Source organism: Ailuropoda melanoleuca, chromosome 4 (genome assembly GCF_002007445.2).
Source record: "Ailuropoda melanoleuca isolate Jingjing chromosome 4, ASM200744v2, whole genome shotgun sequence".
Classification (NCBI taxonomy): Eukaryota; Metazoa; Chordata; class Mammalia; order Carnivora; family Ursidae; genus Ailuropoda; species Ailuropoda melanoleuca.
In genome coordinates this window covers 20684983-20821145 of record NC_048221.1, presented here as the reverse complement: position 1 = coordinate 20821145, position 136163 = coordinate 20684983, and the positions used below count along the sequence as shown (strand labels likewise).

At 50.3% G+C, this 136163-nt stretch overlaps 9 protein-coding genes, 2 non-coding genes and 1 pseudogene across 20 annotated transcripts in view; 5 read left to right on the top strand and 7 right to left on the bottom strand.

Moving 5' to 3' along the window:
• STIMATE (STIM activating enhancer) overlaps positions 1-23677 on the top strand; it is a 54084-nt gene extending 30407 nt beyond the window's left edge. For 2 of the 3 annotated variants that reach the window (XM_034658460.1, XM_034658461.1), the window contains 8 exons: positions 4041-4089; positions 5848-5943; positions 9311-9432; positions 14127-14239; positions 15543-15620; positions 16336-16485; positions 18338-20456; positions 20599-23677. In XM_034658460.1, the coding sequence (XP_034514351.1) occupies positions 4041-4089; positions 5848-5943; positions 9311-9432; positions 14127-14239; positions 15543-15620; positions 16336-16485; positions 18338-18454 (725 nt within the window). In that variant the 3' untranslated portion in view covers positions 18455-20456; positions 20599-23677. Of the gene's footprint in view, positions 1-3576; positions 3906-4040; positions 4090-5847; positions 5944-9310; positions 9433-14126; positions 14240-15542; positions 15621-16335; positions 16486-18337; positions 20457-20598 lie in introns of those variants that run through there. The other variant, XM_034658462.1, reaches the window with a different exon arrangement.
• A 156-nt stretch (positions 23678-23833) lies between these two features.
• MUSTN1 (musculoskeletal, embryonic nuclear protein 1) lies at positions 23834-25652 on the top strand. The gene is made up of 3 exons (XM_011224619.3): positions 23834-23980; positions 25039-25171; positions 25344-25652. Exons 1-3 carry the CDS (start codon positions 23972-23974, stop codon positions 25448-25450), a joined length of 249 nt encoding a protein of 82 aa, XP_011222921.1. The 5' UTR covers positions 23834-23971; the 3' UTR covers positions 25451-25652.
• Positions 25653-27693: 2041 nt separating this feature from the next.
• Positions 27694-43775, top strand: ITIH4 (inter-alpha-trypsin inhibitor heavy chain 4). Of its 3 annotated transcripts, none has more exons than XM_011224622.3 (23): positions 27694-28101; positions 29429-29589; positions 31955-32059; positions 32205-32367; positions 32510-32620; positions 33086-33211; positions 33877-33993; positions 34249-34417; positions 34521-34646; positions 34810-34991; positions 35073-35258; positions 37357-37496; positions 37753-37913; positions 38199-38225; positions 38452-38505; positions 38879-39001; positions 39523-39654; positions 39747-39773; positions 39856-39984; positions 41001-41175; positions 42731-42885; positions 43005-43101; positions 43553-43775. In XM_011224622.3, exons 1-23 carry the CDS (start codon positions 28012-28014, stop codon positions 43620-43622), a joined length of 2826 nt encoding a protein of 941 aa, XP_011222924.1. In that variant the 5' UTR covers positions 27694-28011; the 3' UTR covers positions 43623-43775. The 3 variants fall into 3 exon arrangements, with proteins under 3 accessions (XP_011222924.1, XP_019654948.1, XP_011222923.1); XM_019799389.2 differs by having other exon boundaries at positions 27695-28101; positions 38960-39001; positions 39847-39984; XM_011224621.3 differs by having other exon boundaries at positions 27814-28101; positions 39847-39984.
• A 3638-nt stretch (positions 43776-47413) lies between these two features.
• Positions 47414-61406, bottom strand: ITIH3 (inter-alpha-trypsin inhibitor heavy chain 3). Its single transcript, XM_002918989.4, has 22 exons — positions 61290-61406; positions 60653-60673; positions 59230-59396; positions 59041-59145; positions 58607-58769; positions 58077-58190; positions 57232-57357; positions 56881-56997; positions 56468-56636; positions 55759-55884; positions 55318-55499; positions 53284-53469; positions 52980-53119; positions 52097-52251; positions 51397-51414; positions 50327-50350; positions 50031-50066; positions 49769-49882; positions 49148-49352; positions 48323-48495; positions 48004-48115; positions 47414-47661 (listed from the first exon to the last, which is right to left on the bottom strand). The coding sequence occupies exons 1-22, from the start codon at positions 61380-61382 to the stop codon at positions 47532-47534; spliced, it is 2676 nt and encodes an 891-aa protein (XP_002919035.1). The 5' UTR covers positions 61383-61406; the 3' UTR covers positions 47414-47531.
• A 3022-nt stretch (positions 61407-64428) lies between these two features.
• On the bottom strand, positions 64429-80697 carry ITIH1 (inter-alpha-trypsin inhibitor heavy chain 1). Its single transcript, XM_002918990.4, has 23 exons — positions 80582-80697; positions 77573-77742; positions 77296-77316; positions 76820-76986; positions 76249-76353; positions 75695-75857; positions 75042-75155; positions 73569-73694; positions 73367-73483; positions 72577-72745; positions 72363-72488; positions 71238-71419; positions 70779-70964; positions 69734-69873; positions 68995-69149; positions 68882-68896; positions 68528-68548; positions 68056-68136; positions 67838-67951; positions 66652-66853; positions 65556-65728; positions 64854-64965; positions 64429-64703 (listed from the first exon to the last, which is right to left on the bottom strand). The coding sequence occupies exons 2-23, from the start codon at positions 77684-77686 to the stop codon at positions 64574-64576; spliced, it is 2733 nt and encodes a 910-aa protein (XP_002919036.1). The 5' UTR covers positions 77687-77742; positions 80582-80697; the 3' UTR covers positions 64429-64573.
• A 2542-nt stretch (positions 80698-83239) lies between these two features.
• Positions 83240-116808, top strand: NEK4 (NIMA related kinase 4). 3 transcript variants are annotated; one of them, XM_034658457.1, is made up of 15 exons: positions 83240-83546; positions 85366-85632; positions 86543-86740; positions 87152-87259; positions 88688-88842; positions 90500-90641; positions 92678-93085; positions 95422-95592; positions 96108-96260; positions 96920-96986; positions 97725-97834; positions 98943-99031; positions 100256-100461; positions 100932-101053; positions 115840-116808. In XM_034658457.1, the coding sequence occupies exons 1-15, from the start codon at positions 83454-83456 to the stop codon at positions 115930-115932; spliced, it is 2382 nt and encodes a 793-aa protein (XP_034514348.1). In that variant the 5' UTR covers positions 83240-83453; the 3' UTR covers positions 115933-116808. The 3 variants fall into 3 exon arrangements, with proteins under 3 accessions (XP_034514348.1, XP_034514347.1, XP_034514349.1); XM_034658456.1 differs by lacking the exon at positions 115840-116808 and adding an exon at positions 113876-114291; XM_034658458.1 differs by lacking the exon at positions 115840-116808 and adding an exon at positions 113876-114293 and having other exon boundaries at positions 83415-83542.
• Positions 103730-104402, bottom strand: LOC109489575 (annotated as a pseudogene).
• Positions 116809-119974: 3166 nt separating the features above from the next.
• SPCS1 (signal peptidase complex subunit 1) lies at positions 119975-121807 on the bottom strand. Its single transcript, XM_002918993.4, has 4 exons — positions 121555-121807; positions 121173-121232; positions 120998-121084; positions 119975-120482 (listed from the first exon to the last, which is right to left on the bottom strand). Exons 1-4 carry the CDS (start codon positions 121768-121770, stop codon positions 120357-120359), a joined length of 489 nt encoding a protein of 162 aa, XP_002919039.1. The 5' UTR covers positions 121771-121807; the 3' UTR covers positions 119975-120356.
• Positions 121808-122060: 253 nt separating this feature from the next.
• GLT8D1 (glycosyltransferase 8 domain containing 1) lies at positions 122061-132396 on the top strand. 3 transcript variants are annotated; one of them, XM_034658454.1, is made up of 10 exons: positions 122061-122248; positions 126119-126172; positions 126256-126354; positions 128338-128551; positions 129879-129996; positions 130524-130608; positions 130785-130897; positions 131275-131441; positions 131559-131671; positions 131861-132396. In XM_034658454.1, exons 2-10 carry the CDS (start codon positions 126157-126159, stop codon positions 132049-132051), a joined length of 1116 nt encoding a protein of 371 aa, XP_034514345.1. In that variant the 5' UTR covers positions 122061-122248; positions 126119-126156; the 3' UTR covers positions 132052-132396. The 3 variants fall into 3 exon arrangements, with proteins under 3 accessions (XP_034514345.1, XP_034514346.1, XP_019654953.1); XM_034658455.1 differs by lacking the exon at positions 122061-122248 and adding an exon at positions 122297-122803; XM_019799394.2 differs by lacking the exon at positions 122061-122248 and adding an exon at positions 126566-126677 and having other exon boundaries at positions 126132-126172.
• A 101-nt stretch (positions 132397-132497) lies between these two features.
• Positions 132498-136163, bottom strand: part of GNL3 (G protein nucleolar 3) — a 7069-nt gene continuing 3403 nt past the window's right edge. For both annotated transcript variants that reach the window (XM_011224626.3, XM_034658453.1), the window contains 9 exons: positions 135475-135587; positions 135108-135231; positions 134620-134707; positions 133929-134103; positions 133655-133797; positions 133436-133572; positions 133169-133350; positions 132822-132888; positions 132498-132728 (listed from right to left, as the gene is read on the bottom strand). In XM_011224626.3, coding sequence (XP_011222928.1) covers positions 132646-132728; positions 132822-132888; positions 133169-133350; positions 133436-133572; positions 133655-133797; positions 133929-134103; positions 134620-134707; positions 135108-135231; positions 135475-135587 — 1112 coding nt within the window. In that variant the 3' untranslated portion in view covers positions 132498-132645. The remainder of the gene's footprint in view (positions 132729-132821; positions 132889-133168; positions 133351-133435; positions 133573-133654; positions 133798-133928; positions 134104-134619; positions 134708-135107; positions 135232-135474; positions 135588-136163) is intronic.
• LOC117802133 lies at positions 134162-134238 on the bottom strand. Its single transcript, XR_004625183.1, has one exon. It is a non-coding gene; the product is annotated as a small nucleolar RNA SNORD69 (small nucleolar RNA).
• Positions 135347-135428, bottom strand: LOC117802140. Its single transcript, XR_004625190.1, has one exon. It is a non-coding gene; the product is annotated as a small nucleolar RNA SNORD19B (small nucleolar RNA).

Below are 136163 nucleotides of genomic sequence, written 5' to 3'. Positions count from 1 at the left end.
GTGAAGATCAGCTGTCCTAGAGCTGCTCCTGAGCCCTCTCTACATGGCTTCCAGGGAGCCCCTGCCAGGCTCCGGCGGGAACAGACTTGTTTCCATGGGACTGGGTGCCTGGCTCACTGTCCGTGAGGGACTCAGGGCCAGCTCCTTATTTCTTGTGCGCAGATGTCTCGAGCCTTCCAGTTTACCGCACCCCTTCCTCCCATACACACCAAAATAAAACCAGAAATGAGTGGAACTGTGCCCGTCCTCACCTCTGGAGGCATCCCGGAGACCACATCCACCTTGTCAGCAAATCCTGTCAGCTCACTGCTGAAAGTACAGCCAGGCTCCCACCTCTTCTCACCCTCTCCTGCCACCACCAGGGCCGGGCACCCACTCACCCAGGCTTACTATGGTGGCCTGGTCTGCCTCCCTGACCCCACCATGGAGCCCTCAGGCCACTCTCCACGCAGCAGCTGTGGGCCACAGAACCCCCCCCCCCCCCCCGCCCCGTGGCTGCCCCCAGGTCTCCCTGGCCAAGAGGCCGCGGAGATCTGACCGCAGGTGCACATTCCTGCGGCTCAGGCCCAGCCCTCTGCCCGAGGGCTCTTCCCCAGAAGCCAGTGACTGTCCCCTCCTTTCCTTCAGGTCTTGGCTCACCTTCCAGACCTCCTGATCAGCAAACCTGCTTCCCAGACCTCTCTCCTTTCCCGCTTCAGTGTCACAGTTGACGTCTTCACGCTCTCCATGTACTCTCTCCCTACCCCGAGAATGCAAGGAAGGCAGGGATTTTGTCTGTTTTGTCCCCTGAACGCGGCCTGTCACACCACAGGCCCCTCAGTACAGCACGACTGCGTGCATGAACAGAGTTTCCTGAGTTTTCCTGCCATGTTAGATCTAGAGGAGTTCTTTTAGTGTTTCTTCTGCGTTTAATTAAACAATAAAAAGATTTTAGATGCTGAAATATTCTAGGGAGAGGGGATGGCAGGTGGAGAGGAAGAAGGCAGGAGTCACACTCCTCTGTTGAAGGAGAGCTTGAAGGCATTCGCAGTCCCGTCTGAGGTGCTCCTGTGTGAGACCACGCTCCGAGCACGGACCAGCACACGCACACATCCTTCTCCCTTCTTGTCCCAGAGCCCCCTGTGACCCACACCGCATCCCCCAAGTCCCACTTTGCTGTCCTAGCACAGGTCTCTGACACAGGTTGTCTTTTGTTTTTAATTCTTTAAAATAAAAGCAGTGTGAAAATAGAAGGATGTTTTAAACCATTCAGAATGATATAGAAGGCCTGCTCCCCTGGGCCCTACCTAATTCCTTTCATCAAAGGCAGCCATTGTTAATAATAGTCATGTATCCTGCTAGGGAAAAAACACACGCATAATACCAACATAAATATTTATCCTTTAACAATGGATATGAACCAAAAAAAATGGATATGAACAGAATCATGGGAGGCATATTATTCTGCAGTTTATTAATATAATAGTCCATGCCGATGACCTTGTTGTTTCCAGTGACAGCCTAACATTGCATCGTACCGTGATGGGGATCCCCGACCCCACACTGACAGACGTTGGTTTCTCTCTGGGTTTTCGTTAGGGCGGTATTACAGTGAAGAACGCTGTACAGCTTGGCCCCTGTTGTAATAATGCGTATAGAAGACACACGTGGCAGTGCCTTGCAGGTTAAAGGCACCTGGGCACTGAAAATTCTGATCGATATTGCCAGATGGACCTCCGAATGACTGTACTCACTCATGATTTACAGCATGTTTTCCTCCCAACTTTTTATTTCAAAAAAATGTTAAACCTACGGAAAAGTCTAACTAGTTATTTAATGAGTACTCAAATACCCTTCATCTAGGTTCTCCGATTACTGTACTGCCACATTGTTAGTGTGCTAGGGCTGCCATAAAGTACAGGCTGGGTGGCTCCAACACCAGAGCTTGCTTCTGTCACGGGTCTGGAGGAGGGAAGTCCAGGTCCAGGTGTGGGCGGGTTGGACTCTTCCAGGTCTTTCTCCCTCGGTTGGCAGACGGCACCTTCTCCCTGGGTCCTCACGTGGTCGCCCCTCCGTCTGTGTGGGTCCTAATATCTTCTAAGGACACCAGTTGTGTTGGATTAGGATCCACCCATATGACCTCATTTTACCTTAATTACCTCTTTTAAGACTTTGTCTCCAACTACAGCCACCTTCTGAGGTCCTGGGCGTCAGGACCTCAACATGGGAATTAGGGGAGTGGAGACACGATTTGGCCCATAACACATTTGCTTCTCTTTCTGTGTTATAGGTCACGTTAATATAAATGATAGGTGTATTATATAATAGCTGATACTATTTATTACTTCTAATATATTAGATCATTTATCATATAGTTACTTTATGTAATTGTAATACATTGTGGGTGATTTTTTCCCTAAACCAATTGCAGGCGAACTGCAGCCATTCTGGTACTTCAGCGTGTGTCTCTGCGGAGTGACAGCGTTCTCCTCAGGTTGTGTTTATTTTATGCGGATGGGGACGGATTCCCCTGAGGTTGAAGCACAAATGTGCATGACGCGGCTGGGTCCTGGGGGGTGGGGAGCTTTCCCTCCAGGTGGTGTTGTCCTGGCCCAGTTTCCTGTGCACCTCCTTCCCAAGTGCCCGGTGAGACTGCGTACCTGTGGGGAGGAGGCCCCCTGCCTTTGAGAACCATTCGGGTGAGCAGAACCTCTTGGCCCCACGTCCAGATCCTTTGACGTTGTTGATACTTTGGATCTGTGATGCATCAACAGAATGACAGGCGTCCTGACAATTCCTCCTGCTTTTGGTCTATCGAAGTATCTCTCTGAACACAAGACTTGTTTTGTTTCTGTGTGCAGACAGTCCTCGCTTTGCAAACTGCAGACGGCTTGTATTCATTTAGAGAAGTAGGGTCCATCGATCTGGGCACCGAGGTCTTCCTCCCTGTCTCCTCCTCCTCCTCCTGCACCCTCATTGGCAGCTCGGGGCTCTGCCGGAAGTCGGTTCTCGCCACCTGCCTGTAGGAACGAGGCACGTTCTGTGGGCTTGCATTGGTGCGTCTCTTCCTTGGTACTTTCGTGAGGAGCGGCAGCACTTTTCAGGGCTGGTTTTCGTGGGTAGATGTGGAGACAGTCTGGGCGGTCCTCACCATCTGAGGTTGGCCTGTAGCTGAAGGAGCACCCCTCCCCCACCGGGTGTTCTGTTGCGGGGTGCACCCCTGCCTGGTGCTGAGGCTCAGCCAGCATTTTCTCCAGCCCCAGAAACCCACCATCTACACGATTCAGAGCCATTTGTCTAAAACACAATTCCAACCATGTCTTTGACTCTGCCTGGCACTCTGTCCCAACTTTCCCTTCCCTGCAGGGTTCATTCCAGACTCCTTAGCCTGGCATTCAAGACGCTCCATCACATGGCTCCTGCTCAGTCTGTCAGTCCTGTTATGTCCCTGTGAGCTGGTGGTGTGTGCTCTGTCCCCTCCTCCCAGTGCAGCCTCTCCTGACCAGTGTCCTTCCAGGCAGCCAGGGCTGGTCCTCCTTCCCTTGTGCCCTCACCCCGCCTCAGACATACCTGTCCTCTGACACTTGCCTCACCAGATGGATACGTGCCTGCCCTCCTGCTGGACACCTGCCTTTGCCTTTGTCTCCTCGGTGCCGGGCTTGGAGCGGGCACCGAGTGATTCTTTGGCCAGAGCGGATGGGGGGCCAAATGGTTCTGTCATTGGGTGTGGAGCATATCCTGAAGCTGGAAATAGCCGCAGTCCGCCTGGTGGTCTCCAGGCCCTCTCTGAGAGGACCTCGGCACAGAGGAGAAGAAAAGCCAGTTTTCCACATGCTGTGAGGAGTCGTTCTTCCCAAGCATCCGGTTCTGAAGAGGCTGAACTGGTCACCAGCAGCGCAGGGCCTCTGTGACCTTCACAGCTTAGTGTATGTTGTCACATGTTAAATGAGCAAGGAACTTAACTTAGAGTGTCAACCCCGAGTGCGCTGATAACCCTCCTTGTGTGCATTTTGCCTTGTTGTCACTGTGGCAAGCTGCTGAATGTGTGTGTTTTCTTCCAGTCAAGCGCTTCAGAGAACCAAAGCACGAGAGACGGCCGTGGAGGATATGGTGCGTATGTATCTCTTGACACCTTCCTAGAACGCCGTGGACTCTTTGGGGTTTGTTGTGGGGGGTGGGGCAGTGTGAGCGGTTCTGCGTCACATAAGGTGTTGGAATCGCCTAGTTGAATTAATCGTCGGGAACTACCTCTATACGAAAGACTTCTGTTCCCCTAGAGAACGTTGAGCTCTGCCTTTACTGTCATCACACAGCCACCCTGTTTTGGGAAACGGCGCTGCAAGCTCCTTTAATTATGTGTCCTTGTTGTCAGGTTGTGAGAAATCCTTGGACTGCGGTCTGTATGTGTATGCAGAACATTGTCTAAATCTGGAGACGAGTCTGATGTACCATGTAAATGCTCCTCTCCCCAAAACTCGTCTGCCCTGGTCCTAGGGTGACCCCGTGGTGGCAGTTCCTCCTTCATAAAAGGGTGGTAGAACTGCGGACACCGCCTTCAAAGACTGAACTGCAGAAAAAAGGAGACAGCCAGCCCTTCAGGACAACATCACGTCCACAAGAGGCGGACGCTCCTGGCTGCCTGAGGCTTGCCGCTGTGCTAACGAAACAGCCATTTTCCCTCCAGAGGCGGCTTCCCGTTACAGGCCCGTTACGGCATTTTGAGCATATGTGTGATTGATCTTCAGTGCATTATTTGTGAATGTTGATCAGTCTTCTTTTTATTTTCCCCAATCGGTCTCTTGAATCTGGGTGGCTAGCTTGGGCCGGGGGACCCGGGGAGGGTCTGGAATTGTGGCACACTGTGGGGCACACATTGCTCTCTGGGGACTTCTACTTTGTCATAATTTTAGGAAATGATTTTCAGGTTTCAGTCCTAGGGTTGGTCTGGATAATCTCTAAGGTCCGTTTGGTCCTGAGACCCCGTGGCTGCCGTCCCGTGCACCCCTTCATCACCTCCTTCAGTGGCCCGGCCCAAGCCTGGATGCCCAGCCAAGAGAGATGACTTGGGAGGCCAAGAGAGTTGACTCCAATCCAGAGGTCCCTCAGCCACAGACCGCCAGTGGTCTCCAGGTGTTTGTGGCAGAGGAGAAACTAAAGGACCCCCTTCTGGACAGGGCAGCAGGGTATCCCCAGACTTAGTACCCTTGTTTTTTTCTTTTTTGAAACTGCCATCTGCAGCCCACAGGCCCAGTGTGGCCTCCTGTCCGTGTTCATAACCGAAGTGTTAGAGGAATGGTGGGCTCTGCGGCCGCTTTCACACGCAGTGGCAGGATGACCGGTTGCTGCAGGGCCAAAGATATTTATTCTCTGACCCTTTACACCCCGCTGTAGCCCAGTGCTTAAGCGGCAGCAGCCGGAAGTCTCTGGGGCTTCAGCTGCAGGGCTGGGTCTGTGTGTCTTGTTAGTCTCGCACAGACGGCCTTTAGCTTGGAGGGACGTTGAGCGGGAGCTCTTCAAACTAGAGGTGCCTTGGACTTCATCAAAAGCTGTGACCCAGCATTTCATTTTGAAGTGACAAAAAGTGAAAAAGTAAACACACCTAGTTTAAATACGTGCTTAATGTGTTTAAATATGTGTTCTAAATCAGCGGCCTCTTAGGGAGTTCAGATGCAGTGTTATTGAAGGTTTTCAAAGGTCACTGAGACGCCAAGCCTGAGTTAGTACCGATGCCCCCAGAAAGGCGACCAGTAAAGGGAAGGTTGAGAGCTCCCCAGTGGCTTTCTTCCTGTTTCAGGCTTCTCATTTTCCCCAAATTGGGTGTAACCCTCCTGTCAGGATGGTAACAAGTGCTGATCCTATTTTGTACAGGTTTTTAGACACTTCCAAACAAGCCATAGGAATGCTGTTCATCCACTTTGCAAATGTATACCTAGCAGATCTCACCGAAGAGGACCCTTGTTCACTGTAAGTGGCCCATATTTGAGGACAAACATCACCCATCCCTCCACTGGAAATGTAGACTGGCCTTGCTTTCTGCGACGAGCCATGTTCCCTCTAGCCTGGGGAGGGGGGAACCCCCGCTTTTGTGCTCTGTTCTCCCCTGAGAGACTGTCCTCTCTGTGCTGCCTGTGGGTTCAAATCCACAGCTGTCAGCTGGCTCTAAGGGCTTTCCCTGCTGAGAGTTGCCCTGTGCGTTGGCTCTCTGCTCATCCAAGCTGTAGCCCTTGGTGTTCTAGTGACTCTTATGTCTCCCGGCAGGGAGCGGCCCCTGGCGGGGGAGCATAGTGCCCTGAAGGAGTATCTCTGCTAGAACAGGACATACGGGGGGCTTCTCTGTGGTGCCAGCCACTCAGAGTCAAAGCCATTGTTGACCATCATTGACCTCTTTGACCTGAAGACCATGGGTGGTTCCAGCTCATCCCTGCAGTGTGCCTTCCACACAGCCCCCCACCCTGTGCATTCTGACCGAAACCCCAAATGGAGCCTCTCTTAGCAGATGGAGCGGAAAAAGAGGCTCACCTGCCCTATCCCGGCTCCATCTCCTACCTTCTTGGCTCAGACTTGTTGCTCCAGTCATGCTGTGCTGGGGGCCTTCAACTGCACCAGCTGTCTCCTGCTTCTGTGCCTTTGCTCACGCTGCCTCTGCCTGGAACACCCCCACCACTGTCCTGCCCTGCCTTTGAGAGAGCAGGGCGGGGGGCTGGTGAGTCCCTTGCCAAGCGGTTTCGCGTATATTTGAGATCATGTGGACTGGAAGATTCTTTTAAGCCTCCTTTTTTGGTGACTGTGCAGATTTAGTCCAGGCCCAGATTGCAGAAGGAAGTTATGAAGTCTCCCTGCCCAGAGTCTTTCTCTAAGACCTAGAAAGGTTATGATCTGTTTGGATACTTGCGTATAGTCCCAAAGTGGGGGACTGCAAAGGTGGTCCTCCCGTAGGGGAGATGGTTAGGAGATGGTTGTCCATCCAGCTCTTGAGCCCCCAGCAGGCTGCAGTCATCCTCCAGTGAATCATCTTGCTGTCGTTGGCCGGGATAGATTAAGAGGCAGTGACTGGTGCCGGAGGCAGTAACCTCACTCCCGGTGCAGCCTTGGCCGCATGGCTCTCCCCTGCAGCACCTCCCTTGCCCATCCGCAAAAAAGATGATACAGCTTTAAGAAGGACATTGACAAACAGAATCACAGCCAGGATGGAGAAGGGGCTGTTGACAGATCTCAAGTGCTCAGCCTAGAGGAGAAAGGGCCCAAGGTGGAACTTGGTATAATGTAGGCATCTGACTGAAAGGCCAGACTGAGCCCCACTTCGCTCCCCTGTCCTGTGTGTCCCACCAGATCCCCAGGATTCCTGTGACGGTTTCAGGAGTTGTTGAGTAGAAGCAGTGGGAACTATACGGTCACTTCTCGGTGAGGGAGTTAACAGTTCAGTTGGAGGGTGTTGTTGTTACAACTTAGGAAAGGTGTGAGAGCCCCAGCAGTGGGCAGGAGAGCAGGCGGTGCTTGGGGAGTGGAGGGCGCCCGGGCCCTGGGATCTGTTCCAGGTCCTGCCATCCTGGCTCTACCCTGTGACTTCTTACAGGTGGGGGACAGGCTGGGCTGGCCTTGAGGCATCTTATGGGAATCTGCAGACCAGAAGGGACGCCGGCTTCTGCTCCGGGAGAGGAGAAACTTACAGAGGGGGACGAGCTGCCCCCTGTGGCTGCAGGGGTCCCGTGGGCTGGGGGCTCTGCTCCTTGCTCCATCGGGACAGCTTTGGGAGGGAGTTGAGCTTTTGTGACATCCAGGGTTCTGTGATTCTGAGGGGCCGTGATTCAAACCACACATTTGTATGGTGCCTACCACGTGGCAGGCGTTGTTCGCACATATTGACTCATTTGATCCTGATAGCAGCCCTACAGTTCAGCCCTGCAGTTTGTTATCCTCGTTTTACAGCGTGGGGAACTGAGGCACAGAGAGAGGACAGAACTTAAATTCACACAGCTTAATAGTGATGGAGCTGGGATCTGAAGCCGGCCAGTCTGCCGGCCTCATCTGTGTTGGGTAGAGCTTAGAGAAATTTCCATCTTTAGTCCCAGGGCCAGGCGCACAGTAGCCGTAAATAATTGGTGAGGGAATGAATGAATTGACCTGTGTCTATCAGGTATTCTTGGGACTTTCAGGGCGAGCCTCAGATGTGAGAAGCCCTTGAAACCAATTAGATGGAAGCATCTGAGAGCAGCTTAGGCCAGGGCCAGCTGTGAGCCTGGAGAAATTGCCTTGGACGCGGCTGCTCTGCCTTGGTCTCTGGTCTGAGAGTGACCCCTTGTGATGTTAACAAGGAAGGGCAGGCGGGAGACACTGCTGTCCGCCTTTCTGGTTTTCTGGCCACTCCAGGGCACTGCGGGCCAGGAGCATAGCAGAGCAGGGCGTGCTCCCTGCAGTGTCAGCGTGTGCGTGGTGCCAGGGCCTTGGTCTTCAGGTGGGGGATGAGAATCTGCATGAAATGTCTCTGGCCTTGGCACCTGGAAAGCACCACCGTTGGTCTGTGACATCTGGAACTACTTTGAGGGCTTTCTAAGCCACTTGGCATCCCAGAGGGCTGGTACCTGACCCAGTGACTGCCTGTCTCCAGCTCTGTCTGTGGTCAGGGTGCCTGGCAAGATCCGGGTACAGGGCCCTCGAGGGAGGGCCTCTCCTTGGTGAGGGAGGAGGTGTGTGTCAGACACATGGAAACAGACCTTACAAGAACACAGGATCAAGGTGGGAGAGCTCTACGGACCCTTCTCCTTTCCTTCCATCATCCTGCCTTTTCCAAGGGAGTAAACCTCTCTCTAGAAATACACTTGCCTCCATGGCAGGCTCTGAAACACGGGTATGAGCGAGGGCCCCGTGGCCCTGCCCTCTTCGGTCTAAGAAACCCTAGAAGCCATATCTTGAACTGCCCTGGGGCAGCAGCACTGGACTGGTGCCGTGGGTGTGAACAGCATCATGGAGCAGATTTCTTTAAATGAATTAAGTTCTGTTTCCCTGTTGACGTCCGTGGCTGCTTCCAGGCTCTGTCTTGTGTCAAGTCTTCATTTGGTGGGAGCGTTTGAGGTCTTTCAGATTTCTTTGTCCCTTGTCCACTCCTCCCTCAAGTTCTTTGACCCCGATGAGTGTGTCAGCACACCGTCATGGGGAGGCTTCGCTGGGGCTCCTGGGAGCGAGCCCTGCAGCCTCTTGCACGGGCCCCCCGGAACAGGCAAGTGCTGGGACATCAGGCTTGAAGTTGGCCCTGGTAAGCACAGGGGCCGGGCTCAGGGGCCCTTGCCGCCCGGGCGGTGCTTGCTGACGGCGCTGCTGTGTCCTGTCCTGCCAGGTACCTCATCAACTTCCTCCTGGACGCCACCGTGGGCATGCTGCTCATCTACGTGGGGGTGCGTGCCGTCAGCGTCTTGGTGGAGTGGCAGCAGTGGGAGTCCCTGCGGTTTGGCGAATATGGTAATGCAGCGTGGACATTGGACGGGGTGTGGAGGGGGCTTCCTGGGGGGCTCTGCTCCTTGCCCCAGTCAGCTCTCCAGGCCAGTGGATTTGAAGGTTCAGGATGTGGTGGCTCTCTCCTCTGTGTGGTGGTAGGGCTGGTTCTGGGGCCTGAACACCATCCTCCTGCCCGTGTCAGAGTGCCACACATCTGAGGGGTGGAGGTGTGCACTTCACGGCCCCTCGATGGCAGGAGCCAGGAGACCCTCGGCACAGGGAGGGCACAGCATTTGCCTGCTCCACCAGAGGGCACCGGCGGCCTCACCTGCAGGCTGTAAGGCCACCTCACTCTGCCAGGCTTCTCACCGAGCTCACACACCTGCCCACCTCGTTAGAGAAATGGGGATGGCTCTCGGGTTGGAAGGTGGTCTGCAGGGAGGTGGCCCCCTTCTGCTGCATGTCTGTGCTTGTCCTGTCATCGGGCCACCTCACTATAGCGGCTGCAAGGTCAGGACTGGAGGGTCCATCCCCCACCCTGGGGTCAAGTTGCCTTACTGTCTCCTGACTAGAGGCTGGCGCCCCACCAGCACTGGGTGCATGCAGTCACCAGGGACACCAGGTCCATGCTCACTCGCAGAGACAACAGGTGACCTGTGGCTGCTGGCTCATCTTAACCCCCTCCCCTCTCCTCAGACCCCCAGGACAAGGGCCTGGTTAGGAAGCTACCCTCACACTCTCTAAGCACAAACACATTGCCCCCTTTACTTTGTACGCCCAGAGAAGCGGCTGGCTGTAGCCTCCACAGGGCTGCAGTGAGAGTGCCTTCCTCAGGCCTTGCCACACCCTGGGCATTCAGGACCCAGGGTTAAGGGACAATGGCAGGACTTTCCCACCTTCACGCCTGGCCCCTGCTGTCTGGGTGCAGGAGCTCCTGGTCTCAGTGGGAACAGCATCAGCAGGACCTTAGCCACCTAAGGACACACAGGACAAGAGGGAAGGAATTCTGGATCTCCGCCCTCCTTTCCTGGTCACACCTTCCACAGAATTCATGGCTCTGGACCTCAGGGCCACTCACTCCTAGATGATTGAAGACTCACAAGGCACTAATGTGTAGAAGGGGAGCCAGTCCGTGGAGCCGGCTATATGAGCGCCTTGGGTATTTCTAGAAATCTTAAGTAATTGTTTGTCTCTGTTGAGGGGAGATGAACTCAGGGGAGGGCTTTTCTTAGCCCCGTTACTTGATGCCTGATGAGTCACGGACTTAAGATAGCGTCTGACACACGGTGTATGCTCCTGTGGCTCGAGGGAAGGCTTCTGAGAAGCCCCGAGTCATGACCCCTCTGTTTGGAGGACACACGTGGACCACAGTGGCGTCATCCTCATTTATAGGCTAGGTACCCGGAGGGGTTAGGTGATGCCAGAGGCCAGCGCACAGCTGGGGGTGGGCATGGCCTCATCTGCCATCACCTCCGAGAGCAGTGCTTCTCACTGCCGGCTGCTGAGATCTGTGCTGGAAGGCAGTGCTTTTGACTCAGCTGTGGTGACCAGCACTACGGGAGATCCACCCACAGCCAGTCTTGTGCCACTTGGTGACCCCCCCGCCCCCCCCCCGCCCCAGTGGGAGAGCAGGTCCCGTCCTGGAGTACCACCCGTTCCCATGGTGCTGCATCCCCAAGAGTAGATTGGAAGGAAGAGGCAGTGGTGGTTTGAGCCTCTTGCTTCCATGTCACCCCATCTTCCCAGCGTCTTCAAACCAGGGTGTCCGCAGATGCCCATCCCAAGTCCTCCCTCCCTGGGCTGAGGGAGGACAGCTCACGTCCTCTGTTACCTGATTTCTGTTTCTATCTGTGTTCTTGTGTCCTGTCGCTGCTATAACAGTTTTCCACAAAATTGGTGGCTTCAGACAACAGGTTTCTCACCTTACAGCTGTGTAGTTCAGACATCCCACATGGGTCTCGCTGGCTACAGTCAAGGTGTTGGCGGGACTGGTTCCTTCTGGAGCCTCTAGGGGGGCATCCATGTCCTTGCCATTTCCTGCTCCTAGAAGCTGACTGTGCTCCCTGCTCGTGGCCCCTTCCACCCCTGAGGGGCCGGTCAGGCTCCTCTCACATGGTAACATGCTGACCTCCCAGCACCTCCTTCCAGTGCCCTTGTGGGTATGCTGGGCCCACCTGGATACTGCAGGATACCCTCTCTATCTTAGAGGCAACTGGCTAGCAGCCGTACTTCCCCTGGGCTACGTTACATAACATATTCATGGGTTCCGGGGACTGGGATGTGGATGTCTCTGTGGGGCCATTATTCCACCTGCCACACCTGTTACGCCTGTTAACTGGCCCGTCCTTTTGAGGCAATATTTCCATGTAGGCCCCATAGCTCTCTTCTCAGCTAAATGAAGAAGGGGGGCTTGTGTTCTAGGTGCTTCCTTTGTCCTTAGGGGAAAGGGTGAACTTGCCGTCAAGCACGTGGGACTTGGGGAATAAGCCACACAGCCCTGAGGGGCAAGACAAGACCCAGGTGATAGGTGTGCTTGCAGTTTGATGACCAGACGGCTTTTCCCCCAGCGGAAGCCCTGAAAGCAGGTCTGTGTCCCATGGGCACCAGTGGTCTGTTGGCTTTGCTGCCTGCCCCTTTTCTCATGTTCCCTTCCTGAAGCCTTGGTAGACAGACGTGTTCTGTCTGTTCATTCCCTATCCCTGCGATTTCTCCTGAGGAAGTTATTCAACAAAAACAAAACACCCATCTACCTGAGGTTGTCCAGTGTGGTAAGAAGCAGGACATATCGAGGATGCCTGGCGTGTCTAGCCTTGAACAGTGAGACAGTGGGGAACATCTGAGAGGCTCTCCAAGGAAACAAATCTGAAAAGCAGACCAGCACACATGCTCATTCCAGCTGGGGCAGCCAGTGGTCCGGGTGCCGAGGAGGAAGGGAGTATGGAAATGCATTTACAGGGGACTTTCTTCTTTTTTCACCATGTTTTTTAACTGTCTTATTAAAGCATGTAAGTGAAAGACGACACAGTCGTGGCCGAGCTGTGGTGCTGACACTCAGTAGTGTGGGGGCAACGTGGGGTTTGGGGGAGGGGGGAGGAAAGCCTGTCCCCCTCTGACGGTCACCTCAAGCTTACGGGCAGATGGAGCAAGCACATGAAGCGAGCAGGTTTCCTTGTGACCTGAAGTGTGGCCCTTGGTCTGCTGACTTGAAACACCCCTGCCCCCATTCAGAGATGTTTCCTACTAGTGCTTTCTGTGTGTCTCCGATCTTAATGATTTTTAACAAATATTTTGATCTGTTATTTCTGAGAACTTTCCTCAGTAAGGTCACATAGTTGACTGAAGGGATTCCGGCACTCCATTAAAAATCTAGCTAGGAGAGGTTGTGCTTCTGAAGTGGTTTTTTGGCTCAGACGTGTCTAATCCCAGAAGTGAAAGTAGGACGAGCTCCGAAGAAGCCCTGACGGCTCTCTGCATGCTTTCTGTAGCCTTCTCCCGAGGTTTTCCAGAAAAGGGAATGGCCTGGTGTTGTGTCCATTACAGCTTCACGAAGGCATTCGCTTGCTCCTCACTGCGTATGGCTGAAGGGCTGAGACTGGGCTGGGCCTGCTCTGGCACCCGTGCCTGGGCAGGGGTGGCTGCAGAGGCCGGAGCATCGCATGAGAAACCGGAGCCCTCTCTCTGGGCCAGGTTCTCTCTTCACAGCCTGGATGGGGGCCTTTGCCTCCCCTGAAATGCTGCCCTCTACCCCTTCTTCTGGCCAGCGATGGTCCGGCCACTCCAGCAGAGCCTCCAGAGCTGGCCCCACTGGCCTCCCCCCGTCCCCTGGCTCCTCCCTAGGTCTCCCACTTTGGAGAGGCATGTGTGGCTCCCTGAGGGCCCATTGCATGGGTTCTGCCTGTCCCCGAGGATACAGATCCATCCCTGGGGCTGGTCCTCCACCCTTCCTCTAGTCCTTTTTGAAACATTCTGGAGCCTCTCTAGGGCCTTCATGTGCCCTAGCGTGAACTGTTGTATTTCTCCATTTCTCAAGCACAGTGACTGATGGGGTCACAGATGGACCTTTGTCATGGCCCCAAGGCCCAGCCCCTCCCTCCTGCCTCTCTACCTGCTTTCCTTCGCTCTCCCCAGTGAAGCTGTTTGGGCTACCCCATAGAGACAGAATCATGATCCCTCCAGTCGGAATTCTGCTTTCAGGGCTGAGGGCAGCAGGAGCAGCCGGGGAGGCCGGCTTGGGGTAGCAGACCAGCAAAGAGGAAGTTTGCTCCCTTCGTAGTCACAAACATCAGGCAGCCCACGGATGGAGCAAAGGATGGATAGCGCCACAGTCACTGGAAAAATCAACAACGGATAATAATAGCAGTCTTGCTTCATACAGCTCTACCAGTGGACAAAAAGAGCTAGCTTTCTGAGCCCTAGCAGTGAACACTTACTAACTTTAGTCTCCTTAATTATATCCTAGAATCTCCTGAAAGAAGCACCACTCTGGTATCTCCAAATTAGGAATTCTGTGATTTTTGTCTAAAACACCCGCATGTGTGTCTGTTCGGGCTGAAGTGATTCTTGGTGCTTTGGGGGCTCATGAAGTGGATTTAGAGCCAGGGTTCTGGTGTGGGCCGGGGGGCCTGAGGGCTCCCGGGAGCTGTGGGCGTGGGGCGGGGCCATGGGCTCGGATCCTGGCGTCCGGGCCCCGCGTGACTGCGCACCCACTGTCCCTGCAGGAGACCCTCTGCAGTGCGGAGCCTGGGTTGGGCAGTGTGCTCTTTACATCGTGATCATGATTTTTGAAAAGTCTGTCGTCTTCATCGTCCTCCTCATACTTCAGTGGAAAAAGGTTTGCCTCTTGTCCCTTCTTTAGCAGCTCCTTGGGACGCCAAGCAAGACGGTACTTGTTCCCCTACCACCCACACGCCCCAACCTTATTGGGAAAGCAAATTTGTTCTTTCTTTTCCTCCTTTTTTTTCCAACTGCACAAATGCAGTCTGGATTGTGTGCTGTGGCAGCCTGTCTAGAGCAGGAACTTGTTTTTTCACTTAGCATCCATCTACTTGAACTGTGCAAATGTCTGCCCTCCATTAAGCTTTGGGAGAGCAAAGCCAGTGGAGATAAGAGTCCCTGCCCTCGGGCTGCTTACTGGCTGATACAGTCTTTAGGCCTCAGGACTGTAACTGTTGGGAGGGTGTTCTCTACATTTGCACATTCCCTCACACACCTCTCTTGGCAAGTGGTTTCGTCAAGCCTTTGGGTGCCACAGGAAGCAGCTGGTTACACACTGTTCCCAGGGTTCCCTTGGCCCTGTCCTTTGGCCCCTACGTACTGTGTAGATAAGCCTCTACTGCCCAATTCCCCCGCGTGGCCGTGTGAAACCAGCCAAAGAGCCTTTGAGTAGCTCAGAACTTGGCCTTCCTCTGGTTTGGTTTGGTTTTTTTTTTTAAAGATTGTATTGATTTATTTGAGACAGAGTATGCAAGCACAAGGAGGGGGGCAGAGGGAGAGAGACAAGCAGACTCCCTGCTGAGCAGGGAGCCAGGTTGGGCTCGATCCCAGGACCCTGAGATCATGACCTGAGCCGAAGGCAGATACTTAACCTGCTGAACCACCCAGGTGCCCCTCCTTTGGTTTTATTTGTATCTGAGTTTTATTTTTCAAGAAAATAAACCAAGGCTTTTCAGAGCTGTTGTCCTTCAGGAGGTGGTTGGGGTGCAGGATTTCTGTTAGAAGGTGGCCTGGCGCCTCGTTGCTAGTGTCTGTAGTGAGCCTCCACCGACCTCATTCCCTCCAATTCCCCGAAGCCCCGCCATCCCCATCCTCCGTGCTTCCCGGTGGGTGGGCCCTGCTCTGCTCAGTGTTGTAAGCCCACTGTACTTCCCAAGTCCACAGCACTGGAAAAGCTGCTAAAGCCCTAACTGCTCCAGGCACTCTCCCGGAGGTCTGTCCCTTGTTAGCGGTCACACCTGGGGACTGCCCGTGCAGCCCTGGGCGTGAGGCGCTGTTCCCCTCAGCGTTCTGGGGGAGTGTCGTCTAAGCTAAGCCGCCCTGCTTAGGGCCCCATGGGTGATGTGTGCTGCTGCCCCCCTACCCCCAGGCGCCTTCTCTGTGGTCTCTCCCTACCTCACGGAGTCTGCTTCTCTTTACAGGTGGCCCTATTGAATCCTATTGAAAACCCAGACCTGAAACTGGCCATCGTCATGCTGATCGTCCCCTTCTTTGTCAATGTCAGTGCCATGTTGCATTTTACCCCCATGTGCTCTCTGCCTTCCAGTGTCCTGTTCACAGTTCTGAGTCTGACAGACAAAGCCCCTTACAGCCCCCAGGCCCCTCCCCACTCCAGACCTGGAAGTGGCAGGATTGCTTCCTCAGCGGGCAGATCCCTACTCCAGGCTCCCCATGCAAGAGGGGAGGTCCTGGGAACTTTGTCTTGCCCACCCTGCCAGGGGACCTCCCACGGAGGAGGCCCTCCCATGCACAGCCAGCAATTTCTAGATCAGGATTTTAGGAATTCACCCCTGTCTTATCCCTGACCCCAGAGGTCCAAGAGAAACTCATGAGCACACTGGCTAGAAGTTAGGAAATAGAAGGAACATGAAAGTCTCCTGGGGCTAACGGTTGTGGCAGAGTGGGTGGGCCAGCCTCTCAGCCTGGGGCAGGAGCCCCAAAGCAGAGCCCAGAAACCTTGCCAGCGACTAAGGCCAAAGCCCAAAGAGGGCCAGGATTTTCTTGCTGGTTCTCTGATAAGAAGGTGGAGGCACGGGACATGGAGGGTGGAAATCTCTTTGTAAGCTTGTGAGAGAGCAGGGGGACTGGAGGAGGTTTTTCTTCCCCTCGTTCTGGATCTCACAATCTGGAGCGGGTGGGAAGGATGGCGATGGGGTCGGCTCTGCTTTGACAGCTGGCTTATCCCAGAGTAACATGCATGTTTCCTCCCCGCAGGCTTTGATGTTTTGGGTAGTGGACAATTTCCTCATGAGAAAGGGGAGGACGAAAGCTAAACTAGAAGAAAGGGGAGCCAACCAGGACTCAAGGAACGGGAGCAAGGTTCGCTACCGAAGGGCCGCGTCCCACGAGGAGTCAGAGTCTGAGGTAGGGCCGAGCCCTCGCACCGCGCCCCGTCCCGAGGAGGTCTCCGGCCTCTGTTTGCATCTGGTCTTCTCAGCACCGGCCAGGGGGAGGAAGAAGAGACTGGTAGCTTCCATTCAGGAGGGACGCATGTGGCAGCCCCTGGCCTGCCCACAGCAGGGAGGTGGAGCACTGGGTGGGTTGGTGCAGCTCGCCTCCGATAGCCCGGACCTCCGCCGGTGGAGGAAGACAGGGAAGGGAGGGGCTGCCTTGTTCTGGGGAAGCTGGCAAGGACTGTCATGGGCCTGATCGTTGACTGTAAGCGTTAAGGTGTTTCAGTCCCTGCCCACCACGACAGAGCAGCAGAAGTGTTGGCTAAGCCCACTAGACACTTCGAAAACATAAGGGTAGCCAGACCTTCTGGGGAACCGCCCCTCCCCTTACTGTCAGGTGTCCTGAGTTCAAAGGTTTGGACTTCGGGAAGACTGGTGGTCACAAATAGGAGCATGGAGGCCAAGTGGCACTCCTGAGGAGCCCGCACCTCTGCGTGCTGCGAAGCAAGGCCAGGGCTGCCTCCTGAGCGGCCTCGTCTGCTTTCTCGGTGTGCCCAGCTCCGCAGTGAGGGTGGGGCTGCAGAAATGGCGGAGGTAATGTCTTCCCCGGAGACCTTCAGGCTGGATGAGGTGAAGGTGAGCGTCTGGATAGCTCCTTCTAACACGGTGTGATCCTTCTGACACTGAGGCGTTCACAAAGCCCTGTGAGGACCCTGGAGCGTCTGTGTAACTCCTGGGGGCATCCCGGAGGGAGTTCTGAAAGCTGAGTAGAAGAGCAGGAAAGAGGGCAAGCTCATATCTTCTCTAGGTGTCCCTAGGATCTGGCACGGGGCCTGTCCTGTCCCGAGAGCCTGGCGGACGTTAGATAAATGACAACACTGTAGGCAGAAGCAACCACTCGGGAGCAGTCGTGGTCACGTGAGGTGGCCTCTGGGTCACGTGAAACCCCTCCTGGCCAGAGCAGCATGTGTCCTGTAGGGTAGGACGGAATGACATGGAACGAGGTACCGGCAAAGGTCTCAGCCAGGTGGGCAAGGTGCTTTGTGATGGGGGCACCTGGACGGGCGGTAGGGAGCCAGAGAGAAGGTCTAATCAGGGACCCCCTGAAGGGAGTGGTCCAGGGAGGGGTGAGGCAGCTGTCCTGCCCCTGGGAGAGAAAGAGCTCATGGTGCACTGTCCCTGTGCTTCCCCAGTGCCCAGAGGTCTGAGGAGCCAGTAAGCAGCGTGGCAGGTCGGCAGGAAGTGACTGCTGGCCTGGATGCCCTTGCTCCATGGCCGAGTCCTTCCAGACGCTCAGAAAAGTGCAGGGCTCCCATTTGTCTTCTCAAGTTGCAGAGTTGGTTCACAGCAGCTGCTCTGAACGCGGCCTGCCTCGTGTGTGCTCCACAGAGGTCCGCTTTTCCTTTTGAAAGGGACTTTTGAGTTTGCATTTGCTGTCTGTAGGGCACTTTCCAGGACCTGGGACGCCCTGTGTCCAGATTGGGCGTTTTTGCCAGGATGACCTTAGGGTGGGGGTCCTTACTGAGTCTGCTCTGGCTGGGGCTCCATCCCAGCTAGAGGTTGGCTGGAGAAGGGGGGGAGCGCTACAGAGGGGCAGGCATGTCCACACGGCGCTGGCTTCAAGAGCCCATGAATACACCAGGAGTAAGGGACGTCTGGGGTGATCTCGCTTCGTAAAGGGGCCTCCCCATCGCCCTCTCTTGAAGAAACACAAGACTCCGGGCCTTCTGGAGGGGTTAGCACGCTGCTGCGGGGGTGCAGGGAGGGCAGAGGTAGAAGGCCCCGCTGCTGGTGACTCAGGCCTTGCCTCTCCACCACCACAGATCCTGATCTCGGCCGACGACGAGATGGAGGAGTCTGACGTGGAGGAGGACCTGCGCCGACTGACCCCCCTGAAGCCTGCGAAGAAGCAGCAGCACCGCTTCGGGCTGCCCGTCTGACGCGCTCCTGTGCTGGGGGCCGGCGTGGGGCCTCAGGTCAGCAGATGGTCGCTGCACCGTGTCCCTCCTCCCCTCCTCTCTGCCCCCCCTCTTCTACCTCCACTCCTCTCGCTGTCTCTGCCCGCTCCCAGACTGCTGGGACTTGCCAGCGGGAGGCTGGGCCGGCGCCGAGGGGCTCCAGGCAGCCGGAGGTCCCCACTCAGTTGCACTACAAACACTGACCAAATATGCAAGCGAGGCGTTTCGTGTGTCTGTCATTGTCCCAAACGGTGTTGCGAGGGACCCAGAAGCCCCGTTCTATGTCTGGCTGGGTGGCATTGAGGAGGAAAACGGATGCACACACAGACTGGATAGAGCCTTTCCCCAAGGCTCCTGGAGCATGAGGACCTAACACGTTTTGGGCTGAAAGTCACTCATTGACCAAGTTGGAACCACAATGCTTTCTTACTCCAAATGGCTTTGTAACTACTGATTTCTAAAGCCGGTTTTATGAGCTGTCACAGTGTTAATGTTTTTTGAGTATGTGTTTATTTCCTATGGGACTAATGGGCAAAACATAGATTTTTAAGTCTTCCGTATGCTGTTGACTTTTATATTTTTAAGTTATATTTTCATACTATTGTATTTAAAAACTTTTTAAGCCCCAAAGAAATGGATTTGTCTGCCTTTCGTGGGATGTGAACTAGCGGGAAGAAGAAGTCGGGAGTTTTTTATTTGGGATATTTTTAGGTAGTCTGCGATGAATGAGGTAAATGGTCCTGGCAGGAAGGGAGAGGAGCCCTTGTCTGAAAGGAACAAACCCAGTGGCTCTGTAGAGGCCGGGCCTGAGCGGGAGGCAGCTGGTCCAAAGGCCAGTCCGGGGCCCGGGGCAAGTGGGTCCAGCTGCTTGGCTTTCTGCTGACAGGTTAGAAGTCTTAGTTAAACGTGACTGAGAGAAGAGCCTGGAGGTCTGTGTCCAGAGAAACTGAGACCATGAGGCCACCCCTTTGTGTTCCCTGCCTCTCTTTGGTCTCCACATCTGAAGTTTAAAATTCAATCTGGGCCTCCTCGCCTCCCGGTGCAAGGTGGAGCCTTCAGAACCAGCTGCTGGACCAGTCCGAGGAGCCTTCTCTCAGGCTGTCCTGTGTCTGTCGTTTTGGTGTTGTCCCCCTTTTTTGCACAAGAGTCTGAGGAATGCCTTCCTGACCCGGTGATCCTGTTTCTCACAGCGTCCAAAGCAGCAGGGCAGCTGGAGATGGGGCAGGTCAAGGTGCAAGAGCTCGCGTGTGCATCCACAGGCCGGGGAGAGGCTTCGAAGCCCCCAGTCCCCTCCCTGGGGAGTGGCCCTCACCCTGCTGTGGGAGCAGCACGGTGGGGCAGCAGGCATTTTGTCATGGCCCAGACGCAGCCACAGAAGTTAGGGAACAAAATACTGCACCGCTAAGGTATAAGCTAGAAGTGAGACAGGTGCAGGGAGGCCACCTGGCCCAGAACCTTCCTTTTAGACCTACATACAAACGTGCTGCCCTTAAGTAGATTGGGTCCAAATTGTGGCATGGGAGCCAAGCTGCTAAGCTCTGGGCCTGCCTTCCGTCTCACAGTTGTACTCGTCTTCCCCTGGGAGTCTGGAACCAGAGGGCTCAAAGGAGCCAGGCCCTGTCGCTACCCTGGGTGGCTACTCTGTGAGTGCGGGTGTCTGCAGCAGGAGGTGAGGCTGCATGCAAGACCAGAGGCTGTGACCTCTTCTGCCCTCATTTTGGCTCTTCACCCCCACCCGTCCCCCGGCTGTAGTGGGGTGTCTCCCCTGGAGAACCAGTGCTGGGGAAGACCAGAGCTGATGTTGTGCCTGCTAATGTCAGCCTCTCGTGACGTTGCTGGCTCTCCCTGCTTTTCCCTCCTGTCCATGTTGTATGAACAGCCTATGCCTGCCTGTTTCCTGCACCTTCCTGAGCTCAGAATCAGAGCTGTCCTTTCAGTCTTCAGCTCCAGGCACAGTGGGTGGAGGAGCCACAGTCCCTGGAAGGTGAAAAGTAGGACTTAANTCCATGTTGTATGAACAGCCTATGCCTGCCTGTTTCCTGCACCTTCCTGAGCTCAGAATCAGAGCTGTGCTTTCAGTCTTCAGCTCCAGGCACAGTGGGTGGAGGAGCCACAGTCCCTGGAAGGTGAAAAGTAGGACTTAAATAGGCCTCAGACAATCTGCTCATCTCAAGGCCTGTCCCGGTGCCTGCTGGGCACTGGGATTGGGGAGCAAAGCGGTGGCTAACGAGGGGTGGTTTTTCCTTGTATCCCGGATTTCAATAAGGGCTTTAGTCTCTGAGCCGCAGTCGTAGAGCTGGCTGACCTGGGGATGGGTGTCTAATCGTAGAGAGCTTGTGGTGTGTGGGACTGGACAGCGTGGCCTCGCCGGTGTGGCCTTCCCTGCCCTTCGTGTGTGTGTGTGTGTGTGTGTGTGTGTGTGTGCGCCCGCGCGGTTTGTATCCCCTGGAGTGTTCCTGCAGTCACTAGGGGGTTCTCTGTGGTGCGTTGTCCCAAGAGCCCAGATGCAGAGGGCCATGGTCAGAAGCTCCTGCTGAGCTGTCCTCCCTCCCTGGGGCGCGTCTCCTCACCCCCGCCCCGAGGTGCCTTACGAGGTGCAGCTCTTTACCTGGCCACATGGCAAGTGTCACAGTGCTTGAGAAACCATGGGACACCAACTGGCTATTGTGTGCTGTCCATCAGATCTGTGCAGATGTGGACCTTGGCCAAGCCACCCGTGATGGAAGCTTGTAAGTCAGGGTCACGAGCAAGTTTTTTGTACCTAATGGAAATAACCTGATGAGGTAAAACTGTCATGTCGGAATGGCAGGAATCATTGTTGGCCTTATTTCCTTCTGTCAGTGGGGTGTTGACAATGGCAAGGGGGAATGTTGGTGAGATCTGGGCGGCAGTGGCTTCTTGGTCTGCTCAGAAGACCTTTGAGGTAAAGGCGGGTATCCCATCAGTTAACCCTCAGGCACGCTGGTGGCCTCCTGCCTCAAGCTTTAATTCATGCCCCTCCTAGCAACAGAGAGTCCGAGGCGAATGTTGACCTGTCATGCCTTTAAAGAGAAAACCTATAAAGGCTCAAATCCTAGGCAATCTAGTCCTGTAGCCTGCAGCCCAGAGTCCCTATCAGAAGGATGCCCAGGAGCCCACTCTGCCCTCCAGACAACAACTCACTGGCCTTTTTGCAGCCAGGCCAGCATAGACGGCTCTGGGAACTTCTCACTGGCCAAAGCAGCCCCTTTGTAGGATGTAGGGCTGGCTTTTAGAAGTTGCACACACTTCCGACCAGGAGTGGAGAGCTCTCGGTTTTACCCTGTGAAAACACTGGCAGCTCTGAAGGGCTTTGCTCTCAGGGAGGGACTTCTGGTCCAATGGCCGTCAGCACTTTGAGCTCCTGGCTAGGTGGGTGGGTTGGTCCCATTTGATCTCTCTTTTCGTGATGTTTATTCGAACTCAGAACTCTCTGAGCAAACCATGGCCTATTTCCACTGCCCTTCCGGTGGCGGTGTTTCATCAGTGGTGTTAAGATTCACAGAAACACGTTTTTGAAATGAAAGGGAAGACGATATACTTACATTGTAAAATGGTTTACAATAAAGTTTCACATCTTAACAGTTTTGTTTTTTTTTTAAAAGAAACCGTCACTTGTGGTTGTTGGTTGTGTGTTCTTTGGAGTTGAGACAGTTTAGTAGGGTCAAGAAAATGTCCCCAGTGAGTTGGAGGATTCCCCCTGGGGCGCCTGGGTGGCTCGGTCAGTGAAGCATCTGCCTTTGGCTCAGGTCGTGGTCCCAGAGTCCTGGGATCGAGCTCCACGTTGGGCTCCCTTCTCTGCTGGGAGCCTGCTTCTCCCTCTCCCTCTGCCCCCCGCCCCCACTCGTGCTCTCTCCCTGTCTCAAATATATAGTCTTTAAAAAAAAAAACAAACAAGAGGAAGACAGACGACTCCCCCAGGAAACCAAGTGTGAATGAACCTGCGTCACCCCGGCACGGACGCAGGAGCCGGACTCTGCCAAGGGAGGGACCAAGCGCGCTCTCGTCTCTTCCACTTCCCTGCTGATGCCAGTAAAAGGTACTTTACCTCCCCTGAGGACCAAGTGGTGCCGGGGGATGGGAGGTGTGAGCAGTAAACAGTCCACATCCTTGTCCGTGAGGCCACGGGACTGGAAGGCAGGTGCCTCCCTGGGCAGAGCCAGCCGTGGGGGCAGTGCCAAAGCACCTCCCCCCCAGGCCAGGCTGTTCGCAGGCCTGGGTTCGTGCCCCTGGCTGTCAGAAGGCATTCCTCATGTCAGCACTTGTCTCAGATGGAGCCTGGCAGTCCTCACATTGGCCTGCTGGGGCTTGGGGTGGGATTGGAGATGTGACAGCAATGGAGTGGCATTCAGGATAACCAAATGTCAGTGCCTGGTGGGGTTCCGTCTGCTTGGAGCCTCCAAGGATAAAAGTCTCCATCACAAACCGACAAGGAGTTCGGGTGTGGCTGACACCCCCTCCCCATCCACTCCCCACACTCACCCCAGGTGAAGAGTCCTGCCATGTGCCTCGAGGGTCTCCCCTTCAAGGATAGGAGATTAGGAGCTGGCAGAGAGCCAAGTGACCTTCAGGGAGACCTTGGATCTGTTCCTCTCTCCACAGCTCATACCTGGAATGGGCTCAGATGTCACCCACCCTCTTTGAGCAACCTAAATGTCTTCAGGCCAGGCACCTTTGGGTGACCTCATCCAGTCAGAGGCTCTGTGCCCTTCCCTGCCTGCACTCACCAGTGCCCTTATCAGAAAAAGAGTTTCTTCCTGCTCCTTCCTGGGCACTTTACCCCCTGCCTCTTTGTTCCTTTGGTGAACTTGCCCTGGGAGCCAGACAGAGGACGGGCGCAACAGCAAACAGAGTGGCTCCCTGGGCTTCCCTCAGCGATGGTTGCTCCCCCGTGAACCATGGGGGGCTGTGCACACTGCGGGCACATGCTCCCGAGTGTCAGACGCGGGAAGCTTCTGTTCTGCTGCCGTGCAGGGATGGAAAATCTCTTTCCTCTGGAATCCAGGGAGAGAAGGAAAAACAAGCTCAGAACAGCCCAGCCTGGCGCAGGGCCCTTGCTCCCCTCAGGGACACCCACTGCGTGGGGATGGACTGTCCCAGCTGGACGGCTCAGGCTGCCACACACATTCTGGGATCTGCGTTCCTCAGCACACCCGTTGCTCGCTGCCAGGCCCGGCCCCTCCCACCCTAGAGCAGCTGTTTCCGAGGGCACAGGGTCTCCCCCACCACCTGCGCTCACCAGGGCCGCAGCCCCCCGGCAGCAGGGCTCAGCCAAACCCTCTCATCTCCAAGAATAAACTCTGAACTAGAGGCTGTGTGGACCTGAATCATCGGGAAGCCCGGCAAGGAAGGGAGTGGCTTTCCGGGATAGGCAAGGGGACTATATAATCGCCAGAGGGCTGGCGCGGCTCTGATCTCTTCCACCGGTTTCTGCCTCTGCCGGAGGAGTGCGTTGGCAGCAGCTCTCGTACAGGACCCACCATGTCCCAGGTAGAAGGGTCCAGCCCAGGCTGTGTGGGGCGCGGGCGGGAATGGGAACCTGGACACTGTCGTCTCTGACCGTTGTGTCCTGAGCTGAACTCCAGGCATAAACGGGTCTCTGCAGCCCCTGAAAGTCCAGGGCCCAGGGAGGGCAACCCCGGGCCCCAGCTTGCCAACAAACCCCTATTTATCTTGGGTTTGGTGGTATTCCCTGCTTTGTCTGGAGAGTAGAGACAGCATGACAACATGCAGGGTACTTCTGTGTGTGAAGAAGCTGACCACATGACCCGTTTGCAGCCGTGTGTATGTGTGTGTACACACACACGTGAGGCTGGGTCTGTCGGTGTGCAACTCTGCCCTGGCATCTCCCCAGCAGGACAGGGCTCTGTGCAGGGGGTGTAGCGTCTCGCCCCAGGAGCCCAGCCCAGACTCGGGGACCAGGGATTCCCCGCACCTGTCCCCAGGGCTTAGGAAGGAGTGAGGCCTCAGACTCGTGGGCGCCTGGGGTTGACAGGATAAACACTGAGTGTGAACATCCCTAGTCCTGAAGGGAGAGAGAGTAACTGGCAAAGTGAAGGATTCTCCTTGCTTCCTGCTCCACGGGTGGGTGCTCCCTGCAGACTGACTTCACGGGTATCTGCTTCTTTTACCTCATTCTCACCCCCAAAACACACAAATGCAGGCAGTTGCGGGGAGAGAAAGGCAATCCCTAAGGGACCCACCCAGTCAGCAGGTCTTAGAATTCATCCCTTGAAACTCCACCTCGAAACCAGTCCCTTTCCCCTTTCCCCTTTGTGCCCAGGCCTGAGCCTGGCCAGGCAGACAGACAGTGTGTGGCCACAGGAGCCATAGTCCCCGAGTTCCCAGTCTGTGGGAGAAGGACAGAGAGACTTGGGGGTGGGGGATGGAGTGCAGTTGGGGAGGCTTTCTAGAAGAGGAATGAAGCCTTCAATTGGCTTGAGCTCAGTGACCAGTGAAGAGGGATCTCAGGGCCAATGCACAGAGGTGGGAAGGGGCTTTCAGCCTCAAGGCCTGGGGTTGTAAGATGAGGCTCTGGACTTTCCAAGGCTGGTGCTCAGGAGGCCCCCATCAAGAAGAAGCGCCCCCCAGTGAAGGAGGAAGATCTGAAGGGGGCCCGTGGGAACCTAGCCAAGAACCAGGAGATCAAGTCCAAGACGTACCAGGTCATGCGGGAGTGTGGTGAGTATCCTCTCTGGCGGTGGCAGTGGAGGGCATGGATGGCTGTCGGGGGGGGGCGCAGGGTGAGGGGTCCCAGGGTGGGTTCCTGACAGGCCAGAGCTCCTGAGCTCAGGGGGGCACCCCCCACGAATGCCCCTCCCACACCTCCCCATCCTCCCCGTCCTCCCCACAGAACGAGCTGGCTGCACTGCCCCGTCAGTGTTCAGCGGCAACCGGACCGGCACCGAGACCGTCTTTGAGAAGCCCAAAGCCGGACCTGCCAAGAGTGTCTTTGGCTGAGACATGCGCACCATTCCCCTCACCGCTGCCAACTCCCAGACGCAGGAGCCTTTCCCAAAAACTTTCTTATGCCAGAATGTACCCTCTTACCTGCTGCCTGTGGGACTGCCACCCGCCCCTCACAGCCCTGGCCCCTCAGCCCAGGGACTCTGCACCAGCACCCGGGGAACACCAATAAAGACATGCCCAAGTGGCCCCAGGATTTGAAGGCTGTTAGTTGATCACCCGCCATGGCCGCTAAGTGTAGGGGAGGGGCAGGGGGGGTAGGGTGTGGGGCATGTTCTGTACCCTTCATGGGCTTTTAGGAGGTCCCAGACGATAAGGCAGGTGCTATTATGGCTACTGCCACATGCTAGAAAGAGCCTTGGATGTGGAGACCTGGTGCTGAGCTCTTGTGTGACTTCAAACCAGCCTCTCCCTTTCTGAGCCTCAGTTTCCCCTCCTTGTCTGACAAGGGACTAGAGCTGGAGCCTGTTGCATAAAACAGGCCTCAGTAACACTGCTCAGAGGGAAGCAGGTGGGGGCCCGAGGCTCACCCTTCCCCCTGCCTGCCACAGAAACCATCAAGATGTTTCCAAGGCTCTGTGGGAGCAGGGACCTCAAAGCCCCCTTCCCCCCACACCCATTTGCACTACCTCCTTGCCAGCTCATACCCTTCAAAGACAAAGCCAGTTCGAGGCCCCTCCCTGGCCACTGGTAGTCCACCTCTTGAGCTGCTCTGCTCCCAGACTTGAGGTGAGCCTCCCCCTGCCACTCCCACAGCTCTGCCTGCATCATGGGAACTCAGCTCCTTGGCTCACGGGGCCGTAGTGTCCCCTGTGTGCATGGGGCTGTCAGATCTGGGGGACTGCAGAGGCCCATCCGGGGGACGGGCAGAGTCCCGGACTGGACCGGCAGGGCCGGGACTCGCGGCACCCAACTCGGCTGCTGCCTGCAGGGAAGCCGGCCGGTCCCCCAGGCAGGTCGGGCTGGCTGTTCGGAGCCTTTCCCACATTCTCAGCCTGTCCGGCCTCCTTATTTAGCCGCTTCTAGGCAGGGCCTGTGCTCTGTGCCCAAGGAGCAGACCTTCCATGGGACAGGGCCTGGGTCTGCCTGCTGCGCTCCTTGGGGAGGCTCTTTTCAGATTGCCAAAGGGGTGTGAAGACCGGTAGGATCCCAGCCATATTCAGAGCCAAAGGGCAGGCAGTATAGACGTGCATAGAGATGCTCCCGGCTGCAGGCGTGCTGAGGAAGGGGAGCATTTACTGGCAGCCGGAGACAGCGCCGGAGTGTCTGCTGCCCTTTCCCCAGGGCTGGATGCTGCTGGCCTTGATGGAGGAGACCCCCGGGGGCCAGTCACTGCCTCAGCACCTTGTGTGGGCCCCCAAATGGCTGCTCTGCTCCACTCACCCACCCCACCCCACCCAGTGTCACCAAACCATCCTCCCTCCTCCACCCAGGATTTGGCACCTGGCCACACTGCTGAAGCAACTCGACCTTATCCATGGCCAGACTCAGGAACTGGGCTTTCCCAGAACTGCCAGGGACACAAGCACCAGCTGTGTCCAGATCCCTCAATATTTGTTCACTTCTCTGTGATTTGTTACAAAAGAATTTCAAGTTTATTAAAGGATAATTGAAAAAAGTTACCAGTAATCCTACCCCAGGCCCTCCGGTACACTCCCACGGGTCTGGGCTCAGGACAGTGACACTGCCTTGGTGTCCTGATGGCTCGGCATTCTCACGCAAGCCATGACTCATGGGCTCCCTCACCACAACTGACCCCCACGGGCTGCCCAAGTGCACACACCACCACACTGTTCCATGCTTTCCTCTCAATAAATCCCCCGGAGGGAGACCTCTGGGCCACAAGGTGCGGGCATCTTTATGGCTCTCAGTTTGTATTGCCAAATGCAGGTCTTGTTCTGGGGGCCTTGCTGGAGTTGAACTAGGAGCCCTAGCTAGATTAATGGGGCCCAACAGCAGCCTGGGACCCAAGCACAGAGAAGGGGACTCCTGGGTCCAGCCCCTCTCACCCCAGAAACAAGGGGTCTCCGTCCTGCCCTGGCCCCAGCAGATCTTGCCCCAGTCAGACACCCCAGGGGCTGCTCAGTACCTTCAAGGGCACCCCCCCGCCCAGTCACAGGGAGCTGGCCTCCAGGCCACCTTCCTCCTGAAGCCATTCCCTAGCCAACCCCATTCTGGGCCATCCCTGTTTCTCCCACGCTGGGCTTATGGAGAGCGGGCTGGTTCACTGTTGTGTCTCCCAGGCCTAGGGAGCCCGCTGGTGGAAGGGCTGGTGGGAGGAGTTGCCAGTGGCCTGGGATGATTCTAGACCTTTCAGAAGGGGAGCCATACCCAATTCCCACCTGAGCCTGCCTCTTTTCAGTACGTGTTCCTGTCCCCAGCCAAGGTCTACAGGACATTCACTGTTTGCTTAGCTGAGGCTACTCCAGTTTTTGGCTTGGAGATCCCAACTTCCCAGAAGCCGCCCCCAGAGGGGTGGGACAGTGAGCTTGTTATTAATTCATTCCCCATATCCTCTCAAGTTCAGAAGCAACCTGCCAGGCACTGGAGCCAAAATGAAGACTTCAGCCCCTGGCCGCACCTGTGGCATCTCACTGCTGCTGCTCTCGCTGCTGGCTGCCCTCCACACGACCACTGCCCGAAAGGTAACGGGTGTCCATGGGGGCCTGAGTGGGAGTGCGTGAGCTGATTAACAAGGAGAGCCTGTGTGTGCGCAAGCATGTGCGGACCAGTGAGCGTGGATCAGTGTGTGTGCAAAGACGTGCCAACCATCTGCCAGGCACTGGCCTGGGGGTGTATGGCTGCTCTCACATTTGATAGGAGGGAGACCCCATTCCCATTTTACAGGGAGGCATGCAGCCCCGCCAGCTGCTGCTGGGGGCCGGCAGAGGGTGGGGTGGGTGGGAATGGGCATCATGAGCCCAGCTCTCTGTCTCCCTGGCTGAGCGGCCTCGAAGGAGTTATTTATGCTGTGTCGGTTTGCTCATCCGTAAAATGGTAAAAAGAAAAGCTATTCCGAGCTTTGTTGTGAAGATCTAACCTGCAATATCCAGAAAGAACTCTGTACAGTGCCTGCCACCAAGCAGACACCCCACAAGTCACCTGGCCCATCACGTGCCTCAGTGCTAAGCTGCGTGTGCACCTGAACACACCATGTGCAGAGAGCAGGTGTGCAAGGCTGCAGGTGTGCATGCATCCTTCCTGGGGAACCGCAGGCCTGGAGGAGAGGAACATGTGCCTGGGGAGGGTCCAGGGCTGCAGGGCCAAGGGGGCAAAGAGGAAGGGTCCCAGTAGAGACTGGGCCCTGGTCTCCTCTAAGTTCCCCCAGCTCCTGTAAGCACCTGGTGGGAGGTAAGAGCTTCTTTTCAGTTTCTTTGGAGGCCAAGGTCACCTGAAATCATAGAACTTTTTTCGCTACCCTTTTACTGGGCAGAGCTAAGATCAAATGCGAAGCTGCCTGACCCCGCTGGGGCCTCCTGCCTGAGGAGTAAGTCAGAGTGGCCTCCGAGACACGCTGGGGCTCAGGTTCCAGCGCCGTGGCCTTAAGGGTGGGCGACGAAGCACGCAGTTCCCTCTGCTGTGAGACCAGCGTTCACACGTGAAATGCCTCACGGGGTTTGGCCGGAGGCTTGGTCAGTGGTTCAGTCGGGGTCGGGGACCAGGGCAGGGCCCCCTCTTAAAGAATGTCATCTCAAGGGGCGCCTGGGTGGCATAGCGGTTAAAGCGTCTGCCTTCGGCTCAGGGCGTGATCCCGGCGTTACGGGATCGAGCCCCACATCGGGCTCCTCTGCTATGAGCCTGCTTCTTCCTCTCCCACTCCCCCTGCTTGTGTTCCCTCTCTCGCTGGCTGTCTCTATCTCTGTCGAATAAAGAAATAAAATATAAAAAAAAAAAAAAAAAAAAAAAAAAGAATGTCATCTCAAGCTGGGGTGGCATTGAAACGGTCCCACCCCTCCCCCTTCCCTGGCCTAGAATGACATCGACATCTACAGCCTCACCGTGGACTCCAAGGTCTCGTCCAGATTTGCCCACACTGTCATCACCAGCAGGGTGGTCAACAAGGCCGATACGATGCAGGAGGCCACTTTCCAGGTGGAGCTGCCCAGGAGAGCCTTCATCACCAACTTCTCCATGTAGGTGCCTTCCTGCCCTCTTCCCCATCATGCTCCTCCCACCCAGCACCATGACACCCTCTTCCCTGGCAACACCCTGTCAGGAAGAGCGACCCTCTTCCTGATGTGAGATGAGCCGGGATAGATGCCTTAGGCATGTGTGCTCTGCCTGTAGGCAGTACAAGGAACCAGAGGCTTTACCCATGAACTTCACGCGTTCTCAGGGACGTTCCATCCCTCTACCCACCCACCCCTGCTGCCATCCGTCCCTCCCTCCATTCCTCCCTCCCTTCATCCTTACCTCCCTCCCTCCCTCCCTCCCTCCATCCATCCCACCATCCCACCATCCATCTTTCCGTTTATCCCTCCCGCCATCCACCACCCACCAACCTGCCCAGGTGACGGATGGAGAATCACAGCATCTTGGTGTCTTTGCCTCTGAAGGGCCCAGTTGGGGCATCCTGCGGGCAGGCCCAGGCAGGAGGGAGTCACAAAAGGCGGAGTCCAGCTCAGAATACAGATGACGTCCTAACTCCTGGGCTGCCTCACAATGGAGCAATACCTCGAGGAGGGGGATCTCTGTCACAGGAAGTTCTAAACCAGCTTGTCCCTTCCCTCCCACCTGGGACGTCACAGAGGGCATTTCTGCTCTGGGCCAGAAGCCGCATGGGGAGGCCCCTAGGATTTCTGTGGACTCTGTGGCTCAGGGCTGATCCTCACCTTGTCCTCTCCTGTCCTCCCCCACCTTTCCCGACTCCTTTGCAATGTTTGCTAAATGCATGAGAACCCTCTCCGTCTGTCCTGGCCCCGCAGGAGAGGCAGTGGTTGAGGGCAGGCCAGAGAGACGCTGATTCCAGCAATGCAGGGAGGGCGATGGATGGGGCTGAGAGCAAGCTTCTCTCAGCTGGGGTCCCCAAACTACCCTGAGACCTCTGAAAACCTGCAGTGGGGCCTGGGTCCCTGTGGTGGCTTCTTCCTCGCTCCCTGCCACACCATCAGCAGCCCCTGCTTCTCCTAACCCTGGAGCCAGGCCTGTGTCACCAGACTGGCTGCGTGAGTGCCACAGGGTACACCTGGCCTCCCACAGGGGGCCAAGGCCAGCAGCCTCTGGGTGCATGGCATGTGTTGAGAGCCCAGGGCCAGCACCCCTCTCTGGGTGCAGATGGTGTTGCCGCCGGAGGTGGGGAAGCAGGGGGCAGGGTGCCCTGCTCTCTGACCTGGCGGGGAACTCCAGCTGGGCATCTGGGAGGAGGAGCCCTATGGCCCACTCAGCAGCCACATCCCTGCCCAGAGCATGACCAGGAAGGTCAGGAAGGTGGGGAGGAGGGACACCATGTCCTAATGCCCTGGCTACACCCTCCCCGCCCACCCCTGCACAGTCTTACCCTCTCATGCCATCCCAGGTGGAGCAGACTAGGTTCACTGACACATCGCTGCTCACCTCACAAGGAGGGTCTGGAGAGTTCTCCTTCCAGAGGAAAAGCCCTGGCAGTTCTTTCTAGTCCCAAAGAATAGCCATTAGGATTGTGTCCACCCCCCCGGGAATCCTGTCCACCAGTTGTCCAAGACCCACTTCTCCAGAGGCCAACCTCTGTGCAGAGGGCCTTGCCACGTGCTGGCAGGAAGAGGGGACAGCTGCAGGGGAGAGGGATCAGAGCCTTTCAGACTTGTGCTTCCCACGGGCCTGGGAGCCCAGCATGCCCCTACCCCTCCGCCTGCCCCACACCGCTGCACGCAAGGCTGGGCACACATGCGCCCCGGAAAGCGCTTGCTGGTGACTGACCAGCTCCCCTGGGAGCAGGCTGTGAGGCTGTGAGAGAGCGGGCAAGCGGAATGTGGGGCCAGACTGCAAGAGTGGAGGCCGGCATTTCGCTCCGTCCCACCTCCTCTGCAGCCTTCCTCCCCCATTGGTTCAGTCAATGCATGTTTACCAACACTGCGCGTGCTGCAGGGTAGATAGAAGCCTGGCATGGCTTGCAGAGGCCTGCCACCCTCATCTGGGCCCTGCACAGAGGCTTGTATACCGTAAGTACATAATAAATGGGTGGGCTGGGCGCCTGGGTGGCTCAGTCAGTTAAGCGTCTGCCTTCGATTCAGGTCATGATCCCAGTATCCTGGGATCAAGTCCCAAGTGGGGTTCCCTGCTCAGCAGGGGGCCTGCTTCTTCCTCTCCTTCTGCTGTGTGCATGCGCTCGCTCGCTCTCAAATAAATAAATAAAATCTTTTAAATAAATAAATAATTAATAAACAAACGGGTGGGCTCAGGCGAAGATAGGAGTCAGTCTGTTAAGAGGCACATCGAGTCTGGAGAGGCTCCCTGGAGGAGGTGGGATTGGAGTGGCCAGCTCCTATCAGGCCCTCCACAACTCCAGCCATCCTGCCCCAGGATCATCGAAGGAGTGACCTACCCAGGGATCATCAAGAAGAAGGCTGCAGCCCAGGAGCAGTACAGCGCAGCTGTGGCCAGGGGAGAGAGTGCTGGCCTTGTCAAGTGAGCCAAAGATGGTGGTGGGAGGGACCCCAGTGGCGGTGGGGCAGGGGGTGCCCCTGCCTTCAGCCCTGCAGACCCTCTCCAGCTTCCAGTGGCCATACCCTGCCTGGCCTGGAGGGGCAGACCTGATGCTGTCCTCCCCCAGGGCTGCCGGAAGAAAGACGGAGCAGTTCCAGGTGTCGGTCAGTGTGGCTCCCACTGCCAAGGTCACCTTTGAGCTGGTGTATGAGGAGCTGCTCAAGCGGCATCTGGGAGCATATGAGCTGCTGCTCAAAGTCCAGCCCCAGCAGCTGGTCAAGCACCTGCAGGTACCGGCACTGCCTGCTCCCGGGAGGCCTCCAGGAAGACACCTGCTCTGCTGAGGGCAGCCCCTCCTTCCCCCTCTGCCTCCTGCGAGACCCACCCAGCCCCAGCTCCTGGCCGACCCAGTGACCCACTTCTTGCCTCCAGATGGACATTCACATCTTCGAGCCTCAGGGCATCAGCTTTCTGGAGACAGAGAGCACCTTCATGACCAATGAACTGGCAGACGCGCTCACCGTCTCGCAGAACAAGACCAAGGTGGGCCTGCCACGGTTGGCGGGCAAGGTTTCCAAGGGGCCTGTTGTCAGAGTCTGTCCAGAGAGTGAGATAATTGGGCAGACTCTCTGAGCTGGAGGGACTTCCGAGGTCCGTGTCCGTGTCCGTGTCCGTGTCCATGCTGCTGTGTGGCAGAAGTAGAGGACAAGGCCTAGAGAAGCCTGCTGGGTGCTGGTGTGAAGCCTGAGTTGGGGAGAGGATGGTGGGGAGGAGCTGACATGAGGGCCCCACAGCGGGGAGGGGCCGCCAACTGGATCCTGCGCATCCTCAGCCCAGCTTCTGCTCGCACAGCTCCCACTCCCCTGTATGGAGGCGGTCTCTCCAACAGCTTGGCCTCAGAGAATGCTCCCTGGACTATGGCCCAAGGCTGCATCCTGGGATTCTTGCTTCAGATGGGGGGTGGGGGTGACCATGGGCTTCTCCCAAATACCTCCTGTCCTTCCCCAGGCTCACATCCAATTCAAGCCCGTGCTCTCCCAGCAAAAGTCATCAGGGCAGCAGGACACAGTCCTGGATGGCAACTTCATCGTCCGCTATGATGTGAACCGGACCATCTCCGGGGGCTCCATTCAGGTGTGTGGGCTCTAAGACGAGAGTACGGCAACTAGAAAATCCATCCATGCTCAAAGGCCTGAGCTTGCATGTTCTAGAAGGAAAGGCAGAATAACTGCCCCTACTTATCAGGGTGAACCAGTGGCAGCACAGACTGAAAACAAGTAATTTTGTTATGTTGTTCCTGAAACAATTTTCTCTTGGAGGCACAAAAGTTTCACCTCTGCTAAAGAGATGCCCTGTAGTATTTCCCTTATTGCCTTGGCTGCCAGCAGGCTCACAGTTCAGTTTTATGCTTGATGGCAGTAGCTTTTTTCACACAAGTTTCTGGCATCATGTTCTTTCCCTTTACACCTTTGATGAACCTTGTTTTTAAAGTCTTCACTCTTCTGATGGATTTCAGGTTTGTTATGTCTAAACTTTTTAGAATAAGTTGCCTCAAATACTAAAAGAAATAAGAGATAAAGTGGGGTAGAGTTCTAGTGGGCCACACGTGATCAGGGAAGGCAAGAGACAGGCTGGACTGAGCCATCGAAGATGGTGAAGATTTGGGGAGGTCAGCAGTGGGACAGAGACGGAGGGGGCTGTGTGAAGAGAGGAACCTAAGGATTAGGGTGCGAAGGCTGGTCCGGGGCAGGGCAGGTCTGCAGCTCTCATTACCTCTGTTTGTTTCACTCTGATCACAGATCGAGAATGGCTACTTTGTGCACTACTTTGCCCCCGAGGGCCTACCCACAATACCCAAGAATGTGATCTTTGTCATTGACAAAAGCGGCTCCATGAGCGGCAGGAAGATGCAGCAGGTGGGTCCCGCTGGCTAAGGGAACAGCCCTGGAAACTCACACATGCCTCACTCCATTGGCTCTGGTCCAGGAGGCACTCTCCTTCCTCCATCTTCCTGGGTAGGGGGCACCTAGGGGTTGAGATTGGCCAGAGTGTGGGCAGGGCCTACTCCTAGAGCATTGACCGTGGGAGCCCGGGTATGCCATCCAAGTACACGTGAGCCCCAGGGAGGCCCCATTTGGACACCCTCCTGAGTCTCCCACCCTCCTGTCCAGACCCGGGAAGCCTTAATCAAGATCCTGGATGACCTCAGCCCCAAAGACCAGTTCAACCTTATCAGCTTCAGCGGGGATGCAGCCCAGTGGAAGCCCTTGCTGGTGCCGGCCTCAGCTGAGAACGTGAACCAGGCCAGGAGCTATGCTGCCGGCATCCAGGCCCACGGAGGTGAGTGCCTCTGGGGCCCTGCAGTGTGGGGGCTTCCGGCGTAGCGAGCCCAGCCTGGGGAGCTGGGCTGGAAGTCGCCACCCTGAGAGTACGTGTCCCCCAGGGACTGACATCAACGAGGCGGTGCTGATGGCCGTGCAGCTGCTGAACAGTGCCAAACAGAAGGAGCTGATGCCGGAGGGGACCGTCTCCCTCATCATCCTGCTCACCGACGGCGACCCCACCATGGGTGAGGGCACCGCCAGCAATTCCGGGGCTGTCCCCCGGCTTGCCGTGGGACCCAAGGTGGGGGTGGGGGGCGTATCCGAGGCCCCTCTGGCTCTGAGATTCCAGAAATATCATTGAACCACTCACTGTTTCCTCACTCCCCCTTCCCACACTGCCGGGTCCAGGGGAGACCAACCCTGCAAGGATCCAGAGGAACGTGAAGGAAGCTATAGATGGCCAGTACAGCCTCTTCTGCCTGGGCTTTGGCTTCGACGTCAGCTATGCCTTCCTGGAGAAGCTGGCGCTGGACAACGGCGGCCTGGCTCGGCGCATCTATGAGGACTCGGACTCCGCCCTGCAGCTCCAGGTGGAAGAGGGCCCCCAGTGGGCTGCATGACGGAGGCGGGCAGACCCCAGCCCGGCACTCGTGACGCCCCCCACCTTGCAGGACTTCTACGAGGAAGTGGCCAACCCATTGCTGACAGCAGTGACCTTTGAGTACCCCAGCAACGTGGTGGAGGAGGTCTCGCAGGACAACTTCCGGCTGCTCTTCAAAGGCTCCGAGATCGTCGTGGCCGGGAAGCTCCGGGACCAGAGCCCTGATGTGCTCTCAGCCAAAGTCAGGGGGCAGCTGGTGAGTGGGGCCAGCTGCTCTGCAGGGGAGGGGCCGCTGGGCAGGCAGGCAGAAGGGCTGGGTTCAAACCCCAGCCCGGCAGGGCTCCAGCAGCTGACCTTGCGCAAGTCACGCGGTGCTCTCTGCCGCTTGGAGGTGACACTCAGCAGTCAGTCTGTGCTGCTGCTGGTTCTGAGAGCACTAGGTGCTTGGCATGCCCTCCTGTCCTCACACCGGGCCTTGGAGGTTGCCGTCGGGCAGCGGAGGCTGCTCCCATTTCACAGATGACCAGGCTGAGATCCAGGCAGTGCAGACAACTTGCCTCGGGCCCCACTGCAGTCAGGTCAAGAGCCCGGCTCCCCATGTGGTGCCCCGTCGCTGCCTAGCCTTCCCTGCCTCTGTGCCACAGGAGGCCCTCTCATTCCACGAAGAGAAACTGCATCTGCTCTGTGCTAGGTCCTTCTCTAGGCCCTGAGGATACTATCTTCCCAGGAGAGACAATGCGGGTAAATCATCACACAAACAGGGAGCGGCAGCCTGGGATGTCCCTGACAGGATAAACCCGGGGCCTCCGAGAAGCAGCACTGGGAACCCAGACCTGGTCTGAGAATCAGGGAGGGCTCCCTTAAGGAGGCCCAGCTGAGACTGAAGGAGGAGTAGGAGGTGGTAGAGATGGTGGCGTGATAGAGGAATGTTCTGGGCTTGCATGGCAAGCAGGCAGCATGTGTGGGAAGAACAGCAGGTGGGTGAGTCGGGGGCGCTGGGGTGGGGGCAGGGCCTCGCCTCAGAGGAAGTAGCCGAGTATCGTGATGGGCAACACGTGCCCTGTGGCCAGCCTGCCTGGGTGCAAACCCAGCTCTGCCACATCCTAATCTCCCCGTGCCTCAGTTTCCTCCCCGTGCCTCAGTTTCCTCCTGTGTAGAAATCAGAATGGGTCACCTACCCACCTTGTAAGGCTGCTGTGGGGATTAATGTCTGGCTCCAGTGTAAACACTCCATTCACATTAGCTGCTAATATTAACCTGAAGGCCAGGGGTTCCCAAAGTGCAGAACTCAGGGTGACTCAGGGTAGTTCACAAACGTGTCTTTGTTTCAGTAGTTGTGTATTTATTTTAACATGTCTCCTGAAAAATATAACTTGAACGCCAGACCTAAGATTTTTGCGGGTAGGATTGCTTGGAATGAGGCCAAAGCAATAGTATTTGTCTGTTTAAAGTTCATTTAACGAAAACCATCAAACAAATTGCTGTGTGTGGACAGGGCAAAATTCGTGCAGGTGGCCTGCATGTGGCAGTTCTGGGAAACCAGGCTGCGGGTGAGCGACAGAGGAGGTGGTCCCAGCAGGGGTGGTGGGATCTGAGCCATGGTAAGGTCTTCGGCTGCCGTGCGGAGTGGTGATGAGAGACAGCAGGGTTACTCTGTCCCCGGACCCGCTTCCCAGACTGCGGGCAGGGCAGCCCAAGACTAAAAGACCCTTCCCTGGGGGAGGGAGCAGCAGTCCACCCAGAGCTTGGCGCCTGCCTTACTGCCACCGTCCCACCAGGCCCAGCCCCACAGAGGGCACCAGCTTGGGCAGGGGATAGCTGGTTGGGGCAGGTGGGGCCCCAAGCCCTATCAGGGCCAGGACACCTGAGTTCTCACCTCAACTCTGCCACTGACTCCTGGAGAAGGCTCTTCCCTCTTGGTCCCCAGTCTCCATCTTTGGGATGAGTGTGGAATGCCTCTGGGGCCCCTTTCTGCCCCCCACACTGCATTTGCCCTTCCTTCCCACTGCTGTTTCTACTCTGGCCAGGGGTTCGGATCCCATTCTCATTTCCCTTTCCCTGGAACAGTCAGTCTGACCTGAGCTCTGGGCTCTGTGCCTGCCATGTTGCCCTTGGAGAATTTGCAACCTTTTACCCCACCTCCTTCTCATCCTGGGAGGCTCTGTGACTGAGTCTGGTGCCCCAGACTCCCTCCCCACCCTCCACCCTACTCAAAGGAAATACGGTGCTGGCAGCCAATTCCTGAGGACTGCCCCAATCCAACCAGGTTTCCCGCGGGAGTGCTGGGAAGCTCCAGGCCGGGCGTGGCCAGCAGGCCCTCACTGCTCCTGCCCGGGCTGGGCCCCTTTCTCCAGCACATGCAGAACATCACCTTCCAAACGGAGTCCAGAGTGACGGAGCAGGAGAAGGAGTTCCAGAGCCCCAAGTACATCTTCCACAGCTTCATGGAGAGACTCTGGGCGTACCTGACCATCCAGCAACTGCTGGAGCAAATGTGGGTGGCCCGCACCCCCGATGGCCCACTGGGGAAGCCACACATGGCCCGAGCATCTTCCCAAGCGTTCCCCTGTGGGGGGGGGGCAACAGGTTCAGCTGGCACGGGGTATCTCCCAGGCATAGAGAGAGGGGGTGGTGGCATCTGGGTAAGCTCCAGACTCTCCCAGTGGGAACCTCCCAGAAAGGTCTGGAAGGGAGGGAGAGTCCAAGCATCTGGGGAGGACCCGCTGAGCCTCCCCGTCTGCCACCTGCAGGGTTTCAGCATCCGCTACTGAGAAGCAGGCCCTCGAGACCCGAGCTCTGAACCTGTCGCTCCACTACTGCTTTGTCACTCCCCTCACGTCAATGGTGGTCACCAAACCCGATGGCAGAGAACGTTCTGAAGTTGCTGAGAAGCCCGTGGAAACCAATAGGGGTGAGAGTAGGACCCCAGCCTCCTCGGCAGCACGCTTTTGACCCAGTGTTCTCTGGGGTCTTTCCCCACAAAGTCCCAACCCGGCCACCCCTAATCTCCCAGGAGCCCCCGGACACTCATCCCATTTCATTGACGAGGAAGCTGAGGCCAGGTCTCCCGACCCTAGAGTTTACTGCACCCACTCGGTGCTGGGTTTGGGAAGCAAGGTTAAACAGAAGCACTTCGAACTTGTCGAAACCACTCCAATGGTGTATTTCCTTTTCTCTCTCTTTTTGTTTTATCCAGAAAACAGACACAAGAACTTCTATTTAGGTAAGAGCCTAATTCCCTCAAAGGCTGGCCGGGGGGACGGTTGGCTGACACAGGGCCTAAGGCACCAGCCCTACAATGTTGCTGGCCAGGGTCTCTCTGAAGCCAGGAGGGGGCATCGTCTGCCACTCAGACCCTGTCCTGAGCACTTAGGGACACAATCTCTGGTCAGCTGCGGACCCCAGAAAGTTGTATCCAAGAAGCAAACCCAGGTCCCTCTGATTTCCAGGTCGTCCGTACTCCAGACCTCATACCACAGGAGACAGAGGGTTCAGATTAACAGGTAGCACAGGAGGGAAGGGGAAGGGGTAGGAGGGGTTGACAGGACATTGACCCTGGCCACAAACTGGGCTCTGCCCTGGTTGTTGGGGGAGTGACTTGCCCGGCTCACCGGGCTGGTTGGCAGGCCTGGGACTCAGGTCCAGTTTTATCTGAGTAGGAGACATCTATGCAGACTCTGCACAGTTCGAGTGGGGGGCTGGGGGGTGGGGGCTCCAGAAGGGTCCATCGTTCCCACTCTGAATTTCTCCTGGCCATGGGGGGACAGGCTCCCAGAGTGATGAGTGGAGGCAGGGAGCCATCTGTCCTCTCCCCATCCCTCTCCTGGGGGGATGACACTGCTTGAGAGAAGGATGCATATGTCAACTTTTCCAAAGCGGGAACTTCCGGGAAGATACCTAACGTCCCAGGGAGAGCGGGACCACGAGGACCTCTTAATTCTCCTCATCCTTATCCAGACTACCTCACAGCTGGAGAGTCACTGCTACCGGGCATGTTAGGTAAGCCACTTTCTGACCCTCTGAGGGTCTCCTTTCCTCAAGATGGTCATGAAACATGGCCGTAGAGTTGGAGAGGTAAAGCAGAAAGCACAGTGCTGGGCACAAACCAGGGAGAGTTGCTGTGGGGCATGACATGGCGTAACGTGTCCTTTATTGTCACTGAATTGGAGGCTGGCACAGTATGGAACCTTCTAGCGAGGGAAGTCTTCCTCCATTTCCAAAGCCAGCAGTGGACCCCTGAGCTGTTTCTGATCTCCAGATCTGGACTCAGATACAGTGCAGAGCCAGGCCAGACCATGTGTCCTCTCCATTTTCCCTAAAAGCATGCTCTCCTGTTTGAAAATCTCATTACAAAGCCTCTTCTAAGTTGGGTGTACGTGTGGCAGGGGTTGTGGGGCTGGGTGGGCGGCAGGCGTCAGTGATGATGGCTGGAGGGCGTGCTGATTGCTCTCAGTCCTGACTGCCCTCTTCCTTTCTGTTTCTGGCTGTCCCTGCACTAATGCCTGCTTCGGCGCCATCAGCTCCCTCCGTTCCTGAAAGGATGATTCATGGCATGGATTTAAGAGCCAAAGATGTCCCTGCAGTAGCTTCTGACTCTATAACAGGGAGACTCGGGGAGAGGAAAGCCTCGGGGAGCTCTACAGACTTGCCACGTGGGTTTCCCAGTGTTGAAGTCGAGAAGGAGCCCTGGCCACACACATCCCTGGGAAGGGGCTCCCTAAACCCACACTTTTTCTTCTTTCAGAACCAGCCAAGACAGCCTCACCCCCAGGTAAGTTGCCAGCCTCCCTCAGGCCTGGCCCACTTCCTTGTCCTTGTCTCCCAGCCTGCTCTACCTACCCTAGGAACCACAGCTGCTGTCCCAGCCCCCATCCAGGCGCCTCCCGTCATCCTGATGCTGCCTGGACAGAGCGTGGACCGCCTCTGTGTGGACATCAAGCACTCTCAGGGGCCGATGAATCTGCTGGCAGACCCTGACCAAGGTAAGAAGTACACACCCAGTCATGCACCCAGAGAGACCCAAACACCACTCACTCCCAACTTACTGCCCCAGAGACAACGATGGGACACCTGCCCATGGAGACACATGCTGTCCCATGCAGGCCAGTCCCAGATCATGGCATGACCACACCCCTGAGCACCACATACGCAGATCTGGGTGGCCTGAGCACTCCAGGGTGACCCGATATGGACTTCCCCCCAGGCGCAGCCGTACTTCGGGGGTGGGGAGACAGACTTGGGCACAGATAAGCTCTGTGGCCTATAGTCAGTGCCCAGAGTGACATGGAAGCAAACCCGGAGGAAGAGACAAGAGCTGTCCCGGGGACAAGGGTGGCTGCCCAGTGACTGGGCCTTGGCAGACAAGTAGGTGTCCACTGGGCGGAGCAAGGGGAAGGCAGAAGCAGAGCCCTGGAAGGTGCTGATGGGACCCTGGAGGGTGTGGAGGCGGCGAATGGTGGGAGGAGGTAGGTGTATGGCCAGACCTGCACCCCCAACCCCCAGAGCGGTCTCACTGGTTGAACCGAGTGTCAGGTCAGGTGCGAGGAGGCACCGCACTCAGGGACACTCACGCTTGCCTGCAGAGCCAGCCGGACTCAATGAGCACGTACAGCTCCCTCGTTCCTCCCAGGTCCACGCAGTCTGCCCCTCAGCCCGCCAGTTCTGTAGTCTGTTTGCTTACAGAGGAGAGGGGGGCACCACCCCTCCTCCATCTTGCCCTTGGCCATAGCACCTCATCGGGCCAGGCACGCCACAGGGGCTTTATGAGAGTCCCTTCTCAGAGGGCTTGTCTGAAGATGGCCATTACTGAGGATTCGGGGGCCCTTCCACAGCCCTCTGAAACCAGGGGATGAGGGGGAGAGACCGTGGGAACCAGCCCCCAGTGGGGAAAGGGAGCTGGGGAGGTCAGCTGGTGAGAAGGGGTCGGGGAGGTCCTCCCGCTCGGGGCGGTGCCCAGCTGGGACCATGGTCTTGACCTCTCTGCCCCCGGCCCTCTCAGGGATTGAGGTGACCGCCCAGTACGAGACAGAGAGGGCCCAGTTCTCATGGATCAAGGTGACCTTCAAGAACCCCCAGCTGCAGGTCCGCGCCTCCCCTGAGCACGTGGTAGTGACCCGGAACCGAAAAAACTCTGCCTACAAGTGGAAGGAGACACTGTTCTCGGTGACACCCAGGTACGCCCCGGCCCGGGTCTCCCTGGGTCTCCCCCAGGCTGGGTATCTCTCTGGCCACATCAGTTAGCTGGGGACAGTGCCGACAGGTGACCTGAGCCCACGGGCCTGCGGACGAGGTGGCTGGGCATGAGTCTTCGGCAGGGGTCTGGGCCCGCAGGAGGAACAGAGACGTGGAGAGCCCTGCACCAGACCCGCCTGCCCTGGAGCGCACTGAGCGGTTAGGCTGGGGCCTGGCAGCCCTCAGACCTAACTCCGATCACTGTCCCATGTGAGGCACGGTGTGGTTTGGAGCTAGCTCTGCTGCTAATTCTGTGTGACCCTGGGCAGGCTGCTCACCCTCTCTGAGCTTGTTTCCTCACCCATCACCAGAGATGATCTCCCAGCCCTGAGTCAGAGGGCTGAGCAGAAGATCCAGTGAGAGGACGTGGTCCGGGAGCACTTTGCCCTTTAGGCAGTGTGGTGCCCATGGGGTACTGCAGAGGGCAGCACTGTCAGTGTGGCGAGGTAATGACAATAACGAGGAACTGGAGAGCACTGCCCCCCAGGGGAGGTTAGGAATGTCATCCTTAGCAGACTCCCCGGGCCCTGATGAGGGGCAACAAGTCTACCTGGCATCAAACACTGGGCAGCTGGTGGGTGATGCAAGTGGATGGCCACCTCTTCTGGGAGGGGCTGCCCCACCATAGAGCCTTCCAGAGGCAGCTCTCCAGCTCTGGAGGTCACAAGGGGCCTGGGAGTGGGGCTGAGGACCCTGGCCCTCTTAGAGCCATGCCCTGCAGTCCCCCAGCCTGTACCGGGTACAGAGAACCTTGTCCTCTGCCCTCTCCGTGCCCCGCAGCAGAGACTGGTTTCCACTTGACGAATGAGCGCATGCCCAGAAAATCCAAGGGCTTCACCTGAAAACTGCCCAATTTCATAAGAGGTCTTGAAGTTTCCGATTATCTGATAAATACAGAGAATGACAGCGTGTCTATGCCTTGGACATGCACACTAGAAGGTAGAATAAATAATTCCTATCACCTGCAGTGAGAAAAAGTTCAAATGCTTTCATGAGCTACGGAAGATACACATAAGGGAAAACAGACCACGTCTTGTACGTTGACGTGAAGACAGTGTCAGTTTGGGGCAATTCCATTTAAAATAACCTCAGAGTAACAGCAGGGTCCTGTTCAACGTGCTTAAAAGAGCCTAACATTCCTAAGAAAACAAAAAAGGTAAGAATTTCAGATTGTCTTAAGTAAAAAAAGGAGGAAAGAACAAAAAGGGACTTGCTCTTCTAGACCTAAGTGACACTGATCATCAGAAGGAAGTGGCACTGGCCATAAAAACGAAGGGACAGAGTAAGTGCACCGAGACCTGCCGAAATCATATCAAACTAATTTATGAGAAACCGAATCTAAGAGAACCAGGAGGGAAAGGAGCCGTCGTTCTGTCTGATAAAGAGTACAGCAGACATCAGTACGTTAACATCAGTCCGCAGTGGGAATTCCAGGACAAGAGGGCAGCCCCTGCCCGCTCGCAGCCCGACTGCTCAGGCCCCTGGCTTTCCCCGCAGCCTCAAGATGACCATGGATGAAGCGGGACTCCTGCTGCTTAGCAGCCCGGACAGAGTGACCATAGGCCTGCTACCCTGGGACGGCCCTGGCGAGGGGCTCCGGCTCCTCCTGCGGGACACCGACCGGTTCTCCAGCCGCGTCGGCGGGACCCTCGGTATGCTGCCCGTGGCTCCGGGCGTTCTCAGAAGCCACCTGTGCCCATGAACAGGCAGTGCCCTTCACCTCTGTGTGTCTCCCAGCTTATTCCTTGCTGACCCGCCCTTTGTATCCCAGGCCAGTTTTACCAGGACGTGCTCTGGGGGCCCCCAGCAGCGGCAGATGACAGCAAGCGAACCCTGAGGGTTCAAGGCCTTGACTACTCTGCCACCAGGTGACGGCGCAAGCAGGCCACTGAGCCCGGCCAGGGGTGGGGGACGGGAGGCTGGGAGCTGAGCCCCTACTCCTCTGTCCTTGCCTGGCAAACAGAGACGGTCAGGGCAAAGGCTGATGCTTTATATACGTTCCACCCAGCTCTCAGTGACCCCACAAAGGACAGTCCGCTCAGACCCACAGAAAACACCCCAGCCCAGAGATCACTAGGGTGGGGGTGGGGGGCAGTAGGAAACTCCTCCTGAAGGTCTCAGAGCCCCGGACCCTGAGGACCACACACAGCTGGGTCCACTTGGGGGACGGGGCCTTGTCAGCCTGTGCTGGAGGAAATTCTAAGGGCCCCGAGACTCTCTACCCTCCCCATTCCTAACCCTAGCCATTTCTGTCTCTTTCCACCACACCTGAGATTTGCTGACCATCTATTTTTCTGTCTGTCCATCTTTCCATCCCAGATTGCTCAAGCTGGATTACCAAGAGGGGTCCCCAGGAACAGAGATTTCCTGCTGGTCCATAGAACTGTAGTTATGTGGGAGGGGTTAAGCCCACCCCCTCCCCCCATGCTGCCCGAAAGTGTGCAGAGGACTGCCACCCTGTGACCCGAGGGCCGCCTGTGGGGCCTGGGCTTCAATGGGGAGGATATTTTGACTCATTACAAATAAAGGTGGTGTAAGCCCAGGCAATGGGCATCTCTGCTTGCATCTGGCTAAGTCTCACATTAGAATTAGAATCTTAGAATCTTCTACCGTGAGCCCCTCAAAGGCCTGTGACCAGTAAGCCCCATGGCAAACTTTCAGCCCAGTCTCATCATTTTACAAGCAGAGAAACTAAGCTTTAGAGAGATTAAACCGCCTATTTAAAATGCTGCTCCACACTGGGTGTTACACACAAAATGAATCGTGGAACACTACATCAAAAATTAATGATATACTATATGTTGGCTAATTGACTTCAATAAATATAAATCAAATAAAATGTTGCTTCAGTCCCCAGCTGGGGGTCTAGGGCAGGAGAACATACTCTGGAAGCAAAGGGTTAGTCTGCTTTATGGCCACTCAGGCCGTGGAAACCAGTTTTGACTAAAAAAAAGAGAAGCGTGAACTGGGTTCTTGTTAGAAACCAATGTCCCGGGGTGGGCACAAACTGGGCAGAAGTTCTTTAGAGGCCAACTTCCCGAGGTTCTCAGCAAGCTCTGGGGCCCCTTGGTGCTGGGATTTGCATGACACAGTTTGATTTCCACCCGTGTCCTCAGGCTCAGGCCTGTTTGCTCACTGCCTTGTCAAGAGGCTAGTCCTGGAAGAAAGGGTCCAGAGGTGAGGCCCTGGTCCCAGGAAGGAAGCCAGGGTCTGTCCCCAGGAGCCTCCAGTCTCATGGGGGTGCTCCCAGATCCTGGACTGCCAGGGGTCTGCTCTGCCATCCATGCCCTGGGGCTGGGCACCCCAAAGATTGTACCCAATCCCTGCACAGGCAAAGCATACTTAAAAAACCATTTACAATTACTCAAAATGACATATCTTTGGCTTACAAATAAAAAGCATCGAGAGAACAAAACAGAAACCAGGAGAATGAGATCAAAGAGAAGAGGCAAGCAGGGGAAAGTCCTGGATCAGAGGGACGAGGGCCAGGCGGGGAGCCACAGCACAGCGTGTGCTTCCACTTGCTGGGAGGAAGCAAACTAGATCACCAGGGCAAACATTGTTTTCTCAGCTCTAGGGCTTTACAGAATGTTTGCAGAGTGACTCTTTCTAGAAGGGTCAGAGGAGAGGCCAGTGGGAGGGGTCTCCAAGAGCAGGTTTGCCAAACACACGGGGACACTCCCGCCCTGCTGGCTCTCCATCCAGCCTGGTTTGCAGGTGGGGGACACGGGCTGAGTCGCCTTGTCTAGGCCGCTCAGAGGGGCTCAGACCAGAGCTCTGAGAGACAAGGGAGCAGCCTCAGGGGCTCTGCCGGACTCGCTGGGGGGCTAGTGCTATCATCCCGCTATGAGATGCGTGCTCACCCGTCTCCCCACTCCGGGACCCCACCACCTGGGCTGGCCTGTGGAACTGGTGCAGCAGTGGAGGGTCATGGATGACTTTCTGGCCCAGCAGCATTGCTGTTCACCACTCTCTGTGAACCGCTGAAAGGGCTCTGTGCCCTTCACTGCTTTTTTCCCTGAGCGCTTCCCTGAGCGCTTCCCTGAGCGCTTCTGTGCCCTTCACTGCTTTTTTCCCTCACTCAGGCCAGGCCCTGGGCCAGGTGCTGCAGGGACATTGGGTACCATGGGAAACAGTGCCTACTGGGACAGCCAGAGAAGAGCCCACGGGGAGACATTTGGCCCAACCTGGGGAACATCAGGGAAGGCTTCCTGGAAGTGGCATGGTTGGGGTTGCATTTTGAAGAATAAAGAGAAATTAGCCCAGTGGAAACGGAGGGCAAGGACACCAAGCCTAGAGCCAGAATGCTGTGCATTGAATTCAGGGAAGGTGAAGGAAAGCGGTGCCATGGGGTGAGGCGGAAGCGGTTGCTGGAGAGGTGGAGAAGCCGGACCAGGCCAGCCCTGGCTGTATGCACATTGCCGTGGAGCACAACTTCTCTCCTGAAAGCTGGAGGAGGCATCAGAGGCTGTAAGCAGGGACAGGCATAGCCAGGATGACGTGGGACTAGGGAGAGGACAGAGTCCACCAGGTTTTTGCCTGCATGGAGGGCCTTCCTGACTATGTATTGGGGAGAAGGGGTAGATTTTGCCTGGGCACCTCCTCCTGCCTTTCTACTAGCTCACTGGGCTTGGGGGCTACCTGGGGGGGACAGGACAAAGACAGGGGCCTCAGCAGGATCAGAAACCATAATGATGTTGATGTCTTCACACCCTCTGGCAAAATCTTTCTCCCCATTTTACAGATGTGAACACTGACTGGTTTAAAGTTACATGGTTCCTCAGTCAACCCGGGACCGAGTGGGTGGCAGGGCCTGGACACGTGTTTTCTGCTGGACCAGCCTCTCCAGGACCATCCTCCAGGCCCCCAGGCCCTGAGAAACCCTGTTCTGGCTCAGACAGATGGGCCCCTAGTCTGGGAGGTAGGGGAACTTTCTGGTGACCCATTGCCAGATTCCACCCCCGCCCCCACTGGCATTTGTGGCCATTCCCAATCTAACCCCAAGCTCTTCCGGGGGGTTCTGGCCCCACTCTGCCATCCTGCAGAGCTCCCACTGCTACCTTCAGCACGCCCAGAGCCCCTCAGGCAGAGAGAACAGCACAGCCAAAGGATCTGGGGCATGAGGGGTTCGATGTGCAGAACTGGAGGCAGCCCGTGTGTCTGGAACTCCGAAACTGAGGGGAAACCCCTGGTGTGTGGGGTTGGTGAAGCTACTGGGGCCATAGGTGGGACTTTGTCCTTTGTCCCATGGTCAGTGGGTGGGAGGTGTAATTCAGAGGGCTTTAGGCAGGGACTGACCGTCAGTTCTGCTCGACAAAATTTCTCTGTGGAAGCAGGGAGACCCAGGAAGGGCTCTTGCAGCTGTCCGGGTGGGAGAGGGTTTTCCAGGCTGAGAGCCCTCACAGCCCCTCCTCTGGGAATCTGTCTGATCCCAACCCCACCCAGGACTTATTTTGGGGGTGGAGAGGGTGGTCACCGTGAGTTGTGATTGAAGGATCAAAGGGATTCCCAGCCTAGCTGCCAGCAAACTTGGGGCACCCATGCAAAGAGGAACCGGGTTCCTAAGCTGTGTGCCCCCAGATTCTGGCCCAGAATCAGAATGTTGGGTTTATCTGCTGGCTGGCTGGCTGGCTAGATGAAGGGATGGCTAGTGGACAGGGTTGGCTAGTGATTGGTGGGGGCTGGCTGGCTAATGGATGGTGGGGGTGGCTTGCTAGTGGATGGGTGAAGGGGGAGGGTAGCTAGTGGCTGGGTGAGGGGGGTGTCTGGCTAGCTAATGGGAAGATGGAGGAATGAAGGACATCCGTAATGGGCTATGTCTGCTCCAGGGCACTCTCCCGCTTTTGCATCATAGAAAGATCTTCAGGCCCATGAGACCTGATAGAAGCCACTGAGCCGTGACCCCTGACTTTTCTTATTACCATCTTGGACTCTGGAATGCACTCAACCCTTCTCGACTTCCCAGAGCCACTTTGCACCAGAGTCAGTTCTTGGTTTTTTCCTTCCTACACCATCATACATTTGGCTCCCCAAAGTGTCACCCCAACCAACCCCGTCTTTCACAGGCTTGGTGCAGAGGCCCAGAGAGTGACTTTCCTAGCAGCCAGCCCCTCCTTGGAGCTACCTCAGGGCCCAACTGCCTGTTCCCTGGAGCAGGGGCTCACAGAGGCACAAAGACGCTATTGGCAGTGTCCCCTTGGGCTTTATTGTCACAGCCCTCCCTCAGGCCCTGCTCTGGGCCCATTCCAGGTGCCAGGCGAGCTGGGCCAGCCGTCTCAGCAGGAGCCGGCATGTCTGCTCAGAACAGCTTGGGGATGATGTAGTCACTGTGGACACCATCAATCAGTCCTTCCCCATTGTTGTGGACAAACCAGCAGGCGACCTTGGTGCCGATGCTGACATCCTTCCTGTAGTCCTTCTGGGAGCCCCTGGGAAAAAGGAAAGAGACACTGTAATACACCGGGTGGACCAGATGGCTGCTAGGCTCATGGACGTAAGGCAGGAAAAGGGTGTGAAGTTGCTAATTCTGAGTTGCTAATTCTGAGTCCAGAACGCTTTGGACAAGGAAGATATCAAATGATATCTTCTAGGGGGCCAACTTTGGCCTTTTCCTGAGTAGGAGGGGCCTAGAGGGGGCCAGGACCCTGGAGGGAAAGGTAGGTGCCCCACAGGAGACAAGAGCCTGCTGGGCCAATGTGTGTGGGCAGAGAGGGCTCTCTTCTGCCGTCTTGTTACTGGGCATGGTGAGCATGTCAGAGGAGTCCCCTCACCTGGTGACCGTCAGCCGATGGTTCTTCACCACCATGGTGGCGTCTGGCTTTGTGGGGTCAGAGCCTGGATGGATGTCAGACACTTCAAATTCAAAGGGATGGAAGAATTGTCCTGGGAGCAAAAAACATTCATACTGTCACCTGCAGGGTAAAAGCCCCGGCCATCAGCAGCGGTTACACGGCCACTGGCTTGCCGGCATTGATGCAAAGGCTGACTGGGTGTTGTGTGCTGGGCCTGGCGTGACTGGGACAATCTGTCATGTGGCTTTTCCCCTCTGCCATGTGTCCCCGACCAATCTGAAGCTCGAACATTCCATACCCAGCAGCCCATGTGTCTGTGCCGACATCCGGTGACTGTCCACCACATAGAAGCCCAGATAGTCCTGGTGGACAGGGTGCTTCTTCCACACCTGGTGCAGGACGACCACAAACGTAACCCCATCTCCAAAGGAGACCACCATATTCTTCTTCCTGTTGATGGTCACAGACAGCCTAGGAGAGAAGAGGAGGTCAGCAGGTGGGACCCGGTGGCGGCCATGATACCAGGCATCCGAATCCAGGGCATCTCAGGAGGCCCTTCTCCATGCATAGCACCTAAGAGCACACAGACCCTGGAAACTATCTCAGAAGTGTTAGAAGATGCCTCATGCGTGTTGACTCTGCACTCTACTGGGTGGATCCTTGTTGCCCCGTAAGCAGAAACTGGGTCGTCCTGGGAGTCTGGAGACCTGGGATCGAGCCTCAGCTCAGCCCCGGGCTTCCTGTGTGACCTGGGGTAGGTTCTGTCCCTCTCACAGCTTCCTTGGGAGTAACAGCCCTGCCCTACCCACTAGGCTGCGGGCAACTTGGGGACACAGGAGAGGCTGAGCAGTTTGAGAAGGTTCTAGTTAACAAGTTCGGCCAGAGAAGGTGAAAATGGGGACGTGTCTGTGCAGCCCTTCCCTGCAGATCAGTCCTGTGAACCGGCCAGCCGGCAACTCTGGTTGGGGCTGCGTGGTCACCCTTGCCTGGGCGGGGGCTGAACTCAGGCCACCGGTCTCCCCCGTGACCCTGGGGGTCTTCTGTCCTGATGTGTCCCCATCCCTCAAAGGCCGCTCAGGCCTGGGCCCGAAGTGCTCCTCAGAGACCCGGTAGCGGGGCTTACCCATCCTGTGTGACTGTGACCGTGTCCAGCCAGCCCAAGGTGCTCTGTGCGGCTCCGTTCCACAGAATGATCTTGTCTGGTGTCACCTCCATCCGGAAGTCCATGTGAGCGTTGGCAATGCCCAGTTTGCCAAAGTAAGTCTTTCTGGTCTTGGAGTCAGAGATGCCTCCCTTCTCGCCAATGATCTGCCCGTTAACTGTGAGGCCTGCCCGAGGGATGGGGCAGTGAGGGGCCGGTGAGACCTTCTGAGTCCAGGTTGGTCTTTAGGATGCGCCTTCTCCTCCAGCCAGGCTTGCTGCGGGGGAGCAGTGTGGGGTCCCCGAAGCAAGGCCAGGACTGCAGAGCCAACCCTCTCTGGTCCTAGACACTCCTGGGTCACGCTGGCGGCCGAGGGCCCACGCTGCAGACCTGCCCCCTTTCTGGACCAGGGAAAAACTATCTCCCAGACACAGCTGTACCCGAGCCACCCTCCCCCCTCACCATCTCTCCAGCACCACCGGGTCCTGGGGCCTAGGTGAGCCTATGGCTCTGGACAGCCTCCTCAGGGTGTAAGCTACACACAAAGACGTTGCCTTATGGGCAGAGTGAGGAGGTGGCCCAGCCCCAGCCCACAGCCCCCACCTGTGACGGGGTCCAGAATGAGGCGCAGCACTGTGCCTGGATCCTCATCGATGTTAAAGCAGATGGCATCGTCTTTCTGCGGGACTTGGATGATGAAGTGGGGGTCCCCATCCACTGAAGGCACATCAGAGAAAGGGCTGGATCACGGTTCCAAAGGGAGCTTCCCCTCCGCTCTTGGACCCAGTGGGTAGACTCCTAACAGGTATGAGGCACTGGGCCCTGGGGCCTGGGTCTCATCCCAGGAGGAGCGGGGGGCACTCACCGTAGTAGTAGGGCGTCTGAGGAGGCTGGTAGCTGGCTGTGGACACAGAGGGAGAGAGGCTGAGCTAAACAAGCAGGCCAGGGGAGGTGCCAGGACCCCCAGCCAGAGTTTGGTTCATGCCCCTCCCCTTCCTGCTTCCCCAGGGTCTCAAACCACCCCCCATCACCTCAGGACCCCAACCATCTGCCTGTTCCAGAGCTGACTCGGGAAGACTCCAGAAGGAAATGCGGTACAGGGCCAGTCTCTGGGCAGTGCCCTCTGGGCAGGGGGGGCTGTGGCCCCTGGCCTATACTCACTCAGGTAAGCCATGGAGCGTGCCGCTGAGAAAAGAAGCCAAAGGGCAGTCGTGAGCGGGGTCTGCGGGTTCCCTCTCCCCCAGCCCCATGCCTTCTGCCTGTCCAGGGGCCACCAGTCTCCAGTGGAGCCCCAACCCTGACAGATGGAGGATTGGGATGTGACTCCTCATTTAGACTTTAGAAATGGGAGCATGCCCAGGGAACGCCTTTCGAGGATGGGTGGTAATATGGCTGTAATTTCTATGCCACGGGCAGGGCATTGTGATGGGGCTACAGTGGAAGTCACGAGATCGTCTGCTTCTCTGTCGTGAATGATGTTCACAGCAGACACCATCCCACATCCTTGAACTCCTTCTCCCAGAAGCTCACAGCTGTCTGTTATCCTTGGTGGTGGAACACCCCCACATACACTCATGCGCACACATGTGTACACCAGTGACTGCATCGGACGGCCCCGTGCTGAGGGGAGAGCAGGGAGCCAGGCCAGATGTGCTGCTCAGATTGCACCGTCTGTCGATGGTGGCGGAGCAGGCAGCTGGGGGCTGGGAGGCCATGCCCGGTGGGTGAGGGGGCTTACTGGGGGCGAGGATGCGATTTGATAACAAGAGAGGCATAGAGTGCTATGAATGCCAATGAGGGGCCTGGGCTGAAGTCCCAGCTTGGCCACCTGCTGCCTAAGTCCTCCAGCAGATAGACTTAGCGTCTCTATGCCTCAGTTTCCTCACTATAAAATGGGAACCACGAGAGGACTCCTTTAGGGGGTCTCTGTGGAATTCATGGAGTGTCAGTGCCTGATGTGAGAATTTGTTAAACTTTGCAGGTCACAGAAGGCTCTCATGCTGATTGTCCCTCCTTAGTCAGGGAAGCCACCTCCAAACAATCGGCAAGGACCTGATGGGCTCAGAGAGGGCAGAGCCCAGACCGAGGTGGCTCATGAGTTGGCAGCAGCACTGGGACCTGAGTGCAGGTGTGCTAAGGACCCCTCCCTGGGCTGGGCACTTGGAAAGGCGTCCTTGCTTCTCTCTTGTCCCCTTCCTGGGACACCCGCCCAACTGCTGGCTGGAGCTCACCTTCTGTGTCCACAGGCCCTGCAAGGGAGGAGGAGGAGAAATGTGTTAGGGTCCCCGGACTCCCGGTGTCGACGCCACTACTGCCAACTTGCTACCTGTGCGCCCGGCCCCAGGCTGTGGGCCTCCCCGCAAAAAACGCCTCCCCACCCGCCCCCGCGACGGCATATGCCCTGGGGCCAGGAGCTCCTAGAGGCCAGGGCCTGGACTAGCTCTTTGCCTCCTGTGCCTCCCTCTGCCAACCCCCCACTCCCCACGCCCAGGTGCAGGGACACTTAGGAGTCCCCTCTTGGAGTCTGGTTGAGCAGGCCTGGTCCAGCCTCCAGCGCTCCAAGCCTTTTCCTCTCACAGTCCCCAGGCTCATGCTCTGGGCCTAACTTTCAAGCTGGAAGTGCTTCTTCCTGCCTAACTGAGCACTTGCGAGCTGCAGCCAAAGTCCCTTTCCTTGAAATGACCCCGGGCAAGGTGTCCCTTGACTCATATCCCTTTAGAGACCCAGAGGCTCCTATTCGCCCCCACCCCACTGTCCATGCTGATGGTTCACTCCCTCCACAACCCTCGGCCAGATTTCCTTCTATGCTCCCTGGACCTCCCCCTCTTTAGCAAGTCTGGGTCTCGCCAGCCTTGCTCAGTCCTCTTCTGGGCACCCAAGGCCTGAGGTCTGGAAGGCCTTCGAGTTCTGGCCTCCACTCTCCATGCCCACCTTCTCCAGGCTTATCAGCGATGGCTGTCTGGTCCTCATTGTCCTCAGGCTTGGTCACCACCATGGAGGTCAGTGGAGTCACAAAGTGGTACTTGAGGGACAGGTCCAGGGCCTGGGCTGTGAGGTTCTCCTTCTCCTCCCCATGGGCATTCTTGCTGTAGGACGGGCAGGGGTGTCAGCCGGAGAACAGTTCCCTGCCTGGCCTCCTCTGTTCTGACCCCCGGAAGGAGGCCAAGAGCCCCGGAGGTGGCCCAGGCCTGCCCTTCCCCAGGGTAGAACCCACTAAGGCTCAGAAGAGACTGGTTCACCCGCTCCCTGGGACAGACGGACAGACTGCCTGAGGCTGGGCCTCAGTTTCCCCACTGTAAGATATAAGGGGCTTGAAATGGCGTCACAACAATGACTCATGACAGTGTCCGTGTGCTGAGCATGGAGCATGTGCCAGCCCCTGCTCCAGGGACTTTATAGGCTTATCCCACCGGAAGGAGGGCTGGCACAGCACTCTCAAATGGGCCTGAGCTCTGCCTTCCGGAGGCTGAGGGCAAGGGTCCCCAGCCTTCAGTTGTGTTCAGCCCATGCCGGGTGTGGGCTACAGGGTGCTGAGGGCCGCCCCTGCTCTCAAGGTGCTCCCAGGCTGCTACTTGAGTCCCAGATGTCAGGCTGGGCTCTGCTCCTGGAACACCCTTCCATGGGGGCTGGGCTGAAAAGAGGGGAGGGCGGCTGGGAGCGCACGTGGAGGGGCACATCCTGGGCGTGGCTGAGTCTTCTTCCTCTTGGGCTCCCCCAGAGCATAGCCAGCACAGGGGCAAGCCCCGGTAGGTGGTGGGGCAGTGCCAGAGTCCCGGGTGTGGGGCCTGGCTATGGGAGGGGTCGCCAGGATCACCGTTTCTCCAGCAGCTGCTCTATGGTGAGGTAGGCCCAGAGCCGCTCGATGTAGTTCCCGAAAATGTAGTCCTGCTCCTTCAGAGCCTTTTCCATTTCCTTCATGTCCACCTCTTCTGTGAAGGTCAGATCACTGGTGGCCTGAGGTGGGGGTGAGAGGAGGCCAGAGGCTTGAGGGCTGGAGGCCTGGACTAGGTGGGCCCGGTTCGAGGGCCACCACTGTGGGACCGTCAGCCAGGAGGCCAGAGTCCCGTTGGTGCCGATCCCCTGTCCACAGCGCACATTCCAGCCCTGGCCCAGCTCACCCCGTGGCCCTTTACATCCGCCTTAAAGTTGTTCATGTCCTCGTCCAGCAGGCGGCCAGCCACCACGATCTCAGAGCCATCGTAGAAGTGCTGGTAAGCGTTCTGGGTGAGGTCCTGGATAGCGTTCTCGGGGTACTCCACCTCCACGCCTGTCAGCAGTGGGTTAGCCACCTCCTCATAGAAGCCCTGGAGTCCAGAAGGGGGACCTGGTCATCTCAGGTCACGGGGCAGACGTGGAGGGGACGGGGAGGGCATGTGCCCCCTGCTGCCTTCCCAGGCGTCGAGTCCCCCAGGCGGGGCGGGTCCTGGCTCCTGATCTCCACTTCCTTGTGGCCCTGTGTGTGCCCTTCAGTTTGTGGGAGCTTCCCTGACACCCCCACCCCCACCCACCAGGTAGAGCCTGGGAAGAACAGAAAGGTAAGCACAGAGTTCTTGGCACATAAAAAGTGCTTGAGAAATGTTTGTTGGAATGAAAATAAGAAAGAGAAAAGGAAAAGAGGGGAGGCTGACCAGAGGAGGTGACATGGGGCGTGAGCACAGGATCAAGAGAGATGAGGCAAAGGTGTAGGGGGTCCACTGCAGAGGTGCGGGCACCGTCACCTGCCCCGGGGAGGGCTGGGGTTGGCAGGCTTAGCAAATGAAAACACAGGACGTGCTGTTGAATTCGAACGTCAGGCAAACAACAAATTCAGCCTTAGTATACGTATGTCTGTTAGGGGATGAACTGCATACCCCCAAAGTCCATATGTTAAGATCCTTCCCCCAGGATCTCAAGATGTGATTTTGTGGGGGATTAGGGTGGTTACAGATGTAATCAAGTTAACATGAGGCCTTAAGTTGAAACTTGAATTCTATGTCTTTGATGTAGTATAAAGATGGGGCACCCGGACCCCAGTGTTCATAGCAACAACGTCCACAACAGCCAAACTGTGCAAGGAGCCGAGATGCCCTTGAACAGACGAATGGATTAAGAAGATGTGGTTCACATATACAATGGAATATTGCTCAGCCATCAGAAAGGATGAATACCGACCACTTGCATTGACCTGGAGGGAACTGGAGGGGATTCTGCTAAGTGAAATACGTCAAGCAGAGAAAGACAACTGTCAGATGGCTTCACTCGAAGGTGGAACATAAGGAATAGCATGGAGGACATTAGGAGAAGGAAGGGAAAAACGAAGGGGAGGAAATCAGAGAGGGAGATGAACCATGAGAGACTATGGACCCCGGGAAACAAACTGAGAGTTACGGAAGGGAGGTGAGTGGGGGGATGGGTAGCCGGGTGATGGGCATTAAGGAGGGTACAGGTGGTGATGAACACTGCGTGTTACACGCAACTAATGAAGCATTGATCACTACATCAAAAACTAAAGATGGACTCTATGTTGGCCAACTGAACAGAATAGTAAAAAATATATACTTGACAGAGTGTAGGAAAAAAAAATGAGGCCTTTGGGGTGGGTCCCAATCAATACATCTGGTGTCCTTCTGAAAAGGGAACAATTTGGACCCAGAGACAGACATGCACACAGGGCAGATGACGTGGAGAGACAGGGAGAAGGTGGCCATCTAGAAGCCAGGGAGAGATGCCTGGAATAGACACTGCCTTCACAGCCCTCAGAAGGAAGCAGCCCTGCCCACATCTGGGTCTCGGACTTGTAGCTTCCAGAACGGCGAGGTGGTCAGTTTCTGTGATGGGAGCCCCCCAGCATGTGGCCTTGTTACAGCAGCTGAGCAAATGGACACAGCGTGCCAGGCCACACTGAGGGCACGCTTACGCTAAAGAATTGTTCACTGCTTATCAGAAATTCACATTCGACCCTGTGTTTGGTCCGGCTATCCCGCAGAGGAAGCAGGTCTGTTCTGCGTAGCCCGAGGACAAATCAACCACCATGGATGGCTAAGAGGTTGCTAGAGGTCCATGCGAGCCCAAGAGGGGGCTCTTTCTAACAAGTGAATGTGTCACTTGGTGGAACAGCTGCCTGAGGAGGTAATGAGCTCCCCGTTCCCGGAGGTGTGCAAGATGAGGCATACCTGCAACTGCAGGTTGGCATCAGAATCCTCATAAATGCGCCGGGCCAGCCCGTGGTTCTCCAGAGCCATGCTCTCCAGGAAGTTATAATTCAGATTGTTGCCAAAGCCCAGGTTATACAAGGGGAACTTGCCCCCAATGGCGTTGCGTACATTCTCTTGGATTTTTTCGGGTCTGCTTTCCCCTGCAGGAGAAAGGGGTGTTCACACTCCGGCCACAGCATGGCAATGAGCTGGGTATCTCTGGAGATAACGGATGCCTGCACACGCAGACAGGGTGGGGTCAGGGCCCCGAGCCCGTGTGGGCGCAGGGGGTAGTCCTCAGCAGGGGGAGCCAGGGCCCTGCCCTTGAAGGGCTCACAGGTCATTGGGAGAGCCACCCGCGATCTCGCAGCACGCCGGCTCCAGAGAGGCGGCCAGGGGAGCCACAGCCGCCTGCCTCACCAACGTTGGCATCCCCGTCGGTCAGCATGATGACGATGGAGGTGCTCCTCTCTGGGACTCTGTGTTCCTCCCGGGCCTTGTTCAGCATGTTGATGGCCCTCATCAGCCCATCGTTGATGTTGGTCACTGGCACCAGACAGAGAGACAGCACCGTGAGAGGGTATCTTCAGGGTACCGGGCTGGAGGAGGTCGGGACAGCAGGCCCTGCTCTTGGGCCTAAGAACCCCATTGGCCAACGCACGGTGGTACTCAGTAGACACTGAGTGAGTAGTGGATGAATGACTTACTCTTTCAATGGGGACAAAAGGACCAGCCTCATGGTGCTGCCAGAAGGTGGTTATAAAAGCAGTTTGGAAAACTGCCAGATGGACCGCCAGGCCCGCTCCCTGGGAGGAGAGGGGAGCCGTATTGATGTCACTTGTCATTCTTTCTAAGAAACAGCCCAGGATGAGGGCTTTCTATGGCATTAGCTTGCTGGGATTAGCGGGGCGCCAGCATCACGGGTTAGAGAAAGGAGGAGTGGGTTCCCCAAGCCCACAAAGAAGACACCCCAATATCAAGCCTGAGACCTCTCCCAACCCCACCGCTGCCCCCAGCTAGGGTCTGCCAGGCTTGGACCAGCAGAGTCTCTGCCCTAAGGCACGAGGACGGCGGACTGCTCAGGCCAAGGGCAGTGGTGGCATGCGTCTGCTCTGCCCTCTGTTCTTACTTCCTTGATCATGAATATTCTTCACAAATGTCCTGGCCTCCTGGATGTTCTCGGGAGTGGCTTGAACTAAACTGTCTCTCCAGATGGTCACATCCCCACTAAACAGAATGATATTCAGGTAGTCCTCCTCTTTCATATCATCCAGGATCTTGAGGAGGGCATCCTTCGTCTGGGAAGGAGACAGATCAGCAGACGAGAGGCTGGGAGGGGGCAGCAGACCACCCGCTGTCTGTCCTCCCAGGGGCTGCTGGGGCCTCTGCTTTCCACAACAAAAGGGGGCGGCTGCTCTGTGCCCTTTTTTTTTTTTAATCCTGTCCCCCTTCTTCCTCTTTCACGGGAAGTCAGTTTTGTCCGCTTACAAAGAAATCTGTCTCCCTCCCACCCCTCCCCTCCACCTGCAGTGAGGAGATTACCTGCTCCATTTTCCGACCGTGCATGGAGCCGCTGACGTCAATCACGAAGACCACGCTCTTGGGCACCACTGGGAGGCCTTGAGGTGCAAAGAAATGCACAAAGTAGCCGTTGACTATCTGAGAAGGGGAAAGAGAGACTGGAGGCAAGTGCCTTTGGCGACTCCTGCAAATAGAAGCCAGACATTTCCCAGCTCCAGAAAACGGCTGTTCTTTCCCACCCACCATGGGGTGCCACACGAAGGCTCTGGATGGCCTGTCATCCCCAAACAGCCGCGGCCCCTCCTACACCAGCCCCCACCGCATCGGGGCAACGGAGGATCCAGCAGCCCAGCAGAGCCACCGGGCACGTACCTGCACGTTGGCCGGAGACTCCCTGTTCACGTCGTAGGTGATGATGAAATCCCCGTGGAGGAGGGAGTCTGTACAAGTTGGGCACGAGCGCTGTTGGTCCATGCTGGGCTTGAAGGACACGCGGCCCTGGAGGAGGCGACGGATGGCCTCGCTCAGCTGGGTCGGGGCCTGTCGACTGTGCCGGGCCCTCGGGAGGGAGACAAAGCCCCACCAGAGGAGCCCGCAGGTGGCGCCTTGGCAGGGCAGCTGCTGTCCGGCATGCCCTGGCCTTCCTGAGCACTCAGGGAGAGGACGGGGGGCCCAGGGCAAGCACACTGCCCTGCAGAAGCCGCCGGCCTTCTGAGCGGGTGCTCCTTGGGCTCTGACCGGGAATTCCCAAACAACTAAGGTTTGCTCTTCATGGAACATTTATTCATTCACTGCGCGTGACGAGCAAGGCCCCTGGGACGGCTGGCAGCCTTGGGACCCGGGGCTAACCATTAGCACCAAGAGATTCCCTTTCATCTGTCACCCCTCAGCATGGAGTCGGCAGATCTCAATGACTCCCTCTGGCCTCAGTGTCCTTATCTGTAAAATGGACAATAACCTGCCCTGCCCACGTCCCAAGGTAGAATGAGACCAGGCCTTAGAAATGGTTGCCCTGTCCGCCCCAGGGCAGCTGGGACCCCAGATCCTCAGACGCACTAGCCTCGCCTCCAGCACCCTCCCTCCTGAGCTGGGTGACCAGGGAGAAAGGATGGCTGTGGGTACTTCCACCCCCTTCTCAGTCAAGCCCCGGGGCTCACACTTGTCCCTTTAGTGTCTGGGTTTCTGCCCTTGCTCTGCCCCAGGCCTGAGAACACCACCTTTTTCCCTGAGAAGGACTTGGTGAGGGCGCTGCCCAGGAAGTCGTTGGTGATGAACGAGGCCTCAGCATCCAGCGTGCTGATGCCCTGGGGCTCGTAGATGTCTGCCTCGATCTGGAATGGGCAAGAGCAGGGAGGGGTCGCTGGGCGACAGTGCAGAGGCCAGCTTCCAGGACAACGCCAAGGGGATGGAGAGGGTAAGCGAGGGTGCAGGGACAGCCTCCAGATGACTCCCGCTGGCTAAGCCTGGTGTCTCCCACCAAGAAAATGACCTCAAAGGCTCGGAGACAGGTCGGTGACCCCAAGGCGCTCCCACCACCTGCCATCTAATGCCCCGCATCCCACCACTAAGCGTTTCCTACGACGTCCAGCTCGGACGCTCCTCAGCCACGGTGGGGCTGGACCTCTGCGTTCTCAGCCCTGCTCTGGGCTCTGCCCCGGGACCCTTCCCGGCAACACCCTGCCCCCGGCCCCCGCCCTCACCCCTGCACTTTCACCCCTGCACAGGAGCTGCAGGGGTGGTTGATTACCTCAAAGTGCTTGACCAGTTGCTTGGGCTGGACTTTAAGGTACATCTCGTATTTGCCCTTGTGCCTCTTCAGCAGCTCCTCGTAGGTGAGCTCGAAGGTGACCTTGCTGCCCGCAGCCACATTGACGGAGACTGTGAATTTCTCCAGCTTCCTCCCGGAGGCCCTGAATGGGGCGCGAGACCACCCTGCAGACCTGCGCCAGCCCGCCCTTCCTGGGCTGTGGGCTCAGGTCCAGCCCCGTGGGAGACCCCCTCCCCTCTCCGAGCCTTGCTTGCCTCCACTTCAAAGTGGGATAACGCCGGAAGGATCATGGGCACATTTTGCTATAATCATGGAATAAGAGCAGTACTAACAACATTGGCTGTTGTCGTCTGCATCTCTGAGAGCCCCTGCAGCCCACACATTCTTCCCAAAGCCGGGGGGACCCCACTTACTTGACCAAGCCGGCTGTCTTGCCCTGGGACACAGCCTTTTCATACTGTTTCTTGGCGACTTCCTTCTCCTTGACATTCCCGGGGTAGGTAACACCGTCGATGGTCCTGCAAGGAAGGAGAGTTGGGGGCTCATGCTGAGCCAGGTCCCCCCACCCCTGGCCTGGAGCCAGCAGCCATGGTGACACCCACAAGGTGAAGTTGGTGATGAAGGCCGTCTTGGGCAGCTCCACATCAAAGGACACCTCCTTGGCGGTGTCTGCGCGGTTGACGGCTCTGGTGGTGACAACATTGTGAGCAAAGCGGGAGGTCACCTTGCAGCTGATCTTGGTACTGTAGACCTCGATCCCATTGACGACCTGCGGGAGGGGACAGTGATCGGCCCCTGGGAAACCAGGCCTTCAACTTGCCTGCTCCTTCCAGGCTCCCGCTGCAGAGCCCAGAGCCCCTGCCTGGCAAGTGGCCCCTCCAGTTTCCCAGTCACCGTGTCTGAAGCCTGGGCGGCATCCTCTGTCTTCACATTCAGTTGGCTACCCTGATTCTGGAATGCTCTGGCCTTTCTGAACACCTCTCTCCCCCTCGGAGACCAGGGGTTCCTTGGCGGGCAGGGGCCTGAATCAGGCCTCTGATTCAGCCTTTGTCTCTCCTTGTTCCCTGGCCCCACACGCTCCTTAGCTCAGCCTGCCTTGGAGCTCAGCACCGAGAAGCCACTCAGGGAGGGGTTTTGCCCCGTGAGAAGGAACTTCATGCTGGGTGGTACTGCATGTGTTGGTGCCAAGTGGAGGGGGAGGCAGAGGGAAAGGGGGACGGGAAAGAGGGAGGAGGGGGACAGGGAGTGGGAGGGCCACCTGCTCTACCTCCTTGCCTGGATCTGTGTACGTGCAGCTACTGTAGCTGGGGGAGGGCTTATAAAAATCCAAGTCTGACCCTGTCTGTCTCCCTCTTAAACCCTCTTGTGCTCCCCATCACCCTCAGGACAGTCATCCCCATGGCTCCAAGGTCCTCCAGGCAGGTCCTACTGCTCTGATCATCTGTGCTCCAGCCACACCACGTCTCTGGCCCTGGAGCACCTGTCCTAGCTCTTCCTGCTTACCTCCACGTGGAAAGAAATCACGTTCACACGCACCCTGGCCCTCTTCCTCTCCTTTGGTAACTGCTTGATTTTGTCCCCAGACAGGCACTTATTTCCTGTGCCAAGGGGATGGTGAGGAGAGGGCCTTCATGTCCCCAACACCTTCTCTCCAGTGGGGGTGGTGGACTGAGGAAAGGTCTAGGGAGATATCTGGGTCGAGCAAGATATGAAGAGCCTTCATGAGGATGTGTGTTTCCAGCCCTGCGCACAGGGGCTGGTACCAGCAAGGGCTGGGTGCGTGTTTACGGGAGGCAGGGCTGGTGGAAGAGCGGTCCTGTGCTGCTTCCTGAGAGGTCCGAGAGCATTCTTCTGTGGCACTTTTTCCCAGGGCTCTTGAGTCCATGGGGTCTGCCAGGGCAGGGAGCTGGGAGCTGTTTGCCAACTGGGAGGGATCTTTCATTATGGCCCACCCCTTCTGCTATTGGGCAACCAGCTCCATTCCGCCCTGCCATACCCCACCCCATGCCTGGTGAAAGTTCTCACCCCTTCCGGGAGGCTCCGTTTCTGCAAAAGCAAAGACAAACACGGGAATCAGGCCAAGGCCGCGATGGCCTGGGAGCAAGCTCTGGACTGAGGCCAGGGTTCAGCAGTGATTCCCCCCCACACATACCCCTTGAGGGGCCTCTGGACATAGGACCCTCCCAGAGCCACTTCAGGGTAGGAAGGGCTCCGAGTAGATGGGGAAACTGGGGCCTGGATAGGGCAGGTCTCCAGGTTTCCCAGGGGAGCAGGGCTGGGAGAACCAAACCAGCTCTCTCCCTGCCCCACATACCCTGACTCACCTTGCCTTTCCCTGAACCCCAAGCCCCTGAGGTCTCCCCCCAGACCACCCCCACCACCGCTGCACCCCACAAGGCTCAGCTTAGCCCTTCCTGGAGTCCTCTGCACTCCAGTCTCGGGTGTGGATCTGCACAGCCCCTCAGTGAGGTGAGCACTTTATGGTGCTCGCGCATTTGACAGGTGGGGAAACAGAGGCCAAGGGAGATTTAAGAGCCCAACACCCAGCCCTGCAGCTCATTGCCTAGCCTCCTGCCTCCTCCTCTCTACGCATAGAGGACGGTCCATCCTGTTGCTTCTGTCCATGTGACAGGCTCGGATGGCAAAGACGGGGCAGACTTACCCCCAGTGGCCGGGAGGGGCTTCTCAGGAAGCCAGAGGCCGCCAAGCCAGAGAGCAGGGCCAAGATGAGGCAGGGCCACCACGCAGATGCCATCGCTGAGCACACAGGCCTGGCCTGCGCTCCTTATATGGTGAGCCTGGTGTTTTCCAAGTGGGGTCATTGACCTGCAGTGTAGGACGGGAAGAGCGGGAGGTGGGGGGCTCCCCGGGAAGCTGGGGCGTGGGTGAAGTAACAGGTCCTGGATCTGCCTGTACCCAAGGGGCCCATGGGGATTGTCAACGGTCAGCAGTCAACAGTGTTGGGACATGAAGGCCCCCAGGGAAAGCAGGCGCTGTGTGTTGGCCCATGGGCCCGGGGCTCCCTGGGTGCGGGCTCACAGGGTGCGAGGTCACACCGAAAGCCAATGGCATCTTGGTACTGCTGCCTGTTACCTGCACCACTGCCAAGGCCTCGGGGATGGCCTCCTGGACAGAAGCCCCCCAGCCCTCTCCAGGCAGCCGGGGCATAAACCCAGGCCCGTCACCCTGAGGCTCCGACCTCCATGGCCGCACCCCTTGCTCATGTCCCTTCTTGGGTTGTCACGGCCCCAGGGAAAGGACAAAGGCCTGGTCCTACGCTCCAGCCCGCTCTGTGATCTGGCTCCAGCTTGCTTTTCCGAACTTACTCTTTTCCCACTGGCATGCCCTCCCCTTCTCGGCACCTCACACCTCTCTTCCTGCCAGCCCTATGTCCTGCCTCCAGAAGCCTTCCTGTTTTGTCCCCTAGCTGACCCCTAGCTGTCCTCTAGCTGACAGCCCTGCACCAGGCTCCCAGTCCCTGAGGGCCTGCGCCGTCATTACTTTCTGCAGAGGTTTGCTTGTTTGGGTCTGATCGTCCGTCTGGACTCAGCTCCCGGACGGCCAGGCCAGGTCACATGTTCATCCCTGTGTTCCAAGGGCCGGCCAGGGGCTCAGCTGCCCCCACCTCCTGGAGAAGCATTCCCCTAAGAGTCTCCAGCCAGGCTGGAGCTCTGGCTACCGGGACAATGGGAGCTTCGGAGGCAGAGCTCAGGCCTCTCTTGGGCCACCCCAGGGCCTGGCAGTCCCTAGACCTTCCAGAGTGGCAGCCATCTGCCTGCCATACACATGTGCTTATGAGTAAAGTAACCCAGTGACCCTCCCACGGGGCCACCACTGAATACTGTCGAGGAGGCTGCCCGAGCACAGGGCAGCTGATTCATGGTGTCCTGTGGCCTTGGTTAAAAGCTCCGCACCCAACTATGAATGGTACAGAGAGAGTTGACTGCTGGGAGCAAAAAGAGAGCGAGAAGGCAGAAAGAAGTCTCCATGAGGCAGCAGAAGCCACGAGGAAGAAGTGGGCTAGTGGTTGGAAGTGGCAGGAGCCTCAGAAGCAATGATGGAGCGTGGCTGCGTCGACAAGACGATATTGGACCAAATGAAGCAACCACGGAGGGGGCCACTACCCATGCAGCAGGCTTGCTGGGGTGCCTGTGCCCCCCAGGCCTCTGGAATCCTTATGCACCCCCACTGCCGCCTGGCGCCAATCTCAGGGCCTGACTGGGACCCGCCCCCGCTGCCGATCCCTGGGAGCAGACAGGGGACCCCTCTCAGAGCTGCCACCCAGCCTTGCAGCCTGGCCGCCGGGTGCCTGGCTCCCAGGATATCTCATTCATGTGGTGCTTTTCCGTGCCCGTGGTCGCTGACCACGGGCTGACAGGGGCCGTGGCAGAACGGTCGTCTAACCAGCATTGCCCAGTGGCTCCTCGGGGCCCTGCGGCCGCCTTTGGCGCTTCCTCAGCCCTTTCCTCTAGGTGCCTCCTCACCCCCAACGACTTGGAGTTTAGTGGGAGGGACAACTTGACATAGGACTTCCGAGGCTGCTCAGCAGACACTGGAGGGACAGCTGGGGACTTGGAGGGACCCAGAGTCACATGCCGAGTTGAGAATTAGGTGGACTCTAAGAGCTCTTCGGGCTCACGGCTTTCCCACTCTTCAGGAAGGCCTTGCTCAGGGCGGGCAACTAGCCATCTGGCAGCTTCTCCCTTGAGGAGCCCAGGAGGCTCCAGACGGTGCTGGTCTCTGCAACGCTGTTGGCCACCCCCCGCCCGCCACTGAGGGCCCTGTGTTCCCTGGGCCTGGGGCAGCCCTGGAGCTCAGCATTTGTGTGATCGACCTGGGTCCTCATGGGTCCCTGTTGTGGTAGGAACTGGATGGAAAGCCAGCAGAGAAGAAGGAGAAAGCTTTGGAAAGGAGAGGCCCATCAACCTTCACCCGAGGTCCAGCGGCTCCCCACGGTGCAGACAGGTTCACCTCGCTGCACCCTGGGACACTGCACTTGAAATGGGCCCTGAGGGGAAACCCGGGGAAGGAGCCCTGAAGGGATCATTCCAGGCCTCAGCATGAGGAGGCAATGGGCTCCCCGAAAGTACCGCTTCTGGGGAGTGGCCGTCTCTGCCTTTGGGAACTATTCCGGCTCCCACAGCTGGAATTGCAAACCCGCAGCTGGAAAGGCGAGCTGAGGGGGAGGGCCCTGGAACTGCCTCCGGAGGCCCTGTGCCCAGCGGCTGTAGCATCCAGCTCCCGGCAGGACTTCTTTGGGACCCCAGATCCCTTTTGATTTCATATGCTCCTTTCACAGGTGCATTTTAAGTGATGCTTTGGAATAGCTAGAACCAAATCCCAGCAGGCTGTGATCCACTGCCCAGCCTGATGGGAGGATCCACATGGGGGGTTAGGCACACAGATGCTGACACCAGACAGCATGGGTTCAAATCCCAGCTCTGGCACTCATGAGTGATCTCGGACAAGTCACCAAACCTCCGTTTCCTTGGCTGTAAATGGGCGTGACACAGGTATCCCTTAGGGCTGTGGGGAGCATACATTTAGTTAATTCCATGAAGACACAGAACAGTGCCTGTAGAAGCTGCCAGTGTCCATGAGGGGAGCTGTGTGCAGGGGGCACTCCAGGCGCTCAGTGGGCATAGGATCGAGCAGCTGCCGTGAACAGGGTGAGGTGGGGGCAGAGTTGGCATAGGCCCCTTTGTGGCCTCCAGGTCTGCCGTGACCCCAGAGCCCTCTGAGCGGCAGTATCTTGGGTTGCCTCCTGGCCACCATCCCTCCCAAAAAGCAGCCAGCCTGGGTGGACATAGCCTCTCTTTATTGAAAGTCATGGGGGATTTGACACAGTCGATCAGCTTGACCAGGGAGGTGTGACACGGGAAGCAGGTCAGATGCTATCCTCCTCTGCCATGGTCTCAAGAAAGGACAGGTGTGCTGGCTAGGGGCTCAGAAGATGTCAGGGACGATATAGTCAGTATAAACACCGTCAATCAGCCCCGCACCATTATTGTGGACAAACCAGCAGGTCACCTCAGCCCCGTGCTGGGGGTCCTTGCTGTAGTCTTTTTGCAAGCCCCTGGGGAGGTGCAAAAAGCTGGGGTTACCTTTTGGACCCAGCAGGGCTGCACCCCCACCCCCAGAAGCCCAGTCCCCCATGTAGCACCTGGATCCCTGACCAATGATGGGAACGCCAAGGGCAGACATACTGAGAGAGCAGACCACCTACCTGGTGACCGTCAGCTGGTGGCCCTTCACCACCATTGTGGCATCTGTCTTCGTGGGGTCGGAGCCTGGGTGGGGGTCAGACACTTTATAATCAAAGGGGTGGAAGAATTGTCCTGGAAAGGTAACAAAAGCAGTTACCACTGGGGGGCCCTCGTACTCAGCAGGTGCTCACTGGAGGTTAGAGAGCTGCTGGCATGCTTTTTCCTGAGGGGTGACTATGTCTGATACGTTTTGGCATTGAAAACCACCTTTCACTCACCTGCTATAGAGAAGCAGATATATTGGCAGGTGGTGGTATGTCCTACCTTTATGGACCAATTCCCAAAGAATCTGGTGGGGAAGAGGGGTCGGAGGGGTAGGTGCCCACAGACAGTAGTGTCTGCAGGAAGGCCATGAGGAGAAGTGGTGTGGCCAATGACTCACCCCTCCCAGGAGGTCTCAGGGACCTGGTCTGTTTGCAGCTTTCTGCTACTCAGACCTCCCCTTGCTCACCCCCACTTAAGCTTTAGTTTCCCCTTGTGTTTGATCACAGGTTTTCTGAGGAACAAGACCCTCGCCAGGACAAGCCCTCTTTGGAGCTCTGAGCCTCGATGGCCAAGTTGGGGGAGGGCCCACCCCGGTGCCCAGCTGCAAGTCTGACCCATGGTGAGCCCACTGGCTGCCGCCGCACACCGCCCAGCTCTGCCTGCCAGGCCGGTCATACCCAGCAGCCCATGTGTCCACGCCGACATCCGGTGACTGTCCAGCACATAGAAGCCCAGGAAGTCCTGGGTGACGGCACTCCCCTTCCACACCCGGTGCAGGACAACCTCAAAAGTGCCCCCATCCTCCACAGACACCACCAGGTTTCTCTTCCTGTTGATGGTCACTACCACCCTGCAGGGCCGGGCGGCCGTGAGGGCAGGTGCAGCTGCATGGCACCCCTCTCCATTCAGCTGCCCTCGTCCTCCTGGTTCCAGCTCTCATGAGCTCCCACACCCCCTCACTCCCAGATGGCGGTATGTTACCTGCTACAAGCTCCGTCTCACATGCTGCTATTGTGGGGAGGGGGGCGCTTACAGTGTGCCAAGCCCTGTGCCAAGCCCTCCATAAAAGCTGCATCATTCATTTCTCACTCGGATCGTGCAAGGCTCAGAGAGGGTAAGGAATTTGCCCAGTGTCACACAGCTGGTAAGCAGTAAAGCAAGGACTTGGACTCCATCCTGTCTAATATCAAAGTCTGTGTTCTTTGACTGCTACTCTCTCATCTGTGTCCTCCACGGCAGACTCTGCCCACTTCTTCCTATAACTCTGCCGCCGAGCATCAGCTCTGGTACTTGGCAGAGTTTGGTGAGTGAATGAGTGGAAGAAGGAACAAGCACAACACAAGGCATGCTAAGACAGAAGCTGAAAGAGAAGCCTGGAGAACTCGAGTTTAGCAGAGAAGAGACGAGGTGGGTTTCAGGGAACAGGTGGCCTTTGAGCTGGGCCAAGGAGGTGAGTCAGCTTTGTTTGGTGGCAATGGGAATGGACTGCAGGGCAAGGGCACCGCGGAAGCCCAGGTGTGCAGGCAGCCAGGCCTGGAGCATGGGTCCGGGAAGCCCAGATGTGCAGGCAGCCAGGCCGGGAGCACGGGTCCGGGAACAGAGAGCAATGGGCGGGAGGTCACATGGATGTCATTCACTGACGTGGCTCAGGGGACTGGGGCCCAGCAAGCTCAGGCAGCTGAGCTGGCTCTAGGGCTTCGTGCCTTATCCCTCCCCACCCCTGCACTGCCTTCCCCCCCTCCCCGCCCCGGGCCCCGGCGCCAGCCTGGTTACTCGTGCTGCCGCAGTGAAGCCTGGTCCCTCCAGGAGAACACGGGTCCACCCGAGCCAGGGTTCAGCGTTATGTTCTGAGGAGTCACTTCCAGCCGAAAGCCCGTTGCAGGGTTCGAGATCCCCAGCCGCCCGAAATACGTGCCCTCTTGCTGCCCAGGGCTCCTGGCCTTGTTGCCAATGAGCTGCCCATTCACGGAGAAGCCTGCAGTAGGGTGAGGAGCCATCCGAGTCAGGGAAGGGCCAGCTCTGGCTAGATGCCTGCCAGCCTGCCTTGGCTCACACCGTGCGTCCCTCCTGGGAGACACCCACACTCCACCCGTGCCACACTGGCTTGGAGGGTCTCACCTCCCAAGGGGGGCTTTCAGGAGGAGCAGAGGCCACACAACACCTCTCCTTGCCCCTCTCCTCCCACCACACTAACTACCTGCTACTTAGCCCTTGCTTCTGGGACATTCTGGGTCTTATCACCCCAAGGATAGGACTTGGTCTGCTCCTTCTCTGTGGTCCTAATCCCTGACACAGGAGCAGGTCACAGAGGCCTCCTGTGACCTGAGTGGTCCCAAAGCCCCCTCCTTGTCCTCACTACGCCAACACAGCATGTCATCTGAGAATTTGTTTGCCTGTTTCCCTTCGCTAAACTCCACAAGAACAGGGACTTCGGCTCAGTCCCTCCTGCACCCGTAAGCTGGAGGAGGTGCTCAGCAAACCCTTGCAGATGGCCTGACTGGACTGGGAGGAGGGAGAGAGAGTGGCCCACAGACGGACAGGGAGTCATTTTACCACCTGAGCACCGCTGGGGGTGGACTGAGAGGCTCCATCGGGGGGCTGAGGCAGGATCACTATGTAACTTGCAGAACTGGGTACAAAATGCAAGTGAGGGGCCCCTTGTTCAAAAAAATGTTAAGAATTTCAAGACGACCAGAGCAGAGTATTAAACTGAGCATGGGCCCTTCTAAACATAGGGTCCCGTGTGCCTGCACAGGTCACACGTCCATGAAGCAGGTGCCACCTGGGGCCTAGGCAGGTAGATGAAAGAGAAGGAGGCAGGCTGAGCCCAGCCGGGTGACTGGGGCACAGAGGCTGTGGGAAGTGGAGGCCACGGCACTGTCCTGTCCACGGCTGCACATGGAAGATGGGGGAGTCCAGGGCCCACCCCGTGTGGTGGAGGGCGTGATGTCACCCGTACCTGTGTCCAGGTCCCGTACCAGGCTGAGGACCACACCGGGCTCCTCATTGATATTGAAGCACAGAGTATCCTTCGTCTGGGGCACGTGGATGAGGAAGTGGGGATCGGTGTCCACTGGGGGCATAGCATGGAGTCCATTAGATTGGGCATCGGGCAGGTGGGCTGGGGCCAGCCAGAAGCAAGGCAGGGGTGTCCCTCAGACCCTCCCCAGGACTCACCTCCAGTCACTTGGTTTGGCAACTGCTGGATGTTGGAACTGGATCGAGTCGGGGAAGGCTGCAGAGCCGACAGCATGAACGCTGGCGGGGAGTGAACGGCATTTAGGAGGATGGCACCCTGCTCCCCTGGGGCTGCTGGCTCCTCTTCCCAGGCCCCTCCACCCAGGCACAGGCCTGAAGCCACAGAGCAGGAGTGGCCCCCGAGCCTCTGATGCCTCTGGGTGTGCTGACCCCCCCCCCCGTCTGTCTCCTTCCATGGGGACCTGGTGGAGCTGGGGGCAGAAGGGATGCCAGGCCCGGTCAGGGGGCCGTTCTGAGGGTCCCAGTGAGAGGCAGTGAGGAAACCTCCGCTGTCTGTCATTTCCTCCTCAGGAAAGTAGGGGCTTTGCTTGGGATGGAACACACAGCCTGAGGGACAGCGCGTGGGGAGGAGAGAGGTAGAGATGTATGTCGGCGGGATGCGGCCACTTACTCTTTCTGTTTCCCAGCATCTCTGTAGAGGACAACGACAGAGGACAGCATCACCCTCACCACCCCACCTGAGAGGCACGCGCCTCATTCCCCAAGAGCACCCTGGGCCCAGAGGCCAATCAGGCCTTGGCCGACCCTCCTCCTGGGATCCCAGCCTTCCTGGGCTCTTTGCCCCCTACCCCCCACCTGGGCCACCTGGCCCAGAGGCCTGGATGTAGGCCACACAGGGGCTCCCCAGGCGCACAGGGGGCAACAGCCAGTTTGTGGTGAAGGGGTGGGGGATGTGGAGGAGGGAGTCCGGTGCCTGGAGGCTGGACCACGAGCTGCTGAAAAGCAGCATGATTTAAAAACTCACCCAAGGGCAGAGAATCTGGAAGGGAGAGAAGGGGAAGAGAATTAAAGCCCAGGATGTTTTTGGCCTCAGAAGCCTCCCTAGACCCCCAGCCTGGCCCTTTCCAGAACACATACCCTCGGGGGGCTTGTCAATGACGGGCTCCAGGCCGTCCTGGTCCACCATGCCCCTGATGGTCATGGACGTCAGCGGGGTCACGAACTGGTAGGCCAGCGACATCTGCAGGGCCTTGGCCGTCAAGTCGGCCTTCTCCTTCCCCTCCAGCTTCATCCTGAGAGACACACACGGGCTCCAAGTCCTGCAGCCTGGACAACAGCAGACTCGCACTCCCTGGCCCTTTTCTGCCCATTTGTTCACTCACTCCCTCATTCAGCAAATAGGTGTGGGGCACCTGTAGTGCCCCTGTTCCGTGGCTGCCTTCAAGGACCTCGTGACTTAAAGCCCTCACACGGGGAAACCTGGCGATGTGGCAGGGCTGGGACCGTGCCCTAGAGAGACGCAGAGAACTGCACGGCTGTGAGATTCTGGGCGAGTGGTCTAACATCTCTGCACCTCGGCGTGCTCACCGTGAAATGGAGATAACCAGGAAACTGCCCTGCAGGGTGTGGGGATGAGCCGAGCGTGTCTGGACACGGCAGCCCCACGGAAAGGGTAGCCTCCCCCTGCCTGGCCGCTTGGCATGGACAAACCGTGGCCCGGCCACACTGTGGACTAACGGGTTGATGTTAACCCCGTGCGAAGCTGAAGGCCAGTGCATCTGACCTGCTCCCCACCTCGAAGGCCCAGAAGCACCCCTTCTCCGTTCCCCTCATTGGTCCAGAGGCCCCGGTGTCCAAGCCCCCGCCCAGGTCCTACCGCTTGGCCAGCAGCTCCTGGATGGTGAGGTAGGCCCAGAGGCGTTCAACGTGGTTCTCCAGCATGTGGCCCCGCTCCTGGAGCAGTTTCTTCATCTCCTCCTCGTCCACCAGGCAGGTCGTCTTGAATTCTTGGCCCTCCTGAGGGTCGCGAGGGGGAGAGGGGCCACGCGCTGTGAGGAGCACCACCACTGGCCGGCGCTCCAGGCTCCCAGGGGCCCCCTGTGCCCGGTCTCTGAGGTTCGTCCACTGCGCCGCCCTGCCCCCCCGAAGTTACTCTCTCTGGGGGCTGCCATCAAGCCGCCAGCTATTTCCACCCTGTTCCACTCCTCTAAAGGCCCACCACGTCCCCCACACAAACACTACTCTCTCCCAAGCCTCAGGAGCTGGGACTCGCCCGCTGGGGGCGCCCCGCACACGGGCACTGCGCGACACGGTGCCGAGATCCAGTGCGCTGGTACCCTGTGCTACAGAGAGGGACATTGAGGCCCGGAGAGCCGGACCTGTTCGCTGCAGGTCACCCAGCTGGTGAGGGCGGAGCCAGGGCCCAGCTCAGCTTTCCTTACTCAAAGCCCCGGTTCTGAACCCTTGACCGCACCGCAAGGCGTGAGTCGTCACCCCGCGGTCAGGTCCGGGTCTGAAACGCCTGCGACCCCCTCGGCGTGCACACGCACACACGCGCTGCACTGTGGCACAAAGCTGGGTGCAAAGAAGTGTTCGGGAAAAGCTGTCAGGTGAGAAAGAAGAGGCTGGCCTCTCGCTCTCGTCCCTTGGCGGGGAACCAGGTAAGGAGTAACAGGTGATTCATTTTTGGTCAAGGGCCTACAACAAATCAGGCCATTTTGGTCCCATTGCAGCCCACCCCGGGGATGTCTGCATGCGGGAATGTTCAGGCCTGGGATGGGGAGGGGGTGGCATGGTGCAAGGGTGGGGACAGCCCTCTGAGGAAAGAGACGGGGGTGGGGGGAAGCAGGGAGGAGCATAGGCGTGGATTTGGAGCCTCTGCATGCTGCCAGACCTCCCCCCCTCCATAGCCCACCGTTTACCCCACGGGCCAGCACGTCAGCCTTGAAACTGCTCAGTTTGTGGTCAGCGATGCGTCCTGCCACCATGATCTCTGAGCCTTCGTAGTACTGCTTATGACGGTGCTGGGTCAGGGCTGAGACGGTGTCTGGCGGGTAGAGCAGCTCCACGTCCACCAGGAGCGGGTTGGCTACCTGGTCATAGAAACCCTGCAGGCAGAGGGGGGGCACAACCTCAGAGCTGATGAGTCACCCCGAGCACCCAATGGGGAAATGCGCTCACAAAGTGGGGTGTTGGGACCCCCACTCTGCAGATGGAATTGCAAGCTCATAGCAGTTAAGTAACTGGTTTAAGGTCACGCAGCTGATTCAAACCACCTTCTAGAGCTTTATCTGCTCCTCTGGGTGGATGGGCTGCCAAGGCCGGGCTGCCCACGGCCTGCCGTTGGTGGCGGGTTGTGGGGGAAGGGGGTGGGGGGAGACCTGCAGCTGCTGGGTAGCGTCATGGTCCTCGTAAATTCTCTGGGCCCGTCCGTTGTTCTCCATGGACATGACCTCCAGGAAGTTAAGGTCCACGTCGTGGCCAAAGCCCAAGTTGTAGAGCGGGAACCTGCCCCGGATGGCGTTGCGGACGTTCTTGAGGATTTGGGAACGGTCTGTCACCCCTGCAGCCACACACCCAGGCAGTGCCGGGATACCGACTCACAGGCATGTAGGGCACAAGGGGGCTTTAGGGCACACTCCCTGGGGGCCAGGCCTCCTATGTCAGACCCCCACCTATCTCCTGTCCCCACCAGCGTCGTGAGGCAACGTCTCCCGCTGGCTCAGTGGGCGACCACAATAACTCCTAACAGCCCCTCGCGAACTTGCCCATCTATATGGATCCATCATGAGCAGACAGGACTCTGCTCTAAACCCTCCCGTAGGTCATTGTCATGGCCTGCAGGGCCCTGCCGACCTTCCCACCCTTGTTCCACCTAGTCGGCACATGCCTGCTGTTCTCAGGCAGGCCCTGCCATTGTACACACCTTTTTTCTTTGCCCAAGCTGCTCCCTCTGTCAGATATCCCTTCCTGCTTCCCTTCTCCTCCTTCCAGCCTGAGCTCACGGGTCACCGCCTCCAGGAGGCCTCCTGGGACCTTGCCTGGGCCAGACGCCCCTGATCCAGTGGCCCTGTTCTTTCAGGGCCCTCAACAGAGCAACTGCTCCTGGGTCTGCCACCCCAGTGGATCCTGTGCTCCTCAAGGACAGAAAAGAATCATGTCCTCTCGGTATCTCTTCTTGGTCCCTAGTCCTATGCTTGGCACGCAGGTGGTGTTGAATACATAGTTCATTAAACTCAACCTGGGAATCCCACCTATCATCCTGGGATCTGCGTAACCCTGTGTCATACAGATACTCCCCCAACTGCCCAGCTCAGCATAGAAGTATGCCTTGTAACTCCCGCAGACGTTATGGTCTGAACTCTGTCTAGATCAGGGCTGGACTTTGCCCGGAGCCTTTCTGCACCCCCTGTGGCATCTCCAGCGGTTGGCTTTCAAAGCACAGCTTGAACACCTTCCATAACAAAGAGATCACCACCTCCCAGCACAGGCCTTGAGGTGCTCACCCTCTGTGGGCTCGCCATCTGTCAACATGATGAGAATGGAGGCGTGGTTGCTGAGTTCGGGGAGGCTCCCCTGAGCTTGGTTCAAGATCTCAATTCCCCGGAGCAAACCTCCATTCAGGTTTGTGGCTGCAAAGGAAGGAAAGGAGGCTGGTGTACGCCCTCCTTCCAAGGGGATGGAGGCGACGCCAGAGTGACTCGAGACCCCTGCCCTTACCCCCAGCCAGGAAGAAGCGCCGCACGAAGTCTTGAGCTGCGCGCAGGTTGGCGGGGGACGCCTGCACCAGCGAGCCCCTCCAGGATTGCACTTCAGACCCAAAGAGGACCAGGTCGAAATAATCCCCTGGCCGTATGTCCCCCAGGATTTTAAGGAGCGCCTCCTTGGTCTGTAATGACAGGACAGTCAGTGGAGGGACATGGCCCTGGGAGAGTGCCTCCTGTCTGCTCCAGATACCCATTTGAGAGATCCACAGGACAGAGGCACACAGAGGACAGATGGGAGGGGATGGACAGGACAGCCAGGTGGTGCCAGGAGAGGAGTGCTCTATGGAGCCCCAGGGGTGGATGAGGGATAGAGAAGGCAAGAGGACCCCGCATGGGGAGAAGAAATGACCAGAGCAGAATCAAGAAAGAGTTTCTAAAACTTTGCTGGCAGAACTGTGGCTCTCAGAGCATTGTGGGCAGTGGGCTGTCCCTGCTGCCAGACACCTGTCCGGGGACAGCCATGATTGCCCCTGGCACGTTCAGTGTACCCCCCATCGCTAGACCCACGACCCCACGGGCAACCCACTGTGCTACTGAGGAGAAGGGAATCCACTTGACACGGTGGTACAGTGAGGACGTGGCTGATGCCAGAGCCCCCAACTGCTGGGATTCCCTGTCAAACCACCCTGCCTCCGACCAGGAGCAGAAACCCCAAACCCAGACTCTGGGACAGCACCAGCGTGGGGTGGGGGCTGGGGCTGGAGAAGCTATTGCTGGGAGAACTGCTTAAAGCCACAGTTGACCTGTTTCACTTTCTGCCCTTCCATGGAGGTGCTAATGTCAATCACAAAAACCACGTTCTTGTTCAGGTTCGTCAGGTTTTGGGGTGCAAAGAAGTGGGCAAAGTGGTTATTGGCAACCTGAAACACAAGGGAACAAGTGAGGCCCTTGTCACAAGCACCCCTGCCTGGCCTCTGAGTCTCAGGCCAGAAGCTTCGGGCTTACCAGGAGGTCACAGAGTTGGTCTCGATTGACATCGTAGGTCACCTTGAAGTCCCCATTCAGCAAGGATGTGGAGCACGTGGGGCAGGATTGCTGCTGACCCACAGTGGGGCGGAAGAGCACGTGACCCTGGAAAGGAGGAGGGTGTGAGGCATTACTGGCTTAGTGCGGCTGTGGTCCGGGTGTTTGCAAAGACAACATAAGTTTGTGTGTGTGTGTGTGTGTGTGTGTGTGTTATGCAAGGGCATAGAAATGAGTCTGAAGGGCCCTTCTCCCTGCTTCTGAGAGCACACACCTATAAGGTGGTAGGAGAGAAGACCTGTTTCTTTGTGTATATGCTTCGGAATCACTGGGCTTTTCTACAACAAGCGTCACCACTTTGGGTACAAAATAATAGCAGTATGAGAACAAGAGACATCGGTCAACTCAAACCGTGGAGTAAAAAAGCAAGGCCACAACACTGTGCTGGAAACAGACCCACCCCCCACCTCCCGCTGGTAGACCGAGAGCGGAGGCTGGGAGGAAGGACCCGGGTGGAAGCTAAGGTCTGGGTCGACGTGGCATTGGTGCTTGGGGAAATTAGGGACGGTTTTTACTCGATACTTTTCTAGTCTTGTAACTTTCCACTCTTTCCTTAAATACTTTAAAATTTTTACTTTTCATTTATGTGTTTGTTATAAAAGTAAGAGACACTCATCAAAACCTCCCTCCAAAACTTGGAAAGGATGGTTAGGAAGACACAGACCCACCCCTCGGTCCCCTAGTAAAAGTAAGCACGTTTGCTAACACTCTGGGTATCCTACTTTTTTAAAAAAAGAACCCCTGCAAAACTATAAGAAACATTTCCTTCATATGAATTATGATGGTGTCACTACCAAAGGTAGGAGGGAGCTAAAGGGTTTGTTCCTGGTTCTAGTTGAGGGCAAGTTAGGAAGCTGGGCCCTGGCTGAGTATCACCCACCCATAATGCCACACTCCACCAGGACCTGGGGAAGGGGCAAGCAGGAGACTTCAGGAGTTCCCGCAAATGGGAGGTGCGTGACAAGTGGTAAGTGGTGAGGTAGACCAAAGGCCTTCCCAAACTGAGCTCTGTTCCCTAGAGCCCTGGAGCTTGCGATCCTAACTGCAACACCATCTGAGATTTCTTCGTGTGCCCTGCATTTCCCTGAACGCTTTCCTGTGGGTGTGACACAGCAACGAGGAAACTGAAGCTCAAACAAGTGAGCAGCTCACCCCAGACCATGCCAAGCAGCGCGGGCGCTTCCCCAGCCTTGGCACGCAGGCTTTTGCTAAGTTGCTCTGAGAACCAGGGGTACCAAGTTCCCTGGAATACCAGCCACAAAATGCCTCTGTCCCTCACTAGGGCACCCCTCAGCCTCTGCCTGGTGCCCAGGCCAAGCCCGGACACTTCGTGAGGGGTTGAGCCAGGCTGAGAAGTCCCGAAGTCCCGCCACTACTCCTAGCCATCCCACGCACCTTTTTCCCTGAGAAGGACTTCTTGATGAGTTGGCTTGCCAGTTCCTTGGAGAGGAAGGAGGCCTGGGCATCCAGCTTGCTGATCCCCTGAGGCTCAAAGATGTCCACGTCGATCTGCATCATTGAAGCCCCCAGGCTCCCATTGAGGCCACCATCAAGACTCAGCCAAGAGCCAACTTGTGTCCTGGCCACCCACTGTGTGCTGTACCCACCTAGCCCTCCTCACAGGGCCTGGCATGTGGTGGGCACCCCAAAAATATAGGCCAAATGAAGGTGTGCATGCCTGGGCCCCTCCAGCTGGCCGCCACTGAGGTGCCAGCGACAATCACAGCCCCTTCGGCTGCCCGAGATTTTCTGGTCTACCAATGACCTGGGTGTTCAATATCCCTCGTGATCCTTGTGGCAGCTCTGGGACATGCAAGAAGCCCCATTTAACAGATGAGTGAGCCAAGGCTCAGAGAGGAGGAAGAGGCTGGTAGCTCCCTGTCCAGGAAGAGCCCGCTAGAACCCTCCCAAGGAGTCAGTCCCCTTGCTGTGTGCTCAGGCCTGGGCTGGCACACGGGTGCCCTGAGCTGGGCTCGGAGCCCCAGTGAGAGAGAGGCAGGAGCCCTGCTCCCGAGCGGCGCCCTTGCAAACGGTCACCTGCGATCTACCTCGAAATGCTGCACAAGCTGCTTGGGCTTGACTTTGATGACAATGTCGTACTGCTTGAGTCTGCGCTTCAGCACCTCCTCGTAGGTCAGCCGGAACGTGGCCTTGCTCCGGGGCCCGATGTTGAGGTGGATGGTGAATTGCTCCATTGTCCTCCCCGAGGCCCTGGACATACCGCCATCGCCCACGAGAGACAGACAAATGGTGAGTGTGCGTGGGTCCTTGTCACCTGAAGCATGGCTCTCAGAATTAGTTTCTCTTACATTCATGCTACTCCCGGGTTTCCTGGCCCTTCACCCTTGTCTTAGCTGGCTGGTCAGGGTCAGGGTCAGGGCCCAAGGATAGGACCCCCTTCTCTCAGAGGCTGGTCTGGGAGGTAAGCAGGTCGGCCTCAGCCCTGTCCAGTGCACTTGTACTGGCATTTGGGTTCAGGAAGTTTGCTCCCTTCCCATTAGCCTGGAGCTGTTCCCCAGCCAAGGCCAGCTTGCAGCCCTCAGGTCTGTCCTGGCTGGGGAGGGCGGCACCAGAGACTGAGGCAGCATGGCCCAGAACTCACCTGACAAGGCCGGCATTCTCTCCGGAGACAGCGGCTTTCCGGTACTGTTTCCATGCGGACACTTTGTCCTTTATGTCCCCGATGAATGCGTTTCCATCTGCTGTGCTACAGGGAGGAAGCAGCCCTCAGGGGAAGTGCCCCTGCCCCCAACCACTCACGTCCTTCATGCCACAGGCGCTCCCAGCCCAGACCCTGAGAAGGCCCTGTCCTGGCGCGTGCTCATTGAAGGCATCTCCAGCCACCTCCCACTGCCCACAGAGTTGTTCAGGGGCCCCACATCAGTGAGGGGGGCAGCCACAGCCACAGAATCCAACAAGAGATCCCAGGTGCCAGCCTTCGCTCCTTGGGCCCTATGCTGAAAACATACTGTCCAAGGCCCCACTTCGCTCTCCAAGATGGGAGCCCAGAACAGACCTAAGTGGTTTGCTCATCCCTTCTGAGCCAGAGCTGGCCTACGGCCCTTCCGGAAAGAAGGAGATGGTCTGCACTGTCTGGCCACGTGGAGCCATGGCTTGGGGCTGGGTCTGATGAAGGGACAGCTCTGGGTGTGGGAGTCAGGCAGGGCACGCACATGGCAAAATCACTGATGAAGGCCGTCTTGGGGATTTCCACATCGAAGGCTACTTCCTTGGCTTTGTCGGCATTGTTGACCACTTGGCTGGTGATGACATAGTGGGCAAAGCGAGAGGTGACTTTGCAGTTGACTTTCAAACTCCGGATGGTCACGCCGTCGACGGCCTAGAGCAAGATGTGAGGGAGCTGTGGCTGGGGGGGGGGGTCTCTGAGCCAGTAAGAGACTCCCGTGTTGTGTAGGGGCTCGGCACCCAGCTCAGAGGCCAGGGGCCCAAAGAACAGACCAGATCACCTGGGAAGACCCATTCTATCCTCTCTGTCGGAGACCGTGCAGTGGGGTGTGCAAGCCCCCGTTTCTGGGAAATTGAGTCCCTCTGCCCAGGGCGCTGTTAGAAGGGCTACCCCTGAAGCACGGGGGAAAACAGGCTGTAATATGGCCCCACCACAGACCCCTCTGCAGAGACTCTCACTCACTGTGTCCACAGTCTGTCGCTTCTGTAAAACAAAACCGGGATGAGTGTGAGCAGGAATGTGCAGGGGACCATAGCTTATCTGCTCAGGGGTGGGAGTGGGACACAGTCTGTGTCCTCTACCCCTCAATCTCACCTCCCCCTTGCTGCTTGGACACCACCTCTCCAGTCAGCAGTGGTCAGGGTGGGTGGGGGTGGCCCCGGGCCCTGGGGTCTTGTGTCCCTCCTGGGCGCATTCTGGCCCAGCTGCTTGTTTCTGGCCTAAGAGTTTACCCACATACCTTGCTGACTCTGGGCCTGCCTGTGGGTGAACCCTGAGTGGGCACGGCCTGCAGGACGAGGAGGGAGGCCAGGTACACGCACAGTAGCGCCCGCAGCCCCATGGTGCCGTCCATAGTCTCAAGGCTCCTGTTCCCTCGTCACTTCGCTTAGACTGTTAATCAATAAAGTGCTGGATAAACATGGATTAAACATTAGACAAGGTGAAGGCAAATATTACAATTGGGGGGAATCAAAATTTAGGAGTGAAGTCTTTCTCCTCGGGGGGGATTCCCAGCTGTGTCAACTCCTGACAAGACTCAGACTGAGCCCCTTTGTATGGAGCCGCACTTAGCTGACGTGAAGGGCGAAGACCCCGATGGCCCATCTAATCCTGGGTCTGGCGCAGGCCACACCAGTAATATGGTGACATGTGTCAAGAAGCCACAGTTAAAAGTGAACTTCTGAAGTTCGTTAGGTGTTACTTTCGAAATTCTTTAAGTATCAGCGAACTTCTCGCAGTCCCAGTCTGGCCGGGGCGGCAGATAGGGCAGCTCACCAAGTGTCTGCCCACGCCCGCGTCTCCAGCCGCGCCAACCCTAGTGGCGGTTCTGCCACAGGCCGTCTGGCCAGTCCTGGGGCTGCATAACGGGTGGCCCGTGTGCTTTAAGGACAGTCGCTTCATCCCTCTGAACCTTTGCATCCAGATTTGGAAAGAATAGAAGTAACCTCATCGTCCCTCCACCTGGGCAGGGATGCCTAGCAGGTAAAGGGGAGGCAAAGATGAATACCGTGTTTTCATAATGGAGGGCTGAGTACGCACCCCCTGCATTGATCTAAGCCCTTTGCTGCCTCATTTTATCCTCATGATGTCCCTGGGACATTGGTCCCATGGCAGGAGACAGAACAGGTCTCCAAACCCAGATCTTTCAGACTCCAAAGCCCAAGCTTATCATGGAATGACAGAAATACCCTCTGCATTATTAGGAAGAAAGGAGAAGCAGAGTTGAAAACCCTAGGGACCCCTTTAGGACCTTCAGTTCCTTCATTTTTCTGCCCAAACTCTCCCTGTCTCCCATAAGCCACAGTACACAGGGCAGACATGGCCCCAATCAATCCACTCCGTGGGCCTGGGTGGGATGTGCTGGTTGCCATGACCCTGATGGGGTGAGGGGGCCCAGAGGCCACTTTGATCTCTGTTTGCTTGTCGTGGACTTTGTCTCTCAGAACAGCTTCTGGGAAAAAGTTTATCATCCCCAGGCCAGAATGACCTCTGGTCTGTTTTCTGGCCTTTGTGGAAGATGAGTTGGATCAACATGAAATTGCATTTGAGGTTCTGTTGATTTCCTGCACGAGCATCAACTCAGCCCTTGGTGGGTTGGGCATGGTGCCAGGTACCAGGACACAGTGATGAACTCGAGTGCCTCGCTGTGTTCAGTGAGCTGATGCATTGGGAAAAGGAGCCAGAGAACTCAAAAGAAGCCCAGTGAGTGTCAGGAGTGTCAGAAGCTAAAGAGGGGCACGAGGAGGCTGTAGTAATCTGGGAGAGGCTGAACTCACTCCCGTCGGGCTTAGCGGAAGGCGCTTGGAGGAGGTGCCTGGGAAATAGAGCAGCCCTTGGGCGGGGGAGGAGGAAGGACAGGGAGAGAAGGTGGCTGGGTAGGTGTGAAGCATGCTTAGGGAAGGTGCAGTTGTCTGCGTCATGGAAGCAGGACCTGATGACGAGGGTGGCGAAAGAGGCTCGGAAGTGGTTTGACCAGCCTGGCACAGAGGTCTGAAAGGAGCCCATCTTCTGGGTGGAAAACACTAAAGATCATTTGAGCAGGGGCGTGGAAAGATCAAGACTGGAGTGTTGGAAGATGGCCAACACCAAGCTTCGTCCATAGAAGGTTCGAGAAATACATTTGTGTGGCTTGTGGGTATGGTCAGAGCTAAAAGTGACTAGTGCCTGGCCAGCTCTCAATGTCTTTTGTGTCCTACCTCAAGTACTGCTCACAACTCCCCCCAAGAGCTGCATACCGTTACTGCTCCCATGTCACAGATGAAGAGGAGAGGCTGACTCACCCTGTGGTTGTGGAAGGTGGTGGATGGGTGGACAGAAAGAAGGTGAGGTTGCAGAGTATTGCGTCTGATGGCCTGAGGGCGGGGGCTGTGCTGCTGGTGCAAACAGATGGCACCTAGGACATGGGACAGCTCAGACCTGCTCTGAGTTCCACCCATACAGCAAGCTGCCTGCTTGATTTGCTCAGAGTCCCTCAATCTGATATGTCCAAACTGAACTCATGACTTTCTCTCCCCCTCCTGCACTCCACCACCAAGCCTGGTCTTCCCTTCTTGTTGCTCACCCCAAGTGAAGGTGTCCACCACCATCCATCCAGGCATCCACACCAGAAAGCTGGGTGGCATTCTGCATGGCTTCTGCCCCTAGACTCCCCACCCCTCACCACCCACCTCTGACTCTCTAAATATTTTTATAATCCATTCACTTCTCTGCAAATTCCCTGTTGCCACCGAGTCCAAGCCACCCTCATCTCTCACCTACATGGCTGCTCCCCCTACTTCCACCCTACTCCTACAGAGTACTCTCCGGCGGGAGCTGGAGTCAGCATTTAAAAACGTTGATCTGGGGGCACCCGGGTGGCTCAGTTGGTTAAGTGTCTGCCTTCGGCTCAGGTCGTGATCCCAGAATCCTGGGACCGAGCCCCATGTCAGGCTGCCCACTCAGCGGGAAGCCTGTTTCTCCTTCTGCCTGCCACTCCCCTTGCTTGTGCTCTCTTTCTCTGACAAAGAAATATATAAAATCGTAAGAAAAATACATACATACATACATTGATCTGCTTGAGACCTTTCCCTGTCTTACACATTTCCGGGTCCTGAGTGGTCTGGTCCCTGCTAACCCCTCCATCTCACCCAGCCATGCCCCCCCTGCCCTGGGTCTCTCAGCTTCAACCACACAGACTTTTTTCTAATCTATGTAGGCAGGTACTTTTTCACTCATTCATTCATCAGCCCCACTTCATCTCCATTCATACCTGCTGTGTGCCAGGCCCATGTCAACTGCTGGGCTTGGGGTCCTGAGGTAGGCAGAGCCGGCCCAGTGCTGAGTTCACACTGAACTGCGGAGGTGAAGTCACAAAATAAGTCCATTGAGCCTTAGCATATGGTGCTCCCTTCACCTGAAGAAAGTTTTCCTTAAAACTTCGGTTCAAGGAATGATTGCTTGGGACAACCTCCCTTGGATGCCCGGGCTGGGCCTGGTGACCTTTCAGCATGGCACTGACCTTGGTTGGCAAGGATAACATATTAGCATGCTTCGTGGATTAATGATCACCTCTGTCTTCAGCTGTAAGCCCTACAGGGGCAGGACTTTGTCTGTCTTGTTCACTTTGCGCTTCCAGGGGAGGGCACTAGCCTTGCACCATGCAGGCCCACACTGAATGTCTGCAGAGTGAATGATAGGTTTGAAGAAGAGCAAGTTGGAAGAGGTAAAAAGCAGAGAGCAGAGTACAGAACCTTGGAGAACCTCAAACCTGCGGGAATCATGAGAATTCAAAAGAACAGGAGTGGACAGGAGGAGTAGGAGAACCAGAAAAGTTCTAGAAACCAAGAAAGGAGAGGACTCACCAGAGGGGCAAAGGCTACTGAGGGGAAGTGGGATGGATGAAGACTAAGAAAGGCCTCTAGGGAATCTGAGTCACTTTCTAGGAAGCTTTCTTGAAGGCATGTGGGGCCAAGTAACTATAGGGGTTTTAGGAGTGAGTGTGCCATAAGCCTTCCAGAATGTTGTTTTGAGTATTGACCAAGGATAGACAAAATTGCAAGCTGCAAAATAAAATATGTGCATTTATTTGGGGTCTTAGGGATTGCAAGCCAGGAGACACAGATTCCACCAAAATAAAAAACAAGTTCTGGAGAGACAAAGGAGTTCAGAGTTTTTAAAGAAGAAAGAGGGCATTTACATATGTGGTTTTGAACAAAATGTGATTGTTGCTGGGATAGCTTTAGCTACACTAATCTATATGTGATTGATTGCCAGGGCTAGTGTTAGGCAGAAAGTCCATTTATGTCCATTTTACCATGTAGCAGATGCTTTGGCTTTTAGCTGAGTTCAGCAAAAATTCTGAGAATTTGAGACAGAAGACACGCATCAGCTCCATTTCCTCAACGTCCTCAATGTCCTCCTGGCTCCATTTTAAAGAACTCTGTTAGCAATGCTGACTCCAGTTTATTCTCTCCATTAACATGAGTTTCTTAACTTCCCAGAGACTCAATTTCCTTAACTGTAAAATGAGGATGATAATAGTACCAGCTTCACAGAGTTGATGTAAGGATTAAGGATGCTAATGTACTTGTCTCTAAGAGGGGAATGGGGATTAACTGGGAAAAAGCATGAATTAACTTTCTGGGGGCAATAGTATTATTAAAAAAGAAACAACAAGCCCCAGATGGAGTCATATGCCCCCTCACCTACCCCCAACAGCAAACCAAGACTTAATTACAGTTTCAACCAAACCCAAGAATGTGACCTTCTAATTTGAAATTTCCTGATCAGCACTAGTGAGATGATCTGTACAATTAAAAACCCTGCCATTCTCTTCCCCACAAAAAAGAAGATGCCCTGGCCTGAAACTTTCAGTAATAAACTGAAAGTTATTTCTTTTCTTTCTTTTTTTTTTCGGTAATAATTTCCTTGCTCTGCCTTCCTTCCAGTAAAAACTTTTCATTTTGAACAACTCCTTAGAGTATCTCTACTTGCTAGACACGGTGATGCCTAAATCATGAATCACTTAATAAAATCAATCAGATCTTCAAATTTACTTGGTTGAATTTCTGTTCTTTAACATTACCCATTCTCAGCGGGGCGATATTGCCCCCAACTGGGCAAAAATTGGTTCTTGGATGTAGGCAAATCTTAACATTTCAAAGGGATGGATTTCAGGTCCTTGAGAAAGACAATCAGAGTTACACACCGTATCTATCTAATAGGGACATAGGGAGGATTTGCAATTGTGAGGTCTTTTAGGTAAATGCTCTAGGAAAGGGAAGGGAAATATCAGTTGGATCAAATAAACTTTTAGCACCTTTGGGCTTTCACACACGGGTCTTTTAAGAAGGGTCCTCCTACGGACACTACCTTAAGCTGTTAAAAACCGTGCCAGAATTTGGTCAAGTCACCACAGTGCAGGGGTTTGGAGGATATGAGAGTTCTTTCCATTTCTTAATGCACCAGCTGAAGCTTTTAGGGGTGAAGTGTACTGATATCTTCAGTTGCTTTTGAAATGCATAAAAAATAAGATGGATTGCTAGATGCATACATTAACCATTGTGCGATAATAACAAATGTTACTTGTAGAATCTAGTCTGTCAACCCTCGGTTAGAATGGGAGCCTCAGGAGGAGAGGGACTTTGTCGGTCTGGCCCATGGTAGGCGGTTAATAAAATTACTTGTAAAATGAATGACGAATGTTTTAGAGCGCTTGTATCAAGTACGTGCTCAATACGTGGAAGCTTCCATTATTTTATTGTTCCCGGCAACCCGGAAGTTCTCGGCGGTGGAGCTGAGGCAGAAGGTGCGCGCGCCAGGACCAGCGGAGTCGCTCTGGCCGTCCGAGCCTGGGCTCTATGGCCGGTCCTCCTGGATGGCGGAACCGCTCTGGCCGCCTGCCGCTTCGGCTCTGTGGTGGATGCTTCCGGGCCGCGGGAGCATGCGCGGGGCTGCGCTGGCCGGGATCGCTATGGCAGCGGCGTCGCTGTGGGCCCAGCCTCCGAGCTCGCGTTGGGGCCCGACAGTCTCAGCAGCCGCCAGCACCGCGGCCTCTTGGGCATGAGCGGGGTCTCCCGCCGCGGCTCGCGACCCTGGCCGCCTCTGCCGCCGCATCCCAGCTTTGGGCCGGCGCCGGGAATATGCCCCTGGCCGCCTACTGCTACCTGCGGGTCGTGGGCAGGGGCAGCTACGGGGAGGTGACTCTCGTGAGGCACCGGCGGGACGGCAGGCAGGTCGGCGGGGTTGGGGCCCGGCAGGGGGTGGAGGGCAGGCAGCCGTTTGGGAAGGCCGCCGTCCAAAGATTAGGCTCCGGTGGTCTGAAGGGAGCTCACCTCGGATGTCACTTCTTCAGGGAAACCGTTCCGTACTAAGAGTAGGCCAGGCCTTACTGTAATATGCGCCCCAAACTCCTGTAGTTCTTCTTGATAGTATTAATTGTCGTGCTTGATCTACACACCTTCTCCACTCTTGACAATTTCTTGAGATCATTCTTTCCCACAATCTAACACAGCGCCTGGCAGGTATTCCTCTTTGGATGAAAGGCCCCATACATCTCACCTGGAGACTACTGGACTCACTTAAAACTCATCACCTTCCCGCCAAAGCTTTTATGGTCCCCATTTCAGTGAGTAGCACCACCAACCATCCAGTTGCCCAAGCTGGACATACCCAAGTGTCGTCATTCTTGACACACACCACTGCCCCCATTCATCTGTTCACTAAGCCAGGAGGCCTCTTCTCTATCTCCACTGGTACCACCCCAATACAGGACATCATTATCTTTAGCTGAGCTGTGGCCATGGCCTCCAGGATCCTCGCTCTTCATCACTTTCATTGCCATCTCAGCAATCCTTCTAAAACTTACAGCGAATGTTGTCGCTCCTTTCTTTAAAGCACTTTATCCCACGACCCTCAGGATGATGAGTCAGTTCTTTAAAATGGTTTATAAGTAGGGTGACCATATCATGTATCATACAAACTGGGACAATTTCAAAACTGGAAGGAGGCACTATTAATAATTACAGCAGGACCGTGGCAGTGCCCCAGGCAAGCTGGAAAGAGTTGTCCCTCCCAAGTATAAGGCCCTGTTGCCTATTCTGCCTGGTGTCAGGTGCTGGTAGCTCTGCCTGGAACACAAGCTCAGGTTTAAGACATTTATTCAGTAGCAATAGGGGGATGGGATGGTGTCATTGGATTGTCTGAGTAGAGGATGGGGTATTGATGGTAGTAATAGCCCCTCACATTTGAGCAGTAGTTTATAATTTACAAAGTACGTTTATATATATTCTTGTTGTTGAATGAATTGTATGGACTATTAATTGGTTGTGGGACTATTAATTGGTTATTAGGTGTCAGGGGATATTGATTTTTTTTAAGTGGGAGTAATTTTTTTTAAGATTTTATTTATTTATTTATTTATTTATTTATTTATTTATTTATTTGCTAGAGAGAGTGAGAGAGAGCATGCATGAGCAGAGGGGAGAGGGAGAAGCAGGTCCTGGGATCATGACCCTAGCCAAAGGCAGATGCTTAACCAGCTGAGCCACCCAGGTACCCCATAAGTGGGAATAACTTTTAATGTTGAGAATCAGTGATTTTTAAGCTTATTAGGCCATGGGTCCCTTTGAGTATCCAGTGCAATCTATGGTCCTATTCTGTCTGCAGATGTATTGTCAAGCCTTATATTACATACCTTTGTAGGGGGATCTTAGAGGTTAAGGAATCTTTATCACAGACTTTATGATTGATACAGTTGTATGTTAACATGGACTCATTTTTTAGCCATTAATGAAATTGTAAAATGCAGGTGGAAAGTATAATAATTTTTTTGTGATCCTCCAGCCTGTTTTAAGTCTAACCTGTTGAAAATATCAGTAAATTACAGCAAATCTTTTCCCCAGTTTTGTGCTTTGTGAATAGCAGAACGAATAGGTTATCTGACAGGCTCCAGGAGGTTGGTTTTGAGGACAGTCAGGAGAACCCTTAAATATTCTCAACTTATAAAACTGTATGCTTATTTGCACATTGTAAAATCATATGTTTTCTCTGTAGTATGTCATCAAAAAGCTGAACCTCCGAAATGCCTCCAGCCGAGAGCGGCGAGCTGCTGAACAGGAAGCTCAGCTCTTGTCTCAGTTGAAGCACCCTAATATTGTCACCTACAAGGAGTCGTGGGAGGGAGGCGACGGTCTGCTATACATCGTCATGGGCTTCTGTGAAGGAGGTGATCTGTACCGAAAGCTCAAAGAACAGAAGGGGCAGCTTCTGCCTGAGAGTCAGGTGGTGGAATGGTTTGTTCAGATCGCTATGGCTCTGCAGGTACTGTCCAGACACAGCATTCCATTTGTTCCAGGTGATGGGGATGGCAGGTGGATTTTTGGAAATGCTTCCCCAAATGTTTACGTGAAGAAAAATCCATTTATGAAGTGGACCCAATCCCTCTCGCTATAGCATGAGAGTATTTCTGAATGAGTGATGTCTGTGTTGAACTAGACATGGATTTCAGTTTGTAGGGGATGCCAGTTCTCTGTTCGTTTAATATTTATAGCAAAATCAATTTTAAGGGCCCTGAGTCGACAAAGCAAAAAATGACCATGTCTGTCATCAGCTGGTCAGCTGTGTCATACTGAAAGGTGATTGGCCTAATTAATATGCTTAAACTGTGGGGATGTGGGCTTTAACCCTGCTGTGGCAGAGTGAGTGGAAATACAAAACATGTCTGTGTTTGAATATACACATATTCAAATGTGAGACTGTTTATGAAATACCACTCTGTAACTGGGCAGATTGTCCAGAATGGATTGACTGTGTGTAAATTTTAAGCTACTCTGTCTAAATAAAAGTGATCTTGTTATATTTGAAAATATTATTAAGCTGAAGATTTCATGAGTCTGAGGGGAATGTGCATCTGTACAAGTTGTCTTTCTCCCTTCAGTGGGAGTTTATAAGTGTGTTTTTAACTGGATCCATTTAATGCTAAATGGTGAAATTGTCAAGGTATCAGGGAACAGTTGGGAAGGATACTGGGCAAATAAACGCATGGAACTTAATTTCTTGCTTTGGAAAGTTGTAAATGAGACTTCTCATTTACAGATGATGAAACAGTGTTTTGTCATTTAGGTGACTGAGACTCTTTCACTCATGCAATTGTTGATGGTATGTAAGAAGTCAGGAATAAATAAGTAAGTGAGTGTTCTTATATTTAATGAAGTTTTATTTCTCTCCTCAGTATTTACATGAAAAACACATCCTTCACCGAGATCTGAAAACTCAAAATGTCTTCCTAACAAGAACAAACATCATCAAAGTGGGTGACCTAGGAATTGCTCGAGTGTTAGAGAACCACTGTGACATGGCTAGCACCCTCATCGGCACACCCTACTACATGAGCCCTGAATTGTTCTCGAACAAACCTTACAACTATAAGGTAGGATTGAGCTGCATATGCCAGCTCACCCTGTCTCTAGGACAGTACTCATAACTTCAGAACCCATCAGATAGAAAGTCAGAGGAATTCTCTGTGAATTGGCTTAAGGAAAATGTTTTTTGGTTTTTCTTTAGATTATTTCTTTATTTATTTGAGAGAGACTGAGAGCGTGAGAGCGAGCACCAGCAGAGGGGAGAGGGAGAAGCCGGCTCCTGCTGAGCGGAGAGCCCAGTGCGGGGCTCGATCCCAGGACTCTGGGATCATGACCTGAGCCAAAAGCAGATGCTCAACTTCCTGAGCCACCCAGGCACCCCCAAAATGTTTTTTGTTTTGTGTTGTTTTGTTTTTTTCAGAGGAAAAATGTCAGTAAGGCATTCTGACATTTGACTCTTTACTGTTTTTCTTTTCCAGTCTGATGTTTGGGCTCTGGGATGCTGTGTTTATGAAATGGCCACCCTGAAGCATGCTTTCAATGCAAAAGACATGAATTCTTTAGTTTATCGGATTATTGAAGGAAAGGTAAAGAATATTCTGAAACTAGTTGTTTTTAATATTTGGAGCAAGGTTAATTTAATGACGCTTTGTAAGTAGCTATTAGCAAAAATGAGTCATCATTGATGTCGGGTGGATAGGTAAGGATAGTAGGCCCCTTCTATGGGGAAGGTTAAACTAGAAAGAGAAGAGATCGATCGTTTTTTAATATTAATTTGTGAAGGTGGCTTAAGGGTTCTGAAGAATTGGCTTTTTGAAAACCACTGCCTTCTAACCCCAGGATGTTCAGGTGCTCTGAGAGGATATTGGTAGCTTCTCCTGAGCAGCTGTGGTTAAATGAGCCCCATCTAAAATGAGTCCACTCTGGGCAAAGTACCCATTCCATCCCCAGCTTGCTCAGTGCCTGGTGATTGGAAGACACTTTGCAACAATGTAAAATAGTAATAGTAATAATAATAATAATAATGTAAAATAGTAATAGTAATAATAATAATAATAATGAGGAGGAGGAGGAGAAATACATAAAAACGAGTCTACTCTTTGATGGTGGTGCTCCTTCTCACAATTACAAGTAGCCAGTTAAGAACTGCAGAAAGCATTGTGTACAGCATAGACACCAGGACACCAGCGGGACCACGTTTATATGTTGAGGCTAGTTGTCTTCTGCAGTGTTTGTCATCTACACACCATTAAGTTTTAAAGCTGTAAACTACCTGCTGATTTTAATATTATGCCATAACTCACTTTCTTAATTTCAAAATATTGAAAAACACAAAAAAATTAAAATGTACCCGTAATTCCACTACTTAAGACTCAAACAAGAAAGGAGTGAAATTCCCCTGTCCTTTTATCTTTCTCTCCTCTGGAGATCACCATTGCTAGGAATTTTGTGCGTAGCCTTCCTAGCGTTTTCCTGTCTGTATGTACATCTCAGTCTGGGTGTGTATGTGCACATATACACACAGGCACTTTTAAAGAGTAACTGAGATGGAATCAGGCGGTACATATTGGCATACAACTTACTTTTTTGACTTAATATATAAGGGACATCTTTCCAGTTCGGTACCTGTCATATTTTTTAAGAAGCTGCCTATCATTATATTAGAAGGATGTACCATAAGCTATGCTATGGATAGACATTTAAGTTGTTTCCAATTGTTTACTACTGTAAGAACAATGCTCCAGTGACTGTCCTGGTACATAAGTCTTTAGGAACTCATGCTCTGATTTCTGAAGGAGGGAGTCCTCAAGTGGAACTGCTGGTTTGAAGGATATACTTTTACAGTCTCCCAACTTGCTGCTGTGACACAGGACTCTAGTAAGCTTCCTGTGTGCTGGCTCTTTTCTGCTCCTGTAGATAATGACTTTAAAGAAATATTGGGAGACATCTACTTTTTCCTTATACTTTGTTTCACAAGACCAGAGTCATCATTGTGATATTATTTCTCTTTGTAGCTGCCACCAATGCCAAAAGATTATAGCCCAGAGCTGGCGGAACTGATAAGAACAATGCTGAGCAAGAGGCCCGAGGAAAGACCCTCCGTGAGAAGCATCCTGAGGCAGCCTTACATAAAGCGCCAAATCTCTGTGTTTTTGGAGGCCACGAAGGCGTAAGATACTTCCCTTGCAAATAGGTGGCTAAATAGGTGAATAAAAGAAGGTAGCTTCTAGAATTCTCATATGTAGAATTTATGGGGAAGTTTTATTTATTTATTTATCTTGAGAGCGAGAGAAGGGAGGAGGGGCAGAGGAAGAGGGAGAGAGAATTTTACACAGGCTCCACACCCAGTGCAGAGCCCGACGTGAGGCTCGATCTCAGGACCCTGAGATCATGACCTGAGCTGAAATCAAGAGTCAGATGCTCCATGGACTGAGCCACCCAGGTGCCTCTGTGGTGGGTTTTTTTAAACATGAAGGAAAATTGCATGATTAGGGCATATGTTGAGATTTACATAATTGCTAAAGTCAGAAATCTAGAAGACCATTTAGAGAATCACTTTTACATTCCTCAGAGGGTTCCAAGACATATCAAGTATGATTCTTTCAAAAGGATATGTTTTAGAAACCATATGAAAATGAGATTATCTAAGAAGCCTGTTATATTATGTACTATGTGAGATTAAAAAGTAAGCGCTCAAATTTCTGAGAGCTTCCAAAAGTTTCCCTCTTGATTCATATTCTCTAGAGAAAAGTTTCTTTCTTTGACTTGCAGGGGTTACCTTCACTAAACTGCTGTTTCAGGATCTAAGAGCTACATGGTCTCTGCCTTGTGACGTGTTAGATTTAAGAGTAATACTAGAGGGGCGCCTGGGTGGCTCAGTCTTTAAGCATCTGCTTTCGGCTCAGGACGTGATCCCAAAGTCCTGGGATCGAGCCCCACATCAGGCTTCTCCTCTGGGACCCTGCTTCTTCCTCTCCCTCTCCCCCTGCTTGTGTTCCCTCTCTCTCTGGCTGTCTCTCTCTGTCAAATAAATAAATAATATCTTTAAAACAAAAAAATAAGAGTAATACTAGAGAGGCCCCAGGGGATAAAGAAAAACCATCTTTTTATTTACACTGTCTATAATTTGCACCAAACAGACCTTTGGCCTTCCACAGCACTTATCTCATGCCCCTGTTGAATTCCCTGTTAGTTAGCTCAGTTGTAGAAACGTCACACTAAAGGAGTTGGGGATAGTAATCCTGTACACTTTTATTCTTCAAGTCCAGGCTGAGCACACCAGTCATTTTTACGCTCAAACTGGGCAAAGCATTTGTGGTATAATTACAAATAGGTGAAACTTGAAAATTGTGCTGGTTCTTCTGTACATGAGGTAATTTCTCATTGATTTTTTTTATGGTGGAATAATCTTGTATTTACGGACAAGTTGCAGAGATCCTATAGAGAGTTTCTGTACACCCCTCCCCCAGCTTCTATCATAAACATCTTACATTACCATGATACATTTGTCAGAACTAAGAAAACAACATCAGTACCTGATTGTTGACTAAACTCCAGACTTTTTACCCAATCCAGGATACCATACTGCATTTAGTCCTTCTGTCTCCTTAGTCAACCAAGTTTCTCACTTTCTTGGTTTTTCATGACCTTGATTGATTTTGAGGAGTACTAGTCCAGTGTTTTGCGGAATGCCCCCTGGTTTTCAGAAAACGAATTTCTCTAAATGGAACAGTTTTTATAATACATATACACATTTCCTCAGATATGTATAAACCTTTCATCTTCACTATACTGATAATATTTTTTTTCTTTTTTTCCTCATAAAGAAAAACCTCCAAAAGTAGTATTAAAAATGGCGACTCTAAATCGAAGCCTGTTGCTGCAGTGGTCTCTGGAAATGCCGAATTGAGTCATAAAGTAGCTCCCCTCCAGCCACACTCTTCTGAGGGCCCCAAGACATATGTAATGGTGTGTATTTTAGAAACTATTAAAATGACAGGTTATTGAAGCAGATGGTATAACATGATGTCAACCATTTTACAGTGAACCATTAACTGCATTCGCAGTGTCGTGCAACCACCACTTCTGTCTAGTTCCAAAACATTCTGTGTCACCGCAGAAGGATGCCCCAAGCCATCGAGTGTTCATCCTCATTCTCTCCACCTGGCCCCTGGCAATGCAATGTGTATTCTGTCTCTGTGGATTTGCCTATTCTGAGTATTTCATGTAAATGGAAACACAATATGTGACTTTTCGCGTCTGGCTTCTTTCACTGAGCGTGACGTTTTTGCGGTAGCATGTATATACTCTATTTTTATGTCTGAGTAGTATTCCACTGTACGTGTGCACCACAGTTTGCTTATCCATTCATTCATTGGTGGATATTGAGTTGTTTTCACCTTTTGGCTGTTGGTATGAAAATTTGGGTACAAGTCTTTGGGTCCCTGTTTTCAGTGCTTTTGGGATATATACCTAGAAGTGGAATTGCTGGGTAGGGTGGTAGTTCTATAATTACTTTCTGAACAACCAACACACTGCTTTCCAGAATGATTGCCTTTTACTTTCCCACCAGCTAGTGCACAAGAGCTCTGGTTTCTCCATAACCTCACCAACTCTTGTGATTTTCTGCTTTTCTGATTCTAGCCATCCTAGTGAACGTGAGGTGGTATCTCAGTGTAGTTTTGACCTGTGTTTCCCTAATGACTAACAACAAAGCATCTTCCCACAAGCTTCTTGGCCATTTGTATTCCTTCTCTGGAGAAATGTCTGTTAAGCGCTTTGCCCACTTTTTAGTTGGGTTTTTTTGTATTTCTGTTGTTGAGTTCTTAGAGTTCTTCCTGTAGTCTGCACAGTAGATCCTTATCAGATACATGACTTACAAATATTTCTTCTCATGCTATAGTTTGGCTTGTCACTTTCTTGATAATGTCCCTTTTTTTGCACAAAAGCTTTTAATTTTGATGAAGCCTAGTTTATCTGTTTTTTCTTCTGTGGCTTGTGCTTTTGATGTCATATCTAAGAATTCCTTGCCAAATCCAAGTTCATGATGATGTATGCCTGTGTTTCCTTCTAGGAGTTTTATAATTCTGGCTCTTATGTTTAGGTTGTTGATTCGTTTTTAAATTTTTAAATTTTCTGTTTATTGTGGTGACATAGATATACATAGAATTTGCTATTCTTAAAAAATATTTATTTTAGAGAGATATATATAGAGAGAGAGCACAAGCAGGAGGGGCAGAGAGAGAGAGAGAGAGAGAATCTCAAGCAGACTCCATGCTGAGTACGGAGCCCAGTGCGTGGCTTGATCCCACAACCCTGAGATCACAACCTAAGCTGAAACCATGAGTCAGATGCTTACCCAACTGTGCCACCCAGGCGCCCTAGAGCTTGCCATTTTGAGCCACCTCTAAGCCTACAATTCAGTGGCCTTAACTACACTCATAATATTGTGCAACCCATCACCATTATCTTCCAAAACCCTTTCATCACTCCAAGTAAACTCTGTATTCATTAAGCAATAGTTCCCCGTTCCTCCTTTTTCCAGGCCCTGGTAACCTCTAATCTACTTTCTGTCTCTAAGAGTTTGCCCGTTCTAGATGAGTGGAATCATACAGTATGTCCTGTTGTGTCTGGCTGATTTCATTTAGCATGTTTTTAAGGTTCATCCATGTTGTAGCATGTACCAGTACTTCATTCCTTTTTATGGCTGAGTAATATTCCATTGTTATGTGTATATCGTATTTGTTTATCCCTTCATCTGCTAATGGACATTTAGGTTGTTTCCACCTTTTGGCCAGTGTGAATAATGCTGCTGTAAACATTGGTGAGCAAATATCCGTTTGAGTCCCTACTTTCAGTTCTTTGGGGTATTTACCTAGGAGTGAAATTGCCGGGTCATGTGGTGATTCTATGTTTAACTTTCTGAGGAATCTGCTGTACCTTTTTGAGTTAATTTTATGTGGTGTGAGGAGTGCTGTAATAAGTTGGAAGCATATTTTCATCAGGGTGAAGACAAATGTTTGTCCCAGGAGAAACCCACAGTCACTGGCCCCTTGAAGACACCAACAAGTCTGAAAGGCCACAGCTGCAAACCAGATGTGAGCAATACCTCAGAATCACTAGCCACGATCAGTAAAGTGAAAATTGACATCCTACCCGCAGAAAGAAGGGATTCACTGAGTGACGGCTTAGTTCGGGAGAATCAGCTAAGACACTTAGATGCCTCTAAGGAGCTAGAAGGTAAATGCAGTATTTCTCAAGTGAAGGGGAAGCTGCAGGATGGTACTAAGCCCAGCCCTCAACCCCGAAACCTAATTCCCACATCGTCCTCTGGTGATGTCACTGGGGAAAGGAATGATGACCCAGTGAGACCTCTGCAGCCCCTCAACAAAGACCAAAAGCCGAAAGACCAGGTGAGTGATATGCATGAGGTGCTGGTTTCAGAGAGAAAACTGGAAAGTGCAGTTACGAAGATGTGGAATGCGGTGTTTATTGTGTTCTAGTTGGCATTTTAGGAAAATCAGTTATTCTGTGTGCCTCTTTAAACATAACAGAAACCGAAGGATAGGACCCGCAGGATTCTTGGGATGCCTTGTGCCCTCGTAGGGTATTTGGTGGAAGCTTGCTATTTGTATGTTTTCTCCCATTTCTTTGTTGCTCTTCCTTAGACCTCCACATGGATAGGTAGTTCCGCCAAGTAGGTAACATCACATTTCTTCTTGCGCTTGGAAAGTTAGTGATTGATCTTATTTCTTAAGGAATAAAAAAAAGTATTTTATGTGTTGAAACCAAAGGGGAAGAAAGAGAAGAAGGAAAGGAAAGGAGCAAAAGGATTTTGATACTAAGAGACTATTCTGAGTAAATTTAAAAGTTAAAACTTTTACTTGAACTTGGAAAGAAGTGTAAGTTAGATGAAACATGGCAACAGGGCAATAGCTAAGGATTAGAGAGAAAGCCAGGACACTTGGTGACCTTTTCATTTTTATGTGTAAAATATTCTAAAAACATATTTAAGATGTATTTTAACTATTTTCATAATCCATGCTAAAATAGTTAAATTTGATATATTAAATATATTTTTATATTTGATCTTTCATATAAGATATATAAAAACTATTTCATACATTTATATTCAAATATTTTATTTTTACCTTTTTAAAGATTTTATTTATTTGAGAGAGAGGGAGAGAGAGTGAGCACGTGCGTGCACAAGCAGGGAAAGGGGCAGAGAGAAGGAGAAGCAGGCTCTCTGCTGAGCAGGGAGCTGGACATGGGGCTTGATCCCAGGACCCTGGGATCATGACCTGAGCCGAAGGCAGACGCTTAACTGACTGAGCCACCCAGGCGCCCCTGTACTCAAATGTTTTAAATAAATTTTTGTTTTTATGGAAAAGTCCCAAGTATAATGCTTTTGTCATTTAAAGTCATTGGATTGAAGTCTTAAACTTTCTTTGGACACTGGAATTCTTATTACTTTGTGGCTAAAACTATGTGTCCTGCTTGTTCTGCTTGGCTCTCAAATTATATTCAGAGAATCTCAAGCCGACTCCATGTGGAGTGTGGAGCTCAATCTCATGACCCTGAGATCATGATCTGAGCTGAAATCAAGAGTCGGCCACTTAACCGACTGAGCTACCCAGGCACCCCAGAAAAGAAGTTTTTTAAAAAAATGTAAATCGAGGGGCGCCTGGGTGGCACAGCAGTTAAAGCGTCTGCCTTCGGCTCAGGGCGTGATCCCAGCGTTCTGGGATCGAGCCCCACATCAGGCTCTTCTGCTATGAGCCTGCTTCTTCCTCTCCCACTCCCCCTGCTTGTGTTCCCTCTCTCGCTGGCTGTCTCTATCTCTGTCGAATAAATAAATAAAATCTTAAAAAAAAAAAAATAAAAATAAAAAAATGTAAATCGAGGGGCACTTGGGTGGCACAGCCGTTAGGCGTCTGCCTTCGACTCAGGGCGTGATCCCAGCGTTATGGGATCGAGCCCCACATCGGGCTCCTCCACTATGAGCCTGCTTTTTCCTTTCCCACTCTCCCTACTCGTGTTCCCTCTCTCGCTGGCTGTCTCTGTCTCTGTCGAATAAATAAATAAAATCTTTAAAAAAAAATAATAAAATAAAAATAAAAAATGTAAATCGAACATCAGCAGTTTCTGGTTAGTAACAATCTGAGTAGTTTAATTAAAATAATTATTTATTTGTTGGGGGGGGTGACCTGGGTGGCCCAAATGGTTAGGCGTCTGCCTTCAGCTCGAGTCATGATCTCCGGGTCCTGAGGTCGGGCTCCCAGTTCAGTGGGGAGTCTGCTTCTCCCTCTCCCTCTGTCTCTCACCTTCCTCATGCTTGCTCTCTCTCTCTAGCTCTCTGTCTCAAATGAATAAATAAAATCTTAAAAAAATATATATATCTATATATAAAATTATTTGGGGGCACCTGTGTGGTACCTGAGCGTGGAGCCTGCTTGGGATTCTCTGCCCCTCCCGTTCATGCTCTCTCTTGCTCTGTCAGATAAATAAATCTTTTTTAAAAAGTAAGTACTTTATTTGGGAAAAGATAAAAAAAGCCAGAATATGTGGGTAACTGACGTCAGCATTTTGTCTTTGCCTGTCAGCACTGCAAATGAGTGTGCATTTTGAGAAAGACACTCCTCCTTATTTCCAGTTATAATTTTACAATAGTTTGGCCATTTGGAAGTTCAAAAGACTATTTCATTATGTTTTCTTTTTTGTTTGTTTTTATTTTATTATCTCTAAGGATCAAGTTCCTGGTGAATGTGTTACAGAAAAACCAGACAGAACCCACCCGGGTTTACAGCCACAGAGCTCGGGCTCTGAGCCTTCCCTCTCTCGACAGCGACGACAGAATAAAAGAGAACAGCCCGAGCATGGTGGGGAAGAGAGACAGGTCAGCAGAGAGCTCCGTGGAGTAAGTCATTGTTCTGCTGCTTGGGAAATAGACTTCGTTTAGAATGATTAGCAGTTGCCAAAAAGGCACGTAAGAAATGCAGGAAACATATGGAGAGGGGTGGCAATGGGGAGATGCTAACTATTAGTTTTCAAATCTCAGGGAGTTGGAAAAAGAGTAAAGATTTTCTCTTCCCCAGAAAAAATGGACAGGTCGTCTTGAGTGTTAAGGGAATAAGCTAACAAGAGTAAATTTCATATCCCTCCTGTGTTATACTGATGAATAGTTTCTTCCTTCTGCATAAAATCATGTTGACACCTAATTTCTTGAAGTGACTTTCACAAGCTCCCTCTCTATCAGCTTCTTAGATGGTAATTCATTTTTGGCAGAGTTTCTTTCCAATAAAGTGCAATGTTTTGAAGTTTTTGAGAGCAAATCATTAATAAATACAAAGGAGACTTACTGGTGAGGGAACTTTGTAGGTGGCTATATAGAAAATTGATAATTTCCCACTTCCCCCTTTTTAATTATTTAAGTTCCAGGAAGCTCCTCCTCGACTTTTGCCTTCTCTTCCCACTGTTGGAAAAATGGATGTCACATTAACACAAAAAGATGCTGAAAACCAAAGTAGAGTGTCTGTTGGGTCTGCTGCGAGCTGTTCGAGGAGCAGGGAGGTGTTATCATCAAAGGTTTGTGAGAGTGTATATTAGATTTTTTTTTTCAACCTTCTTTTAAAACTTTTTTGGTTGTAAAAATCCTGCATATGTTGTGAAGTTTTTGTATTAAAACATCTTAGCTGGGGCGCCTGGGTGGCTCAGTTGGTTAAGCGTCTGCCTTCAGCTCAGGTCATGATCCCAGGGTGCTGGGATCAAGCCCTGCGACGGGCTCCTTGCTCAGTGGGGAGCCTGCTTCTCCCTCTCCCTCCCTCCCCCTGCTTATGCGCACTCTATCTCTGTCAAATAAATAAATAAAATCTTAAAACAGAACATCTTAGCCCTGCTTTTTGCCCAACAACAGAGGGGACAAATTTTTGTTCTCAGCAGAAGCTTTTATTGAAAGGGATGGAATCTGTAGTTCCAGGGATGGTCACTTCCACTTAATTAAGGAAACTAAGTAGATTCTGAATGTAAGAAATGCGAAATTTCCATTTGCCCTTCCAAAAATGAGAAATGAGGGTTCTGATCATTCCTAGCTAGTAGTTGTAACCGTGATGTGGACTGATTTCAAACAGACATTCCTTTAAATACCTGTGCAGGGCCTTTCCTGTAGTGCTGGATGATATGTCAAACATTGCAGCTGTTAAAAAAAATAGTGAGTAGGAGTGAAAGTAACTAACTCTCTTTAAAAGGATCGACCATTATCAGCAAGAGAGAGGAGGCGACTAAAGCAGTCACAGGAAGAGGTGTTCCCTTCAGGTAAAGTTTTCTCTTCCCTTTATCTGTTGGAGGTTGTTGGTTTGGCTTATGGATATAGCATTGGTTCTGATTGTGAGGTGTGAAGAATTTTCAGCATCAGTGATCCATTTGGGAAGCAGATTTGGAAGAATTTTTGAAATTTCTTAGGCCTTTAAAATAAATCAGTATAGGCTGTTGGGTCAGAGGAAGAGGATATTAAAACAAGAGCAAGAGGGCTTTGAGTGGCATTCACTCCTGGGAGATTTCAGACAGGAGATGGAGTGAGCGTTTAATTTGTTTCCGTGTTCAGATTCTGCGGGTCAGGAGGTGCTGTCTTCTCAGGAACAGAGGGACGAAGCTGGGAGAATGGTGCTGCCCTGGGCTGAGGGCTGCGATCATTCTTATTACTATAATCTAAAGACAGTACTAGCTGTTTCTGTTTATTGAATAGACTGACTGTGGCTCAAGCATTATGGGAAGCATTTTAAGAACATTATCTCATCTCCTTTTTACTGTAACTGTCAAAGGTAGGCAGCACTATCTGTATTTTGCACCCGAGGAAACTGAGGCTTAGAGAGGTTACATAACATGACCAGGGTCACAGAGCTGGTGGCCCTAGAACTGAGGTTTGAACTGAGGTGTCACACATGAGTGAGGATGAGTGTGCTGAGTTACTTCTAGTCTGGTGCTTGCCGTAAAGCCCTCTTCTGTGGAGGCCAGCCCACCACAGACAACTGCTGGGGGTGGTCACTTTTTCAGGCCCTTCAGTGAGGAGAGCTTCTCTGAGTGCATCGGGGCCCGGGAAACCACAAGAAGAAGGCCAGCCCACCCCTGCCCAACGGTTGTCTTCTGACTGCACTGCTGCTCAGGTATGTTACACAATCCTACGGAAAAGGGGGGCAGGTCTACATCTGGCGAGCCGAATACAGTAAACCTCGTAAATGCCAGCTCCATTGATTTCTAGGATGGCCCTGCCTTAAGTTATACTTTTTCACTCTTGATAAGGGAGAGAACTGGAGAATAATAACTAAAAAGATTATTTTGCTCCATTAAAGGAATGAGTTTTTTAGGTGCTCTTATAAGCGGTTGGTAGCTTAGTTACTATTTTTTTTAGGTAGTGTTTAAAACAGGACTTCCAGAGAGCTTCCACTAGGCAACATTTTGCTTATTCTGTTGTGTAACCAGTATACCCGCCTACCTGGCCAAATTTTAGTCTCATTTGCTTATCTTTGCTCAGTTTCCTGTTTGTGTCTGAGTTCCTTAGCTTCTCACCTAGGGAGGAGGCAGGGGCTACATCTAGCGGCTAAATGGGTAGTTGCAAGGTTTCCAACCAATGTTCGTTTTCTGTGTAATGATACCCAGGGAATAATTATCCATTTTTCTCTATTGCAGTTTTTGACATTATTTCTGAGAGCATATAATTATTTAAAGAAATAGAAACTTCCTGCTTTTAAAGTAAGGAAGATTTGTTGCTTTAACAGTATTCTGTGAATAACTTGTTTCACTAATCAAGATATTCCTCTTCATTTTCCGAAGTTGGAAGGTTTGTGTGTAATTAAATCAAGCAATCCTTTAAGGTATTTTAACAAAGAGTCTCAGATATAAGCAAACTGAGGTTGCTTTTATTTAGGTGGCGTTTAATCTAGCTTAAAATTCCTTAGATTACCAGCCCTCTGCTTAGGAGTTGGGGTACCAGAACTGTTTGCTCTCTTCTGGAAAGGAAATTTCTTCATAGCTGAGACTTTCCAGGGTCTTGTAAAACTTTACCTTAATGTTCTTCAGGGTTCACTCGTGAACTTTATGGGTGAACTGGGACATCATTTGGGTAAAGTAACTTCAACTTTTAGATCATTAGTTTCCTTCCTGTTAAATTGGACCCAGGTGCACACTGTGTCTAGATATAGCATCTAAGAGTGTTGCATGTATTATGTTCTGGTTGTGTTGTCATGTGGAATTTTGTTTTTCCAAACATTAAAGGAAAGGAAACTCATCCATTGTCTGTCTGAGGATGAATTCAGTTCTTCTACAAGTTCAACTGATAAATCAGATGGGGATTCCAAGGAACGGTAATATTCTTATTTTTCTGTCTCCTCTCATAAACAGTTTCTATTTTGATTAGTCTTAAATGTGTATTCAGACCTGTAGTGCTGTCATCAATAACATTATAAATGAGTTTTGGTACGTGTTAGAGCTAAAACTATCTCTTCTGATGAACACATCTTGATTTTATTCAGAATTCTTATAGAATGTCTTCTTAGATCTATCGTTTATAGTTTTTATCAGATTTGCAAAAATTTTGACTGTTACTTTTTCATAATTTTTTTGGTCTCCCTTTTGCCTTCTTGAGGATTTTAATTACGTATATATTAGATTGTTTAAAGTTGTCCCATAGTTCACTGATGGTGTTCGTGTTTTTTAGACTTTTTTCTGTTTCATTTTTGATAGATTCTACTGCCCTGTCTTTGGGTTCACTCTTTTCTTCTATAGCATCTAGCCTGCTAATCCTATCTCATGTATTCAACACACTGTATTTTTTAATTTCCAGCAGTTCTATTTGGGTCTTTTTATAACTTCCGTGCCTCTCCTTAATATGTTAATGCATTTCTCTACCTTGGACATGTGGATTATATTTATAATAACCACTTTAATGTCTATCTACAAAGTCTATCACTTTTGTCACTTTTGGGTCTGTTGCTATTAACTGATTTTTTTTTTCTCTTCATAAGTGTGTGCTATTTTTCTGCTGCTTTGCATGTCTGGTATTTTTGACTGGATGCCAGACATTGTCAATTTTATCTCATTGGGGGCTGGTATTTTTTTTATTGCTTTAAATATTCTTGAACTTTGTACATGGACTAAAAATAGTTGGGCAGAATTTATACATAGAACCTGGGGCTTCTTTCTGGTCTCTCTTTTCTAAGATTTCACTCTCACTTTCTAGCGTCTGTGGTTGTCTTGAACTCTGTCCTTTGGTTTTGCAGGCCAGAAAGACTGTGGGTTTTCTGTTGTACTTTAGTGACCTATGGCCTGCCCTTAGGCTAAAAGATGTTGGTGCCCCTCCAGAACCTGCCTACAGGTTTTGTACATTCTCCATTGTCTTCACATACCGGATTTTTGTATTTTGCTGAGTTTATACCTATATATTGAAGGTTCTGTCTGTGAGAGCTTTCTTAGCTATTTTTAGAAGCAGAACATTCGTAAATGGTGTTTTGTATCTAATTTTTTAATGAAAAGTTCTCATAAAGCCAATGAAATCAGGGGAATGGGGAATTTTTTTTTTTTCCCCTCAGAAAAGGTCATACAAATGAAATGAGTGACCTGGTGCAGTTGATGACTCAGACCCTAAAATTGGAGTCTAAAGAGAACTATGAAGATCTCCCGGTTCCAGAGCCAGTGTCAGAATTTAAACTTCATCGGAAGTACCGGGATACACTGATACTTCATGGGAAAGTTGCAGAAGAAGCTGAGGACCTCCATGTTAAAGAGCTACCTTCTGGTGATTTATTCTTTTACAGCAAACTGGAGAGCATGCTTATTGGAGAAATGTATCACACCAAGAAGATAATGCTCACAAAATCTTTTTTGCTTTTTTATTATTTTGTTTGGATAGCTCCATAAGAGGCATACCTTATTTTATGCAGCAAGTTGTGTTCCTGAAAAGTTGCATGAAAATTGTTTCTTTAAATAAATATGAATGCATGTTTGGATTTTTCATGTGGCTTTTCTTGAAATTAGACAGTTGTGGATTTTAGGTCTAGGGAGGTGGTAATGAGACATGAAATGTAAGTTCATATATACATTTGTCGTCATTAAAAATACATGAAGTTATTAAACCTAACTCTTGTCAAAGTGAGAAGAATCTTAATATGACAAGATTTTTTTAAAAACATGTTCTTCCTGCTGTAGTGGTGAAAGTATTTATTTTTCCCTATATCTTTGTTAATTGCTTTTTTGCTGTCATGCCAGGTTCTGAAAAGATCAGAAGAATAGTTGAAGTTTTGAGAGCTGATGTAATCCAGGGCCTGGGGATTCAGCTTTTAGAACAGGTGTATGACCTTTTGGAAGAAGAGGATGAATTGGAGAGAGAGGTGAGTATCCCATTAGCTGTGTCAGCTGCTTATGCTATAGAATTCTTTTTAACAGACTTTTCAAATTTAATTAACGTACTGTACATTTGACCCATTTAAAGTGTACCATTCGGTGGTTTTTAGTATGTTCGCAGAGTTGTACAGCCATTACCACAACCAGTGTTAGAACATTTAATACCCCCAGAAGAGTCTCTGTACTCATCACTCTGCATTGTCCCCCAAGCCCTCCATCCTTAAGCAAACACTGATATTTTGATGTCTATAGATTTGCCTATTCTGAACATTTCATTTAAATGGACTCATATAAAACCTGTAGTCTTTTGTGATTGGTTTCTTTCAGTTAGCATAATGTTTTCAAGATTCATCCGTGTTGTAGCATATATCACATTCTTCATTGTTTTATATGGTCAGGTAATATTCCATTATATGCCTATACTGCATTTTCTTCATCAACTGATGGACACTTAGGTGGTTTCCACTTTTTAACTATTATGAATAATGCTGCTATGCACATTTATTTTTGTGTGGACATGTATTTTCATTTTTCTTGGGTATGTACCTAGGAGTGAAAATTGCTAAGTCATATAGAAAGTCTGTGTTAACATTTTGAAGGACTGCCAGACTGTTTTCCAAAGCAGCTGTACCATTTTCCATCCCATCAGTAATGTATGAGGGTTCTAATTTCTCCACATTCTTGTCAACACTTGTTATTGTCATCATTTTGATAATAACCATCCTAGCAGGTGGGAAGTGATACCTTGTTATGGTTTTGATTTGCGATTCCCTAATGGGTAACGATGTTGGCATCTTTCAGTGCTTGTTGGTCACCTGTAGATGTTTTTCAGAGACACATCTATTCTGACCTTTTACAGATCTTAAAATTGTTATTTATCTTTTTATTGTTGAGTTGTAAGAGTAGTTTGTACATTCTAGATACAAGTGCTTTATCAGATATGTGATTTATAAAAAGTTTTCCCTATTCTGTGGTGGTGTTTTCACTTTATGGCATTGTTTGTAGCACAAAAGATTTTAATTTTGTTGAAGTCTAATTTATTTATTTTATTTTTTGTCATTTGTAGTTTTGGTACCATATCTAAGAAGGCTTTCCCTAAGCTAAGGTCTTGAAGATTTATTCCTATCTTTTCTTCTAAGAGTTTTATCACACACGTTCTTACAAATAGGTCTGTAATCCATTTGATTTAATTTGTACAAGGAAGGGCTTCATCTTTATTCTTTTGCATGTGGATATCCATTTGTCTCAGCAAACCGTTCTTTTCCTACTGAATTGTCTTGGCACCCTTGTTGAAAATCAGTTGACCATAATGTAAGGATTTATTTCTAGACTCTTGATTATGTCCCATTGATTTAAGTCTCTGTTTGTGTCTGTACTGCACTGTCTTCATTACTGTAGCATTGTAGTAAGTTTTGAAATCAGAAAGTGTTAGTCTTCCAACTTTGCTCTTTTTTTTCAAGACTCTTTTGGCCATTATTTGCATTTTCATGTGAGTTTTAGGATCAACTTATTAATTTTTGTAAAAATGCCAGCTGGGATTTTGATTAGGATGCTGTAGAATCATTCTCTAAATAAATTTTAGTTTGACTCACCTTACTTTTCTGCTTAAAGTTACTGTTATTGTACTAAAATCTTATTTCTTTTTGAGAGATTCATTATATATGCTCACCTATTTGAAATTGAACAGTAAGGCATACTTATATTTATAGAACACAAACAGTTCTATACCAATTTAAAAAAATTGCCTTTTCTTGTCTGATACAAAGGTAATAAATACATGGTTGTTGTAGAACATTTAGAATATACAGATTTAAAAATAAAAATGAGTGTACTCTTAGCCCTCAGTGATTCCAGATTTTGTTGTTTATCACTCCATAAATAGTAGTCGCATTTACTACTACTAACACGGTTTTCTAAGCACTTTACATGTATTAAGTCATTTAAATCTCCAGCAATCCATTGAAGTTGTTACAAGTGACTCATTTTACAGATGAAGACTCTGAAGCACAGAGAGATTAAATGAGTTGCCCAAAGTCACACCGCTAACAGTTGGCTGAACAACTGGCCTTCAGTGCAGACAGTCTGATTCCAGAGCCCCTGTTCTCAACCACTGTTCTCTACTGCCTTTTATTCTCTTATACATATGTCTGTGGTTCGCTGTGTATGTACGCATCCATCACATCCATATATGTATCATAGCCTTTTTTTTTAAACCCAAACAGGATTATACTGTACACAGTTTGCAGTGTGTGTTTTTCACGTAATGGTACAACTGAGCTTAGACACACAGCCAGGTCCTGGTAATAAAAACCGCTCTTGAGTGTTCCTGTTCTCCCAGGGGCTAGTTCCTGATTGGGTCATGCAGATTATTCTCCAGTGTGTCAGTTGCATTACATCACACCTGCATTATGGAAACTTTCAAAGTAGTGCCTCAACAAACATTTTTTGACTAGTTATACTTTAAAAATATTTATATTTCTAGTTTTTTGGTGATAATAATAGCAACAATGGTGAAGCCTTAAATTCCTAGAAATACAGTTGCTTCTCTACCAGTTAATTTTATTGTTTTGGATTCATTATCTTATTTTATTCAAATACCAGTCTGAACACACATGGTCCAAGAACACTCAAACCAGATGTAAACAGATGTTAAAGATTGATCTTTAAACATCATAGTCAGTGATGTCACACTTGCCTATGAGCTCACCAACATAAAACTACATCCACACCCCAGTGGCCACCAACCCATTCAGCAGAGCTTCCTTAACTCTGAGTTGTTGGAAGCTAATAGTTTGAACACTCTTGATTATTTTTTTCAAACTCTGAATAGCTGTAGGGATCTCAGCAGAGATTGGTTGGAAGAACCAGCTCAACCTTGGCATACTGCCAAAATGTTGCCAAAGCTTTGAGTAAGTCACAGCAGTGCCAGGGCCTTCTCTGAGAGGTTACAGACAAACTGGGCCATGTCCAGGATGGAGAGTCTGTTATCCTGGATGGCTGCTGAATGTCACTTCTCCAACAATTTAATAATAAATGATATCTAAGTGTTCTAATTTTTTATTTTAAAATAACTTTAGACTAACAGAAAGTTGCAAAAAGAATATTAAGAATTCCTGAATACTCATCTATATTCCCTAATATTACTATTTTGCCACTTTTGCTTCATTGTTCTCTTTCTCCACATGTATAATTATTTTTCTATCCATTTATGAGAATGTCTCTCCACCCCTGAATTCTTCGGTGTATTTCCTAAAAACAAGATATGTCCTTATAGAGGTGCCTGGGTGGCTCAGTTGATTGGGTGTCCAACTCTTGGTTTTGGCTCAGGTCCTGATCTTGGGGTTTTGGGATCAAGCCCCCATCAGGCACCACACTGAGTGCACAGCCTGCTTGGGATTCTCTCTCTCTCTCTTTCTCTCTCTGAAAAAAATAAATAAATAAAAAGAATATGTCCTTATATAACCACAGCTCGGTGATCAAATTCAGAAAATTAACATTGATACAATACCATTATCTAATCTACAGATCTTACTTAAATTTCACTAATTGTCATGCTGATATCCTTTATAGTGAAAGAAAAAAAAATCTATTCTAGGATTCAGTAGATTCAACTCAATCAGGTTGAATTAAATTAAGGATTACCTTTTTAAATAGGTTTATTAAGATAAAATTCACATACCATGCAGTTCACTCACTTAAAGTGTACAGTTCAGTGGTTTTTTAATATATTCACAAGTATGTATTTGCTGTCAGCACAGTCAATTTTAAATATTTTTGTCTCCTTAAAAAGAAACCTTATACTTTAGCTATTGGCCCTCTATCTTCTCCTTTCAGTTCTCAGGAACCAGTAATCTGCCTTCTCTCTATATAAATTTACCTATTCTGGACATTTCATTTAATAGAATCATATAAAATATGTAGTCTTCTGTGATGGCTTCTTTCACTTAGCATGATGTCCTCAAGGTTCATCTGTATAGGAGCACGTATCAGTACTTCATTCCTTTTTATGGCCAAACGGTATTCTATTGTGTGGATATGCCACACGATATTTTGTTTAATCTTTTCATCAGTTGATGGACATTTGGGTTGTTTCCACCTTTTGCCTGTCGTGACTAAGTTTAGTATAAACATTGGTGTGCAAGCTCTTGCGTGGATTCAGTTCCCTTGGGTGTATAACTAGGAGTGGAATTGTTGGGTCATATGGGAATTCTACATTTAAATGTTTGAGGAACTTCCAGACAGCTTTCCAAGGCAGCATAAGACAGTTCCAATTTCTTCACATCCTAGTCAACACTTGTTATTATCTGACTTTTTGTTTAGCCATCCTAGCAGGTGTGAAGGGGTATTCATTGTGATTTTTTTTTAAAAGATTTTTATTTATTTATTTGACAGAGGTAGAGACAGCCAGCAAGAGAGGGAACACAAGCAGGGGGAGTGGGAGAGGAAGAAGCAGGCTCCCAGTGGACGAGCCTGATGTGGGGCTCGATCCCAGAACGCTAGGATCATGCCCTGAGCCGAAGGCAAACGCTTAACGACTAAGCCACCCAGGCGCCCCTCATTGTGGTATTGATTTGCATTTCCCAGTTGAATAATGATGTTGAGCGTCTTTTCATGTACTACTTTCCATTTGTGTATTTTCTTTGGAGATATGTCTACTCAAGTTCTTTGCCGATTTTTAAATTGAGCTATTTATATTTTAATTAATGAGTTGTGGAAATCTCTATTCTAGATAGAAGTCTTATCAAATATCTGATTTGTAAATATTTTTCCCATTCTGTGGGAATGGTAGAATGTCTTTTTACTCTCCCCTCCTTTTTTTTACAGTCTGAAATCCTCGCCTTTATTTCTTGGCCAGCCTCAATGGGCGGGTTGGTCAGGGTGAATTCTGTTGGTCTGGAGGCAGCTCCAGGTACTCCCTGTGGACGCTGGGGTACTCGGGGCCAGCCTCTCCTTTGTAGGCCCCCACCTTTGGGGTGCAGTGGGTTTGGGCAGGGCCCTGCCCCCTGAATTTCTCCAGCTCCACCTTCAGCCCATCCTTCACCTCGGGTGGCAAGTGCAGCCGCTGCTCCACCTCCTCTTCTTTTTACTTCCTTGATAGTGTTCTTTGAAGCACAAAAATTTTCAGTTTTGATGCGGTCCCAATTTATTTTTGTTACTTGTGTTTCTGGTGTCGTCAAAGAATCCATTGCCAGATCCAAGATCATATAGGCTTACCTTTAGGTTTTTCTCTAAAAGGTTTATAGTTTTAGTTTGTACATTTAGGACTTTGATGTATTTTGAGTTAATTTTTGTATATGGTTTGGAGTAAAGGTCCATCTTCATTCTTATGTATGTGGTTATCCTGTTGTCTATCATTTGTTGGAAAGACTATTCTGTCACCTTGTCAAAAAAAAGGACCACATACACATGGGTTTATTTTTAGACTCTCAGTGCTGTTTCTTTAATCTGTGTTTGTCCTTATGCCAGCACTATACTGTCTTGTTAACTGTTCTTTGTAGTAAGTTTTGAAATCAAGATAGATGAGTCCTCCAACTTGGTTATTTTTCAAAATTGTTTTGGCTATTCTGGGTCCCTTACAATTCTTTGAATTTTAGAATTTGCTTATCAATTTCTTCAAAGAAGCCAGCTGGAATTCTTATACGGACTGCATTGAATCGGCAGATTCATTTGTGGAGTATTACCATCTTAGTAAAATTAAGACTTTTGACTCATGAACATGAGGTGATTTTCCATTTATTTGGATCTTAGGTTTCTTTAAATAATGTTTTACAGTTTTCAGAGTGTAAGTTTCATACCTCTCTTGTCAAATTTATTCCTGAGTATTTTATTATTTTTGATGCTATTGGAATTTTATATGTTCATTTGGGATTGTTTACTGCAAATGCATAGAAATAAATTTGATTTTGAAAATCTTGACCTTGGGTCCTACAACCTTGCTGAGCTTGTTTATGTATTTAATATCTTTTTCTTTTCTTTTTTTTTTTTTTGGAGGTGGTGGTGGACTCCTTGGAATTTTCTTTATATAATATCATGTCATCTTTGAATAGAGTTAGTTTTACTTTCTGGTCTTCTTTTCTTGCCTATTGCCCTGGCTGGAACCTCCAGTACAGTGTTGAGTGGAAGTGGTGCAAGTGGACATCCTTGATTTGTTTCTGATCTAAGGGGGAAAGCATCCAGTCTTTCACTATTAGTTGACTGGGTTTTTATAGATACCCTTTATTAGGTTGAAGAAGGTTCCTTTTTTTTCCTAGTTTGTTGAGTGTTTTTTTATCATAAAAAACTGGGTTTGTCAGATGCTTTCTATTTTGATGACTATATGGCTTTTGTATTTAATTCTGTTGACAGGGTGTGTTACATTAATTGATTTTGGGATGTTAAACCATCCTTGTACTCCTGTGATAAACCTCACTTGGTCATGTTATATACTACTTATATGATTGGAGTCATGTTTCTTGTATTTTGTTGAAGATTCTTTTGTCCATGTTCTTACAAGATACTGGTCTTTAGTTTTCTGTGGTGTCTTTGGTTGTGTTATCAGGGTAGTAATGGCTTCATAGAATGAGTTGGGGAGTGTTCCCTAATCTTATATTTTTTTGGAAGAGTTAGTGAATAATTGGTATTAACTCTTTAAATGTTTGATAGAATTCACCAATGAAGGCTTCTGGCCTTAGACTTCTCTTTGTGGGTAGTTTCTTGATAAGACTTTAGTGTCTTGTTATACTGAGATTGTCTATTCTTACGTTTCTAATTTTGTGTCTTAGTAGGAATTTGTCCATTTCATCCAAGTTAACTAATTAGCATGTAATTATTAATAGCAGTTCTTTTAAATATTTTTTATTTCTGTAAAGTTGGTTATTTAGGAGTGTGTTGTTTAATTTCCATATATTTTTAAGTTTCCCCAATTTATTTCTGTTATTTATTTTTAATTGCATTTTATTGTGGCTGGAGAACATACTTATTATTTTTTTCCTTTAGAATTTATGGAGCTTTGCTTTATGGTCTAGAATATGGCCTAACCTGAAAATTTTCCGTGTGTGCTTGAGAAGAATATTTATATTCAGCTCTCGTTGTGGGGAGTATTTTTTAGATGTCTGTTAGTTCTAGTTTGTTTATAGTGTTGACCAAATAGCTTATTTCCTTGTTGATCTTCTGCCTGTTTGTTTTACCCATTACTGAAAGTGGAGTATTAATGTTTCCATCGATGTCATTGATGTCTCCAACTATTGTTGAGTTTCTTCCTCCACTTCTATCAATTTTTGCTTCATGTATTTTGATGCTTTGATTAGGTGCATATATGTGTGTAATTGTTATATCTTTCTGATGGATTGACTCTTTTATCATAAAATGTTCCACTTTAGTAACATGTTTTTGTTTGAAAATCTATTTTAGCTGATATTAGTATAGCCACCTCAGCTTTCTTACGGTTGTTGTTTGCATGGTGTATCTTTTTCTCTCCTTTTATGTTCAGTCTGTTGGTTCCTTTGATCTATTATGTATTTCCTGTAGATACTGTATGTGGCTGGGTCTTGTTTTCTTACTCATCCTAACATTCTGCCTTTTGATTGGATTGTTTAATCCATTCACATTTAATGTTAGTACTGAAACAGTTGGATTTATGCCTGCATTTTACTTTTTGTTTTGTGTATGTCTCATGTTTTTTTGTTCCTGTATTTCTCCTTTACTGCTTTCTTTTGCATTAAGTGAATATTTTCTAATGTAGCATTTTAATTTCCTTAATAATTTTTTCCTATATATTTTCCATTTCTTTCCTTAGTGGTTGCTCTAAGGCTTATCATATACATCTTAAATTATCAGAATCAACTTCAGTTTTATAGTCACTTAATTCCAGTGACATGTAGAAATCTTATTCCTATTCCTTTTTTCCCTTTGTTGTGACATCATTTTACATATCATACATGTCATATAAATGTTACAAAACCAACATTATCTTGTTATAATTATTTCTTTTTATGACTATGTCTCTTGAAGTTGAAAGAGAGGAGAGAAAGTATATGTTTGTACCTTTTTTTCTATAGTAACCTTGTTATTTATTAATTTCTGGGTCTCTTCATTTATTCCTGTGGATTCAAGTTACCATCTGGAGTCATTTCCTTAGCCTAATGCAGCTTTGCTTCTACCCACCTCCTTTGTGGTATTATTGGCAAATACATTACATTTCTATGTGTTAAAGGCTCAACATTATGATACACTGTTTTTAAAAATTGCTTTAAAAATTAATTATTAATTTTAAAACTTTAAGTTGTTTAATTTTTGTTATTATACACATGTTGCTTATTTAATTGTAGTAAAATACGCATAATTTCAAATTTAACATTTTAACCATTTTTACGTGTTTGGTTTAAGGGCATTAAATATTAAGTATGTTCCCGTTGTACCAACATCACCACCATCTATCTCTAATCTGAATTTATACCAGCTTACGTTGAATAACGAAAAAACTCTGCTGGTTTAAAGCTCTGTACCCACCCTTTTCAGTTGCTGATGTCACAAAATTACATCTTTATATATTGTGAATCCAAAAACATAAACTAGTAATTGGCCTTTTTAATACATTAGTCTCTTAAATTTCGTAGAAAACAAAACAAAGGTACAATAGTACTAACTTTGAGACTAATAATTTTTTTTAACGTATCTCTTAATTCACGTAGAAAACAAAGAGTGGAATTACAGACTGTTGTTACATAATACTAGCTTTGATAATTGCCCATGTATCACCTATACTGAGATCTTTGTTTCTTCATACAGCTTTGAGTTACTGTCTGGTGTCCTTTCATTTCAACTTAACAGGACTCCCTGTAGTATTTTTGCAGGCTGGGTCTGGTGGTAACAATTTCTTCATCTTTTGTTTATCTGGTAATATCTTAATTCTCTCTTACTTTTCCCCCCTCAGTTTTATTGAGATATAATTGATATATAACATTGTGTTTAAGGTATACAACATAATGATTTTTGTATATATTGCAAAATGATTACCACAATAAGTTTGGTTAACATCATCACCTCTCATAACAATTTTTTTCTTGTGATGAGAACTTTAAAGATCTACCCTTAGCAACTTTCAAATGTATAATATCATTATATTATATATAAAATGTATCGTTAACTGTAGTCACCATGCTGTACAATTACATCCCCAGAATTTATTTACCTCATAACTAAAGTTTGTACCTTTTGACTACCTTCACCCATTTCCCTCACCACCACCCCCACCTCTGGCAACCACGAATGTTCTCTATTCCGTTTTTAAGATTCTGCAGAAGTGAGATATCATGCAGTATTTGTCTTTCTCTGTTTTTCACTTTCTCTGTTATTTCACTTAGAATAATGCCTTCAAGATCCATCGATGTTGTTGCAAATGTTATTTCTTTTTCTTCCTCACTTTTGTAGGACATTTTTGCCAAATAAAGGATTCTTGGTTGACAGGTTTTTTTGTTTTTTTCTTTCACTTTGAAAATACTGCCCAATTGCCTTCTGGTCTCCAAAATTTCTGATGAGAAATCTGCTGATAATCATGTTGGAGATCGCTTGTATGTGAGGAGTTGCCCCTTTCTTGGTGCTTTCAAGATTCTCCTTTCTCTTCAGCTTTCAAGTTTGATTATAATGTGTCTGGGTAGGAACTGTTTGTTTCAGCCTACTTAAGAGTTCATTGAGCTTCTTGGATGTTTATATTCATGTCTTTCTTCAAGCTTGGTACATTTTGGCCATTTCCTCAAATAATTTCTCTTCCTCTTTCTTCCCTTTTGCTACTCCCACTATTCATATACATTGGTCTCTTTAAATCCCCTGTAAATTGCTTCAGCTGGAGGGGGAGGGGTTTGTAACAGTTTCGAGAGGACGGCAACAGTGGTTGCCTACTTCTCTGTGTACACCTCTGTGATCAGAAGCAGCGATCTGTCAGTACACACGTCCCCGGTATTTGGAGGACAAGGTTCTTATTGCCTTCCTGGGTTCCACAAGCTGTGTGCAGGCCGCTCCAGGAACATCTGCACAGCTGCCTGCCACCAGGCTGGGGGTTGCTAGGAACTGAAATTGACTGAAATTAACCACAGTTTACCCTCCAAGCCTTGCCCTGGAAGTTGCAAGCCTTAACAGACTGCAGAGTTCCAAAATAGTTACATCAGGCATTCTGACAGCACAGTTTTTGTCCATGTGAGGAGATGTAGTCCTGGTCCTTCCTCCTGTGTCATCTTTCATACATATTGTGTTGTGTATTTACTTTTAAAATCAGTTCAGAGGAGGAGCACCTGTCTGGCTCAGTCAGAAGAATGTGTGACTCTTGATCTCAGGGTCATGAGTTCAAGTCCCACATTGTAAAGATTACTTAAATATTTTTTAAAAAATCAGTTCAGAGAAGAAAGGAGAAACAGTATGCATTTATATTAGGTTTTATTTGCATAATTACTCTCAGGTGTAATCTGAAACTGGCCCCTAAGGAGGAGGGCAAGGAAGAGGCAAACACTCCAGATTGGTAGGTCGTAGTTTTAATAAGCAAGGAAACGTACATATGAGGTTTGTCATAGGCAGCCACAAGATGAGAAGATCTCCACACCCACCTGCCAAATCTCAGAAGTTCACAATTTATATATATAGTATATATTATATTAACTGGGTTCAGTCACATACACTGTCCAGATGGTCTCCACACCACATCACAATTTGAAGGCTTTGTCCTTGGGGCATCCTTTGGGAGTGGGGAAGCCAAATGGAATGCACATTCCAAGGATAGGAGGGGATAGGGAACCTCCAATTGCCAGGGTCAGACTCACAGGTGAACCAGAGGTAACATCCTCTCTGTAACCTCCCCAAGAAGCAGTGTTTTTTGTGTTTCCATGTAAATTGTAATTGTTGCCTGGGGTCTCTTACTTTAGCTTGATGAACTTCCTTTAGTGGTTCTTATAAAGTGGTCTGCTAGCCAAGAATTCTGTTTTTGTTTATCTGGGAATGTCTTTACTTCACCTTTATTTTTGAAAGGTAATTTTACTTGCAAAGGGATTCTTGTTTGACAGTTTTTTTCGAGTACTCTGAATATGTTATCCCACTGGCCCTTGGCCTCCTTTAAGGTTTATGTTAGCTGTTAATGTTATTACTGTTCCTTGTAAATGGTGTCATTTTTCTTTTGCTGCTTTCATGATTGTCTCTTTGTCTTTGGCTTTCGGCACTTTACTTTCATGTGTCTGTGTGGATCTCTTTGAGTTGATCTTGCTTGGAGTTCATTGAGATTCCTGGATGTGTAGATTAATTTCTTTCTTTCTTTCTTTCTTTCTTTCTTTCTTTCTTTCTTTCTTTCTTTCTTTCTTTATTTCTTCCTTCCTTCCTTCCTTCCTTCCTTCCTTCCTTCCTTCCCTTTTCTTTTTTCTTTTCTTTCTCTTTTTCTTTTTCTTTTTTTAAAGATTTTATTTATTCATTTGACGGAGAGAGAGAGAGCACAAGCAGGCAGAGTGGCAGGGAGAGGGAGAATCAGGCTCTCTGCCGAACAGGGAGCCCGATGTGGGGCTCAATCCCAGGACCCTGAGATCATGACCTGAGCCAAAGGCAGACGCTTAACCGACTGAGCCACCCAGGCACCCCTAGATTAATGTTTTTCAGTGCATTCGGAAGTTGTCAGCTATTATTTTCTTAAATAATTTTTCTGCTTCTTTCTTTCTTCTCCTTCTGATGGTCCCTTTACATTTGTAGTTGGTGTGTTCAATGATGTCCCACATTTTTTTTAAAGATTTTATTTATTTTAGAGCATGAGCTGGGTAGGAGCAGAGGGAGAGAGAAGCAGACTCCCCACTGAGCATGCATCCCAACATAGGGCTCGATTTCACAACCTAGAGATAACGGACCTGAGCCGAAATCAAGAGCTGGATGCCTAACCAACTGAGCCACCCAGGTGCCCCAATGATGACCCACATTTCTGAGGCAATGTTCACTTTCTTTTCTCTCTGTTCCTTGGATTATATAATCTTTATTGATCTATCCCCAGCCCACTTACTTTTCTTTCTGCCAGTTCAAATATACTGCTGAGCCTCTCTGGTGAATTTTTCATGTATTATTGTACTTTTCCACTCATTCTCAGTTTGATGTGATGTTGCTATCATACCTTTCTTTACTTCTTTAATTATGGCTTTCTTTAGTTCTGTGAATGGGTTTATAATGATGTCTTTGCCTGTTAAACTCCAGCATCTTGTTACTCTCACAGGTAGTGAGTGCCTCTCTTGCCTGCTTTTTCCCCCAGGGTATGTGTTGTACTGCCCTGTTTCTTTGTGTATCTCATAGCTGTTGACTGAAAAGTGGACATTTCAGAAAATATATTGTTACAAGTCTGGGTACTGGCCTTCCCAGGGAGGGGGGATTGCTATTGTTATTTGCTTCTTTAGTGATTGGCTGGATTTTTTAGTGAAGTTAGTTGGCGAGGCCTTGGTTGTGTCCATAGCCACCTTGGAATAAAGTGGGTTTGGCAGACCTCTTTTGATTCTCCCTTACCCTTACTTTACTCAGCTGTTAAGGTTTTTAGTTGCCAGTTGATGGCTCTCGTTTCCAACAATGTCCTTGGACATACATTGCTCCACAGACTGATCCAATAAAATTTGGGCTCCTTTGAAGGAATGGTTCTCAGGGTCAGTGTTTGAAATCTGTTTTGACCCAGGGGGACTCCTTCCAGCTCCTTAGTTGTCTCCATCAAAGTAGGCGCCCACAGTTTAGCCTGTATATCCAGTGACTCTATCAGTCTCGTCGTTGCCATTTACCACTACTTCCAGTTTTGTTTTTTTTTAAAAGATTTTATTTATTTATTTATTTGACAGAGATGGAGACAGCCAGCGAGAGAGGGAACACAAGCAGGGGGAGTGGGAGAGGAAGAAGCAGGCTCCCAGCAGAGGAGCCTGATGTGGGGCTCGATCCCAGAGCGCCAGGATCACGCCCAGAGCTGAAGGCAGACACTTAACGACTGAGCTACCCAGGCGCCCCATTACTTCGTTTTTGAGAGAACTTGTAGGCTTGAATTTCTCCACTCTGTTCTAAATGAGGTCAGTTCATTAAGGAAAAGATCTGGGGCTGCTTTAGGTCTTGCTTCTCACCCCAGGTAAAATCTCTGAGCACAGCTGGGAGTGAAGACAATAGCATACTTGTCTGAATGATACCCCTACTTGAGAAGCTCAGTGTGGGTGAGGGGCCTCTCATCTTCTTGGCATGCTTCACAAATCTTCACATTATGGTCTGGGGCAAAGGTGACCGAGGCCCCAGTATTTTTATTGGCACAGCTACCAAGGTACAGCCTCCATCTTACAAGTGCAGCCTGGTGTAAAAAGGAAGTTCCCACCTCTTGGCCTCTTGGCTGTACTCTCTCAAAACTTATCCTTAACAACAGATATTGGGGGCAGGATGAGAAATGCTGATGTTCGGCCCCTCCCAGGAGTATTGCCTTTGGACTAGGAGCTGGTGGAAAGGGAGCCCTGTGTTGATGGCTTCAGTCTGGTGTAGAGTTTTTGTCTCACCAAGCTGGGACTGGGGAGGGAGGCAGTTGGTCTTAGGTCAAATACCACCTACTCTCACTGGTCTTAGTAGGTTTTAGCAGATTTTCTTGGGGGAAAAAAGTGTCTTTATTTGCTGCTGTATGCTCTCAGGACCACTTCCAGAGACTTTAAATAGTAAGTTTTAAAATCGGGTGCCTGGGTGGCTCAGTCGGTTAATCGGCTGCCCTCAGCTCAGGTCATGATCCCAGAGTCCCAGGATCAAGTCCCACATCAGTCTCCCTGCTCAGCGGGGAGTCTGCTTCTCCCTCTGCCCCTTACCCCACCTGTGCTTGCTCTCTCTCTCTCTCAAATAAATAAATAAAATCTTTTTTAAAAAATTATTTTCACCTGGGGCACCTGGGTAGCTCAGTTGATTGGACATCTCCCGATTTCGGCTCAGGTCATGATCTCAGGGTGGTGAGATTGAGCCCCGTGTCAAACTCTGCACACAGCAGCAAGTCTGCCTGAGATCCTCTCTCCGTGCCCCCCACCACTTGCACTCTCTCACTCTCAAAAAAAAAATAATAATAATGATTTTTACCAGTTTCACAGAGCTCCTCAAGCTATCATGCTAGATGTATAACCAATTGGGATTACATTTTACGTTTGATATGTCTCATTTAACCTGGGACAGTTAGGACATTTTTGAAGACTATAGGCCATGTGTTTTATAAAATGACCCTCAGTTTGGATTTGTTTGATGTTTCCTCATGAACAGATTCAGATTATGCATTTTCAGCAGGAATACCACAAAAGTGATATTGTGTCCTTCTCTGTGCACTGGATCGGGAGATGCATGACATCTGTTTAACACATTATTAGGTGTTATTTTAATTCCAGGCATATATTGAGTGTCAGTATATTTTTTTGATTATTAGATTGAAATTTCTGTGTTATTTGTATTTTTGTAAATGCCTTTGCTGAACTATTTATGGGATTAATTTTATCAGTTCTAATATTCTAATATTATTGTGTTTTACTAAGAGCTCTTTGTATTAATGATAATAATTCTTGGGCAGGTATGTTGCAAATTTTCCCAATGTAATGTTTGTTCTTAATTTCTTATGACTTTAGATTTTGATAACTTGAAACTTAAATTTTTTAAAAAATGATAGTATTTTCCCATATGATTTCTACCTCTGGTGTCATGCTTAGAAAAGCCCACCCTTTTTTTTTTTTTTGGAAAAGCTCTTCTAAGATTGCAAAAATGTTTTTTCCTACTATATACTGATTTTCTTTTTATGTTTCCCAAATAGGTACGTTTGCAGGAGCACATGGGTGAAAAATACACGGCTTACAGTGTGAAAGCTCGTCAATTGAAATTTTTTGAAGAAAATGTGAATTTTTGAGAATTTAATCTGCCAGAACTAAAGACCTATTTTTAAAGGTTTTTGGCTTAAATAGGAATAAATCCATAATAACGGCTGGAGGCCAGTCACCTTCCTTATTTCTTTTTTCTTTTTTTTTTTAACTGAGAGAAAAGTGGGATGGAAGAGAGTAATATGAAGCAATGTCACAAAAGAAAAAACCTTTGGCTATCTTACTCTCTTGATGACGAAAATCTTTTAGAAGATATCTGTTTGGTTGCTGTTTACTGAGCCTTAAACCACCAACTTTATATTTAGAACTTTATTTTTTTAAGGTACTAATTAGTTTGATTACAGGGCCATAAAATTAGATTGGACGTTTCATATTATACTGTAGTGATAATGCAATAGGAGAAGTAAATAATATGTCATAGTGATACTAGTTGTCATTTTTAATAACTTTAGGTAGAATTTGATAAATTATTTTTTTAAAAAGTCAATTCATGATTCTGGGAGTAGATTTGAAGATGAAGTTGTATCTACTATTTGAATTCCTTTTTTTATATATTGATGGATGTTTAGCCTTTTATTTTCATTTAACATGAACCTCCTTTATGGTATATAAGAATTGAAACTAAGAAATATTTTAGCTTTGTCAATGTTTTTGTATACTGGTCTTTTTTTAAGAGTAATATTGGCGAAAACATTTCCTAAAACACTAATTCCCTTCCCAGTTAAGCAATTTGTAAGTGAAGTCCAGCTCCTTTTAGTTACGTTGGATGTATTTATCTTCTGAAGTTTTGTTGTCTTGTACATCAAATTATTGGTTGTCTTTAAATGTATGACTATCACATATTTTATTAGTTGTTTAATAAGGGGTAATTCCCATGTGGGAAATAAATTGTTTTTATGAAAGTCTTGATTAGTAAATTTTCACTTCTATATTCGAGGGACTTTAAAAGTGAATACTGCTCCAGAAATGTTTTCACTTTTTATAATTAAAAATGTTACCTTACCTTCTTTGAAAATTACACATGAAATACTCTAATGAATGTTCTCTTTCCAGTCACTTGACAGACTTTTAGTTTTTACTGTGTGCCAGGTGCTACTGTGTGCCAGGTGCTCCCTGCTCTTACAGCGCTCATAGTCTGGTTTCTGAGACCTCTTAGTTTTACTTTGAAGGGTTTCTTAGAACTCAACAGTAAAACCACCTGGTCCCAGTCCCATTTGGGGACAAATCTTTGGCAACCTGGGTCTTCCTGAACTATTCACCATTTCTTGCATGTTTTATGAATCTGCATGTTTCTGGAGAGACATAGTTTTACTTTAGTTTTCTGTTACTGCTCTAATGTACATATTATTTTCTTAGACTTTAAAAATTCTCCCCCATATGTTATTATTCTCATTCTGTGTATTTTTATTTTGCTTAAACATTCATTTGTTTTTCATCCCAATATCTTTGGGTTATTCTGTGGTTTTTCTTTCTTGAGTGCTTAATCATTTTTAATCTTTTTTATATAATTATAGAACACCTTTAACAGCATGAATTTTCTTCTCATTATACCTTTGGCCACATTTCAGACTTTCGATACTATTTTGACATTAATTTTTAAATAATAATTCTAGTTTTGATTCTCTAAGAAGTGTTCCTTAGGGACGCCTGGGTGGCTCAGTCGTTAAGCATCTGCCTTTGGCTCAGGTCATGATCCCAGGCTCCTGGGATCGAGTTCCACATCCTGTTCCTTGCCTGCCGCTCCTCTTGCTTGTGCGTGCTCTCTAATAAATAAATCTTAAAAAAAAAAAAAAAGTGTTCCTTAATTTCCACATTCAAGGTTTCCTGGCTATCCAAAAGTAGAGCATTCCTATGAAACTTTGGTAAGCTGAAATGGTGAAAGCAAAGAGTATCCCCGATTTTCTGAAAGTTCAAGACACGCCACTTCGCTTTTACAAAACACCTACAGTAGTACCTGTTTTTGCTAACTGAAAAAAATCTGAGGAGGATTTTTGCTTTTATGAAAAAAGCCATTACTGTAGAAATGTAAGCCTTTTGTAAAAGGAAAGTGGCATGAAATGAGCTTTTGGAAAGCAGGGGATACCTGTATTTCGAAAGCCAAGAAAATTTTTATCTCCTTGCTCCAGCTACATTGCCATGTTGTTACTGAATGTGACCTACCCAACTTTTATTTCTTGAAATTGTTTTCCCTGTGGCTCAGGAGATGACCCAATATTGGAATGGCCCTATGGGCATTTAAAAAGGTGAATTGGTTATGCATAGACAGAATCACTTGCCTTTATATATTATTCAAACCTATGTAGATAAGACCCGATCAACAGAGTATTGTGTTGATGTAAATATTCTGTATCTGCATTGTGATAAGGTAGCCACTGGTCATATATGGCTTTTGAGCTCTCAAAATGTGGCTAGTTTGAGGAACTCAGTCTTTAATTTTCATTTAAATAGACACATATGACTAATGGCACCATATTGGATGGTGCAGCTCTGAATCATTCACTCAGTGAATATTTATTGAGCACCTACAAAGTGTCACAAACTTTTATAGGTACTATGCAAACAGCAAAGAGCACAACAAGATTGCTGTTCCCACTGAAGCTTACATTCTGGGTGGGGCCAAGGAAAAAATATATAATGTGGGATGTATCAGTGCACATAGAATAATGAGGCATCCCACTTTATTTTGATAGGTCAGGAGATGCTGTTTTTTTTTTTTTTTTTTAAAGATTTTATTTATTTATTCGACAGAGATAGAGACAGCCAGCGAGAGAGAACACAAGCAGGGGGAGTGGGAGAGGAAGAAGCAGGCTCATAGCAGAAGAGCCTGATGTGGGGCTCGATCCCACAACGCCAGGATCACGCCCTGAGCCGAAGGCAGACGCCCAACCGCTGTGCCACCCAGGCGCCCCCGGAGATGCTTCTTTATAGTCACATGTGAGCAGAGACTTAATGAAAGTAAAGAACAGGTCATATATATCTAAGGGAAGATGTTTCAAGTAGAACAAGTGCAAGTCTTCCTTTTGATCACCTGGTCCACAGACCAAAGGTAGTGTTGGTTTCCTACCAAGAGCGCAGCTTTGCCAACTCTTATGTGTGTAACATTCTTTCTTCATAAATGTCACGTCATATTTAATACATAATGATTTTTTTTTTTTTTTTATTTATTAGAGATAGAGACAGCCAGCGAGAGAGGGAACACAAGCAGGGGGAGTGGGAGAGGAAGAAGCAGGCTCACAGCTGAGGAGCCTGATGTGGGGCTCGATCCCATAACGCCGGGATCACGCCCTGAGCTGAAGGCAGACGCTTAACCGCTGTGCCACCCAGGCGCCCCAATACATAATGATTCTTAACAGTGACATCTTAGCAGCTATGAAATGTTCCTTTTCCCCATTTAATGCTTTCTGATGTTAAGTATCTGACTTTCTCACTATTACCCATCCTTTCTGCCTGCATCTGCCTAATATATCCTTGTTCCTATTTTCAACCTTTGGGTGTCATCATGAAAATATGAGGTAACTTGATCTTTAACACTTTTTGGGAGTTCCTAACTTTTTAATCACATTTATTACTCTTGATATGCTTGGTCTTATTTCTGCTGTCTTAATTTTTATCTTTTTTTTAAACCTTCCTGACTTTTGCTGTATTAAGGTCTTTGCTCTCATTTTTTAAACATATATTATTAAGTCCTATTTACTGGTACTGAGAAATAGAATATTATCTATAATAACCCTCCCACTCCCATCCCACACACAAAACCTTTAGAACATTTTTCTCTTCAGCCTTCTGGAAAATTTAAAAAGAATAGGTTTCCACTTTGGTCCACCTCAAGTAAAGCATGGATTGAATTTTTTCTGCTTAACAACAGCCTTATTTTAGTGGTACCAAAATACTACGCCTTCCCACAAATTTATATGAGTAAATTTTTTCATAGGTGCTTACTGTTGTCAAGAAAGACATCTATTAGGAACCAGCAGCTACAGAAAATAGGAATGATGCTTTCAGAACCACAAACTTCTAACTTTGGCTTTTACTAGTAGGTTTGCTTGCAGAACAATGAAGACTCTTTAGACATAGACTTGCACTGAGTTTTAATTGAAAACATTAAAACAATTTAACCACTCATAATGAATTATAAAACTTTGACAGTTAAATTTGTACTTTCATTTATGAGGCATTTATTCATCATTATTTTGGTAGACCTGAAAGAAAGTTTGCATACTTGTTTTTCTGTTCTCATTTCAGAGGAAGATTATGAAGATAAGGTCTAAAATATTTATAAATCAAAAGCCAGCTGAGTTAGAAGTGAAATATAAAGAGAACAAAAGCTACACGCAGCTGTGCTGAAAGAGCAGCGGTGGCTTTTAGCTCATGTTTTGGGTATGAAAACAATTGAGCTCCTCTCACACAAAACGAAAGCAGGTGCAATAGTAAAGCTAAATCATGAAAACCCTAATTAGTTATTTTTAGCATGCCTCTTAATTTTTCTTTCCCCTGGTTTCTTGTCTTCTGAGCCTGAGTCTTGAACAGGTAACCACTTGAGGGGGTGCCGGCGATAAATGGGCCATGGAGGAAGTGTCAACTGAGCCAGAACAGAGAAAATCCATCAATATTAAACATTAAAAGTTTGAAAGCATTATGTATATGAGGATTATGTACCCAAACACCTCCTATGCTAACAGTAAAAACAGCAAGCGGCAGCAAAAAGGACATTCCAATGAAAATTATGTACCTCTGCGCAGACAACGTAATTTTAAGAATTGGGAACAAGCCTCACCATTTATACATAAGGCTTTAAGAGCTAAAAGGTGAGGAGGGAGCATTGTGTGAAGACCATAGGAAGTTCCTGCCAGCTTCGACTTTAAGATTACTGCTTGGGGCTGCTGCCAAAAGAAATGAGCTGTGTCCTTTTATGCAGCTTACTTTCTCTGACACTTATTGGCATTCTACTTTTCCAATGATAGCAAGGTGAAACACTAAGGGCAAAAAGAGGTTTCGAAAAGTTGGTGCTCGTTCTCACTGCTATGTCCAACCAAACCAACCCAATTCAGAAAACTTAACTTGCCACTGACATCCAAACACCCACAAACTTCTTACCAAACACGAAAAAGCAAATCCGGCCATAACTATATAGACAGTCCACCCGAACTGTTCAGCCACGTAACCGTAGATAAATCCAACTATCTGGAAACAAACGAAGTGTATTAAATACAGTCAAGCTGGTTGGCAGAGGGGGGGAAAAAAGAGGATACGATGCAAAACCAATACTTACCGCAGAAAAAAGAATAATTCCCTGAAACATCTGTTCAGCTAGCTTCTGGCCCTTGTAATCCTAGAGGTGAAGAAGAGCAAAGCAGGAATTGGTTCCACCACGGAAGCAGCACAGTTTCTGCCCTGGCCTCACAGCTTTGGCACCGGGCAACCCCAACGTCAGGGGCCTCCCCAAAAGCTGGGCAAGGAATGGAACTGAAGCGTCCTAACAGAGCACGGGCAGGGGGTTCCTCCCGGAGGAAGAAAGATGGGGACCCGGGAAGCACAGTTCAGGAAAGAGACTGCAAGGCAGCCATCCAGGCCAGGAACCGCGCAGCACAGGGTCGGTGCTCCGACAAGGGCGGCGGAGCTGCGTGCGGGGGATCTTGGGGCCGAGCCCTCACCATTTGCGTTGGCAGCGAGCTCAGATGCTGCAACATGACTGGCTGAGAAGGCTGGCAGCCGGCCGAGGGCAGCCGCGATTTAGGGACCCTAGGAGCCGGCGTCTGGTACCACGGGCAGCTCGACGGGCCAGCTGTGCCGGGGAATGCGATGGCCGTGGCCCCGGAAGCGGATGTTTCCCACAGACCCCAACGGCCCGAAGCCCCGCCCCGCGCCATCACTAGGCGACCTGCGCTTTTGGAGCCTGCTGTAGCCTGGCGCACCACCTGCGAGCGCTGAGGTGGTGACGGGCGAGCGGAGGCATCGCGCGCCCGTAAAGGGTTCGCCGTCAGTGCTGTCGGGTGCCCGGAGCCGCGGCCCCGGCCCAACAAACTGCCCTCCACCGCACCACCGCGGCCTAACTGCCGGCGCGCTCCCCGTCTCCATGGCGACCGGCTTTTCTCGGCGAGGACCCCAGCGGCGGGGTTGCCCGGCGGCGCCTGTTCGGCGCCACGCTCTCGCGGTCCGAGCGGCTGGCCGGCTTCGGGTTGCTGGCGTGCGCGGCGGCCGCGGAGCTAGCGGGCGGGTGGGCTCGGTTCCGAGTGCGGAGAGGCGGGCGGCCTGGCGGCGAATTGGGCCCCCGGGCCTGCGGCTCGGGCGCTGAGCTGGCGGGGCGGGGCGGGGCGCGGGCGGTGGCTCCTCCTCCTCCGGCTGCAGGTAAGGGCGGCCGCGGGGAGCGTCCGAGTGGAGCGGCTCGGCTGGACCCTAACGGGCCAGGGGGTGGAGGGGGCTCTGGGCCTGGGGGGAGTTTCCGGAGCGACCCACCGACCCCGTCGCCCCTGAGCGTAGGAGGGCCCTATTGACTCCTAGAATTTAGAGGGGACTACCCCAGGACATCCTCGAGAGAAAGGGCATCCCCTGGAAAAGGGGACCCGCCCTCGGTCGCCCCTGCACCGGTATGGAGAGATATTCCCACCGGAGAGTCTCTAGGTTGGCGTGCAGCATGCTCGCTGGCTGCACCGGGCCCTCCCAATAGAGACCCACCAAGGGATCGCTCTGCCTCTCTTTTAAGGGTGGTGTCTACCTCAGAAACTTAGGCCCTCCTTTGTTACTGTGAGCGAGGTGGGTGCCCACGTTTCGGAGAGAAACCGTTCCGGGGAACCCGGACTTCTGGCCTCTATGCTGTGTTGCGTGTCAGGGTCACAGACGGTGGGATTCTCCGCACTCCCGGGACGGGCTGCCGCCCTCATTCACGCATTCAGCACATTCACGGTACCTTTTTCTATGCTACGCGGTGGGCCTAGGATACAGCTGTGACCAACACCAGGCCCTTGCCTTCCTAGAGCCCAGAGCGTCTCAAGGGAGACAATGGCATAATCCCAGAAATAAATGACAGCCAGATTTATTCTGGGATAGGGAGGCCTGGGAGATGTCAGAGCTCAGGGCAGGTGCAGCTGAATGTGGGGTTTGGGAGAATCTCCCATGAGTCCTGAAAGCCAAGTAGGAGCTAGCCAGATGCAGAGGTAGGAGAAAGTGGATGTATATGCTTAGTGCTTTTCCACCTTTCAGCCTGGCAGAGACTTAATAGACTTTCTTCTGTATGCGGAAATAGACCTATGCCTCTTTGTTACTAACCACCCCCCCCCGACCTTTTTAAGTTTTATTTATTCGAGCAATGTCTACACCCAACATGGGCCTTGAACTCACAACCCCAAGTTCAAGAGTCGCTGGCTTCTGAAACCTAGCCAGCCAGGCACCTCTGTGTTATTCCTTTTAAAAATGCACTTCAGTGTGGCAGTTGCTGTAGAGGCTTTATGGTATTTGAGCTATAAGATAGGATGAGAAAAGGAAATTGCCGGTCAGGTTGCATTTGAGAGCTCTTTGTTGGAATCCGTGTTGGTCCTTATGCTGCAATGTATCTTCATGACCATTAAAGATGGTGTTCCCTTCCTGAGCTGAGAACCACCATTGCCCGTATTTACAAGACCATTCAACAAATATCACATGCCTGATACCAGTCGTGGTTTTTGGTGGTGAGGATACATCAGTAAACACATTGAGTGGGGTCTCTGTTCTCATAGAGCTTACATTCTAGTCTGGGAACACAGAAATAAAAAAACAAATGAGATAATTTCATAATTGAGGAGGGGGTGTGGTGGTAAACTTTCCTGATGGCCTCTGAGGGGATGGATAAGGGGACAGAAAAATGACCTTGGTCTTTGGTGACCTCAACAAGATTAGTTTGAATGCAACAGTAGGGACAGAAATCTGGTTGGAGAGGAGAAGAAGGAGTGGAGCTAGAGATGAGAATTTTTTCAAGCTTTTAGAGTGAGGGGAGCAGAGAAATGGGTCTGTGGATCAACTGGCATGTGGGGAATGGTGTCTTTTTTTTTTTTTTTTAATTAACTGGAAGATAGAAGAGCATGATAATATGCTGATGGGTGTGATCCAGCAGAGAGGGAAAGTGCTGAAGCTGGACCAAGGAAACAATTAGAGGTTAGGTTACAGAGCATCAGTGGAATGACCTTTCATGGGACTACATATTAGCAAGAAGGAAAGTGGAAAGGTAGGCACGGCTGCCAAGAATGTGGGGACTAATGCAGGTAGCTAGAAGTTAAAGAAAATGGTGTTCTTTCTCCCTAAGGTTTCTTCCCCCATATTTCTGGATATGCCTGCCCTGGTTGTATGCGTGTGTGCATGTTTTGTGAGTGATTTGGGAATGTGAAGGTTTTATTTATAATTTCTAAGCAAAAAATATGAATTTCCGTGGTGAAAAATTGAATATGGCAGATCACATTGTTCACAGCTGTGTACTCTTAGAAATATACCGCCACTATTACACATCCCAGGGTGTATGTGAAGTTTTGAGAAATCTTTCTAACGGCATCAAGGAATAGCACCAGGCAAGGAAATGTGCCTCAGACATACTCATAATAATTGGCATTTTGCATATGGATAAAACTGTGGAAGAGTTTCAGAGGCAAGTGGTTTCTGCCCTGCTGATCTACTTAAGTACATCAGGTACCTGCTAGGCTTGTGGGGTTTTTGAGTCTCGCTAACTGGAATAGCAAAATACTTGTACTTCTCAATCCACATACTATCTGTACGTAACTGTTAGTGGACATTGTTGAGCTAAAACACTGTCCCTTGTACCATTAAGTAAATGAGATTTATTTTTTAAAACGAGTGAGATCATTTTTTCCAGTCTTGGTGGAAATTGGCTCCAAGCAGCAGATGCTGCAGTTTTGTGTGAGCAGCTCCTGGCTCAGCTCACCATGTGCTAGAGACACACTGCTCAGGGTATATGATGATGCGCGTTCTCTAGAGAAGAAGGTCATTGGTATAATGTACTTTATATGTACTGCTGTAGAAAGACATGAGAGAGGGAGAGAGTGTGTGTAGTTTAGATTGTTCTTTGGGAGTCTGGATTATTTTCTCCCAAATTTGTAGTGTGACTGATAATCCCCCGTTTTTAAAGCAATCCTTCAATATATTTCTCTTTTTTCCAAAGGCCTTGAGAAATCAAGTGTCTGACAGGCACACGCTTTTACGATGAAATTAATTCAGACTCTGATTTTAGAAATATGCTATAATTCACAGTGCTCTGTGAAGTTAATAGCCTTATGTAAATGTTAGGTACTCCCATGGGGGAGGATGAAGTAGAAAAGGGTAAAGGTCTCAGAGGTAAGATCATAATATCCTGGATGCATAAAATCTTTTAAAGAAACATTATCCATAGATATTGTAGAAATCTGATCATTTAATTTAGTTACCTACACATTCTCATTTCCACTGAATTATGATTGTGATTATTTTAGATTTTTCTTTTTTCTTTTTTAAGTAATCTCTATACCCACTTTGGGTCTCAAACTCACAACTCCTAGTTCAAGAGTCGCAAGCTGTACTGACTGAGACAGCAGGTGCCCCTATTACTACTATTTTTTGAAGATCTTATTTATTTATTTGACAGAGAGTGAGCACAAGCAGGGAGAGCGGCTGGCTCTCTGCCAACTAGGGTGCCCAATGTGGGGCTCCATCCCAGGACCCTGGGATCATGACCTGAGCCGAAGGCAGACTCTTTAACAGACTGAGCCACCCAGGCAGCCCTCTCTGCTATAGTCTTAAGTGAATTTAGAAAATGTTTTTCTCTTTAATTCCAATTAAAGCTGAATGGGATACAACTCAGAACAGAGACGTTTTGTACCAATGAGACTGACTTCAGGTTATTTGATCATAGATAACTGAGTCCATGTCTAATTTAACTAGGAATTTTAAGTAGAAATTCTTTGGAAAACATTTATAGAATGGTTAGTCACCGAATATTCCTCTTGGTAGAATTTATTTTGCTTTTCCTCTGGTGACATTTAATGTACAAGGCTATCTGTTTCTCCCAAGTTATTTGCAAGTATTTTATTATCCCGACTACTATATAAAATTCAAATATCAGTTTGGGTTCTTGGAAAGTTAATTCCAAATGAGTTTCTGGCAGAAAATAGTGTGTGTTTTTACCTGAATAAAAGTGTTGAGGCATTTTGATGTTCATTCTCATGTACCTACTGACTTTGGGGGCTTGTTTTTGTCTTGTAGGGTTAAAAACTAATATTTATATAAGACAGAAGAGAAAGATGTCATTCCGTAAAGGTATGCTCTTTCTACAGATGACGTTGTTTTTATAGCTGCTCAAAAGGTAAAGAAATGTAATGCAGGCTTTTCCTGTGTTTCAGTAAACATCATCATCCTGGTCCTGGCTGTTGCTCTCTTCTTACTGGTTTTGCACCATAACTTCCTTGGCCTGAGCAGTTTGCTAAGGAACGAGGTTTCAGGTATGGGAGCCCTTACGAATGCCTTGGCATCTGTTGAGGACCTGGAGTTCCCTGTATCCCAACATCCTAAGTTACATCACTAGGCTAAAGGGAAAGAAAGTTTTCTTATCCTTACAAAAGCTGCTAGACTCTGGCACGGGGAGTGGTGGTACTCATTGTGCTCTTGTGGCCCCACCCCCAGCCCTTCTCCCTGTTGTGTGATTTGTTAAAGGTTTGATCTGACAGCAGATCTCTTTTCACCACATCAGAGGCCTTAGGGGAGCCTCTGTGGGCTGCTCTCTGCTCACACTGCAGCAGGGCAGGACTCCAGAAGATGGGGGCAGGTGAGTGACATTATTCTATTTGATGCCCGCCCTGTTTTCTAGTGTCAGTGGGGTCACTTTCTTTCATCTGTTCCTTTCTTTTAACCTGTGGAAGAGTATCACCGAGACTAGTAGAAACACAAAACCATCAAGCCTAGCAACTGATTAAAAAAATCACTTTATTGCATAATTCCATTGTCAGTTCTTTTAAATTAGTTGTTCCTACTGCTCCTGCTTTGGTATTGAGGGGTGTTTGAGGCTTCAGGATGTTTGTCAGAAATCATTTCGGGGTCACCACCCACCATAGTTGACCGCAGCAAGAAAAGACCAGTAGCTTTCCCCTGACCTTCACTGAGTGCTCTGATAGCATGTTTTGTAACAGTGTGTATTTACGTATATACATATTATATGTACATAAAGGAATGTGTGTTCTGGTGGGAACATTTATAAAAATGAAAAGAGCATTCAGGCCTCACGAGAGTAATTTGTTCACTCCTTTATCTCCCATGCATATGGATGATGGCCGGTACACAGGAAGTGCTCTGTAATTTTCATTGAATATAAGATTTCATTACCTAGAGATAACTATCATTACAATTTTGGCATAGTACCTTCCTGGGTTTTTCTTCCTGTGTATGTATTTTTCTGTTACGAGATTGTGCACTCTGTAAGCCGCACATGACAGGTTTTCCATGTGATTGTATCTGAAGCAAGTCACCATGATGGTAGATACTCCTCATATAGAATTTTAATGCCACAGTTTGTTTCCACAGGAAAAAGTCTTGGTACAATGATCTAGACTTTTTTTGATGGCACCCCCACAAGAAGCATGTTACATACAGCACCCAAGTATACATGTGTACTCGCTCATTTGCTTATTGTCTGCCCCTCATGATGGCAGAGCTTTGTCTGTTTTAGTCATGGCTACAACCCCAGTGCCTAGACACTGCCTTCCATGTATTAGGTGCTCAGTGTTCAATGAATGTAAATGAATGTATATATATTATAAAAGGTAAAGAGGAACTTTTATGAAACAGTACTTAGAGTTGCTGTGTGTGATGCGGTCTGATACTTTCCTAATTCTATTCCAACTCAGGAACTGTTTTCCTACTCAAATTCCGATTGTGACCCACTCAGTTGATTTCATGCCTACTTATGGGACGTAATTCAGTTTGAAAAACAACTGTTTAGTCTGTTTCTAGGTTTTCACAATTATAAACAAACTTGTGACTTCTGGTTAACTTCTCAGATATTTTCCGTAAGAGAGGACAAGGGGAATTACTGGCTCAGAGGCCATGTACCTGCTCGTTTATTTAAGTAATCTCAACCCCAGATGTGGAGCTTGAACTCACAACCCTGAGACCACAGTTCCCCTGACTGAGCCAGCCACCCCCCCATTAAGGTTCTTGATGCAAATTGCTAAAATACGTTCTAGAAAGATTCTGTTGTATTCTCACCAGTAGTGTATCAGAATTCAGTCCACCAATTTTTTTTTTAATGCTTCTGCTTTTCCAAAAGCCTTGTTACACAGAGGAAAACAGTTTCTGGGCTATATACCTCACATTGTAATGAGGGGAGAATGAGGTAAGTATAAACCCCACCTTACCTCTTTTCATGTCTTGGGCTATCAAAAGCTCATGAGATTTTATCACAATACCTTCCTTGTGTGTGTTCTTTGCAGAATCAGGAATTGTGGGGTTTCAGCCCATAGACTTTGTCCCAAATGTTCCCCGACAAGCTGTAGATGGGAGACGAGAGGAGATTCCTGTGGTCATTGCAGCATCTGAAGATAGGCTCGGGGGGGCCATTGCAGCTATAAACAGCATTCAACACAACACTCGCTCCAGTGTGATGTTCTACATCGTTACACTCAATGGCACAGCAGACCATCTCCGGTGAGCTCTGCCTGCCTGATGCTGCTGCTTCTAGAGGATACTCTAGAACAGGCCAGCTGCCAATCCAGGAAATGGTTTTTCTTCTACATGTGTACACTTTTTCTATAGTTGGGATTATACTACATAGCAGCACATACGACATGTTTTTCCATGTGATTCTATCATAAACATGTCCCCGCTGTAGGGGAAACAATACAAGGAATCTGTGCCAAGATGTAAATCAACTGTGCCATATACACATTGTTAATTAACTCAAGCTGACATTATTTAGGTAATGAGTTTCTTGGCGAAAGAAGCAATATGTTGATTTACATCCTGTTACAAGTTCCTTATCTCATGGACATACCAAGTAGGTCCAGTGTGGGATGGGACAGGGGAGCAACGGCAAGATGGTGTGGTGAAGTGAGCAGACACTGAATCCAGATCCTGGCCCAGAGTGATTGGAGAACATTACTTAACCCCTTGAAGCCCATTTCCACATCTCTAAGTATGGGGTGAAAATACCCAACTTAGACGATTATCGTGTTGCAAATGAGAAAATATATAAAAAACACTAAGAACACAATCATTCAGTAAACGTTCCTTACTAGTTATTGTAACTGATCATAGAATCCTAAGCTGACGAACAAGAGCTCACCCAGGTCTTAAAAATGCTCTGAATTAAGATTTATGAGATTTAGTCAAGCATCTTGTTTAACAGGGTAACAGTTTTCTAAACTCTAAAACCTTCCTGTCCTTGTGGTTTTCTACATGGTTCACGTTTAGTTTGTGAAAATTGTGATGACTTATTTTTCCCATATTTTAAAAACTCCAAAACCATCTAAAATAATGTAAAAACAAATCCTGCCTTAGAATAGCTACAGAAAAAATATGCAGTACTTTAGAGAACGTGGACTTTATCTAAGAGACAATACCTTAGACTCAGGTGGACGACTTAGTCATTACAGTGAATTAATGAGTCTTAACAATGGGGTGATTCCCACTTTCTCAATAATTACCTTTCACTACCATCATATTCTGACTTTTCTTCACCATATATTTGGAGGGTTGGACCACATGTGGTGATGGGATGTTCTCAACTCCATAGGGAGTTTTTCTACAGCAGTGATCCCAGGTGTGAGCCTGGTGGTTCAGGCAGGGACCTGGATGGGCATACCCTCACTGCAGATGAGGAAACAAAGGTTTGCAGAGGTGAAGGGGCTTTAAGACACCTATCTGGTCGCCAGGGTTTTGTTTACATTATGCCCTTGGAAGGCACAAAGAGAAGGCTATAGTCTTGAGGACATGGTTATATAAAACTGTAACTTGGTGCTTTTATTTTCATCAGGTCCTGGCTCAGCAGCAGTACCTTGAAAACCATCAGGTACAAAATTGTGAATTTTGACACTAAACGTTTGGAAGGGAAAGTAAAGGAAGATCCTGACCAGGGGGAATCCATAAAACCAGTGAGTTCTGTGCATCCCCGTTTGTACTTGGGAGTGTAGTTTACTCTAGACCACCACAGGCTTGAACTGCAAGGGTCCATGTATATGCAGATTTTTTTCAATACAGAACTGTAAATGTTCTCGCCTTGATTTTCTTAACATTTTCTCTAGTTTATGTTATTATAATACAGTATATAATTCATGTAGCACAAAATATGTTGACTGTTTATATTCTAGGTAAGGCTTCTGGTCCACAGTAGGTTATTGTTTTGGGGGAGTCTAAAGTTGTTTGTGGATTTTTGACTGTCCAGGGGGCCATTCGTTATCCTAAACCCTGCATTGTTCAAGGGTCAACTGTATTAAGAAATGACTGGAATACCTGGGTACTGGGTGCACTGCAAGTAGCTCCCTGGCAACCAAGGTGGGGCATTTCTTAGAGACCTTCAGCTGTCTTCTGCATGGGTACAGAAGCATTCTGGGAGTTTCTAAAAAAGGCATAGCCACTAACGAATCCCTATGCCACTGCCTCTTTTGTTTTCCTTTCCCAGTTAACCTTTGCAAGGTTCTACTTGCCAGTTCTGGTTCCCAGTGCAAAGAAGGCCATATATGTGGACGATGATGTAATTGTGCAAGGTACCAAAGATTGTCACCATCGGTGCTGTTCTCTGTCCATGGTGTGGGCGGTTGTGGCTGTTTTATTGTATCCTATAAAATATCCTATTGGGAGGATTGGCCATCTCTAAGGCAACTCAAAGTGTCCATCTTAACAACAACAAAGAAATGTAAATCTTACACTTTGTCTATTTCAGGGGATATTCTTGCCCTTTATAATACACCATTGAAGCCAGGACACGCAGCTGCATTTTCAGAAGATTGTGACTCAGCCTCTACCAAAGCTGTCATCCGTGGAGCAGGGAACCAAGTGAGTTACTTATTTGATATCTTGTACAAACACTCCACGCACTATACTGCAGGGTAAGGGAGGAAGGCAGCAAAACCAGGGAGCTCTTTTCTTTTTTGCTGCATTTTACATTCCTCAGTTAGTTCATCCCAGAATTCAAGGTTGCTTTCCTATGGACTGGTCCATGAACTTGACAACCTATAATTCTCCTTGAACATCTGGCTTACAAAGTTTATTCAAGGTTCCTACTCTAACTTGGAATCTGAGATGTCACTTTTATTTGCTTTACATGGAGCCCTCTGCTGATAATCCAAGAGTTTGACAGGTTTTTTCTTTACTATTAGTTATGTATCTATTCTGTTTGAAGCAGCATACTATATATCTCATTTGTCTTCTAGTACAATTACATTGGCTATCTTGACTATAAAAAGGAAAGAATTCGTAAACTTTCCATGAAAGCCAGCACCTGCTCATTTAATCCTGGAGTTTTTGTTGCAAACTTGACAGAATGGAAAAAACAGAATATAACTAACCAGCTGGAAAAATGGATGAAACTCAATGTAGAGTAAGTATACAGCTGACCACACTGTGAAGACCCTTATTTCAACCTTGGGGGTCTTCTTATCTAAGACTAATTTGTTAGGATTCTCCACTAAACCTTACATGTGTCATCTCTCCCAAGAGAGGGGCTGTACAGCAGAACACTGGCTGGCAGCACCACCACGCCTCCTCTCCTGATCGTGTTTTACCAACAGCACTCTACCATCGACCCCATGTGGAACGTCCGCCACCTTGGTAAGTCAAAAAAATTCACCAAAAGGCCTAAGCGAATAAGGAATTAACTGGTTAATAAGGAATTAATTGAAGGACTATCCTCAGGGATGGAATATATCGTTTCCTTTCAGTTTTCTGCAGTTTGATGTAGCATTCTTATTTCTGACTAGTACTAGTACAATCATTTGGCTCTTTTTCTCTCAATGTAAGGTTCCAGTGCTGGAAAACGATATTCACCCCAGTTTGTAAAGGCCGCCAAGTTACTCCATTGGAATGGTCACTTTAAGCCATGGGGAAGAACTGCTTCCTATTCTGATGTCTGGGAAAAATGGTATATTCCAGACCCTACAGGCAAATTCAGCCTGATCCGAAGACATATGGAGATCTCAAATGTAAAATAAAACATAGTTTATGCTGTAAGCATTTCTCAGGAAATCCTGGAAGACAGTATGTGTGGGAAGTAACAGTTGCAAGGCTTCAAAGCCTATCTGTGGCAACCTGTGGAAAAAGGGACATTTCAGCTGGGTAAAGAGGACAAACTACCCCGGCTAGCACTCAGCTTCCCAGATAGACTATAAATGTCTCCATCTGCCTTACCAAGTGTTTGCTTACTACCGTGCTGAATGACCAGAGGTGAATGGACTGACAGGGATGGTACAGCTAGTTCAACACTGCTGCTTGGTTTTAATTTTGTAACCTTAACCTGTGGTCTGATCTGTTAATAAAGTGAAACCTACATTTTTCAATAGGTATCTGATTTTTTGCTTCCAGGTAATTAACTATGCTTCTATTCACTCATTGTGTAAGAGGAGTTTTCTTACAGAACTTAGACACTTTCAAAATCGCATTATTTTTAAAGATGAATGTATAATACATATTTACAAAATTTACAGTTTGTATCATACTGTAACAAACTGGTAGATCACACACAATATAACAGCTTAGCAGTCTGTTCAAAATGTTAGGAAACCACCTACTAAAAGGACACAGTTCTGTTACACATAGTCTATACTGAAGTCATAAGCATCATCTTCCTCTTCCGTCATTTTATCTGAGATGTAAGATGGTGCTGACTCATCTATATTGGAGGAAAAAAAAGAGGTTTAAAGAAAAAAGGCAATTCCATACCATGCTACTTTGTTAGCAAACCCCTCCCCGCAAGCTGCCCCACCTGCTTGAGACTCCTCAGGCAGTGCCTCCCAGGCCTCTCCTGCCCCAGACACGTCGGAGCTCTTTTCCTGTGGGACACAGAGAAATAGTACAAGATTAGTAGCCCCTGTCTGCTCATTAATCCAAGGAACTGCATATCTGGAAAAAGACTCTGAAAGTACACATAACGGGACATACAAAATTAAGACTAATGATTGCAAGCCTTAAATACCTAAATCTTAAGGGGTTTTTTTTGGTAATCTTTTACGAACTGTTTAATTTCTCCCTTCAGCCTCTTTCCCATTTGTTAGACATCATAACACTAAAAAACTTAAACTTCAGCTTAAGCAACTTATACAGCATACTTACACCAGCTTCTTCGTCAACAATTTCCTGGTCACTGTCAAGTTCATTGTAGTCCTCCCCCTCCTCCTGCTTCTTCTCTTTCTGTTTTGGTGGTTCTTCAGGTATGTCCTTTTCCTCTATTATTCCATTTGTCAGACCCGAAGACTGGAAAAGGATGCTACTGGCTAAACGAGGGCCCCTGACAGCTAGGGAAGGAACACAGCTCAAGTAAACAGGAGATCTTTATTGGTCTGTCAGCCAATGAAGACAGCAAACACAAGACTTGCTTACTCTGTATGCTGTGTGCATTGTTCTTTTCCAGTTCTTCCAGATTAAGGCCCCTTTTCATGTCTGTCACGATGCCCTCATTAAAATGTGGAGAGGGAGTCCAGGATGTAGGGGGATGGCAATAGTAACCTAAGGAGGCACTGGTATTAAAAACAAGATTTGTCAGAAATCAGTTCCTTCATTCCACGTGATCCTCAAAATGTCAACGGAAATTAGTCTTACCCTGTCCACTCCGACCACATCAGTTTGGCAGCACCTTCTAAATTTGGGCTTCCACCTTTTCGGTGCAGTCCTCTTCTCTGAGCAAGCGATGTAAAAAATTCCAGAGGACTCTTAAAGTCTGGAATAGTAAATTTCAATACTACCTGGAAAAAAAACCAACAAAACCTGAAAATGTCATTCATCTGATACAGTGTAAAAAAACCTTGAAAATCTTCTACTTAAAATGCTTATGATGAAAGAGAAGACAGAGCTGAAGGGAAGGGGGTTCCTCTACCTGTCGAGCATCGGCCTGGGACAAGATGGCACTAGCAGCCTCCACTGGTTTCAACACTTCAATACTTGCTGGACTTCTCAGGGCAAGTGCGCTGGCAGAGTTAAGTGGAGACACAATGAAACTTGGACTGTCCAGGACTGTGATTTGTTTGTCCAGGGGGACAACCTGCATGCACCTGCAACAAGAGGGATGGTAACTGATTGGAGCACTGGTTTCCGTGAAGGATGAGAGACAACACGAAGCTCAGGGTTGGATTGAACAAACTCAGCACAGTCTGTCAGATCCAGTTTATCATCACTTGCTTCATGTTTCTGAAACTCTTAACAGTGCTCCTCCTCTGTTAAAGAGAAACACTGCATGTTATAGCTTATGTGTTGACCTAAACACGTGCTGTTTCCTCTGCCATGAAAATTTCCCCTCCACCTGGCTGACTTCAGTTCAGAGTTGGGCTCAACTATCCCTTCTGAGGCAGCTTCCCCTTCTCTCAACCTATTTGCTTGTCTTCCAAACTAGGTGTGAGCTATTCCACTCTAATCAATTCTTCCCTAAGTCGAGCACTGACTTAACCCTGTTCCTTTCACTGACACCCCTAAAGAAAAAATAGAAAATGGTCTTCCTTGAGTTATCCAAAACAAAATAATATTTACTCATCTGTAATGAAATATCACAATTATGGAAGAACTCACTTTACCTTGTAAGCCCCATGGATACACTGACATTACATATCCGTTCTTGTTTTAAGCTGTTGATGATGCTGCTTTTCCCCACATTTGGGAAACCTACAAATGGGAAATCCACAGAACAAAGGCATTATGTATTGGTAATTATAAAATTTCCACTGCGTTATTTTACGTTTGCCTGATGTTTGGAGCAAGATCAGAGTTGGATCTGAGTGTCTTCATTTCAACACTAAGACCAATCTTAGCATCTTCATTTCTTGCACAAGTAATCAAAGAGCAGGAAAATATTATTTCAAATAAACCAGGAGCTTTCAGAAGCCAACTTCCTATAGTGCACAGCACTGAAATAGGCAGCATTTAACATTTTTGTGTTTGGTGAAGTGGGCAAGAAACTAATGTCTGAACAAGCCCTTTACTAAGCACCAACCCAATACAGTTAACATGAATAAAACCTTGGCACTAAGAGGTAAGACATAAAGTGTGTTGAACTGAAACTCACCAATTACTCCAACCTGAATGGCTTTGCCATAAGCCTCCTGAAAACCTCTCAGAAGCTTCCAAAGGCCATCTTTCCCAACACAGACTTCACTTTTGAATGGAGCTCTCTTCCTTACCTTCAAATGCTAAAATTCCATAGAATTAGTTTAGCTACTTCTGATAACCCTCCGGATAAAACCCAGGCAATCTGGCTCCAGAGCCCAGCTATTAAAAACACCACACTATTATCTTTCAGATTATCTCTGGATGAAATCAGAGTTGGATCTTATGAGTTCTCATTTTTTAATCAAGATTTTGTATACTCATCATATTTCAGCCATCCAAAATCTGAAAGAACCATACTTCCCACCACTGACCAAAGAGAGTACCTTGATTATCTTGCCTTTGTCCTTCAGATTTGTTGAGGCTCTGAACACCACCGTTGGTAATTCCTTCTTCAAATAATTCAGCCAGTTCTCCAAATTCTCCTTTGGTACCAAATCTAATAGGGATTAGAAATAAGACACATGCTCTAATTTGGTCATTTTGTTGACATGAATATGCACTATCTGATAAACTTCAGATTTTACTCTGGTTTGTCTCTTCACAATTTTTCCAAAAGGATTTAAGTGGAAGATGGGAAGAGGGTAAGCTCCCCACCATGCTGCCCTTATCTTAACAGAGTTCACTATCTACACCACTGTATTTCTTCAATTCCCTTCTGCACCACTCACCCTTTCAGAATTAAGTCAACCTGTAGATTATGACCCTACTAACTTAACTCTAGAGCTGTGTTTCCAGAATTTACTCTCAGGTAACAGCCATGTTACCTGACAGTCAGCAACAGTAACTGTGGATGCCGTTCTTTCTGCTTCACACGTCTCTCTTCTGGGTTTTCCTGACCCTGATGCTCAAACCAATACTTCCTAAATGCACTTCATATAAACACTGTCATATATGGACATTATGCAGATGTGGGGAATATGGCAGTCCAAACTACCATCACTTCCTATGTACAATATATTGCACCGTAAACTAAATAGAGCAGCTTATACTCTTAAATAAGATGGTAAGTACT

Excerpts from the sequence above, each read along its gene's own strand:
- ITIH4 (XM_011224621.3), top strand. The coding sequence starts at position 28,012 with ATGAAGACTTCAGCCCCTGGCCGCACCTGTGGCATCTCACTGCTGCTG. Across the intron at positions 29,590-31,954 it reads TTCATCACCAACTTCTCCAT|GATCATCGAAGGAGTGACCT; the intron begins GTAGGTGCCTTC and ends ATCCTGCCCCAG. Across the intron at positions 39,774-39,846 it reads CAAGACAGCCTCACCCCCAG|GAACCACAGCTGCTGTCCCA; the intron begins GTAAGTTGCCAG and ends TACCTACCCTAG.
- NEK4 (XM_034658456.1), top strand. The coding sequence starts at position 83,454 with ATGCCCCTGGCCGCCTACTGCTACCTGCGGGTCGTGGGCAGGGGCAGC. Across the intron at positions 86,741-87,151 it reads ACAAACCTTACAACTATAAG|TCTGATGTTTGGGCTCTGGG; the intron begins GTAGGATTGAGC and ends TTTCTTTTCCAG. Across the intron at positions 101,054-113,875 it reads AGGATGAATTGGAGAGAGAG|AGATGGAGACAGCCAGCGAG; the intron begins GTGAGTATCCCA and ends TTTATTTGACAG.
- ITIH3 (XM_002918989.4), bottom strand. The coding sequence starts at position 61,382 with ATGGCATCTGCGTGGTGGCCCTGCCTCATCTTGGCCCTGCTCTCTGGC. Across the intron at positions 57,358-58,076 it reads AGTCCTTCTCAGGGAAAAAG|GGCCGCGTGTCCTTCAAGCC; the intron begins GTGGTGTTCTCA and ends CGCCTCCTCCAG. Across the intron at positions 49,883-50,030 it reads TCAGACGCCCTACTACTACG|TGGATGGGGACCCCCACTTC; the intron begins GTGAGTGCCCCC and ends ATGTGCCTTCAG.
- MUSTN1 (XM_011224619.3), top strand. Across the intron at positions 25,172-25,343 it reads CCAGGTCATGCGGGAGTGTG|AACGAGCTGGCTGCACTGCC; the intron begins GTGAGTATCCTC and ends TCCTCCCCACAG.
- GLT8D1 (XM_034658454.1), top strand. Across the intron at positions 126,355-128,337 it reads GCTAAGGAACGAGGTTTCAG|AATCAGGAATTGTGGGGTTT; the intron begins GTATGGGAGCCC and ends TGTTCTTTGCAG. Across the intron at positions 128,552-129,878 it reads GGCACAGCAGACCATCTCCG|GTCCTGGCTCAGCAGCAGTA; the intron begins GTGAGCTCTGCC and ends TATTTTCATCAG.
- SPCS1 (XM_002918993.4), bottom strand. The coding sequence starts at position 121,770 with ATGGCGCGGGGCGGGGCTTCGGGCCGTTGGGGTCTGTGGGAAACATCC. Across the intron at positions 121,233-121,554 it reads GCTCGCTGCCAACGCAAATG|GATTACAAGGGCCAGAAGCT; the intron begins GTGAGGGCTCGG and ends CTTCACCTCTAG. Across the intron at positions 121,085-121,172 it reads GAATTATTCTTTTTTCTGCG|ATAGTTGGATTTATCTACGG; the intron begins GTAAGTATTGGT and ends GTTTGTTTCCAG.
- ITIH1 (XM_002918990.4), bottom strand. The coding sequence starts at position 77,686 with ATGGACGGCACCATGGGGCTGCGGGCGCTACTGTGCGTGTACCTGGCC. Across the intron at positions 72,746-73,366 it reads AAGGGCAGAAAGTGAAACAG|ACCAAGGAGGCGCTCCTTAA; the intron begins GTCAACTGTGGC and ends CTGTCATTACAG. Across the intron at positions 71,420-72,362 it reads AGATGGCGAGCCCACAGAGG|GGGTGACAGACCGTTCCCAA; the intron begins GTGAGCACCTCA and ends GTGTGGCTGCAG.